Below are 144179 nucleotides of genomic sequence, written 5' to 3' on the forward strand. Positions count from 1 at the left end.
AAAATGGCGGTCACTAATGCACCACTGTTCAAACGTTCACTCTTGGACAGAAAACCAACATTTCCACCAATGTGCACATGGCCCTTTGTCGCCGGAGCAGGAACGGAAGAAAAAGTGGTTGATTCGATCTTCACCTCCACACAAATCCCTTGAGAAGATTGTTTTTGATAAAACTCTATCAAGAGATCTGAAGGGACTCAGAGAATTCTGTCACACGGGAGATTTGGAGGTGTTCCACAATATGTGCCTAAAGTACAGGCCAAAGAGATTGCATTTCGGCATAGACGGTATGAAATCTAGGACATATACTAGCGGTGTTAGCGCATAACGAGAATGTAGGTCGTGAACAATCGAGGACTGCGGGAAACTTTGGGATGCTACGCTCGGCAATGGCCTTTACGAAAAGAAGCAAAAAATGTGTGGTCAAGCCAGTATATGAGGAAATTGAATTCAGTTTTGTGAAAGATCTTATTTTTTTTATTCTTTATTTAAATTTTACCAAACAAGAATACATAAAATATTCAAAAGAACAATCATACATCATTATATATAAAGTGTATCGATACTACCAGGAGAGAATAGAGAAGAAAAGAAAAATAAATACAGGTTCAAATGATTACCATCTCTTTTTTTGATGAACAATGTTTTTATGAAGTGTCCTAATAAAGCATCCAATTTGTCTTTTGAAATCTATCCTCTTTGTCAAATTCTTTTTCAACAAGTTCCATTTTTACAAATGCCATACAATGTAACGCTGTGCTTTCACACTTCCCAGTTTCGTCGACCTACAGTGGGACATTCACTGATCAAAGTGGGTTGTTGGTAAGAAATAGCTGCACTCTGACCAATATATTCATAGGGGCATGTGTTGGGGGTCGTTGCTAATGTAAGGAAGGAGTGGGTCAGTTGAGCCCCCCCGCACCCATACATTACATGCGAAAGTGACACCCTGATCGTAAACTTGTATGGGGTGCATCCTTTGCCCTTCTGCTAACATGGGGAAGAAGGCCCTGACATAAGCAGAGGTGGGGCTATTGCTAGACATACTTGGACTCCATTTTCTGTAACCTCGACTACAACTTTGGACTAGGCCGCATTCTGTCATTGTGAAGTTTCCTCTACCCCTCAGCAGTGCAAAGAACAGCGAGCACTGACAGCCCCCACATTTTTCCTTCGGTGCCTATGCCTCACAAGTCCCTTTCTCATGGATGTGCCGAGACAAGATGTTGTAAACTAAGAATGTATCTTCATTCTGAGTGAAGGACAGCAGCTTTGAGTTTTTGCTTGCGCGCTCAGCAAGCCCGCGCATCGCGCACAGTATAAGGTTCAATTGTTTTTCGACCTTGAGAGAAAGGCATGATCCCCAAAGGAATGAATTAAGGGAGGGGTGTAATAACGTCAAATATGATAAGGTTCACCATTCCAAAACTGGACAAAGGATCATGCAATTTAATTTTATGAAAAGGCGTTGATCTGAACGATGTCTCTGCATTACGCTAAGAGAATGGAAATGCCGAATATAATGTAAGTTTTACTTTCAACCATTTATATAGATCCACTCAATTTATCATTAGCCCACCCTTATTGCTAGGTTACATTGTACTGGGTTGTTCTTTGTGGCATATTGCAATGACACGCAAGTACAACCTGTGTGTGTACTTGTCTTTGTTCCCGGGCACATGGACAGTCCAGCATCGAGATGCATGTAGACCACCACTCGGTTCCCCCAGGTTCAACGCTAATATTTAATTAAAATGCCGTCTATGTGTTATTTGAATTGGAGCGTCAGCTTCCGCATCCCATTTCGAGCTGAACATACTCCATAGCACTAACCTCTGAATATAACTAGACTAGTTTTCACATGTTTTTCTCTGTGTTGTCATTGTTTCACGTCTGTGTTCATGATTAGTTTTAACGCGGGGCAGAATTAATCGGTAAAATTATCAACTTTAATAAAGATCGGCTATTGAGACACATTTCTGTTATGTTTTCCAAACAGCTACATCATGCCTTTCTGTGATTGTCCTCGATTCCAGATCCGAACAGACAGGTTTTTCAACCGCCAGCTGCAGATACTTTTGAATGGCTGGGTCACAGTGACCCTTTTTTTGGATGATCGACACAGGCCCATATGCCCTTACGAGGTACCAGCGATAAGGAGCAACCTGACATCATTTACGGTGGACTAACGCCAAGCTGATGCCCAAGCCTAGCGATTCACGGTGCGTCTAATGCGCTTCTTATATCTACCCAAAAGGAACACCGCATGACTCACAACAAACATTTGGGGACCGAGAAAAAAAAAGAAATAAGAAAAAAATTACCCATTTCATTGAATATGGCAATCGCTGGATGTTGTCGGAGCGTTAATTGTTAAATAAAAGTACTTTAAAAATGTTACTGTTTTGCTTTTTCCTTTTAAAGTATAGTTTTGTATTTTGAATTGTGACGCGCTGTGTTGTGGGTTGATGTCTGTTGATTTCTGGGTTCTGCGTCACGTAGGTGATAACTGGGCGCATTTGGCTACGTTGTCAAGTAACGTCATGGAGATAGGCAGGGAATATCACTAGGTTTGGTGATGTCAGCCTCAGCGGCGGGGGATATGATTTAGTGCCGCCAGGGCAGTCCACCTTGGGCGATGCGGCAACTGATTTGATTACCACAAGATGGCCGCACCCTGCTGCCTGATTTCGCATGTGTACAAAAGAGGAAAACTACAGTAAGGTGCATTGGAAATGTTTGTGCGATCGATCAACGTATACTTAAAAACACATGCCCGAACCCTCGGTACAATAATATTTTTGAGCGCAATATCCCTTTAACTTCCAAGGAAGGCTGCACGATAAAGTGACATGCATACATGACAACCCTCCTGATTTAGACGGGACACACGTTTTTTCTATAAAAAATGTTGACATTTTTTACTTTCGCCCTCCTAAAATAATTCTAAACACAATGCAACCCAATGGGAAATTTAATTTGTCCTGCTCTTTGGCACAAAATGTTCCTCCCAGGTGCTCCAAATGTTGGCATGTATGTACATGTAACTGGAATGAACCATCCTGTTGCCTCTCATATTATATGGGAGACTATTCCTTATTTTTAAATCCACCCTCGTATTGACAGTGTTTGTATAAACCAAATTATAAGAATAACAATTGTTGGCGATTTACGGAGAAACCCCCCCCCCCACTGTATTTAGTTTTGGTAGGTAAAGGAGGAATATTCGTAAAAGGCTTGGGTGAATGTAATAAGCACATATATTAACATGCGTGTTCGTTGCTATGGATTTAAATCATTTGAATTTATAACAATGTGTCCCAGAGCATTAGATATGTTCATAAGTATGATGGAAAGATGCATAGGTCTCAACCTGCTTCTCGCGGGTGTCACCCACCAAAACTATCCGCCCACCCGCCCGCTCCTTTGTTTCACCCGCCTTGAACACGTTTTAATTCTAACATTGCGGCCACGGTCAAAACCTAAGTGTTCTAGGGTAAGGGTCATCTTTGGGAAGACAAGGTTTGCACAAGTAGTTACTGATTGGGGGCCGGTGCATGCTGATCACAGCACTGTAGCTTTTGTTTTTCGTGGCCTCATGTTTTGGTGCAATCGCTCCTGCAGTTTAACAGCCAGTGACAGTTGTGTTACTTCAGAGGAGTTCATTGATGCAGACCGTGATGGTAGGTGTGACGAGCGGAGAAGGAAATATTTTCTTTTTTTTTCCTTGTTCAGCATATTGCATTCAGTTCACATTCCTGCCCGACAGTCGGGTGCAGGGATTGTATAGTGCACGACACATTTGTACTCTAAACTAATAAAACAAGTGGTGTTCTGATCTGGACAATGAGGCTCACCGGATGAACGATGGAAAAATGCATGTTCCATTACAAAAAACGAAATCACAGCCAATTTAAAGTGCCCTAAAAAGAATGAATGCTGTTGTGCTCTTGAAAAGCATGTGTACAGTTGTTTTCCAGCGATGCGGAGTCGGAGATGCAGGTTTTAACATGTCATGAACTTTGCAGATATTGGTGCATTGAAGTTCATAATAAACATCACTGCCACTCAACCCTGCTAAGCTAACTGGTGGGAGATATTTATGAAATGTCGGTACCTAAAAGCATAATTCTGGCGTCCTTGTTTGCCAAATGCTGTATTTTAAAGATGTGGGCAAATACAAACACCTCCCCCGCCCTGTGACACCACAAGAGTATTAATTGGGTGCTTTAATGGATCATGCACTGCAGCAATAAAAGACAGTAAAGTGAATGGGATGTATCACAGATAACTAGCCAATACATTAAAGTTCACATACACAAGTGTGCCCCACATGTGTAAAATGACACTAGTTCACTTAGCTTGCAAGCTTATTTCCCATTACCTGCCAATAGCACTTTCTTGCAATGAGTGTGCATTTTCCATAACAAAACATTGCAGCACTCTTGGTTTGAGGATTAATTGTAAGTTTAGTTTTAAGCGCTTTTGCAAACAAAATAAACTGTACAGAATGACTCTGTTTGTAATAACTCTTTTACATGTCCACTATTTAGTCATAGAGACTGATAGCCCTCCAGACAAGCACAAACTGTGCAGAATTTGGAGAGTGACACTCCATGAAACACCACAAAACTAGGCCCAGGCACAGAAGCATAGCACAGTTGTCTGAAGCAAGGAAGTACAAGGATGCAACCCACTAAACCTATTGCAAAAAATCTCGAGACACTGCATAAACCGCTGAAGCTCTACACAAAACACAACCACATCTATTGCACAGCAAACCGCACATACTTCACTACATTGCAACAAAACAAGCCACACAGACTCGCACATGACAGACGATTGACTGAGAAGCCACACCTATACTCAACAGCATCCGGGATTCATGGCCCATTAATTTGATGGATGCATTGCTGCCTGGCCACGGATGACGTGAAACAGATATCGTGAGATCTGGGCAAGTGTTAGAGCATCACAGCACGACACCACACCAGTGTTAATTTAGCAAATGTGTAGGTGTCATCTGAAGATCTGTATTTCACTCAATTTAGAGGTTTGTGAGAACGTGGGGGCTCCTGTTCATTCTGTGCGCCTCTTACAAATGTATGGGCTCTATTGCTCTGCTACTCCAAGCATTGGCTCGCTAGAAGATTAAGGTTTTAATCACAGGTATACGACTTTGCTTTCCGTTCGCTGTCCAAACACAGCAGTTGGTGTTACAGGGAGGAAATGAGTTGCCTGCATACAAGTGGCTGTTGCTGCGTAATTAAAATGGAGTGCATATAGTATTTCTTTTGTAGAAAGGGAGTGTTGTTGGAAACATAGACCAAGTCACTGCAGACTGGAACGCCCATACTCTAAAAGGGAGGTATTTTTTAAGCAAACATGCATGATCTGTGCCTCTGAGAGCTGCCTGCCTGAGCTCATCGTGCCATGGGATAATTTAATGTGTATGTTCAGAGCTCCGAGCTGGTGCTCTGTCTCTCACTGCAGAATAGTGAACTTCCCCAGCAGCTATGCTCTATACACACACAGCTGCAAACATCAATTTTCTGAGGCAGGTAAATTAGTTACTTTTTATAAATGTGATTTGTCAAGGGCAGGAACGGCATTTGGGCCTTTCAACCTTTTCAGTTGAAAGGGGCCATCAGAGAGGACCCCAGCAACTGCCCCATGTTATCAGTTAGCAGTTATAACACAGCAATATATGTCTCTCTATATTACTTTATTTTTGGGGCTTGCCTTACAAGCTGCATTTACGGGAGCCTTTGCGGCCGTCACTTTCCTTGGGGTATACAGTAGTGTTAAACCCCCACTTTTCACACTGGTTCCTCTATAGCATGCACATGCTGACATAGAAGGATTTGTAGCTTTTCAATGGGTACTTCCTGTTTCAGCTGCCTGCTTGCTGGCCATCTTGTGATAACCGGCGGCTATTAACCCCCACCTGTATTTCTTTGTCTCCCTTGTAATGTATGCACCTCACAGGTGCCTCTGACTGTTTTCCGCTCTACACAAGGGGGTATCCAGCCATTATTTTGAACTTTCCTGTGATCTAAAGGCCATATGTCACTTGAGCTAATTTCCTGTGATGTCATAAGGTCAAGGTTTATGTGACATATGTCGTGCCCTGCCATTTCATTGGGTCAAATTGATTATGTAATTTCCTGTGATTATGCTAATTGCTATTTTTGAAACTTTAAGATTCCTACAGATTTTTGGTCACAGAATGTTGGCATGTATGAAATTATCTTTAACATAACAAAACATCTCTGGACAGTACCTGGTACAGTGTATACATAAGGGCATAGTGGAGCATACTAATTAATATTAAACTATGGAATGTTTGTGTTGTGGCCTAAATGGATGACAGGACGCTGTAGGGTTTCTAACAGTCTTTATTGACTGGCAACAAGTGGAGAGGTTCTAAAGCGGCCTGGTGTTCAATGCGACCAAGTCCTGTGCTTCCCCAGTTGCTTCACTGTGGATGGGTTGTGCTCACCGGTGGCACGCTGTAGACTCCTAGGGCCCCCATGAAGCCTCCAGTGGCTGTGGTGTTATGCCCTAGGAGCTGTGGTGAGAGTTCTGTAACTCACTCTCCTTCTCATGTAGTCAGGAGCAGCGCTCCTGCACGACCGCTTCGGCTGGCAGGGTGCCAACTGTGAAGCGGGAACGTTTTCCCGCGGAGCGTGGGCTCGCGAGAACACGCTCCCACGATCACGTGATGTCCCCACACACCTCCTCTGCTGGAAAAAAGAATGGGATATGAAGTCCGCATATTTCCTGGGTTTCCTTCTCTCTCTCTGGGGCCTGCCAGGATCCGGGTATGGAGCGGGATCGATGAAGTGTCCTTGGGAGGGTGCTGGTGATTCGGGTTCTCTTTGTCCAGCTCCTTGCTGTGATCCCCTGGGTGTAGTTGGGGGAACGGAGCTTGCGAAGTCGTTGTGATGGTGCGGCTCTACGATGTCTCCACTTGGGAGGTGATCGTTCTCGTATGGCTCTTGGCAGACTTGATCTCCTCCAGTGTCTCCTGGCGAGTGTACAGTGTCTTCTTTCCTGCGGTACATTGCTACCCTCTCTAGATTCCATCTCCTGCCATCGCTGGTGCAGATGTGGTTTGTCCCTCTCTCCATGACTTCTATGGGACTGCTTATCTGGAACCTGTGGAGGTGTCCTTGTGGGGAAGTCGTATCTTCACCAGATCCCCTTTGTTGACTTGCGTGTGTCGAGCGGCTCGGCGCAAATCTTCTTTGTTGCGCTGCATGCGGCACGTTACGTCAACCATGTCAACGTCTTCGTCGGCCCTCACTTGCTGAAGCCATGGTGGTACCAGTGAGGATGCCGCCCTTCTCCCCCTCAGCAGATGGAACGGTGAAACACCTGTGACGGCAATGAGGGTGAGGCGGTGGGCTGCTACGGCTTCTTTGACCGTCTTGTATGGGTCTAGGCCCGAGGCGTGAGCCAGTTGCAGCGCCCCTTTGATGAAGCGGTTGGCCCGCTCGACTAGGCCATTTGCCTGTGGGTGATATAGGCTTGCTTTTCGCTGTTTGATGTTGTTGAGCTTGAGAAATTTTTCCATTTCTTTGGAGACTAGTTGGACTCCGTTGTCCGTGACGAGTTCTTCGGGCAGGCCCTCCCGCTGGAATATGGCGGTGAGTGTTTCAATGACTGTTGCCGTGGTGATGTCCGGGGTGAAGTCAGCTTCCACCCATTTGGAAAAATAGTCGACCAAGACTATCCCGTATCTGTGCTCTGGGGGCATGTTGTCCAGCGGCCCTATGAAATCCAGCCCCAGTTTTCGCCACACCCCTTTGGGGACTTCGGTGGGCAGCATGGGGGGTTGCCTCACGGCTAGGCGCTTGTCGCTGTTGGAGCATTCGTGGCACCTATCGACCATCTGCCGAAAGTCCTGGTCCATACCTGGCCACCAGTATGCGTCGCGTATCCTTCTTCTGGTCATGTTGCACCCTAAATGGCCCGAGTGTGCTCTGCACAGTATGACTTTGCGGATTCCGCTGGGTGGGATGATTTGATCACCTCTGAGAATGAGACCGTTCATGGCGGTGATTTCCTCGTTCACCTTCCAGTAGGGACGAAGGCCTTCGGGGATCGCTCTCTCGTTGGGCCATCCATTTCGAACCCAGGTGCTTACATGCCTTAGAGCGTAGTCCTGCTCGAACTCTTCCTGCCAGTGGCGCTCGCTCATTTCCATGTACTCGACGTTCCTCAGGTCGCTTATGGACGCAACGACACATTCTTCTTCCAGGAATGTGGTGCCGGGGGCGCTTTGGTTGAGGAGCCTGGGCATGCAGTCCGCTTGTGCGTTTTTCCAGCCCGCAATGTGTTGTATCTCATAGGTATATTCTTGGAGCTTCGCGGCGATCCTGGCCAGTCTGGGGGTGGCCGTCTTGGTGCCGCCCGGGCTCAGCATGTGAATTAGGGGCTTGTGATCGGTGATCAGCTTGAATCTTGTCCCCCATACGTATGATCTGAAGTAGTCGACGGCCCAAGCGCATGCCAACATCTCTTTCTCTACCGTAGAGTAATTCTTCTCGGATGAGGATAATGCCTTGGATGCAAACGCCACAATGTTCTCTGTGTCGCCCTTTTTCTGGGTCAAGGTGGCCCCTACGCCGTATGCGCTGGCGCCAGTGGTGATGTATGTGTCCCATTCAGGGGTGTATGGTTTAAGGCACGGCGCGTGTAGAATCCTATTCTTGATTTCGCCGAAAGCCTCATCTTGTTCTGGGCCCCAAGAGTACGCTGCCCCCTTCTTCAGAAGCTCCCTCATGGGAGACGTGGTCTCAGAGAACCTGGGGACGAATTTGGCATAGTACTCAGCTAGGCCTAAGAATGAGCGTAGTTCCTCTTTGGACATCGGCGCCGGTGCCTCAGTAATGGCCTCCATGAGGTTCCTCTTGGGGCTTACCCCATCACTCGAGAATCAGTACCCAAGATACTCTACTTTGTTCACCCCGAAGACACACTTTTCATGGCGTAGGTGAATGCCTTCCTCCTGAAGTCTGCTTAGGACTGACTTGAGTGCCTTGTAATGGGTCTCGTTGTCCTTGACGTATACCAGAATGTCGTCTTGGAAGAATGAGACGTTGGTGAGGCCTTTCAGTAGGGAGTTCATCATCCTCTGGAATGCGGATGCTGCGGATGATAACCCGAAAGGCATGCGGGTGTATTGGAAGGTGCCAAAAGGAGTGATGAACGCCGTCAGGGGGCGGGAGGACTTGTGTAGGGGAATCTGGTGATAGGCATCACGCATGTCCAGCTTCGAGAAAATGGCCGCCTCTTTCATCATGAGGACGATCTCATTGATGCTGGGGAGTGGGAAGCTATCCGTGATCACCTCCAAGTTCAAGCTTCTCAGGTCGATACAGATCCTGAGGTTGTTGCTGGACTTTTTCTTTACTAGTACTACCGGACTCAGCCACTCAGAGGATTCCACGGTTTCAATGGTTCCTTCTTCGACCATCTTCCTCAGGTGGGCGTCCAAAGCTGGTCTTGCGGTGGCAGGTACTGCCCTTACTTTGTGCTTGACTGGAGCGGCGTTGGGTTTCAGCCGAATTTTGTGGATGAAGTTTTTCACTTTTCCCGGTTTCTCGGAAAACAGGCTTGGAAAGATCTCCTTGTAGTTTTGCGCTGCTCCTGACGAGATCATGAGCACCTGTTCCGGAGTGCTGGGATCTAGTTTCATGCTGAGTTTGTGTTGGTCATCCCACCCCAGCACGGCTGGACCTTTGGGAGAAAAATACACTTTGGTGGTGGTAGACCTCCCCTTGAAATCGATGCGGGCCTTGATGTAGCCCAACAGTTCGACCGTTGCCCCTCCAAACACGGTGGGTTTTTGCCTGGTTGATCTAATCTCCACTTTTTCTCGTCCCATCATCTCCTTGTACGTGTTGATGGGCAGAATGGTGAGGTTGGATCCCGAATCAGCCATGACGCGCGTTTCCATGCCGTCCACTTTAATGGTGCAGTGGGGCTTTTCTCTTCTGGCATGGGGGGCATTGACCATGACAACCATGGGCCTGTCCTGCAGTTCATCCTCATCGGTTGAGGTGTAGTCACCGTCGACACGGGACACAGTTTTCTCCCGCCACATGCATGCTGGAGCCACGTGGCCAATGCGTCCGCACTTGGAGCACTCCTTATTCCTGGCGGGACAGTCGCGGTCGTTCGCCATGTGCTTGAGGCTGGCGCATCTGTAGCATTTCGATGCCTCCCTTTTCCTGGGACTTTTGTCTTTGGGGCCGTCGCGGGATTGCTTGTCTCTGCGACCTCTCCATTGTAGCGCCGCCATTTCGGGCACGGGCAGGTGACTTCCCGCCTCCTTGCGTCTGCTGGAGGTTTCTTCCTCCGCCCTGGCAATCTGGATGGCTTTATCGAGGGTGACCTCCTTTTCTTGGATGAGCTTGTCCTGTACTTTCCTAGAGTTGGTGTGGACAACGAGCATGTCGCAGATGACCTGTTCTGCATTTTCTCCGAAGGCGCAAAGAGAAGCGAGTTCCCTCATCCTGGTGATGTAGTCATCCACGGGTTCGCTCCCTTCCTGTTTGTGAGTGTAGAATCTCAACCTGTGCAGTACAATGTTCTCCTTGTTGGTGAACCTCTTCATGATACGACGAGTGGCTTCTTTGTAAACGTTGTCGTCTTCGGCGTCATCGTCGGCCGCCGGTATTTCTTTAAGGCCGGCAAAGATACGCTGACCTTCAACCCCTAGCGCATTCAACAGCATCGCCCTCTTCCTGATGGGGGCATATCGCGTGCCGCCCACCGCTTCCAAGTAGGTGGAAAAAAGGGGTTCCCATTGCATCCACGGAATCACCGGTGTCCCTGGCAAGGGGAGAAACGCAGGGGGTGGTGTGGCGCCTTGCATGGTGGGTCCGTGGGACTTCAGGTATCCTCGTCGCCAGTTATGTTGTGGCCTAAATGGATGACAGGACGCTGTAGGGTTTCTAACAGTCTTTATTGACTGGCAACAAGTGGAGAGGTTCTAAAGCGGCCTGGTGGCGCGGGGCGCTTACTCACTGTTCAATGCGACCAAGTCCTGTGCTTCCCCAGTTGCTTCACTGTGGATGGGTTGTGCTCACCGGTGGCACGCTGTAGACTCCTAGGGCCCCCATGAAGCCTCCAGTGGCTGTGGTGTTATGCCCTAGGAGCTGTGGTGAGAGTTCTGTAACTCACTCTCCTTCTCATGTAGTCAGGAGCAGCGCTCCTGCACGACCGCTTCGGCTGGCAGGGCGCCAACTGTGAAGCGGGAACGTTTTCCCGCGGAGCGTGGGCTCGCGAGAACACGCTCCCTCGATCACGTGATGTCCCCACAGTTTAATTGATTTTTATTGAAAGTTAAGAATAATGCACATCTTATACCAATGTGAGTTTCTGTCATGTCACTTTCAGCGATGTCACTTCTGTGTTCCACATGTACTCTTACCCTCCAAACAGTTGTGAAAGGTTAAGAGCTATGATGAAGATGGCTCAGCGGGAAAGCTTTTTTCTTGGCAGCAAGTCAACGCAGAGCAATACAGGTTCAAATCTGGTCCTGACCTGTGCCTAGAGATTTAAAAAAGGTGAAAAAATGAGTCCCGTGCTAAAGACTTAAAAACAGAGTAATTCATTATATAGAAACCATCGGGGAAAAGCAGAGGTGCACTTGCTTTTGTTGAATACTGTATAATTGGTGTTCTCTATAAACTAGATGTTATATTTATGTTTTTGAGACAATCTGCATAGTTATCACTTAATCTGAGAATATCTGTGGACACCACTATATATATATTGTGTTATTTTTGATTTTATGTAATGTCATATCTTTTCACTAAGTTTACTTTGTATAAACTTCTGTTTCCAATAGTCCGTATATGGCCTTATGAAGAAGAGGACAGACTCCTCAAAACGCGTTGCTGCAGAGAACAGACTACTGCTTTGATTTGCGTTGTACACTTTTTATATTTGTCAAATTTTACAATATATATATTTTATTATAAAAAGTGATTCGTCAAGCCTTTTTTTTTCGATGATTGTATCTATTGAAATCTTCATTTTACTCATTTGAATTTTCAAAATATTATGAGTTGGTTTCTCCAACATTACACAGTGTGCAGGGGACGGGAGGGTTCCTATTGTGCATCTTCTTGTTCGTTCTATCGAAACCAAACAGAGTAACGGGAGAAAACTCCCTTGTAAACAGTACGCGCGGTGGTTATCTTAATGAGTGGGGAAGCAGCAGATGAGTTTTGCGTACTTCTAAAATGGCCGCCAGGCTGCCAGCATTTTTGCTTTGGGTGTTAAGTCTTTATTTCTACTGTTCTATCGGCGCAGCTTCCTCTCTTCCACGCTTACTTCGCCCACAGAGCCAACGTTGCCAAACCCCTTTCTTGTGCGATTGGCTAGAACTCCCGCGAAACATGGCCATGGAACACCCCTACACACTTCAGATTGGACAGGGTAAGTCACGTGGTGTCGCCAGTGGCGCGAATTTTTCTCCTTCTCCTAGAGCAAGTTTTTGCCGGAGCTACAGCAGATTGTAAGCGACTACACCCGGGGCTTAAACACCAACCCGCCGCATAACTAACATGGACGTAACCGAGGCCACCGCCGCCGCCGGGGGACAGCAGGTCAAGGACGAGGTGGCCGAGAAGTGCCAGAAACTCTTCTTGGATTTCCTGGAGGAGTGAGTACCGAGCCCCGTTCCCCTCCTCCATCTTTAGTTAAGTGCATGTGCCGCCTAGGAAGAGAGCAAGCTGAGGGTACGCCATTTAAACGCCTGCCCGTGCCCCCGCCGACCACTGCGCGAAGTAGCTGGTTATGCTAAGGGACCGTGGCAGTGCTGGGCGAACACTGAGCAGTTCACGCACGTTCTAGTCTTTAAGAAACGAATGGGGACGGGAGCCTAATACGGCACTAATCGTGGACCCTGTCAGGTTTGCTCTGAAGCAGTGGTTGGAGGCATGGAACAAATCCTAAAAAAGGGTGCTGCTGTAGCGATATTTGCTATAACGGGTACGCAGCTCCTAAAATGAGTCACGTCATACGACGCGATGTCCTCTACAGGGTTGCCAGAAAGGAAACCGATTTATAGCCCAAATGGAGTTAAAAGCTAGCACAATCACATACTTCTGCATGGGCTTACATTTTCTGCTTGAAAAAATGCGTTTTGCATGCATGTTACACCGCTTAAGATGTTACGTTAAAAACTGCAAATCGGGTACAAAGACAATTGAAACAAAGATTTTACAGCTAGAGACCATAACTAATTACATACTGTTGTGGCCTGAATGGATGACAGGACGCAATAGGGTTTCTAACAGTCTTTATTGACTGAGAACAAGGGAGAATGTCTTAAGGTGGACTGGTGGCGCGGGGCGCTTACTCACTGTTGAACTGACCAGGTCCTGTGCTTCCCCAGTTACTTCACTGTGGAAGGATTGTGCTCACCGGTGGCACGCTGTAAACTCATAGGGCCCCCATGAAGCCTCCATTGGCTGTGGTGTTATGCCCTATGAGCTGTAGAGATGGTCCTGGAGATGATTCTCCTTTCTGTGAAATCAGGAGCAGCGCTCCTGTGCGACCGCTCTCGCTGGCAGGGCGCCAACTGTGAAGCGGGAACGTTTTCCCGCGGAGCGTGGGCTCGCGAGATCCCGTGCATCGAGATCTCGCGAGAACACGCTCCCGCGATCACGTGATGTCCCCACACATACATGCAGTATGTACTATCTAAGCCGCCCAGACAGAGGTGAGGGAATCAAAAGGCATACATACCAATATGCCCCATTCAGAAAATACTAGTCCAGTCTTGTTTTTAACTTTGCGTTCTGGGATTTGTAGTCTGTTGTGTGGTTATCAGTGGTCTTGCATATAGTGGAATGTTACTTATGTCGGAGTGATGGCTACAGTGGAATACTAGGCATGTTTGAGTGGAGTGTTTGGTGTTATCTGAATGGGGGTTCCAGGTGAGGCAGTTACATCTGGACCAGACTTGGGTGTGGATGGTAAGTGGTTGTGTGCATGTTGTCTACCAATGTACTTCGTGGCTTAAATGTAAGGGTGTCTCAACCACGTATGTGTCAAGGACACCTTAGGCTGTAGCAGCAGTCGGCGTCTTCTGTGAACCGCAGAACTCCCGTTTATAACATTTGGTGACAAGTTGGTCAATGGATCGCAGCTGAAGTGCCTAGCAGCTGTGGCGTGGGGCAGCGAGGACACATCTGCACGTGTGGTTGCTTGCTACTTTGAGCTGCAGAGGGGTAGCTGTTCGGAGGAGGCCCGTGGTTCCACTACTTCCTGGTGGAGGGAGTCTGCCTCAGGGGAAGCCAGCTAACCAGTTTTCGGGACCCGCAAAGTTATTTGGCTTATCTGTGCTCCAGCCATTAGTCTGGTGGCCCGGAGGGCATTGGCTGAGCTGAGCACTCCTCTAGGAATAGTCAGCCGGAGCGCCGTGGACAGGCACTGGTAGACGCTGTCATGGTGGCAACTTTTGGGTTGGGGAGGAGGAGCACTGAAGAGCAATTTGTGTATGGTCACCCTTGTCCATCAAACTGGAGCTCGGAGGAGGACTGGTTCCGGCAGAGAGCTTCATTTGTGGGAGCGCAGCTGAAGCGGCGTGCATGCGCAGCATTGTGCGCGTGGCACGCCTTGGAAGGTGTATGCGGTTTCCTTGGGACCCGGTGCGGATGCTGGCATCAGCGTAATTCCCGTCCCAAGGAAGTGTTGTGGGCATTGGTGCTCAAGGGAACGTGTGCCCTGTAAACGCCAAAATAGCGGTGAGGAGGCAGTGTCCAGTGAAAGGGGTAGATCGGAGAACCTCTGGGACACAGGTCCTTGTAAACCCTGAAGATCCTGGGTTTTGACAATTTGATAGTGGTGCCAGCCTGGTAGTGTTGTGGCAAGTGGGGTAAGTGACAAAGGGTCTACTACTGGGGGTGAAGTTCTAGGTTTGGCATGTGAGGAGTACTTAGCTACGTTCCAGGAATCGGAACCAGAGTTATGAATTTGGACGTCGAATTGGGTTGAGGTGGGGCAATTTTGCTGTTATTGTGGGTGTATTCGATGTATAGGGCCCGGTTTTCTTTCAAGGACTGTTTTGCTTTATTATCATGGATGAGACACAGGCTGCTTTTGTTTTGGACACGAGTGTGGAGTGATTAGCTTTCCATTCCACATGGGGCAATTTGGTCATGGGATGTGGGGCTAATACTGTTTTGCATTTGTAATTGTTGGTTTGTGAGTTGTGTGGGTGGTTGACTGGTTATGTGGAGAGATTTGGGTTGGAGGCGTTAAGAAGCACGGAAACTGCTCTTCTGAACACCCGCGAAGACCTGCTCTCTAACCTTGATTCCAACACCCCCTGTGTCGTCATCTTACTTGATCTCTCGTCTGCCTTCGACACGGTCAACCATGCCATCCTGCTCAACCGTCTCCGTGATAACCTGGGCATCTCTTTTCTCTGATCGACCCTCCCAGGTCCAACTAGGATCCTTCCTCTCCTCTATCTCTACCTGTGGTGTTCCCCAGGGGTCTAACCTCGCTCCCTGGCTGTTCAACCAATACCTGGCGCTTCTTGCCCACCGCATTGCCGCACTCTGCCCCAACTTCCAGTGCTATGCGGATGATACTCAGCTCATTTTCAGGCTACCCTCAGCCACTTCTTCTCTCTCTCTCATCTCTGACTGCATGTCCGCCATCCAGGAGTGGTGTGCCGCCAACAATCTCTGCCTGAATGCCAGCAAGACGGAGATTCTCCTCATCGGCACACCCACGCCCTACTTTCCTGACACTCTCTGGCCGGCCTCTCTTGGCCCTCTCCCACCTGTGTGGCTAAAAACCTCGGGGTAATCTCCGACTCCACACTCTCCTTCTCTCCACACATAGCTGATATCGCTAAGAAGTCACACGACCAGCTGCACCACCTCAGAGGTATTCTACCTTTCCTATCCTACCCCCAGAAGCTCACTGTATCCAGGGCCCTGGTTCTCTCTAAGCTGGACTATTGAAACAGCCTCTTTCTAGATCTGCCTGCTTCTACCCTCCGCCCTCTGCAGCTCATCCAGAACCGGATTGCGGGACTTTTCCTTGGCCTCAAGCCCGGGGGTCGTATCTCTCCAGGATTGAAATCTCTGCACTGGTTCCTAGTGGCTGCGAGGATCAAGTTCAAAACCCTCTGCGTCATCCACAAGGCCTTCTGGGGCCGGGGGCCTCAATACCTGCAACTCTCTCTTCCTAAATATCTCCCATTCTGGAGCTCTTCGCTCATCCAAATCCCTCGGGGTCAGTCACTTCTCCAAGCAACGAGTTGGTGGTAGATCACTTTCTTCGGCCGGGGCCTCCCTCTGGAACAGCCTCCCTGCCCCCTGAAACTCAAGGAGAACCACCTGTGGTTCCAGAAGCACCTCAAAACCTTTCTCTTCTGCTTTTACTCCTCCTCTCCCCTGCTGAGCTCCTGGCTTATACTGAAACTGCACCGGTTTACCTGCCCACCCTCTGATCTCGGGCCCAGGTCTCCCCCCCTCCGCCAGTCGCATTCCTGCACTGCCCTCCTGGATACCCCCACACTTCAGGACTGTTCTCTGTATCCCTATAGTCCTACCACTAGCACTTGACACCTGATGCCTGCACTTACCCTTCTCCCTTGCACTTGCCACCTGCTGGCCATACTTTACTTTATTTATTCTATTAGCTCATGTTTTTGCACTGTTCCCCCTTCCCATGCACTTGCGCGATCTGAATGACACTTGGCCTAGTAGGATCGTTGTCTCTTTCCTCTGTTCCCCCTGCCTTGCCTCGTCGCGCCTTGAAACACTTGTGTATAGGCGCGTTATAAATATATCGTATATCAAGAGGCTCTCACTGTTGGGATCTGTTTAAGTCCTGATTATGAGGTATATCGGGGTTGGTGTCAGTTGCGATTGTAGTGTAGTTTGGCTGTGGGTCTACTGAGTTGAATTCTGGTATATTAGCATTTATACCGGTGTGGGTGTAGCGAGGTGTTACATGGCTGCTTCAGAATTCAGGCTCATTGGTTGTAGTGAGGTAAATGCATTTATTCTGGTCAGCTATTATGGTTCAGGTTAACTGTTGAAGTGAGGTGCTGCAAAGGTAGTGGATGCTCAATCATCAGTTAACTGCGCTGTACTTATTAGTCTTTTGGGTGCATTTTTGTCTGCGTGGTCTTGGTTTTTATCCTTTTGCCCTAAACTCTATTTTGGATATGGTTCTGACCTCATGCCTAGTGGGATTTTCCTAGTGTTTCTAGTTCCTGGTTTGTGTGTTGGCCCACTCTGGTCCGGTTTGTTTCTCTGTAGGTCATTTTTTCTCGGTGTTTCTTTAGGTGTTTGTTCCCCCATATTTTGTAATTTGGTTGATTGTTAAAGGAATGTTTATTTAAAAAAATAGATAGGCAACAAAAAAAGAAATGCTAGCATTCTCCGTTTTAAAACTTCCTATGTAAAATTTTGAGCTATTCAAGCTCAAAATTCGCAAAAGCAAGCACATGGGCGCATCCATTTTGTGAAATGGAGGCCCTCCTGTGCTGGCTTTTGCTTTTGCGGCACTAATGAAGGAAAAGCCAGCCAGCTGTAGTAAACAACGGCTACCGCTGGGTGGCTTCCCTTCATGAGTGCTGTAGGCGGAGGACGGGGACCGGAGACCAGAGCAGGAAAGCTGCAGCTGAATCTCGGTAAGTGCTAATTTATTTATTTTTTAAAAATAAGCACTAGCTGCGTTTTTTTTTCTAAGTTTTCCGGGCTGGACGTTGCATTTATGTTTGCGGTCACTTTTGAAGCGACCGCAAACATGAATACAACGTTATTGTGTTGGAAAACGCTGCGGTTTTTCTTTCCACGTTGCTCAGGCTCCTCCGGCTCAGAGTTGCACTTCCACCACTACAGAGAGGGTACGGCTGTTCAAACTAGCCCAACAATTGCCAACCCACACACTCCCGTAATTTCCTGCACAATTGGAAATAGGCCAATCTGGCAACGCTGGTCCTAGATGACAGTTCGACCCTGTAAATGGCACTGGCGGTCTACCTTGCACGGAATTAGCTTGATCCACTATAGTACACATTTCCTCTTCTGCCTCGGGCACTGATCTGCACAGAATGTAAATGAGTGGGAAACGCTGAATTACGGTCGTTGATGATGCCCAACTTTTAGCTAGTGTCATTTGGATTTCCTCTTTGTGTTTTTAATGCACGTTGGATTACATTTAATAGAATGGAAGCAGATGTGACATGAGCTGAGGAATGGCTGAACATTTTACGCCTGACAAGAGGTCAACTTGATTTATTTGTTTGCTTCTATATCGCTTTACGCCAAACCACTTAACAATAATAAAAGACAACAAGCAAGAGCCGATCAACAGTACAGATCATGAGAACAGAAATTAACTTTTGGATGGGGATAAAAGTGGGATTTCAAGTGAGAGCGAAATAAGGGAAATGAATGGCGAGAGATGGCAGAAGAGAGTTCTAGAGTTTAGGGGTGAATAGGTAAAAGGAGAAAAAGCATGATTGGGCACAGGGAGGTTGAGAGACTGAAATCAGAAAGATATTGGGAACGGGGAGGGGTGTGATGGTCAGTACCAGGTAACATGGGAGGAAAGATATGGAGGTGCCATGCCGGCACTTGGGCCATAGAACAAAAATGGTATTGAAGGCGATGTTAAAAGGATAGATGAGTGTCGGAAATAGAGCTACGATGATGGAGGGAGCAAATGAGACGTACAGATGAGCGGTATATGAACCGAAGTGGGGTGAGAGAAGATGCAGGGAGACCAAGAAACAGGGAATAACAGAAATCGAAATGAGCTGGGATAAAACTGGAAACTTGAAGTTTTAATTGCCCGAAAAGTTAAGAAGGGGAAATCTTTACATATATTAAATAGATAAAGGTAGCAGGCCTACGCAATGGAAAGAATGTGAGGAGAAAGACATTGAAAAGTGGTACCAAGATTGAGCAGGGGTAGTTAGCTGAGATACAGGGAAGAGAATGGAAGGGGGAGGAATTTGGTAAGAAGGAATAGATTGTTGGATTATTTAAGATGTGGGAAGACATCCAAGACTGGATAGAGAAAATACAAGCAGAGAGTTATGTATGCAGGGCCTCTGAAAAAGGAGAATATTTGAGTGTCATTTGCATATAAATGATAGACGTTATGAGAAGAAATAGCAGATGGGGGGAATGGTGCAGAGAGAAGGCTGAAGCACCCCATAAGATGACAGTCGCACAAGAAACATAGTTGGTGTAATAAGCTACATAGAAACGGAACCAATTGTGAGCAGTACCAGAAATACAGAGTGATAGACATCTAGAGGAAAGAATGTGGTGATCGGCAGTGTCAAAAGCAACAGAGAGATCTAGTAATACGTGAAGAGTGCTTAGTATACTGGGCGGGGAGAAGAGAATCGGTTACAGAGAGTAAAGCAGTTTCAGTTGAGTGGAAAGTCAAAAATTGCAGAGGAGGGAGTAAAGAGTGGTGGTTTAGGAAAGAGTACACAAGTATTTCAGAAATGGTAAGAGAAATCGGGAGAAAAGGGAGTGGAGGGATCAAGAGAGGGTTTTTTAAAGATGGGAATGACTCGCATGTTTAAAGGAAGTAGGAAAAGTAGCAAGATGGAATTGTTAAATTAGCAACCTAGAAAAGGACTAAGGGGGGGAAAACGTGTAGGATTAACACAAGCAAGAAAGAGCCATATCGTCAGTGAGGGAGTGGCGGGAAGAGAAAGAATAAGAGGGAGAGGAGGGGCCAGGGAAGATGGTGTATCCGAAGAGATGGTTTCTGGGACTGGTGAACAGAATGATCAGATTGGCTACTTTTGTAGTAGTATGTGTCAAAGTCGTCAGAGAGAAGAGGATAAGGAGGGATTTGGGGAAAGTGATCGAGTTCATCAGTGTGCGTGGGTGAGAAGAAAGAAGAAAGATTAGTAAGAAGATTAGAGTAATATCGTTGCTTAGCAGAGAATAGGGCATTATCATAGTATGTGAAGATATGAGAGATGCATGGTAAAGAGAGGATTTTTTTTTTCCATCAGCTTTCGTCCTGCCGGAGCAGCGTTCAAAATAAACAGAGGAGTTAGTCAGGGTTGGAGAATCCTTATGAGAATGAGAAAAGGGACGTGAGGGGTAAAAGAGATGTAATGGAGATTGAAGACCATAGGAAAGAGTGTCCGCAGCACTCTGAGAGGGCTGAGAATTGGGTGAGGTGGAAGAGCAGAACTAAAGGAGGAAACCAACATAGATGGGTTAAAATTTCTAAGATCGCAACGAGACGGCATTAGAGGAGGAAGGAGTAGGAGGTGTAGATTTGGCAAATCCGAGAGAGGGAGAGAAGAAAATGGTCCAAAGAAGCGAGAGAAATGGCAGAAACGGTAGAGTTGTGGGAATTGAAGAAAAAATAAGGTCCACAGAGGAGCCTGAGATGCGGGAGTAGGCAATTGTAATAAAGATTCGGTGATTGGAATAAAGGGACAAGAATTATGAGTAGAAGTAAGATTACAATGGATTGAAGTAGTGGTGAGGCTAGAACAAGTATGGTCTAAACTTCTTCAGAGACCACACAATGGCAAAACACTCGCGTTCTATGGTTGCCCACCTTGTCGCCGGTTCCTTCAGTTTTCTACTGTTGAAACAGATGGGGTGTTCCCTACCTTTCTCATCCAGCTGACTCAAAACTGCACCTATACCTGTATTGGAAGCATCTGTTTGCACAATGAAAGTTTGGCTGTAGTCAGGAGCTCTTAAGACTGGAGCTTGACAAAGGGCTTAAGTCCTTCAAATGCCTGCCTTGGTGTATTCCTCATTCCATCTGCCCTTTTTGGGGAATTTGGGTGAGGAGACCACCTTCAAGGGAGAAGCTATGGACCCATAGTTCTCTATGAAGTTCCTATAATAACCACTTGGGTTTGAGTAGTAGTGGTGGCCCATTCTTGTACAGCTTGTACTTTACAAGGCAATGGCCTTTTTTCACCTCCTCTTACCCCATGTCCAAGGTAGACCACTTTGCTCTGACCAATTTGACATTTACTTGCCTTTAGGGTCATATGGGCCTGCTCAAGAGCCTGCAAAACATATGCTAAGTGGTCAACGTGTTCTTTCCAAGTAGGGCTGAACACTGCAGTGTCATCCAAGTATGCCATGCAGAAGTCCTCCATCCCATTCAGAACTTGATTAAACATCCTTTAGAACGTAGCAGGTGCATTCTTTAATCCAAAAGGCATAACCTTAAACTGGCAGAGGCCTGCTGGGGTCGAAAATGCAGTTTTCTCCTTGGCATGGTCTGTCAGGGCTATTTGCCAATAGCCGGACGTCAGGTCAAATGTACTGAGATACTTGGCTGAACCAAGTTTGTCCACCAGCTCATCTGTCCTAGGTAAAGGATGGGCATCAGTCTTTGTGACTGCATTTAGAGCTCTATAGTCCACCCACAATCTATATTCCTTGGATCCTGCCTTTGGCACTAGTGCAACTGGACTAGACCATGGACTGGTAGATGGCTCTATTACCCTGAGATCAAGCATCTTGTTGACCTCCTCCTTATGTGGTCTCTTTCATGGTCTGACATCCTGTAACCTCTGCTTTTGACAGGTGAACAAAGGGGTTAAGCCTGGTGATTGTGAAAACAGAGGGGCAAACTGATTAAACAGAGATTTGCACCCCTCCTGTTGTTCCAGTGTCAGATTAGAAGAGAGATTAACTCCTATCTTCCCATCAAAAGTGTGTCCCCTAAGGAGATCAGGTAGAGGTTCACTCTCCTCCTGAGCAGAAGCTAGAAGCAAAGCTCCCACTTTTGGTCTTGAGACATAGGCTTTTAGACGGTTGGTGTGAAAAACCCTGGGGGCCTCCTTAGGATTGCTTAAGTCCACCAAATAATTGATATCTCCAATTTTTCCCACAACCTTGAATGGTCCAATCCATTTGTCCTCTAAGCCCCTCTGCCTTGTAGGTACCATCACGAAAACTTGCTGGTCTTGAGTAAACTCAACCATGTTGGCCTTCTGGTCATGCCAATGCTTCACCAGAGCCTGACCTGCTTTCAAGTTATCTGATGCTTCTGTCGTCGTGTGTCATTCTACTCCGAGAGCTAGCACATAGTCAGTGACTCACTGGCTTGGGAGAAGGAGCACTCTCCAACCCCTCCTTAATTAGGGCCAATGGACCTCTAACTGGATGACCATAGAGAACCTCAAAGGGACTAAATCCAACTCCCTCCTGGGGGACTTCTCTATAAGCAAATAGAAGGCATGGCAGTAGAAGGTCCCACTTTCTTCTAAGGGGTCCTCTAAATCACCTATAGTTCTATTAACCTCTACCAATCCATTCGTCTGGGGATGGCAGGCAGTTGTAAATTACTGTACAGTTTTTCCACATGGCCTGCATGTAGTGGGACATACAATTGGATCCCCTGTCAGAGATGACCTACTCTGGTAAAAATACCAAGTAGGGCCTTAGCCACTGCCTGAGCAGTAACAGTCCTCATAGGTATAGCTTCAGGATACCTAGTAGCATGGTCGTCTACAACTTATATAAATCGATTGCCTGAAGAGGTTGTCGCGGGTCTAAGGGACCAACAATGTCGATTCCTACCGTCTCAAAAGGGACTCCCACCACTGGGAGAGGCACCAACGGTGCCACATTGTTGGCTCCACTCTTGCTAGATGTCTGACAAGTTGACAGCTCATACAGAATTTATCTACATCAGACCCCAACTTAGGCCATTAGAAATACAGAGAAAGCCTTTCCCTGGTCTTCTTAAAGCTTAAGTGACCAGCTAAAGGAATCTCATGGGCTAACTGTAGGGATGGTTTTATGTCTAGATGCACTACAAGCCTTCTGTAGTCCCCCTGCGATAGACTCAGTAGGTTCACTGTAGAAGAGGCCATCTTCCCAGTACAACCTGTTCTTCCCTGGCTCTTGCCAGTCCAGCTGGGAAGCTGCCTGTTAGTGAAGTCCTTCAAGAATATGACACTCTCTGACCTCTGCTGAAGTCTGCTCTACAGGGGCCACCTTCTGCCAGTAAAGACTGCAGCTCAAGATGGTCTTTAGGATGCAGATCCCCAAAGGGGGGAAGGTCTTCCAGCTCTAAATCTTCAGCTGATTCAACCTTTCCTGGTTGTTCCTCACACTCGGCCTTAGCTGGTGGAGTAGTCACAGGTGTGACTTTGGACAGTCCTCTCAGGGATGTCCTTGTGGGTTGCACAGGAGTGCTCTGGCTTTTTCCTTGAGACTTTGGGTTTCCCCTTTGTCTCCTCCTTGAAAAAAGCAGTTAGTAATTCCTGTGGACTGGGTGTTATAGTTTCTTCTGGAACATCCTCTTGAAAGCCTTTTAAGGTACTCTCTCTGGCCTTATTTGTCTGCTCCGGTTTCCTTTTACTAGGAGGCCTGGGGGTGCTTGATAACAACTTCGAGTTTTTAAGTCATTCCCCAGCAGGACTCTCTAACAGGTATTCTTACAGTTATGTTGTTGCAGTAGATGAGAGGTGGTAGTATTGGATGCATTTGGACAGGGCCTCCAGCAAGTTTCGTGAGTCCTTTGGGTTCCTTAGCAACATACTCTGGTTTGAAACGGTGGCTCCAATGTCTCTAATGGCAGGGGTATCCTGACCATTTACAAGTGCACTGTCCTATTCTTTGGTGTTATCTGGAATTGACTCAGGGACACTAAAGAAACACTGGCAGAGATTCCAATGGGGTCTTCAGCCAGTAGTTGAAAGTTTACACTTGCAATATGTACTTCTCCCACTGGGGAAAAGGCTAAGGAGGTAGTGTGGACCCCTGAAGGTTTACCCTTGCATTTGGGATCCCATTTCATGTGGTCAGTAGACCCACAGGCATAACATTTTCCAAATTTTTTGACAAATGGGGGTTTTCTGCTGACCGCCCTCTGGTTTGTCACCAGAGGTGTCACTAGCCTGATTCAGGTTCCCTTGTGGCTTACCCTTTTTCTGTTTGGGGCCCTCTTTTGGATTGGAGGTATTATAATTCTCTTTGCCAACTTTCTTTTGCTGCTTCCCATCATCCTTTTTCTGAGTTTCCCCATAATCCTTGTGGGTAGCCCTGTTAGCAACCCACAAATCAGCAGCTTTGGCTAGTTCCTTGGTTAGCCAATGCTGTCTCAGCTCAGGAGAGCAGGCATCAAAAATAGATTCTAACAAAAATAGATTTCTCATTCCTTCACAAGTGTTAACTCTGTAACCCTTTAATCCCTTCAAACATTCACACACCCAGGTAGTCCAAGGGTTACCATCCTGCTTTTTGAGAGTCCTAAACCTCTTAAGGTACTGGGAAGGAGTTTTCCCGAATCTAGCTATTAAAGTTAGCCTCACATTTTCATACTCCAATCTATCCCCATAGTTATACTCGAAAGCAGTCAACCAATCTAAAATATCAAGCTTCACCTCATACATACTCACAGTTCCTTAGGCATGCAAGGTCTCTTGGGACTGGAAGTCCTAGAAGACACTGGGAGAGAACTCTTTTCAAGAGCATGATGCATTTCCATTTCTCTGAATTTGATTTCTTGATGTTTACTTTCAGTTTGCATTTGGAGCCTTTTAACTCGTCTATTTTTTTCAAGAGACAAATTCTGGACTCAGTGCTGGACCTGGTAGGATCCCTGTGGCTAAAGGTTGAGGCTTAAGAGCTTGTTGAGGTGCAGAGGGGCTCACATGCTGAGACTCCTCCAACTCTTCTTGCTCCTCAATGGCATTAGAGTTAGTCTCTGAATCATTATCATCCTCATCAACATTTTCCACATTTGCTGAAGGAGTAGGTGTAACAGACCTACTTCTCAGACTTTGATATTCCAGCGATTTTTCAATCAATTTGTTTTTGTTTCCTTTAACAGGGAGATTCCTCACCTTACACATCTTTCAGTTGATCTACTGTTAGAATGATCAGGGCTTTCTGTCTGTAGTTATCCATATCAGGCATGATAACATACATTTTCTAGTGGTGCTTAGCCTTGTGAAGGATACTATTTTAACAAAAGTTAAGCAGAACTCTCAATGTAACAACTACACAATTTATCTTCACCGCCTGCCACCAGTGTTGGGGAAAGTTTGTATGCAGTACAAACTCGCCCCAGAATTTATGACCCACAATCCCAGACAAAATGAAATTGTGTTTTTTCTACTAAATTTCAGACTTTGTCATAAATTATGGGGCGATTTGCGCAAGTCAGACCTATGTGGATTCCCACGGGTGTCTTCTTTTCTATGGGGTTCCCTGTATTTCTTCATGGCTTCGACACCCTAGGCCCAAATCTGTGGGTTGTCCACATGAGCAAAATTCCTGAAAGAGGCAAAACAAAACTTGAAAAAATAACTTGTTTTGGGTGGATGTGGGGGGTCACTAAACCACCATTGATGATTTTAGTGGAAAGGGGGTGCCCACGGGTGGTGTCTTTTCGGAAATGCATGGGGTTCTCTGTTTTCCTTGTGGCTTCGACACCTTAGGCCCACATCTGTAGGTTGTCCACATGAGAAAAATCTGCTGTGCGGTGACGTTTTCATCGGGAAACCTGTGGGAACGCGGGAAGGTAGGCCATGTGGTGTTGGCTGCGTGTTTTGGAGGGTGACCAGAGTGAAATGTGCGGAAATTGTGGGGGTTTTATTTTTTTTTGTTTTATTTTTTTTTCTCCTCAACTATGGACTCTTTCCCTACATAGTTGTTGCCTGACCTGTACAAATCACCCCTTCCCAAACTTGGAATACTGTCTACTTTTCAGAAATGTATGCCTTTCTGGCTTCCCATTCAGCTTTCTTTCCTACCCTTTTCTTCCATTCCGTCCACGCATGTCCTATTCGACAAAAAACAAAATCGCTTACCTCTCACAAAAAGGCTGATTGAGTTGTTATTTTGGTTTCCACTCAATCTGTTCTTGAAAGCCTGCAAAATGGCAAAATGTTCTCCTTTATCATTTTATTTTCCCTCATCCCCCTACAGCAAACTAGGATTCCTGGGTGGCGTTACGACCGCCTACATGTGGGAAAAAAGGGGCCAACTTTGGCCGAGCTATCTCATGTAACGAAGGTACAAGGGATTGAATGGCGGCGACATACTGAAATCACCAAAAAAGGCCTTGGCACTGGGGGGGAAATACCCATGGCAGTTAAGGGGTTAAGACGTTAAAGCCACAGAGGAGATATAATTTGTAAGGTAGCTCAGTTAGTTAATTCTCCTAATGCAGATTGTGCACAGGAATATGTAACACCTGTGTTCAACTTCTGGCGTAATCTTCCGGTGGGATAATAGGCAGAGTGAATGCAATCAGCTTCTGATGCAACACAGCATTTTCCGGGTCAATTGGTTCAGGAAAAGTGGTGGAAAACACTATTACTGTCGCTTTTTCTAATTGGCCAGATTTTCGTGCATTTTCTGGGTGGAGTTTGGGAGCTGAATGGACACACCAGGACCCCCTGTATTTACCGCTCCACCAGACAAATGTGGCCTTACTGTCGGCATAGATTCTCATGCTGGAAATGAGGGAAGGGATTCCTCTGGGATCTGCTTGGAAATGAAACCTGGTAAAAGCGGGCAGAGTCCAGAGGAAGCCATTGTCCATTCTGCAAGCAATCGCTAATTGCGTGAGGTATTTATACTCTTCCAAAGTGGAAAAGCAATGTTTTATCACCTGCCTTTTATGCTAAAATCTTCCATTTTGAGGCGGAAAAGTAAAAATGTGCGCCAATGGAAGTGGTCCACTCCATGCAGTTTACTTTGCGCCTTGATGCTTGGGGGTTTTGCGTGATGCTAAACATGTAATAAATACATTTATTTAACATGACCCCAGATAAATGCCAATTCGTGATCATATTGAGTGAGCATGGCATGTCGCTGGTAAGAGGGGGTCCTGTGCTTCTTGAGTGCGTTGGCAAATGCCCTTAATTGCCATCTTGCGTTAAGCAGGTGCTGAAACCCATCAGTGTGGATTGCGCAATAAGTCGACAGAGGTATTTCAATTGGCCAATTTCGGTCTTTGGGTGACATTGTCAAAGTGGGAGAATGTTGCCCATCATGTGGCACTTTCTCTCCGGAGGGAATTGTGCCCACCGAGAGGAAGAAGTGTGAAAAACCCACAAGGGCACTGTGCCCTGCTCTTTCTGTGTGTCTTCCCCACAGGGCGACAGATGCCGACTCAGACATGGGTAAGTCTCAGGTGGCAAACCTGTACCCTAGTTGATGTGGCAGAGGATTTCAAACTTCTGAGGCTGATAACATAGAAGCATTGAGTTGCATGCCACCTGACATGTATGTGTGATAAAGTTGCAAAGCAGAGCTGTTAGTGGGCTAAAGCAGGAGGCAATGTCTGCCCACCCTCAAAGGGTATGTACTAGGCCCCTTAATAGGCCCCTCCCCCCATCATGGCTGTAGGGGCCAAGTCCCAAAACAGGGCAAGAATGCCCTCCAATCATCCATGCCCACGAGTAGGGTACACCTCGGGCTCCAGAAACCCTGTTGAGCAACCTCTCTGCTTTCCATGTGATATTAAGGTTATTTAAAGCCAGAAGTCTAAAAGGTAATTGTTTAATTGCAGCTGGAAATTAGCTCCTGGTGTGATCAAAATGTCTTAACCAAGTGTGACATCATCCCCTTCCTTTATAAGCAATATGTGTTCTCTAGCATTTCTTCATCCACTGAATTACTGTTAGAAACAAAGGCAAGAGTTGTCTCTTGTGTAGGCATTAGGAAGGCAGTTGCCAGCCTCTGGCATAATATGCCCATTTTCTTTCAATATTGGTTAGCTGTTGCCCTCTTATGGCCAGGTAGAACCATCATGGCAGTAACTGGCAAATGCCTTTCCCTGCAGACAGAAAAGCGGAAATAAGAAGAAAATTCAAGACGCGCAACAAATAGAAGTTAAGACAGACTGCAGCTGCGTTTGCTGTGTTAGGGAGAATATGCTGAGTGTTCAAGCAAGGATGTATGTATTAAGCAAGCAAGCAGTGAGACAACGGAGAGGCAAAGAAAGGCCAGAGGGGCTCTTTGAATGATGTAACACGGTAGAGGACCCATGCTCTGAAGTCCTAGTAACATATGAGAGAATCAAATAGATCAGGCTTTGCAGCAAATGTTAAACGAGAAAGGAGCAGAGTCCAGCTCTGAAGCCAGCATGAGATGAGAGGGACCAGACTCATTGTGAGAGGCTGGCCCGGCGCTCGCAGGGGCGCCAGAGGAGCAGCCGACATAGCGGGCTGCCCCTCTGGCCACGCCCTGGGTCCACATACACCCCACCTACTAGGCATCCCCTGGGTCCGACGCATCCGGCCGCAGACCTGGGGAGTGCTTATAAGGGGGTGGACTTGCGATCGCTCATCCTCCTTGTTTGCTGCAACACAGCCCCCTCCAACCCCCCCACCGAAGGACAGTCAAAGCAGCAACATCACACACTTGGTCCCTCTTCTCCCATAACAGGGCTTACTCGGAGGTACAAACAAGATTTCCTCTTTCTTTGAAAGCCCCATCTTTCCATTCCAAGAGACGCACACGCACGTCTCCTTGCCCCAGACAAAATAAGTAGCAACTTGCAGTTGGTAGAAAAGGCTTCAACTCCTTTATTTGGCGGGAGTCCACTTACAGGTGATCTGCCTCTTAACGAGCTGGCGTCCTAGCTGTGGCCCACTGGAATTAATTTTTATTTCCTCTCTCTTGCCATGCGCTCATAGTCGGATGAAAAATCCAGAAATGCAACATACAAAGACATGTTCTTTGCTTCTGCATCCTATAATTTTCTTCTTTTCTCTTGTTTTATACAGTGATATTTGGAATTTAATATGTACTACTATTTTAATTCTAATTTTGTAAAAAGTCAAGTTCTTTGACTAAAACACAATAAATAAAGCAAAGTCCCCAAGATGTCCCCTGTTCCCCCCCCCCCCCCCCCCCCCCCCAGATTTTGTGTGTCTCCTACGCCCCTGACCACCAAAATGGCCTCCAACGCAAATCTTGGGCTGGGAACCAGAGGTATTTTAGGAAAGGCACAGAGAAGCCCTTCTGGCCAGCACATTGTGATGGCATCCACTCCCCAAGCTTCTGGGAGAAAGGAACCGGGGCAGCTGGGCATCCTAAGGAGAGGCAGACAGATCCAGCTCTGGTGTCTCGAACCTCCTGCAGAGCAACACCCAACAGGATGAAGGGAACACCCTGCTCAGACTGTTGGCTTGGACGTTTACCCCCTCTATTACCCCCCCATCCCCAAATGGGAATTGCCAGCAGAGACGGGCTTTGTTCTGCCCGGCAACCCAACCTCTACGCTGGAGGGATCCAGCTGACTGGACCGTTTTCTGCCCTGGTGGTTTATATAGCTGACGTGGTGTCTGTACACACCAGAACAGTCGGCCCCTGCACGGAGCTGGAAAACGCATGAAGAGCCAATAAAACCGCCAGCAGATCCCTCCAATTGGAAACATGAGGCTTGCACTGCTGACCCAATGTCACAGAGCACTCTTGCCCCCCCAACACTGCTCCCCATCGAGACCACTGGCATCTGTAATATTTCTTTGGCAAGGGTTGAACCAATTCTCACAGAAGATATGTGACAGTGATTGGGTTGCTCAGCTTTGCAGGCTCTTACTTGGAACGGGCACAGTAACCTCTCTGCTGGTACATGTTGAGGCATACTCCCTTCTCAAAAATAGTATGGAGATTTGGGTTTTGACCACTTGTGTTTGCCCTGAACCTGTGTTCTGGTTCAATGTAGCCTGACCAGATATGCACTATTTTAGTTTATGCAAATCGTAGTTAACTTTAGGCGCCTTAGTTTTAACACCAGTTGGAAACCTGAGATATGGCTACCCCTGTAGGTTTGCTGTGGATTGTTAGTTCTCTATGGACCTTGTGAGTTCCCTTTAAACATTCCATAAAGGGATACACTAAGGATCACATTTTCTGTGATTTGTTTGATTATTAAATCTCAGTAGCAGTACTTTAGATGTATGCTTAGTGGTCCAACATTCTGAACATGCAGTCGTGGCGACTGTCTTTGGTGATTATATATTTAGTAGGGTTTACACTGGGATATTGCCATAATGCTATTGCCCGCAAGACACTGTTCTTGGCTGTCCGTTGTGGTTCGCATTTTTTCTTTATTTCTACTGCATGAGTTATTATGGTTGTGTTCTCTAGCACTGGCTTTTCCTGCCGGAGTCTGGATACTTACCCTAATACATGCATCACTTTTCCTGTGGTTGCAAGCCTGTTCTACTGCTGCAACTCGATCTCCATGCCCCATCCCCACAAGAAATGTATCTGTTTTGAATATTTGACATAATTGCATGGACACCATAATGAAATACTTCAGGTTTTTTAAAATACTTTTTTTCCTTTTTTTCTTAGGTTCCAAAGCATAGATGGTGAAGTTAAATACTTGCATGATGCCGAGGAACTGATTCGCCCAGAGAGGAACACATTGCTAGTCAGCTTCTTGGATCTGGAACAGTTTAACCAGCAGCTGGCAACCACGATCCAAGAAGAATTCTACAGGTAAAAGCTAGTGTAACAACATTGCACATGTACAAAAAGAGTGCTCTGCTTTCAGTGGAAATCTGTAGTATCTCTATTCTGTAAGCTGTGCTTGTAGTAAGGTTTAGGCACAAATGCTATTTTTGGCTCCCCAGGCCAAGCATGGGCAAAGAAACGAGCATATGCAAATTTAATCTATAAACAAGGACACATCTATCACATTTCATGCATAAGGGGTCGTAAATGATTAAAAAAATGTTTTGCATCTTATTTGGAAGCTAGATTTGTGGAACACTGTGCTAGCTCCTCGTTCGCCAGTGGTAGTTCCTGTTCAATACTGGATACCCAGGATCTGCTTGAACTCCTGCTTAACCAAACTGAATTTCGATCTGTGCATCTTATTAAAGAAATGTATGTACTATTAAGTCACAAATAAGTGTACATGCTGAAACCAACATTAGACGCATGTTGGTGGAGTTACCTTAGGGAAAGTATGTGTTTTTGTTTTGGTTCTAAACATTGGGAGGAAATTGTGTAAAAATGGTAACGTTAAAGTTACTAGTCATCCCAAATACTAATTTCAGTATACAAGTCCATGTAACTGCACATGAAACTTTAACCCTCACTATGCTGCTACTTCACAGCAATTTTTATTTGAGTAGCTTACGGTGGTATTACAGTTAGTGCTGTGGTGTACCTTTACCTAAACGTTATATTGGGTTTTTGCTTCTTAATCTGTAAGTTAAATATAATTGCTTGAAAGTGCATCCCATGTAAGGATCACAAATTCCCTGGTAGCGTTGTTAGGGTAGATTTATTTCTTGTGTGAAATCTCCACTCTGAGAGTCCCCCAGCACTGTTTTGCTGGACACCTGGATTTTTTTTTTTTTGCTAATTCTCCTGAAAAGGAACCTTTTTCACCACGGTCAGGCAAGGTTTGTATGGAGTGCCCTCTGGGAACACTACAAACATCTCTGACTACAGGTATAGGAAACCCAACCTTTGGTATAAGCTTGTACTACACAGTTTTGGTAGCGTGTTGAGCAGCCAGGCTTATCTCAAGAGGGGTCAGTGTGAGCTGTAGGGGAGTTAGAGATTCACAGTGACAAGTATTCAAATAAACTTACACACAAGGTTTCTTGTTAATAATTTATTGACCAGTCATTTAGAATAAGCCTTCTTCAGAAGGGAGCAATATAATAGTAACACACAAATACACTTCAATTTCTAAATCAGTAAGGACCCTTTCGGGATGGCCCACAGACACAACCTACACCCTGTGTTGACTTCAATAGCTAGGGTGCTGGGGACATTAATATCTTACTGTTGGCATTTAGATACTGTTATAAGTTGGCAACAGTAAAAGCTTATTAGAACAACAAGAGGCCACAAATATTCTTAAGCAGGCAAATACTACCTTCGGATCCCCTAAGAAGAGTCATTCAGTACAATAGGCTAAGCCAAAATCAATGGGGAAAAATTCTTATATAGGGTGAAGCACTTCTGGTAGGTAAGTCCCGCCTCCTCCCGCCCGTGATTGGTGCCCTGTGTATCCTATATGCAACTACTGAGCCGCTGTACTCGTAGGCAGCTCCATTGTGTCGTAGGCGCAGGTGAGTGTGCTTTAGCCCTCCAAGACCCTTTTCCCGCTGCAGATTTTTTAAAAATTGGCCTCCCCAGCCCTGCTCGCTCCACACTCCCCCAACCCAGCTTGCACCAACTTCCTCGTTCTCCCTTTGTCCCGCCTGTGATTGGTTGCCCAAGCGCTGTTAACGCACCTTGCCAGGGCAGCCCGCAGCCCCTGCGGCTAAGGGCCCCAAGACAAAGGGCGGCTCCAACAGAGGTGGCTCCAGAAAGTGTCAGCAGGTGTCCGCAGGGGAAGCCAGTGAAGCTAGTGACCTGCCGTCAACCAGCAGCAACCAAAAAAGTAAGTGTGGCATGGGTGGGGACTAGAGCAATTACTTTGCCTCGGAAAACCCTGCCGCTCAACACTACCTTGCCGCAGAACTGTAAATATCACCAATGCCGCACTTAGTTAGAACTATGAATATTAGCCTGAACGGTAGCATGTCCCAAACTTCGGTAGAATTGTGATTGGTGCTCCACAACGGTAGCATGGTGAATAGTAGCGTGTAACCCACTGAAACTGCAGCGTGTCCATTCGCCTGCATCGCTTCTAGATAGGATTATGAATGTTAGCAATGCCGCACTTGGTTAGAATTGTAAACACTAGCCTATGCCAGACCCAGACAGGATTGTGAATTAGCAATGCTACACTTGGTTAGAACTGTGACTATTAGCCTGCATTGTATCTAGATAGTAATTTTGATGTTGGCCGTGTCACACTTGTTTGGGATTGTGATCATTGGCCTGCGTCGCATACAGATAGGACTGCGAATGTTGGCCTGTGCCAGACCCAGACAGGATTGTAATTGTTAGCAACGTCACACTTGGTTGGAACCGTGAACATCAGCATGCGTCACCTCTTGTTGCCACACTTGTCGGAATTGTGAACAGTAATCTGCCTAGACCTGTACTAGATTGTGAGTGTTAGCAGTGGCGCACTTGGTTGGAGTTGTGAACGTTGGTTGGCCTGTGCCGGACACAGGCAGGATTGTGAGTGTGGGCAGTTTCTCTGGACCTACATGATGCTTTTCCATGTTCCAACATAACCATCATATCACATCACTATGCTTACTCTACTATACACCATAATTCAACTAGAACACAGCTATACCCCTGTTATTCCGGCCTAGCTGTTCACTTACGAATATCACCCCACTAACACCTCATCACCCTAAAAAAACGCAGCTAGCCGAGCACATTCCGGCCCTGTTGCTCACATATAAATAGCAACACTTTCCTGGCTGTCGAGGTGGACTTACCTTGCATCTGGGGTCCTGCACTCTGTTGGGGAGGTGGGGGCTCGGTCAGTCCTGCTTCCTGGGAGTCCAGAGGATCTTCCTGGAGCTCTAGGCCAGCTTAAAAGCAACGCACACAATCTGGTGTTCCTCTCCCTGGCTATACGGTTTCCAGCAGCAACTCTGTGGAAATTCAACCAGCTCCGAGAAGGATGTCCCAGTGGCTTACTTTGGAGTTGATTGGTCCCACCAACTTAAAGGGAGAAGTCGTCCTTGCAGGGGCTTCTCTGTCGATACAAATTTGGAGTTTCAGCACAGCAGCAGGGCTTCATCGGGCAAACCAACGGTCCAGGGGTTGTAGCATGCGTCCTCTTAAAGTTCTTCTTCGGTTCCTTCGTCCAGTGGTCGACTCCGTCTTCCAAGCCAAAAGCCTTGCCTTTTATTCAGTTCTCTCCCATTCATTCCAGCCTAACTGTCAGTCACCCAGCAGGGTGGCTGTCCTCGCCGGCCAATCACCAGAGAGTGCATTTGGGTCTCCTAGGAGACTAAGCACAGGCAGTTTCGGGCACCTCCCTCACTTCCTGCCTACCCCAGACACCCTGGAGCCAGAGGCGGGCTTCACTCGTGAATCCCGCCAAAAGCAAAGCAAACAATGGGGCTAAACCTGGTTTGGCACGCAGAGTAAATCTCAAGAAGGACTTTTCCACAAAGAAATGGCAAAAAAGGAAGACTGGGGCCATTTTGACAAAAATGTCACCCTTGGGTACTTTACTGCAGCTGCGAACGCAGCCCGCGGTAAATACACACCACAGTAGTCCAAACGAAACCACTGCCACCAGCCATTCAGTGAGGAAAGGGTAACATAAAATGGTTACATGCGCAGCTAGACAAAAGGATACTAGGTAACCCCTCCAGCAGCCTATTGTAAGGTAGTGTGTGCTGGGTCTAGAAAGTTACAAATGTAAGGAAAGTCAATTTCACTTTACTGCTCTGGCAAACAGTAGTTTATCGCAGAGGAGGTATTTAAACCTTTGGAAATCTGAAAGACTTCCCTGTGCCCCTGCATTAAAGGTGCTGTGTGATACAATGTAGAAGATGATGCCTATGGAGTTTGTCGGACTCCACAACAAAAAGAAACCAAGTTCAAAATCACATTAAAATACATGAGTTTTGGAAAAAAGTCTTCCCTCTCTCCAGGTTAAAAAAAATAAAGTCCTCAAAATCCAGCAAAGTTGCTGGGGGTTTGCAAGGTGGTGGGAATTGGCACATTTCTGAGAATTTTCCCTAACACCCACTCACTCCCTCTTTACGGTGGTATATGCAAGCTTTTTGCCCCTTTTTTGTATTTCATTGGAGTCTTTTGGCCTCTACAATTCCCTAAAGCAGCACACCGCACTTTCTGTGAAGTGGTGCGGGAGTTCCTAGAACTTCCACTGTATTTCTTGGTTTTCCTGACTAACTCTTGTAGTTACCAGGGCAGGGGGGTCCTTTTTATCCTACCTGTGTTTTATTTTGTGATATCAGCACACCCCACCTTATGTAGAGTGCTGAGGGGAGACCTTGTATCCCAACTCTCCAGTAACCTTTTGGTTACTGTAACAAGCCATCTGAGGCTGGTGGCTTTGTATCTTTTTTGCACAAGAGTTAAAAAAATAAAATAAAATTTCTGTGGACTTGTTGCAGGCTGTCTTCGCAGCTGTGGTAGGGGACACGAGGGACACCATTTACCTAAAATGGTGTTCTTTCCTAAGCCGATAACATGACTTGTCCTTTCTCGGTCCTTCTACCTATTTGGGTGCGGGAGGATTCTGTCTTCAACAGGCTTCCCAAGGAAAGCCTGCAAACCTTTGTCCTGCAGTATGCCTGACTGAAACCAGTCCGGACTGGCTGTCCCCATTGGACAACCAACCCCCCCACCCCCCTGAAGTTTAAATGGTGCATAGGTCATGATTGGTGGACTCAATGTTCCTGAATAAATTCAACGGTCCTGGTGCTGAAACCCAGTCGATCACTAGCACAGAAGTTTCAGAAGGAGGACACTGCCAGTGACTACCAACAACCGCCTGAGATTGAGTTACCGCTGCTGCCGACCGCAACTTCCAAGCAACAGTGAAGATCTCAAGAAGAACCTCTTCCCATAAACTGGTGGACCTATTAGGTATCGAGACAAGCTGCAGTTTGCATCCTCCCGGGAAGAGCTGCGACTTCCATGGCCTGCAATTCACCAATACCCTGGGACCTGTGCTGCATCTCTGTGCATAGTCTCAGGAAGCGCAGTTTCACCTGAAACTCTGTGGGCACCCTTCTAAGCCTGAAGCAACTTGAGCCATTTTCAGAAAGTACCCTCACTAGAGGCGAGGACCGAGCACTCGGAAGAGTTGACCGCTGTGACAAGTCATTCCACCGAGCCTGAAAAAGGTGTCATGAAGCCAGAACCGAGATGATCCTTTGCTGGGCGTCGTTCCGCACGAGAGCTGTTGCCAGATCCACCAAAGTCCCCTTCTTCTGTAGCCAAGACAGAGAAACATGTGACCGGGTCTGCTGTCGCCTCACCATTGGAACCATCCCTCAGCAACTGCATCTTCACTTGAAGGTACTCTCCACCGCCTGGAAAACTTAACCAGGAGCCTGCTTGCTTGATCATGAGACTCTGATGGGGCTGCATCTAGCTTGTATCGTGCACTCCTCCACATCTCCATAGTTGCATTGGCGGGGCAACCCTTTCTGCTTTACGGGGAAATCCGCCTGCCCCGGGACATTGGTCCTAGGGGGAGTCATCCTAATCCCCCTGGGCATGTGAAACCAACCGTTATTTACCTGCAACTGTAGAGATTCAAGAGGGATACTACCACTCATGACGCTGTACTTTGCTTTTCCCGCCTTTTCTGCATAACCCCTGATCACTGGTGGCTGAATGACCACTCTGAACATTGAAAGACTCATGCCAGATAGGGTTGGACTCCTAAAACGGGTTGGATACAAAGTTATGAGTTTGGAACAGTTTGCATATGTTTCAGGTGGATTTTTTGTTTGCTGTTAGTGTAAAAGCTATTTTGAACATATACCTATGAATGCTCATGGTTTATCTGTGCTAAGAGAATGTTTTTTTACTTACCTGAGCTTGGAAGTATAACAGTGGGCCTTGGTGTATACAAATAAATACTTATTTTGTAAGTAGTGTTTCCTTGAACCAAGGTGTGCGTTTTGTGTACCTACTACAGCCCTCCTTAGACTAAGCCTGGTTGCTACACCATGGGGTAATTTGGCATACCCCTTCTTTAGGAGTCTGAATCCGGTTCTGTGGGGTTTGGGCACTCTTTCCAGCAATTGATGGCTTATGTCGCCATTTCTGTGAATGCAACAGATGTCCACCAACTCGTGGAACTCCCGTCCCTTGCACACCCGGGTTGTGTTAAATAGCTACAAGTAGTTTTATAAAAGTGATAGTTTTTATATATGGGAATGTATTTAAGATTCAGATGTCATAGTACATTAAATTTACATACATCAATTGATGTACAGTTTTTGTACTCAAATTGGTTTATAGAGAACAAGCCCCTAAATCAAGTAATTCAACTGTTATGTAGAAATTAATTCCTTGTGGTTGTCTCAAAGCGTTCCGGGACATTATTTAATCTTGTATTTATAAGGATTCAAAAATAGTATCAATAATCAACTCTTGCTATTCACAATGAATAATTCTGCACTGCCATAATTGTTAATGTATAGTCACCTGGACGGTGTTCCTGTCTTAGTTCCTGTAGTAGAATGTATAGACTCTCTACTCTTGAGATTGATAAGGATTCCCTGCTAATTAAGGTTATGGCCTCTGTATCCAATGTAACGATAACAATAAAAAACAACAAAAGAGTGGGATATTCTATTAAAAAAATTCCATTACAAATCACATATCGGTCTAATAAGGAAAAATGGGTCTACATGTGGGTCGGTGTTGTAGATACGGTGTTTGTGGTATTATTGGGGTTAAGTTCCTATAAGGCATCCCCCACAGTAAATGTTGGTCATCTTGTTCTATGGCCACTTTTCAATATCTTGTGTTGTATTCCAAAACTATTTTCTCGGCATGTAATATCCCTCTGTTCACTTGGAACAATGAAAAAAATGAAGGTCAATATCCCTTTTGTTCGTATATAAGGACTACATTTCAGCATATCAAAAATTATTGTTAAAGTAATAACAGGGCCCAGTTTCTTGGGATTCTGGCTTACTGGGCAGACTGCAAGATTTTCCCAATTTGTTTTTCTTCTGTAAAGAAACGACAAAGCCAAAATGGCGGGTTTTTGCTGTAGCGCGTTCTACTAACGTGATGACGTCACTTGTTTACATTCGTCATTGCGGTGGCGCTGTTTATGCTAATCCTTCCGTTTTTTGTTGCTGAATCTTGATTTATTCTATTCTTTCTTAGCCGATAATCCTATTTGGATATCGTCACTACATGTATTACTCTATTGATAACATAATAAAATACTATGTACGAGCTACGGCTGCTCTTTGTAAATCTGTTCATACATTCTCAACTGAGGTCTTAACCCGGCTGAAAAAATAGTTTGCATATTAACCCAACTACTGATGCGCTCTGTGAGGGAAAATGTCATGATCTATACGGTGTACATCCTCTTGCATATAAATGTGTACCATGATGTTTTCTTTTTAGTACCCGATGTCACTTAAATATGTATCAAATATTGAATGTTCATTTATCGGCCGAGGAATTCCAAATGTAGGCATCTGCTAATGAAGATGTGATAGTTCTACTCATCCAATTAACTAAACATGGTTATGCTCACCATTGAGTTAATGGTTAATCTAGTACTCAATGTTCCAAATATATCCATGCCTTTTGATATCCACAGTAGTGTAGGATCATAAACAATAAACTACTTTCCAAGTTATGCATTTCAACAATGTACATTTCGTAATTCATTTCCCATCAACCTCACATGGTTATTTTAATTCGAACTAATCACATACAATAGTAGGAGTGCCTTAGGTCACCCAGTTACCATAGATATGGCGCCATTTCCAGGGGCCCCTCATTCATGGATTCTTGCATCTTCCAGCTGTGGTCTCTCACTGATCCAATTTTGCACACCTGGTCTGCCTACTTGACACACACCATTGATTGAATCTCGTGTGTATTTTTGTTTTGAACTGATCACTTCCTGTACAGTCAGGACCCTGTATTTCACGCAATTCTAGCCACTGCTCGGATTGTTTACCAGTAGACAACGTGTAAGCAAAAGTACGTAGAAGAACGTTTGTCTGCTCGGGTTTAGTATTCGCGTCCCACCCCCAATTCCTTGAGGGTGCAATGTGTATACACTTCCTGAGTTTCTCAGGAGTTGTGGAAAGACCTTTTCCAAAATTTTGGGTGCTATGCACTACATTTTGGTGGGGGGGGGCGGGGCTGTAACCAATATGGCACATTTTCTACTTTGTTACGTATAAAGAAAAGCTGGAGAACCAGTACATTGTTTGCAGGACTTTGAGGCACTCGTAGGAAATTAAATGGACTTAGCAGACCAGGTTTGTAAGCAGTCGTCCTCTGTCTAGGGACCTGCTACTTGTACAGGAGTGTGCCCAGAGAGGCAGTGTACCTGTAGCCTTTAGGCAATTCATGTCATACGTATTATTTTACATGCACGTCGGAAAGATGGTAATTTGATGGTAACTTTCTTTCAGAGTGTATCCATACCTGTGCCGAGCAGTAAGAAGCTTTGCTAGAGATCATGGGAATGTTCCTCCAAATAAAGAGTTCTACGTGGCCTTTCAGGAGCTACCGACTAGGCACAAGTAAGATGGCAGGATGGATGTATGTGTATCTTGTGGGTCATTGCTATGTAATTCTAACTTGCATAATGCAGGAGGAGGATTGGATGTCTCAAAGCACCAAGAGTGAAGCTTGGGAGAAGCGGAAAGCCCATGTTCTGTCGTTCACTTGCATAATGTTTTCATTGCTGTGGGGCCATTTTAAGACCAGAGGATGAAAGCTTATTATCTGGGGGAGTATTGGAGACTGCAGCAAAATTAGCCCCTGTGTGACGGGTCTTCCCGCTGTTGCCTGGCTGTGAACACTTTTTAGACTGGGTTATTGAATGACCCCCAAAGATCCTTGGGTGAGGGTGGCCTTCAGTATGTAGGTTCCATGCTGAGAATACAGCCAGTTTGCTGGCCCATCAGTTTATGGGGCCCTACAAGCAACTATGGGATACCTCTGGGTTATTGGGAATTTGGTCATAAACCATTGCTAGACTGTTTCAATAACCTGCATACTATCCCTTCTGAACCTCCTTTCTGTAGCAGTTTTCTAGTTAACGTCCCAGATGCAAACCAATGAGCCAAAGCAGCAAACCCAGACTGGTTAATATGGGGTCTTCAATAAATGAACTAATTTCATGCCCTAGGATAGTTCCTTGGGATAGGCCTCCACCTGACTCCATTGCTGCTTGTTGATCGTGCGTTATGTACACATGCGACACCGTAGGCTTGTAACACATGCTCCAAACTTCTTTCCATGGTAATGTTTTTAGAGTTGGTGTAATGTTAGCTTGTGTAATTGTTTAGCGCAGAATGTAGTTCTCACATTGACATCTTTGCGTGTTGAAATTCAAACCTATTGCCGGTTCTCCACAGAATTCGAGAACTGACAACTCCCAGGGTTGGGTCATTGCTGCGGATCAGTGGGCAGGTTGTGCGCACCCATCCAGTTCACCCTGAGCTGGTTAGTGGCACTTTTTTGTGCCTCGACTGCCAGACTCTAATCAAAGATGTGGAGCAGCAGTTCAAATACACACAGCCCAACATCTGCAAAAATCCTGTCTGTGCCAACCGCAGGAGGTTCATGCTGGACACCAATAAATCAAGATTTGTTGATTTTCAAAAGGTATTTGTAAAAGCCGCTTTCTGTTCTGTTGCAAGGCGTTAATGTAATGTGTATATGTGTGGTTCCTTGATAAGACACTGAATTAAATGAACATTTGCATATTTTAATGTTCTCTCCCTTTCAACTTCATCCAGCGCATTCCCACATGAATAGTTTCTATATCCACAGCATGCACGTTTTTAAAAATGTATTTATTCTTATTGTACTAAATTCCGCAGCATCCCACCCACTGTGCTAGCACTTACGAACAATTGTGTTTCTAGCTGCACCTTAAGCTATAAGCACATTCACGCTGTATCAAACTCTTATAAAATGTTATACAGTGACCAGTGCAACCGAATATTTTAGTATGTCTTTTACTGGTGAATTTCAAATTGGCAGGTATAACCTTCAATTGGATCTATGTCTGATTTATAGTTCCTTTCTAGGGCACAGACACATTTTTTGTGGCCACTTGTTTGACTGGGCACCTACTTTACATTGCCAGGTTATACCCGTGTGCTCCATATTTTGTAGGTGCGTATTCAAGAGACGCAGGCCGAGCTTCCTCGCGGTAGCATTCCTCGTAGTGTAGAAATAATCTTGCGTGCTGAAGCAGTTGAGTCGGCGCAGGCAGGAGACAAGTGCGACTTCACGGGAACATTGATTGTTGTGCCAGATGTGTCCCAGCTTGCAACGCCTGGTAAGATTACCATTTCATTCTTCGATATGTTTGTGACTTTGTGGTTAAATAGTGTGCTGCGTTTTATATTGACACTTTTTTCTTTGGGCAGGAGTGCGTGCAGAGACTGGTGCACGGGTTGGGGCATCCGAAGGATATCAGAATGAAGGCGTGCAAGGACTCAAAGCTCTTGGTGTGAGAGATCTGTCCTACAAGCTAGTATTTCTGGCCTGCAATGTTGCCCCCACAAGCCCAAGGGTGAGTTTGGAGCCAAGAAGATACCTGCCAGTGTATTTGTTTCTGCTCCCTTTTAGTATTTTATGCTTAAGAGGTTTCCTCAACCTCTGCAGCCCCACTCGAATACAGTTCCTTAATCCACCGCATTTTACCCAACACTTGATATTGGACTAACCTGCCTGAGCTTTGGTGTCCTCCTCTGTACTCGCTAGTTTTTCAGTGATTTTCTTGAGGGTCTTTGGTAGAATCACGGGGATATCCAGTAAATAGTTGTCTAGCCTTAGTCTGACAATCTAGACTTTTCATGATATTGGAAGAGGTCCACAATTCATTCTTCTGCTCAAGCTAGTGGCTTTCTCGATTCACTGGTGTCCACTCTGGCATGCCCGCGTGCCTTTGAACCACCTTTTGGAAGTTTCAACTTGCTTCAGAAATAGCACACAACTAAAACTGTTCAGATACATGTATAAAATGTGAAGTAAAATATTTCCGATGAGCTTTTAGAGGGCGAATTATGTTTGCTTGTAACTTCACACCCCACAACATTTTTAACAATATTTAAAGTCCAGGCATACTCTATCCAGTGACCAGGTGTTGGTTGTACAGGTAGGAATAGTGTAGTTCTGCTTAAAACTGCTCTGTTCTAAAGTCATTCGGCTGTGTAAATTTAAAGGAACCGGGACCCTGCTTGGGGCCACACCAGCCCTCCAATACAATGGACTTGCACTATTCATACCGGTAGGGGCTGCCCAATAGTGGACGGCCCACTACTGTTTCCCTACCTGGAATATGGAGGGGGCTTGTCAATTTTTTCATGAGGTGATGTTGAAACTGATGCTTGTGGCAATTTGAACTGCTGCCCCATACCGTGTACTCGGTCGTATGTACGTTTTCTTAAAATGTACTGTGTTCTAAGTTTTTTTTTAATGTCTTCAGTTTGGTGGCAAGGAGTTGAAGGATGAGGAACAGACTGCTGAGAGCATCAAAAACCAAATGTCGGTGAAGGAATGGGAGAAGGTGTTTGAAATGAGCCAGGATAAAAACCTTTATCACAACTTGTGCACCAGCCTCTTTCCAACTGTGCATGGTAAGCCAGTACATGAGCAATATTCAACAGCTGCTGTGCTACCAGCTTGAGGGCTAGACATGGGGTCAACGAAGAACATTTTGCTTTACATGTTTGTCAGCACATCTACCTGTCTTAATAGATTTCTTGGTGTGAAATGTACAGTTATTTGACTTTCCAATGCTTGTTTAAATTACCTTGATCAGGTAACGATGAAGTGAAGAGGGGCATTCTGCTCATGCTCTTTGGAGGGGTTGGGAAGACCACGATGGAAGGCACTTCATTACGTGGTGACATCAACATTTGCATTGTCGGAGATCCAAGTACTGCAAAAAGCCAGTTCCTCAAGTAAGGCTTGCTCTCAGATATTTTGTCTCCTTTCGAAATTGTGGCGATTTGTAGAAATAATTTGATGCTCGTATTCTTTGGACCTTTCTAAACCCTTTTCTTACCTATTGTTTTTGTATTGTGCAAGTAGTAAAGGATGTTTACATGCAACTACTATTGATTTGAAAGCTTTCTATAATTTGGGATATGGGTTATTTGAAGTTTCACCTGTGTTCCTCCAGGCTTGATGTACCCTTGTTGCAAGGGTATTGTTGCTACAAGTGAGGCCCTTTTGCCATACTCGTTGATTCACTATTTTTGGGTTCATGGTTAGCCCCGGTGGCGACGAGTGAAGGGAATGTCTCCCTTTATTTTTACAGTGTATCATAAGCCACCGTCACTGCAGTGCTACGGGCAGGCAGTGACCCTTTCACTTTTCCTTCAGTGACATCCCAGTTAACTTTGCGATTTGCAATGAACAAAAAAAAAAGGAAAATGGCTTTTACTTTTTTTTTTTCCCCCCTGATGAGATATATATATTTCTATGTTGAAAGACATAGCGCTTAATGTCTTGTTTTAACATGCCTCAATCGATGTAGCCGTCTGGTTTAGCGTTCGCAGCAGTACTTAGTATTTTTCACAAGATACGGATAACCTGAATTATCACATTTTCCATATGAAGGTTCCTATTGAAGTGATAATTTTTGCCATGCTCAAATACCCAGATATAACTTTAATTTGTACCCACCCATGGTTATATTATGCACTGACAATACTATATATCCTAATATGGCGGCGATGTATGCACGTATAAAATATCATGCACTATGCACTTTTGTGAAGCCATGTTTAGTATCGTGCGATATGCACTTGGTCACATGTAGCATTGTGTATCATGAACCTTTGTACTTGTAGATATCTTGGGAAGTATTTGATTGGTACTCCAGTGCTCATCAATTTTAAAGCATTCCGCACTTTGTGATAAGTCATGGTTCCAATGTGTGCACCTATTAAGTATCAAGCACTATGCCCTTTATGTCAATACTCAATGTAATATCATGAAAAATGTGCTGTATGAATTATCGAATGGTTTTTTATTCATATATATATATATATATATATATATATATATATATATATATATATATCAATGTTAAAGCACATTGCACTTTCCTCATATACAGGAATTACCATTGTCATGATTTGAATCAATATTGAATGATAAATGAAGTGTTAGAACAGATTAACACTCTCTAGGTTTCCTCCTAATGCAGTATCCACATCCAATATGGCGACCAAATGCACTGTCAAATATCACCGTGTAACCACTACAAGTGTTTGGAAATGGAAAGGGCACATACTCACCATGGGAAGGTTAAAACCCAGAAACCCTTTTTACTTTTCACAATCTGACGAAGCCCGTAAGGGTGAAACGCGTTGTTTTCTTTCCTCTGCTGTATTCTGTCCACTGTATGCTCAATAAAGGACATTGACGGAGATCCTTTGAGTGATTTCTGGAATTACTGGAGGAGCGCCACCGTCGGCGGAGAATTCTCAGCTTTTTTTCTCTATCTGTATAAATATATATATATCTCTCCATCCATTTGAGCCAAGTCACACATTACACAATGCCACCTACTAGCCATCTCTGGAAGTTCACTTCCAGTTCTTAGCCACAACAGCAAGGCATTGTGGGTATGCAAATTGGCTCCAATGCAAACCTTTTAACCTTTTTCTCCAGGAAATTGTCTAAGAGGGCAGTGCTATTTTATGCGCAGCTTAATCAACCCAAGACAGACATTTGCAAGGCTGCCAGGACAACTGCATACCTGGTGTCCCCCTTATTGGGGATCATCAGTGCAGTATAGTGCTGACAACCTTTTGGTTGGAGCATTTAGCATTGTGGAATGTGTGACTTGGTTCAAATGGGCTTTCCTATTGTCACATTTCAGGTGAAAGAGGTTTTGTTCAAACCTTTTTAAGCCCACCATAACTTTCTTGTGTGTGTGTGTGTGTGTGTGTGTGTGTGTGTGTGTGTGTGTATATATATATATATATACACATACATACATCGGCTACAGTTAAGGCGAGTAGGAAACTCATAGAAACCCCTCAAAATTCTATTCTTAATAACCTTAGATTCGAGTAACAGATTTGGGAACGTGATTTAAAAGTTTGCGGGCCCCACCCCCAGACTGCAAGTTAAGCGTCTCATTTATTTTTTTTGAAAGTGCGGCCTACTTCCCCTTCATTTTCCCATAGACAAAAAAAGTCAATTTATGCCAGAGCACAGCCTAAACCGCTGGGCTGATTTGTACCCGGTCCAAAACAACTTGGGCATGAACGGTTGACTCAGTCTTTTTGTGGTTTGGGGTTATTCCGTGCAGTGGCTATTTTAAAATTTGATTGCGAAGTGGGTGCACCCGTCCTCCAAAAAATTAGTTGGATCTCCCATGGTGCATTACATGCTCATGGTTTTCAGAAATGAAACGACTGCCATCTTGTTTTTCACTTGATGCGAGGAATATTTGCGGCTATAGCTGAGATTTTTGGAAAATGAAACGCAGTAAAGCTTTTTGTAGGTTAGAAAAAATACATTAAATACAATACATGAAATTTGGGAGTTGGAGGGGGCATAGGGACCGGTTTGCAGCACAAAGATTTCCATAGCCTCAGCTATAGCTGCGAATAGCAGACATCTCGATGCAAACTGCTTCACAGAAGCAGCTTGTGTTCTGGGGTGAGAGGCAGAGGGGATGAGGATGCTGTCTGGGGGGTAGTGGGAGCTGGCACAGATGAAGGGGACAATTGAGGGCCGGGAGGTAGGGAAGCATTTTTTATCCTGCCGTTTTGAGGATATTCACAGCTTTTTTCGAGTCTACAAAAGACTACAGATAGCCACTTGTATGTGTAGTTCGGTATGCACAGCTATATAATTTGGGGTGTTTTTATTTTTATAAAGTTCTTTGTTTAGGTATAGACTCATTGGGGTGGGTGAAAAATCCCTGGCCGTGATCAGACTTTCTAGGTATTAGTCTTTTGGATGTGTTCAGACTTTTGGACATCTGAGACTTTGGAGAGAAATAGAACATAGTGTAAGAAAATTAATATGAAAAGGAGGAATTGTAGTGTAGTTTTAGATGTACAATAGAATGTGTTTTAGGGTGTGTATTTGCAATTATGGTTTTATGTTGTGTGGCTGTGGAATGTTTGCTTACCTAGTTTATTTTTACATATTTTTATTATTTTCTGTTATTTCATATAAGTACATGAGCATTGTTCTGTACTGATTATTCAAGTTGTATAAAAATTAGTCCCCTTCTCAACTAACTTTTTGTAACAGCGGCTATGATAAGTCAATGAACTGTAGCCGCAGGTATAATAAAAAATGTTATTTGCATTTGTGTATTTATATATGATAGTTGTCCTTAAAATGACGTTTGGGGGAACACTGAGTGTAGAATTTTAGCACATCAGGGGACCTGTGTTGATAACAAGGAACACTGCATTTCCTTCATCGGTTAGATGTACTTATAGAAATTGGCCATGTAGAACTGTATGTTGTTTGAAATCCATAATAGGTTGTGGTCTTTCATGAATGCTGAAACTGCTTTATTAATGTTTCTCTGATGTTAGGCAGAGTTTGTATGCAGTACCCTCTGGGTCCACTACACACAACTAGGACTACAGGTGTAAGCAAAACCAACCTTTTGTATAAGTCTGTGACACAGTTTTTGGTAGGGAGCTGAGCAGCCAGGCCTATCTCAAGAGGGAATGTGAGCTTGTAAAGGTGTTACACAAAGGTCTACAATGACAAGTATTCAGATAGACACTTAAAGGTTTCTTGGTAAAACACTTAATTTATTACACGATCATTTATAAAGCATTCACTAAATAAGGCAACCAATATCGCACAAAAATTCTACTACAATACCGATTACAAAGCAGTTGAGCTCCCTTGAAGTATGAGCAAAATAGCATTGAAGTAGGAGCCGAAAGGCATAAGTTAATAAAACGAAAATTACAGTTACTCTAAAACAGCACAAATAGTTTGAGGTCACCAGAGGAGTTGATTCAATGCAATAGGTAGGCCAAAGTCAATGGGCTAGTGTCTTGTATAAGTAAAAACAGTTCTGGTATTTAAAACGGAAAAGTCTTTGCCGCGGTTCTTAGAAGTAGTTCACGGAAGAAAGGTTCATATGTCGGGCCACAACCTGACTAGGCCTGCAAGTTGCCAAAGTTCCACGAACTTTCGCGGTTAGAGGTAAGTTCTCTCGGTCGAGTTTTTACAGTACCTATTATTGAAGAAAAAGATGCAGCTGAAGACTTCTGTTCCTGGAAGTTCCTGCAGATCTCTCTGTTCCTGAGACTCAGTCGTGGGGACAAGAGGGAGGACGTCAGGGGACTCCTGCACGGGGACGGGTCACCAAGCTGGCAAAATGGCAAATCTTCGATTCCGGTTGCTGTTCTTCAAGCACACAAGCTGGCATCCTTCCCCCTGGTTAATCCTAATCAGCTCTGAGAATGGTATCCAGGTGGCTTATGAGTTGATTGGTCCCACCAACTCAAAGGAAGAAGTCGTCCTTGAAGGGGCTTCTCTGTCGAGATGAACTTGGCAATTCGGACCTGCAGCAGGGCTCCACCGGGCAAACCAACGGTCCAGTAGTTGCAGCAGCCGTCCTCTTCCAGCTAGTCTTCGGTTCTTTCGTTCCAGTGGTCGACTCTTCCTTCCAAGTCAAGAGACTCGCCTTTTAAACAGTTTTCTCCCATTCAATCCAGCCTAGCTGCCGCTCACCCAGCAGGCACGACAAGGCATGGCAGAGGGGGGGTGGGTCGGTCCAGGGATGACAAGACAACTATCTTAATAGACCAAGTGACATTGAGATCGCACAAGTGCGAGGGAAGAGGAAAAGTGAGGGGAAGGGGGAGAAGTGCGGGCCATAGTATCAAGACATAACAGGTGGCAGTGCAAGGGTTAAGTGCAGAAACCAAGTGTTGGGTAAGTGCAAGTAGGGGGGCCTGTAGGGATGTAGATACAGCCCCCAAGTGCAGGGTTGCCATGAGGCAGTGCAAGTGTGCAACTGGGAAGGCAGGGACATGGGCCTGTGAGTTAAAGGGTGGCCAGTTAACCAGTGCATTATCAGACAGGAGATCAGCAGGGAACCGGAGAAGGCAGAAGCACAGAGGAAAGTCTTGAGCTGCATCAGGAACTGTAGGTGGTTCTGCTCAAGTTTCAGAGAGGCTGTTCCAGAGGGAAGCACCGGCCGAAGAGGGGCATCTGCCAAACTTCTGCAAACTCTCTGCAGTGTACAGAAAGGGGCAGTGTGGCTGTCAGTCAGGGCAGCCAGCCCTCCTTTGAGACTTGGTTCCTTTCAGGCAAGGTGAAAGACGAAGGGCTGCCGAGCTTTCAGACTCTTCCCTTCTCTTCCTGCCTTCTCATACACTCTGGAGCCTTGGCAGGGAATACAAACGATTCACGCCGAAAACCACATTTCCACTGAAGTAGTTTCTGCCTAGAATGGCAGGGGCAGACCTCAGAAAAAACAAGGAAATGAGAAATGGCGAAAAAAGGAGCACACGATTCTAGCAGAATGGTGGCCATTCTGTGCATTAACGAGACTGATTTAACAGTCAGCGAGTAATGACACTAAAAAATCACTAGGGTAAAACCACTGCCTCCAGCCATTCAAGTGAACTTGCAATTGTAACAAAAATATTAGCAGGTAAGTAAGAAAGGGGATAAATTATGTCCCCCAAGCACTCCACATAAGGTGAGGTGTGCTGACTCGCTATATAAAAAGCGGATGGAAATCCCACTTCTTGGGAACAGTAGTTTACCCAAGAAATTAGAATTAAAAGGATGCCATTAAATGCTGTGTGCTGCCATAGTATATAACAATTAGTCCAAAGGTAAAGGAAATGGACTCCATCACCCACTATGGATAGACATAAAAAGGTCACCCATAAAGTGTAAAAGACTAGGTGAGAGGGGGACAAAGATTCCCACTCACCTATGGACAAGGTAAAATAATTACCAAGTGAAAACAAAAAGGTCTGGGGTTGACACAGGTCAGGATGATGTATCATAATTATGAAAAACTTACCCAACACCTCTACAGTCCTCTCTCCCTCCTAAAATAAGCCTAGATTATGTTATTGCTACCAAGTATACTAAGAGTTGGAGTTTCTATATTGCCCAAGGTATAGTTTTAGTAAAGCCACTTTGGGTGGACTTTAGAAAAACTGTCCTAACAGGGCTTGTCAGAAGAATACACAAACCCTTTATCCTTTGCTCTTTTAAATGATTTCAAACCTATCCAGCATTATTGAAAGCGAGACCTATTGACCCTGCCAATGCTGGTTTAATTACGCAACACCCCTCTTGACCCAGAATAATTGCATTTTGCACCAGACATTCTGCTTTATTTGTGGGGTTTGTAAACCATAATAAGTATTTCTTATTTTAAAGGCTTCACTGTTTGAAAGCAAACCGGATGGGTATAAATACACCTGGATCCTGTATTTGAGGAGCCAAGAGTTCAAACTTTCAATGCCCACTGTTTTGTGAAACAGAATGTTAGTGATATAAAAAACCAGTCAAACAATGTATCCCAATACTGACCAATAAATGCCTTTCGGTCCCCTGCCCTAGACGCCACTGTTCATATAGCTTTAAACATCTTGGTGACTGGGTGAGTATATGATAGCTGTTATCTGAAAGGTTCTGGGTAAAATTGTTTCTATAATACTGTTCCTCTTTAGCAAAATGTGTCCACAAATCTGCTTTGTACCTGCGATTGTGGCTGTGACTTGTTGAATAGTAAGCCCTGTCACCCAGGTCACTAACATAAAAATTTGACAACTTTAACAATCTGGAATATATTGATGTCTGTAACATGTTGGTGCTACATGTTCAACCTTCAGACTTGTGTAGAAAGCTTCCCATGAGAGGTATTTGGTGTTTCTGTTCCCATAGATTCTTTTTTTTCCCCCTCTAGGCATGTTGAGGAGTTCAGTCCACGTGCTGTCTACACCAGTGGGAAAGCTTCCTCAGCGGCTGGTCTCACTGCAGCTGTTGTGAGAGATGAGGAATCGCATGAATTTGTCATAGAGGCCGGGGCTCTGATGCTTGCTGATAACGTAAGTGACCTCCCATGGAGTCCTCCTTTATGTGCGTAATACACATTAAGGCAGATTAAACTTTATACATTTAGGAAAGCTTGTCTTGTTGAACGCATTTAGCATATCATTATTTAAAAGTAAAATCAAGAATATTTTGTGGTGCATTTATTTTCTTTTTGTACGCACAATCTTTAAAAAGCTTTGTAAAAGACCATTGCTCACTTAGTGAAACCTGCCGTTGTGGATGATTGAAGAGATTTAGATTCTATTGACTCTTTGTAGACTGGAATCCGTTTCACACTCTGCAAGAGGATCCATAGCACTTCTGTTAAATTATCTATGCTGCAAGGAGGGTAGATCTTCATTACAAATTGTCTTTGTTAATTTTCCTTTGCAGTATTTTTCTTTCATGGGTTTGCCCCTTTTTTTGGGGGGTGGCATGCAGTAAGGGGCAAGTGGTTGGTAGGCTTTATCTGTAGCTTTGCATACACATTGCTCTTTGCCAGGCCCTCCACACATGCCATTGCTCGTTGCATCATATTTAAGCAGTGTTTCTGAGATCCCAGTCTGCTCAGGTTTCACCAGGGGGGAAGCCAGTTATTGCTGCTTTTGTTCGTCCTAGAAATCGGTCTCCCCACTGTTGGGTAATTATTAGTGCAGTCCAATTGGTGTTGGACTAAAGACTTATCTCCTTGGTATTCAACCCACCTTTTAATATAGGCTGTACTACACAAGTTGGTAGTGTGACGGAGCAGCCAGGCTCTGCAATGAAACAATTAAACACTTACACACTTAAAAATGTATTTATTTATACACAAAAATATTTATTCTTTAAAAAGCAGTGATTAGCTGTAACATTAATTCTCAGTTAGGATTCAATTCAGAAGTGAACAATAAAGCAGCCGAGTAATCATCATTCATATGTTACACATGTTCCAATACCCAGCAGTGACATCATTTGAGGTCAGTATAACCTTTATATAGGTAGCACCTTTTCAATATTGAGTTTCTCAGGAAGGAAAGGTTAGGGTTAGATCAGAATAAACTGCTGGGTTATTAGAACAGTTAGATTCTCCCAAAGAGATGAAGGCAGTCTGTTATCCCAGCCTTAAAATATTCAACAATTAAGACCTAAAAGGGAACAAGCATTGCCAATAGGTTCAGAAGGAGGCCTTTGGGGAGCCAGGACAGCCAAAGCCAAGGGACAAAGTCAAAGGTCTGATGCTCTTCTTAGGAAAATGTTCTTAAATAGTCAGTGTTCAGAAAAGAAATCGCAGGAGTCGCCTTTTAGAAAGCACAAGCTTTAAGGCCAATGCAGGAAGTTATCAACTTGGTGTTGGGTTACATCGCACTCCCAGAGATAGGAAGCACCCCAAATGGCAAAAGGATAAAATACCCCAACCCTACAGTAACTTGAAAATTAAGTGTTCCAGCTGGTTGCCTTCATGATGCAATCCAGTAGACCCTTTTTCTTGGTCGTGGTGACGAAAGGGAGGACGTCTGGCGGGCACCTTTGGCAGCACTCGAGAGAGGGACTTGGCAGAAATTGGATTTCCGTCTATTCCGCAGCTCTTTGTGGTGTTAGCTCCTTTTCCTCAGCACCAATGAAGAAGAACGAAAAGCTCTGGTAGGATATCCTTTGTCCCTCGTTCCTGGACTGGTGAGGGGACTCTGGATGCAGATTTCTTGCTTCTGATAGGATCCCCTGGGTACTTGTTAGGTACAAATTGATGCAGTCACACTGTGTGAGACTACACAACACTTATCTGCTTGGTATTGGGCAACCCACATTTTGGTATAGGTCTGTACTACACACGTTGGTAGTGTGACTGAGCAACCAGGCCTATCTCAAGAGGGGTAAATGCAAGTTTTAGAGTTGTACAAATGAAATCCGTAAATACAAGTAGGTTTCAGTTATAAATCGTTTATTTTACATCAATTTTAAATAAGCTTTCTTTAAAAAGGCAATTTGTGTAACAATGTAAATCTACTTTTAAATTTCCAGAATCAAAACAAGTTAGTGGATAATCTTTGGATATGCTTCATACACAATTCCTACACCCTGGGGTGACTTCAATCACAAGGACAGTAATGGCATTTATATATCACACCAGTTATACTTCACACTATACTTTGCCAATTCTGAGGTTGAAGAAGGGAAATGTTTAGGGAAGGAAAAAGGTTAGGCAGTTTCTCAGTATATGCGAGGACAACACCTTCCAATGAAATGTAGATTTTCCCAGCAGTAACAGTCAACAACAAGCTACCACTTATGAGGGACAAACAGGATCCAAGTCAATGGACTTGAAGAGTCTTCAGGGGGCCAGGACAGCCAGTGTCATTTGGGACACAGTATATGGATCTGATGCACTTCTTGGATCAAAGTCTTGCACAAAGGTAGAGAGTTTGCAGAAAAATTACGTATAGGATCACAAGCTGTTAATCCTGTGAGAAGGGGAGTAAAAGGTAAGCCAATGCAATTCCCAACTCAGAAGAACACGGCTACAAGGCAATAAGGTAAGTACCCCAAGAATGGTCCAGCTGGACAGATGCTCGTTCGCGAGCCTCAGTCGTGGGAACAAGAGGGGACATCTGGTGGGCTCCTGCAGCGGTACTTGGGAAGTCGTTGGCAGCTACAGGCTCTTTCGGTTCAGCTGCACTGTGCGGTTTCAGCGCTTGGCAAACGGCACTGTTGTGGATCTTGGATGCTCCCTCGGTACTGCACTCTGGTGTGGGGACTCTGGATCTGGAGGTCCTGCTTCTGGATGGTCCTTAGTCTCCTGGAGCTTCCAGGTGGATTTGTTCTGGGTACTCGACTATGGACACACTACCCCTGGAATTGGGCTTGCGAAGCAACGGAGAGGCACAGCAAGTCTGGGATGGTGATCCAGTGGAGTTCTTCTCTAGGTTAGTTTGTCCCACTTACCCAAGGGGAGAAGTAGTTCCTTCTGGAGCTTCGCTGTCGAGGTTAAAATGATTTCAGCACAGCAGGAGGGCTTCACCAGGCAATTTAAAGGCCCAGGAGGCTGAAGCAAGATTCTTTCAGTTTCTTTGTCTGGTGTTTCTCCCAGTGGTTGACTGCCTGTAGTCCCAAAATCCTCTCCTTTTAAGCAGGTTTCTTCCATTCATGCACAGCCTCGGCTATCAATCACACAGCAGGGCGGCTGTTCTAAAAGGACAGCCAGCCAATCAGGACTAGTTACATTCAGGCATTCCTAGAAACCAAGGACAGGGGAGTTTCGGGACCCTCCCTCACATCTTGTCCTTTCAGACACACTGGAGCAAGAGGCGGGCTTCAGGGCTGAAACCCGCCAAAGGCAAGACAAAAGCCTCAAATCTGTTTCAATGCAGAGTAAAACCCAAGAAAGACCTCACAAACAGAAAATGGTGTAAAAAGAAGGCGGGGCAGGGGGGCATTTTGACAAAATGGTCACCAATGGGTGATGTACTGCAGCTGATGGTTCAGCCTGTGGTAGAAAAGCACAATGGTAGGAAAAAGTAAACCACTGCCACCAGCAATTTAAAGTAGTGAGGATAACGCATAAAAATGTTATGACAGCGTAGGATAAGGGGCTACTAGGTAAACCCCTAGCACTCCACATAAGGTGGTGTGTGTTGGACCTACAAAGAGAAAAGGTAAGTAACATTAATGTCACTTTACTATTCTTGGGACCTGTAGTTCACACAAGAAAAGTTATTTGAACCTTATGAAAAATCTAAAGGATTTTCTCTGACACTGTACTGAAGGTGCACTGTCTCAACATACAAAAAGCAGATACCTGTGGAGTTTGTCAGACACCAAAAATAGTGAAAACTCCATCCTAATCGGGTAAAAACAAAGGTGAAAGTGAGAAAAAGGTCTCGCTACAGGGTTAAAATTCAAAAGTCCTAAGTCCAGCAAAAGAGCTGGGGGTCTCCAAGGCTGAAGGGAGTTAGCAAAGAAATGAGAATTCTCCCTAACCATGCCTACAAAGATCTGGCTGGATTCGGACCGGAAGACAAGGAACTCGCAAGTGGCTGAGCTACCCGGGTATTGGGCTTCTGCAGCCTTGGAAAGTCACAGCAAGTTGGTGGTTGCGCCAAAATAGTTTGTCCCGAGGCTAGTTGGTCCCACCAGCCTAACGGAGGAAGTCGTCCTTTGCGGGTCTTCCCTGTCGATTCGAAAAAGGAGTCCGCACAGCTGCAGGGCTTCACCAGGCACTTTGCAATACAGGAGGGTGCTGCTGGTGTCTTCTCTCGTCCTCTGCTTTGGAGTCTGTCCTCCAAAGGTCCACTTTTCTAGTCCCAAAAACCCTTTTCTTTGTATGCAAGTTCCCATTCATTCACAGCCCTAGGCTGTCAATCACACAGCAGGGTGGCTGTCCTTCCAGGACAGCCAGCTGGCCAATGGAAACTGGTTTCAATCAGGCACACCTAGAGACAAAGGACAGGGGAGTTTCGGGACCCTCCTTCACTTCCTGCATTTCCAGTCAGAATAGAGCCTGGGAGGGCTTCAGGGATGAAGCCCGCCAAAGGCAAACTACACCCAGGACTCAAACCTGATGCAAACAGAGTAAAGGCCTAGAAGAAACTAACCAACAAGAAATGACGAAAAAAGAAGACTGGGCCATTTTGGGAAAATGGTCACCCTTGTGTGTAGTACTGCAGCTGAGGCATCAGCCTGCAGATACATGTCACTTGGTAGTAAAAGTTAAAAAAAAAGAAACCACTGCCACCAGCGATTCAAGTGAGTTTGTGTAACAAAATGTTACATGAGGAACAGATCAAAGGAATTACTAGGTAACCCACCCAGCACTCCGCATAGGGTAGTGTGTGATGGACCCATAAAGTAAAGGGGAGTAAGAAGGGGGTCATCTTACTATTCTTGAACAGTAGTTCACCAAAGAAAATGTAGTTAAATAAAAGAAGTGCAGGGGGCTTCTCAGTGGCACTGCACAAAAGGTGCTGTGTCACAATGCAGATGCCTATGGAGTTTGCCATACTCCATAAAACAGTAAGGGACATCGAAAATCATAGCCCGGAAAACACATGAGTGAGAAAAAGGTCCCACTCACTCGGGAGGGAAAATGTAAAAATCCCTGAATCCAGCAAAAGAGCTGGGGGTTTCTAAGTTAAAGGACTTTGGCGTTTCAGGTGAGAGCAGCAGAGTGATTTGAGACCTTCCTGGGCCTCATACTGTTTAGCATTTTGCTTGAAATCTTCACGCTCGCAGCCCCGGATCCCTCCCCCCCCCCCCCCCTGCATCAATTTCCCCGCTCCCTCCCGCTTCCCAGCCCGCCCACCTCCCCTGATTGATGTTCTGCTGGTCCTACCTGACCCTCCCGGCAGCCCCAAGCCAAAAGGCGGCCCCAGCCAGTGTGTGCAGGTGTCAGCAGGGGAAGCCAGTTGCCAGGCGCCAACCAGTAGCCACCAAGGAAGAGAAGAGGAGCCCGGGTTAGGCTTAGAACCTCACTCTACACTGCAATGCTGTCCGTGTAGCGGACTCTCAAACTTGGGTGTGTTTTTCTCCTGCTCTTAAAGTTGCAATGTGAAAGTATTTATAATCCAAGCGTTGGTCGTCCTGCCCCATTGTCAATTTGTCCCTTCTCTGTCTGGCCCGTCTGCTTGCACCCTGCCTGTGTCAGACTTGGGTGTGTTTCTCCAGTATCTAAATATCACTGTGAAAGTAGTGCCATTCTGTGGTCTACTTCTTAGCTAAGCACTCATCTAGCAACTGTCTACCATTGTCGGAGTGCCTGTCGTTTTGTCCAATTTGTCAACTTGTCTCGTCCCTCTCTCTCGTCTGCTTGGACTCCGCCCTGTGTCCTTCCCTAGTGCTCTCGCCTACTACGCCTGTCCTCTTCTCTCCCTACCTACTATATGGCGCTCTGTTGCTCCTATCTGTTATAACTGCTTCTCTATTGACTATCCTGCTTTCCTCACTAAATCTGGTAGGAAGAAGTTTAAAAAGGATATCCTGGTGTCCAACCCAGGCATCCCTATCAGTGCCGCCTCTAGGCAAACCTTCACTGACATTGTTCGCTCGCCAGACCTATGGACTCTTCATGTGGTCTCTGTGCGTTCTCCTTTCTCCTTCTCCCATCAATGGTGGCACCCAGTTGGAGGCCTTCCTGTCCTCCTTCCACTCCTCTAAGGTCATCATTTATGTTTACTTGGCCTGAGGGATGGTATCATTCAATCTTCTCCTGCTGTCCCCTCTCTTCCCCCTCCACGGCTTCCTCGCCTTCCCCTGCTGTCTCCTCCTTGGCTACCTTGTCCTCTCCTCCTTCCTCTTCTACACCTCTGCAAGGCGTACCTCTGATTAGTACCGCTCCCCGGAAATCTTTCAAGGACAGCAACCTTATCCATATTGCCACTCTTCACTCTCGCTCAGCTGTCAAACACTCCTGACACCTGCCTACTCCTGGAGGAACTTGACCTCGATATCCTCGATATCCTCGGTCTCATCGAGACATGGTTCGCGGCCTGCTCTGTCACGAGCTTTGACACACTCCTCCCTGACGGCTACAAGATCCTCTCCGTGCCCAGGTCCAACTGCTCCGCAGGGGGTGTATCCCTGATCTTCCCTGAGTGGATTCCTAGCCCTTGTCATTCCTACACAGGCCTACTCCTCTTTCGAATGCTTCATCTGCAGGCTCTCTCTCCTGGCCATTCCCTTACTGCGGCTATCTATCGGCCACCTGGTCAGAGCTCCTCCATCCTCTCTGAATGGGCGGACCTTTCCTCTTCCCTCCTGGTCTCGACCACTCAACCCCTCCTTCTTGGAGACTTTAAAATCCACCTGGATGCTTCCTTTTCTTCCTCTGGACTCGTTCATGACCTCTGCAACTCTCTCCCACCCTCTCTTCTCCGCTCTGGCCCGACTCACTCTGCAGGGCACATTCTGGATGTTCTTATCCCTTCAGACTTTCCCCTTTCTATCCCTCTCTATCTCTCGATCTCCTGGAGTGATCACTTTCTCCTTTACTCCCAGCTCAGCCTCTCTTCCACCCCAGGCTAAGCCAATTCCAGCACTGCCACCCACCTTCTCGGTTATCTGACCCATGAAGCGTGTGTCAGTTGAGGCTTTCACCGCCACTGTCTTACCCTCCTCCCCTCCCCTTTGGCTGAGACTCACCCTGACACAGCCCTTTCCATGCTCCACTCTGCTATATCTGATACTCTCGATGCTCTTGCCCCTGTCATGAGGATCCGCTTGAAGCCCAAAGCCAAGTGCAATTCCTGGTACGACTCCGACCTAGTCGCCCTCAAACGCAAGTGCAGGGTGGCTGAGCGGAAATGGTGTGCTTCTGGTACACCCTCTGACAAACTGGCCTGCCGCTTGCTTCAAAGGCAATACCGACTCTCTGTCCGCTCCAAGGAGAGAGCTCACATCCAAGCCTGCGCCTCTGCTGTATCTAACAACTCGGCCAAACTCTTTAAAATCTGCAAGGAACTGGCCAATCCTGCTGCAGTCTCTACCTCTCCTGTCACTTCCCAGGCCCTCTGCACGGCTCTGGCGTCTCATTTCATCTCTAAAACTCAGGACATCCTGTCCTTTCTCTCTTCCTCTCCCCCTCCCTGCTCGTCCTCTGGCCCTTCTTTGGCCACCCCTCCTTCTCTGCCTTTTCCCCTGTTCTCCCCAGACAAGGTTTCTAGACAAGTCTGATCTATGAAGGTCTCGTCAAAACAGGTTCATCTCTGTTCCTCCAAAACCATCAAGGACCACATTGACTCCATTGCTCCTGCTCTGGCCGACTTATGCAACCACTCCCTCGCCACTGGAGTCTTCCCATCCCCCTGAAGCACTCCCTTATGCCCCCTCTTCTTAAGAAACCCTCTGCCGACCCGTCCTACCCAGCTAACTATTGCCCAATCTCCATCACTCCCTTCCTGGACAAGCTCCTGGAAATGCTGGCCATCTCCCAGCTTAATCTTCATACTGAATCTGTTGGTTGTCTTCATGACCATCAGTCTGGCTTCAGAGCTGCCACAAGCATGTAAACTGCTCTCCTGAACATCTGTGAAGACCTGCTCTCAAACCTTGATTCCAACACCCCCTGTGTCCTCATCTTACGTGATCTCTTCTGCCTTTGACACGGTCAACCATGCCACCCTGCTCAACCGTTTCCGTGATAACCTGAGTATCACCGGTCAGGCCCTGGCGTGGCTGACTTCTTTCCTCTCTGATCGACCCTCCCAGGTCCAACTTGGGTCCTTCCTCTCCTCTATCTCTACCTGTGGTGTGCCCCCGGGGTCTAACCTCTCTCCCTGGCTGTTCAACCAATACCTGGCACTTCTTGCCCCACCGCATTGCCGCTCTCTGCCCCAACTTTCAGTGCTATGCTGATGACACTCTGCTCATTTTCAGGCTACCTTCGACCACCTCTTCTCCGTCATCTGTGCTATCCAGGAGTGATGTGCCGCCAATGATCTCTGCCTTAATGCCAGTAAGACCGAGGTTCTCCTCATCGGCCACCCACTCCCTTCTTTCCTGTCACTTTCTGGCCGGCCTCTCTTGGCCCTCTTCCTGCTCCCACCTGCGAGGCTATTAATCTCGGGGTAATCTTCGACTCCATGCTCTCCTCACATCTCTGACATCTCTAAGAAGTCGCACTACCAGCTGCACCTCCTCAGAGGTATTCTTCCTTTCCTCTCCTTCACCCAGAAGCTCACTATCTGCAGAGCTCTAGTTCTCTCTAGGCTGGACTATTGCAACAGCCTCTTTCTAAATCTGCCTGCTTCTACTCTCCGCCCTCTGCAACTCATCCAGAACAGGACTGCGAGACTTGTCATTTGCCTCAAGCCCAGGGATTGTATCTCTCCAGGACTGACATCTCTGCACTAACTCACAGTGGCTGCGAGGATTAAGTTCAAAACCTCTGCATTGCCCACAAGGCCCTATGGGTCCTGGGGCCTCAATACCTTCAACTCTCTCTTCCTAAATATCTTCCTTCTTGAACTCTTCACTCATCCGCCTCCAACTCCCTTAGGGTCAGTCGCTTCTCCAAGCAACGAGTTGGTGATGGATCTTTCTTCGGATGGGGCCTCCCTCTGGAACAGCCTCCCTGAAACGTAACCATCTCCGGTTCCGGAAGCACCTCCAAACCTTTCTCTTTGCTTCTGCTTTCTCTCTTCCTCTCCCCTGCTGAATTCATGGCTGAATCTGTACTTGGCCATCCTCTGATCTCGCGCCAGGCCCCTCTTGCCAGTTACACACCTGCACTGCCTCCCTGGCAACCCCTGCACTTGAGGACTGTTATCTGTATCCCTACAGTCCCCTGCCAGCACTTGACACCTGATGTCTGCACTTAACGCCAGCTGGCCCTACTTCTCTTATTATTTTTATTGATTCTATTACCCCATGTACTGACATCTCTCCACCCCTGTCCCCCCCACTCCGCACTTTTCCTCTTCCCCTGCACTTGCACAATCTAAATGACACTTGGCCTAGTAGGAACGCTGTGTGTCTTCCCTCTGTTACCCCTCCCTTGCTCTGTCGCGCCTTGAAACACTTAAATGCCATATATCAAGGGGAATTGCCACATAAATTAAAATTCTCCCCAACACACACTTGTGCAAAAGCCAAAGCTGTTGGCTTTGCCTTCTTCCTCCCATCGCTGTGGGTTTTTTATAGTTATTGAAGTTCATAGGGAACACGCCTGGACCTGTGAAAAGTAGTGTGAATTTGATTGGCTGTAAACAAAATAAACGCCAGGGCATAGCGAAGCCTGTGACAACCAAATGGACATGGATGATGCTCCAGAAATTTAAGCAAGCTATTCAAACGTGGTGTAGCTTATTGGTCTTTCAAAACTTTCCTTATTGTTAAATGTGCCCAATAGAATCGGTCCAAAACCACTTTCTTGCTGCCTCTCCTATTTGGCACGTACTAATTGGTAGGGCCATTGCACTGGTCATTAAGTGAACCATGATTTGGCCCCCCAAGACAATGGAGGTTGGCTTGAGTGCTAGGTGCACATCCCCCCCCTCCTCTCCTTTAATGCTGGAACCTCTTCGGAACTCCCACAAGGGCGGAGGCTTAAGGTTTCAAGCACTTTGTATATTTTTCGAACAGTACGTTTGCGCAATGCATGTTTGTATCTTCCCAGAGTCCCCCAGAGGTTAATCAGACCTCTATTCGGTGGGACCACTGCTGTTTTGTTTGATATCTCAGGTGGAGCCCAATATGTAAGCATGGTGCCATGGTAAGATTGCAAAGTGATGAGGTCAGACAGAGCAGCTTTAACAAAGTGGCTACTTATTGGTGGACAGAAAATCATATTCTCCTTATTGATTCTGCAGGGTGTTTGCTGCATTGATGAATTCGACAAGATGGATACGAGGGATCAGGTGGCCATTCATGAAGCCATGGAACAACAGACTATTTCCATCACTAAAGCTGGCGTTAAGGTAACCTAGTTGCTGAGCTTGTTAAAGTTGTTGTACATTGTTAAATGTCTAGAATTTCAGGCCTTTGGTCTTTTCTTCCTCAGGCCACTCTGAATGCCAGAACCTCCATTTTGGCAGCTGCTAACCCGGTTGGTGGGCGGTACGATCGTTCCAAGTCTCTGAAGCAGAATATAAACCTGTCTGCACCCATTATGTCAAGATTTGATCTCTTCTTTATTCTCGTGGATGAATGTAATGAGGTAAAGTGTCCATGTTTACCTGATTGGTTTCAAATGTGACCTGTTTTCTTTGGCCCAATTTGGCAAGATTGTCATACAGAAGTCGACAGTACTTACGTTCAATAAAATTCCTAGTTTGTACATTGCAACAAAAAGTAGATTGGTGAATTTACATTAGATGCATTATCCCACAGTTCAGTGGTTTCAGATTCAGTAAGAGAGAATTTGAGAGTAAGGACACAACTTGATGGCCTCTTGTGGCTTCAGCAGTCTGGCTAGTTTTTGTCGACTTGAACCATTTTTGTGGATTGCCAGCCAGGAATGCATAGGACTGCCTGGCTTTGAATCTAGACCCCCTCCGAACCCCCTCATTTTCAGAGGAACGGGAAGGTGTGGAGTCACTTTCTGGTTCCATAGTAGAACGTTATCTTTTTTATTTTTTTAGCAAATTTGCACCAGTTTTCTGTTTCCATAGTTGATGGTTGGCAATAAAACCAATAATTTAACATCTGAATATTGTCGAATTTCAATAGTATTACCCAATCTCATAAACCTGTATGTTAATCCGTTCTTGGATTGTGGGTGACTTTTGGTTCCGGTTTCACCGTGCAACAATTTAAACTATTCGAACATTTTCACTTGCTAGAAAAGATTTACTTGCTTGTATGTATATCCATAACTTTCATAATTTATAGTTGCATTTATCAAAAATTGTAGTTCAATTCTCAAATCTGTTGCATTCAATAAAAGCATACTTAGCCCATTATAAAAATTAGAGCAAAATGCCCCCATGTCCAAAAAGTGCTTGCTAAATAAAGCAGATCCGACTTAATGGTAAACCTTCTTCTCTATTGCTGCATTCTTTGAAAACTTTGCTGCAGCAAGTGCCTGTAGAGTGGCCATGGCATTTGTTGAAGTGGGTAACCTGTCCGAAAAAAAGTGTCTCTGCTCACCTTGAGCATGCGTGATGGTGACAGATAAGGAAAATTTCTCTGCAGAAACTGCATTCATGGTCCGCAAAACTAGTTTCGACCTCTGCCGTAGGTTCTCAGTGATAACAGCCAAAACGGGAGCATTCCAGAAGGTTACATTTCTTCACTAAGTAAGACATTGCACAAGCTCCATTTTGCACTCAAAAGCAGACTATGCGAATGAAAGTACGTTTCCCAAGTGACCAATTGTCATCTGCCTCACAAAATGCCTACACTTTGTAAGGTGGCCATATCCAATTTACATTTTTATACTGCAACCAAAATCTCTCAATGTTCAGCCTGCGCATCTCTCGGTGCATGTTATCTAGTTAACCTTAAGGGGTTAGTAAGAACAGTTTCATGGAGTGCCTACTGATAAGGGAGCAGCAGATGTGGGGATGGGGGTTAACCAAAGCCTCCAAAAAGGTTTCAGTGCAATGTCATCAACATTCTGTCTAGTTTGGCATAAATAGCCCACATACATGTGCCCTTTGTTAACCCCAAAAGATTTGGGTGGAAAGCCTTCCTTGCTCTGCTCACAGGAGGAGAGACTGCCTTTAAAAGTAATGTCACAGCATCTAAGATGTGCATTTACACCAGCTAAATTATGCACTTGCGTTTGAGCTCATTTGCATTTTGCGACTAGAAACACTTGTGTACAAGCGCGTTATAAATGCCATATATCATACCCACAATGCCTTGCTGATGTGGCTCTGCACTGGAGGTGTACTTCCAGCAATGGTTACTAGATGCCGTTGTCATATGTGACTTGGCTCAAATAAAATATTGCACTTCCCATTTACAATGCGAAAGTCAACAGCATTTTATATTAGCATCCTGGACCACTCCATTTTGAAAGGATGACTCAAACACTTCAAAACCACATTGGCCAGCAGCCTGGTGTCACGTGATTTGGAGTACTCAAGAGTAGACCTGTTGTCAGTTTCCCTGTAAAACGGCAGTCTATGGGCACGTCTACGTCTGCAGGGTTTAGGGATCTGGTATAGGGGCAACAGGATGTTAAGTAACTTGAATGATTGCCAAAAATCTGAAAGCTGCAGCTGTGTATTTGTGTTTTTAGAAGAATCATTAATCCTTATTTTAACAGGTCACAGATTATGCAATTGCCAGACGTATTGTTGACCTACATACCAGGATTGAGGAATCTATTGACCGGGTCTACTCTCTGGATGACATCAGAAGATATCTTTTGTTTGCAAGACAATTTAAACCAAAGGTAATTATCACATGGGTGCTTGCCTGATGCCCTTGGATGAAGACCGGTTCAGCACGGTCTTGGGAGTCCTATCTGCAAATGGGCACCTCCAGTCAGCAGCTTCTTGTCCCCACTGGATAAGGGTAAACGAGCACCACTGATGGGTGGTTATGGTTATTCTTGAGAGGTGTCAGGGAGAATGTTCAGTTTCTGTGCTAATTCCCTTTAACCTTAGAGACCCTCAGCTCTTTTGCTGGAATGTGGGATCTTTTCGAATTTTTTGAAAACATTTTTTTTTTACTTTCTGAGTGAGTGGACCTTTTTGCCACTCTCGTGTTTTCTGTTTTCTCTGACAAGGATTTTTAACTTTTCAATGTAGTCTATTAAACTCCATAGGCATCTTTTTGCACGACTGAGTAGGTAATAAGCTGCAAATAGCCTTGCCGCGTCCCGCCGAAATGCATTTCGGCGGGACGCGGCAAGGCTATTTGCAGCTTGGGATTGATCCCAGTTATTACCTACTCGGTCATGCTCATGAGAAACATCATTGGCTATGCCCTGATTTGATAAAGGAACCATGCCGAAACCCGTGTTAATATAGGGCAATGTTAATTAAACTTCCCCTTTACACAACTTCATTCTGATCCAGCAATTCTTTTTTATTTTTTCTGGCGCAGTAATATGGTATAGTCATAGTAGCCTGCCCTGTTGGTAAAAAGAAACATCTGCCACCAGCCATTTGTTAGTTTACTAGAATGTTACATAAGAAGTGGGATAAAGGAGTTACTCTGTAAACCGCCCCCCCCCCCCCCCTCCACTCAGGGTGGTGTGTGCTGGACCCACAAAGAAAAGGTAAGACAGGAGCCATCTTGCTATTCTTGGGAACAGTAGTTTACCCAAGAAAATGAGTTCAACATTAAGAGAAGTACAGGGGACTTCTCAGTGGCACTGCACAAAAGGTCCTGTGTGCCACAATGCAAACAGCAGATGCCTGTGGAGTTTACCAGACTCCATTAAACAGTAAGAAACACAAGAATCCTAGTCGGAAAAAAACACATGAGAGAGTGAGAAAAGTCCCACTCACTCAGGAGTAAACCTTAAAAAGCCCAGAGTCCATCAAAAGAGCTGGGGGTCTCTAAGGTTAAAGGTAATTGGCACTGAAATGAAGTATGCTACCAAACTTGTGAGCTTTGGACAGGGACCTTGTTAAAGGTGCATGACCTGAATGCCATTCCCCTGCTTATACCCCATTCCTACCTTCAGCCCCTCCATCGCTCCCTCCCTCCCTTTCCCATATATACCAGATGTTTACCTTGAAAACAGGTTTTTGACACTGAACCGGTTTTTGCTGCCAGGGATCAACCTGCATTACTGTGTATGTGGTAGTTTCTGTGTGGTGGTTTCTGTAAATGAGAACACTCTTGGAACTCTACAAATGTTTTTGTAAACCCTTCAAAGCAATTTGGCTTTTTTCTTGTACAGATTTCAAAGGAGTCTGAAGATTTCATTGTAGAGCAGTACAAGCGCTTACGTCAGAGAGATGGCTCTGGAGTCACGAAATCTGCCTGGAGGATCACTGTTAGACAGCTGGAGAGTATGATCCGGCTATCTGAAGGCATGGCCAGAATGCATTGCTGTGATGAGGTAAGAGATGGACTTTTTTTGGACTGCGCAGGGCAGTGGATTTTAAGGGGCATCACCATCCTAGTATATCTAGTTTTTAAATATTTGTTTTGATAGTCTGCATATGGCAGTAGTGTCCAGTGCAAATTAAAACTGCTGCAGAGAATGCTTGTCACATTAATCTGAAGACCAGACAACTAAGATTTTCTGCTAAAATAGCCCCGTTAAGCACTTGTTGCAGACATCGGTAGGTCAGTTACATGATTTTCATAATATCCCCCCTTTCCAGATCCTAACGGTCATACTGTTCAAGGCATGTTTTGCAGCAGAGAATAGTGGTATACCCAATGCAGGTTTTCAGAGAAATTGTCTCCGCATATATGCCATGGCAAGCACTACTATTGGGAAACTTACTATTAAGCCAGCAACATTTTTCTTGGGTATACCACAAGAACCCCTACTAATAAACTTTCCTTACCCTTTGATTTTATATTGCTACCGATCCCTCCCAAACATCAGCGACTAAATATAGTGTCTTTTAGTAGTCCGAAATGGTTAAAAAAATGTATGCTTTAATGCTTCTATTTGGCATTCATGTACAGCATGTTTTCATTTCTATGCTAAATCTACATCACCTGTGAGACCCCCAGAGCCCTTTTTGTACTGCCTAAATAGAGCGGCCCCATTATGTTCCTTGGGTGCAAATGGAAAAAACAGTCTCCTCCAGGCCCTCCCCAACTCACCGTGACAGCAGGGAAATGGATGTAAGCCTTTGAGAAACACACCACAGGGGTGCCCCTAGCCATAGGGGATATTAAGAGCTTGTTAGTAGCCGCAGTGGCAGATCAGGCGGAGACAGTGTGGGTTAAAGCTGGATACCCAGGAGTGACACTGAGGAACTATGCCCATGATGGGGTGTCATTCAATAAGATTAGAGCAAAAGTATGGGATGCACTGCGGCAGACGTTCCCAGACACCCCTGATTTACAATCCATAATTCAATGCACAATGGAGGACGAGGAAGACTGTGCAGTACATTCTTAGGGTTCAAGAGATGTGGAGAGCAGAAACGGGCAGTGCCTGGGATCTATCCACGTCCTTGTTTTACTTCATTATAAAAAGAGGACTGCCTAAAGAGGTACAGCATGTGCTCGATACAATTGCTGAGGTGGAGGCGAAGGGATGGCCTGAGAGTCAAAGCGTCATAGTGCACCTTGTAGGAGGATCAAAGAGCGCGAGAAAGAAACTATACAGAGGAGGCAGGCAGAGGAAGCAAAACTAGTTCAAAATAAACTCGTGATGGTGGTGACGGTAGTGCCGCCCCTTAACAGATGGGAGAGGAAGGGTGTGACTCTGTCGCACCACAAGCAAGGATGGCACGGTATGGGCAGAAAATGGACAAAGACAGTGAGGAGGAAACAAACACTTTTCGGGGCCCTAGTGGCAAGGAGGGCCGCAACGAGGAGGGTCCCAAGGGCAGAGGAGGGGATTCAGTTGGCAGTGGGCAAGGGGTGGCGGGCCAGGGCAGTACTGGTCGTGTGGGAGGTGGGGACACTATTCAAGGGAATGCCGCAGCAGCCTGGGAGGGAATTACAATCAACAACCCTATAGGCACCCCCCACCCATGTAGCCCACAGGGGGCCTGTTCAGGGAACATCCTTAATCCCGTATGAAATACATCCGGCATATATATGCAGTTGCCTTCCCAAATCCCCAGCCCTTACCACCCACCACATAAGCAACAGGCCGCACCAACCCCAACCAACAAGCCGCGCAAAGCAGGCACCCATTTGCTACGGCGCCCAATGGAGCAGCAGCCCCATACCAGGGAGCCACAGTGGTAGTGGGGGAAACCCCCTTATCGTTCCTGGGGACAGTCACCTACCCCGACTATGACAGCTCACGCAGAGCACTTGTGTATCCAATACTGTCAATGACCTTCCATCAGAAAAGGAACCACTGATGGGGGCAGAGATGGGAAATAAGTAACTCATCTTTATGGTGGACTCATGAACGGAGAGGTCGTGCATTAGTGAAGGAAACTTCCTGCCATCCGGAAAGGCTCTCGGCACGCAGGGATTCTCTGGGGCTGTGGTTCCATACACAAAGGATTTAGACATCCAGGTGGGAGGGAAGGTTGTACGAGCACCCCATCTCTACTTGTGAGTTCCCTCGTAAACTTGCTGGGTAGGGATCTGCTTAGCAAACTCAACATGACCATATTGTTCAGACAGGGATTGTCTGTGCCACCCCATGGCATGTGCTCCCGAGTGATGCTGGTAATGCATGTTGTGGCCAGTGAGATGGTAGTGAGGGGCATCCCTGTCAACCCAGACATGTTTGTCTATGGTATCAGAGTACTCGCCCCAGCTGTCCCCCCAGATTACCAGGAAAGAATAGAGAGTACCTGCCGATTTTCATTTTCCGACCTGTGGCACTCCCTAAAGTGGTTGCTGGCACCATCTTGTCATTAGATCTTGAAGGCTGGTTTGTGTCTGTGTTAGGACAGTTTTTCTGAAGTCCAACTAAGGGCTTAGTAAAACCATTCAACTGAGGCAGTAAGGGTGTGCCCCCTGAGTTCAGGGTAGCGTAGACAGAGCAGCCAGGCTCATTTTAGGAGGGATAGAGGGCTGTAGAATCAGTACAAATGAAATTGTAAAACAAATGGTCCAAAGAAACACTATGTATAGTAAAAATAAATGGTTTATTTAAATACAAGAAGGCCCAGATAGGGAGAAATATGTACTATCACACATTATATGTAATCCCAATTATAAAAACGCAACACTATGCTTGAAGGTTCAGACCAAAGCATAAACCGTCTTTGGAACACCTAACAGTAGTTCTAGGGAAGTCTAACCTTTTCATACACATTCAGCATAGGTCACACCTATTCTTGGGGAGTAGAAACCAATGGTTACTTTCAGATTACCCTTGAGCAGACGTCTTCAAACTGTGGGGCGCGACCGCCTCCTGGGGGGGTGCCAGAGCCCAGCAAGGAATGTAAAAAAAAAACTATTTTTTTTTTTTTTTTTTTTTGATTGGAGGAAATGGAAGGGGGCAGCTCACATGGTCAGACTGGACCATAAAACGGTCTTGGGCACCAATGAAAACATGGCCAGCTGTTGCAAATGGATATTCAGTCCTCAGTCACAGACTGTTTGAATAGTACCCATGGGGTTGTTTTTTATTCAAATGTAAACAGATTGTGATATTTAAAGAATATTTATTCAGCATCAATGGTCAAAACTACTAGCTGCAACTCCTCAAACTGGCCCACATTGGCCAAGCATTTTGCATTTTTGCTACAGTCATCGCTGGTTACCAGTCATTTGGTCGAAAACCAAATGGTCGAATGACCATTTGATCCAAGTAAAATGGTCAGTCGAATTTTTTTTTTATGGGGTGGGGTTCCCCCATCCCCCCTTTTTCTTTATTAACAATATTTTTTAAGCAACCAAAACTTAAAAAAAATATATAAATAAAAAAAACATTCAACCTTTTTATTTTCGACCATTTTGATTCGATCAAATGGTCATTCGACCATTTATTTTCGACCATTTGACCGGACATTGTCATCGCTCTATTGCCCTATAGGCCAATCCAAGCCTGCCGACTCATCCATAATGGGTAAGGGGGCGTCCACCCACTGGCCACCTCACCCATTATGAAGGAGCTGAGGAGCCAGCCCAGTGAAACACGGAGCACTCCCTCAGCTGCTTTATCCAGCTGAGGGAGTGCTCCTGGGCTGGCTGAACTGTCAAAGGGAAACACTGTTTGCCTTTGATAGTTCATTTCCCCAGCCGCACATGATCACTGAGCCATGCAACGTTGGGGCTGTTTTGCTTTGCCAGCCTTGCATAGCTCATTGGAAATGCTGGCTGGGGCACTGCATGAATGTATGTGCGAGGGGGTGCTCCTGCGCCTGCTCGCGCATACGGGCAGAGCAACCTGGAGCGGGGCATTTTAGCAACCATGCGCAGGCCCCTGCAGAAGGTAAGGTTATGGCGATTTATTTAAATGTGTATGGATGTGTGTATGTTTGTGTTATGGGACACTGGTGGGAGCAGGATGGGCGGCAGCACTGGGAAAGTGGTGAGAGTGGGGTGGGGAGAGCTCAGGGTCTGTACTGGGAGTAGGGTGCAGTGACGGCACGCAAAAGTTCATAGCGATTTCTACATACTGTCCATCCGGCACTTTTTAGGGGGGCCCGGCCTGCCCAAACTTGGCTCAGGGGGGGCCCGAGCCAAAAAAGTTTGAAGAACACTGCCCTAGAGCGATTCAAGGGTAGTAGACCCTACCAGTTGTACAGTGACGCTCAGTAACCAATCACGTAATCAGTCAACTGGATAGCATACACTTTGTGAATAGTGGAACACTTATTTTAGGTACAGTAAAAACTTATAACTACTTTTGTGATAACAGTTATACTAGGTAAGTAAAACCTAAGGATGTAATATTCAGTTGCAGGTGCTTTGGAGATCAGTAAAACACAGATTGAGAAAAGCAGTAACTCTTGTAACTTATTTTTTGGATGGCACACAGCTAACTCAAGGTAAGTAAAACCCATTTCTGATGTTTGTTAATCTGCTTAGAATCACATGTTGTGCATAGGTCCGACATCCAGTGGTCACTGCGGAGTATTGCATTTTGTTTTTCGTAGTCGAAAAGGGACGTCGACAAGGCGTGTCTGAAATACTATCCCTATAGTGACGTGCGTTGTACCCACAATCCCTCACGCGTCGAGGTCCCTCAGATTGTTTTTTTCCGCCCAGCTACTGGTCGCCTTTACGCGGAGCTCCTCGAGAGACATTGCAGATTTCATCTCCTCGACCTTTGGTCGTTTCCTATTTAATATATAACACATCGATCCCTCCCTCGACGCAGTTGTGAAGCTGTCTCCGCCGAGCAAGATCTTCGACGGAGGGGACGAGCGGAGGAGATCCTTCGGCGTTGCCAAACACGTGGCTTGGCCTCGCAGGCCAAATACAGTAGGGAGAGTGGGGTCGTGGGACATCTCTGGTTCTTTTCTGAGAATGCCTTTCCTTTTCCCCTTCCTTTCCCTTGGGGTCGTTATCACGATTTATTGCCTCGGCTATGGAGAGGACACCCTTTAGGTTTTGCCCGCTTTGCAAGGGCAAGTTTACTTGGAAGGACAAGCATTCACGGTGTAACCGCTGCTTGCCCCTCGATCACAAAGAGGAGGGTTGTACGGCTTGTCGGCTTCTTAAGCCAAAGACTCTAAAAGACCGTAGGGTCAAGAGGTGGGCGGCCTACGCTATGTCGAAGGCCGATTCTTCACCCGCCGCTGCTACCACCGACAATGACGAGGTACGTGATAACACGACCTCCGCTACGGAAGTCGTAGACCCCTCTAAAGAGTGCTTGCGCTCTTCGTCGTCTGTCCCCGGCCCCGACAGGCTCGGCTCACGCCCTGCTTATGGGGATGAACACCCCGGCGACACTGACGCACACGATACCACACATGCACACAACCCATGGCTCTTCGTCGAAGAAAGCATCAGCGCCCAAGGAGACGCAGGTTCCACCGGCGGCCTCCTCAGACCGTTCAGGTTCGAAGCCCCTCTCGCAGCCGCGACCAGCGACTGGGCTTTCGGCAAATAAGGGCGCCGCCCCCAAACCATCGGCCGGCGCGCACCAGCAGAGAGCGCACGCCACCGTAGAACGATAGACACCCGTAACGTCGAAACCACAGCCCTCCGCTGACAAATGAGTCGCAGAGAGCTTGGCGAGGATCGTTGTAGCCGACGCCCAGAAGCGTACGCCGAAAGACACGTCGAGCGCTACGCAAAGGTCGAAAGACACGCCGAAAAAGCCCGAAGAAAGACAGGGACTACCCCCTTCAGTCAGGGGGACCCCCCAGCACACCGGAAGGCTTTTCGGAAGGCGACGGGACACTTTCCTCAACGTTATGGGAGAGGTCGAGCCGTTTTCAGCTAGATGACACTAATTTTCCCCCGCTAGACCGCTCAGGGGTACCCCATGAAACCATGGAAAGGCTCCATCTCTGCAAGGAGAGAATGGAGAGGTTTATGAAGACCCAGAACCCTCCTACTCCTAAGAGAACAAGAGAAGGGCCTCAGGAGGACCCCATGGCCAAATATCCGAGACTATTCAATCCCCAGCAGGACACAGCCTCAGATTTCCATAATGTGTATGACCTCACTGGTGAGGAACAATACTTGGAGGAGGATGAATTTGTGGACGATGAAGAGGGACAGAACCAGGAGGAAGGTCTGGAAGACAGCCCAGACATGGTAGGAGAAGGCTTCGGAGAAAATCCTTCTCATCCCTGGCAATCCCCATCAGTATATTCGGACACTGATGTCCTGAACCTAAATCCTCCTGACAATTCACCTGTTAGAAACACGTCTCCCAAAGACGATCAGCCCACATTCATGCCCTGTTGCGCAGAGCAGCAGCACATTTCGAACTGGACACTGGGTAGATCTCTCCTGAAATAGACTTTGTGGAAAGAGTAATTAAGGAGAAACCCCCGGTCAGCCAGACCATTCCCCTCCTCGCTTCAGTGAAGAGAAGAATCATCCCTTCGCTATCCACACCCGCACTAATCAGAGGAGTTAATCCAAGAATTGAAAAACTTTTCACTCCTTCACCCTCAGACCCGCTGTACATCAGGGGACATTCCATTCCGGATTCCCTTGTAGTAACTAATACAAGGAAGAGGGCAGGGGTGCCGTTGTCCACCAGCGAGGCACCACCTGACAAGGAGGGCAAGAGGTTATATGCCCTTGCAAAGAGAGTCACATCCTCGGCTGCCTTTTCGGCAAGAATTGCGAACAACAATTCTTTGCTAGCTAGCTACACGGACGCGCAGTTGGCCAAACTGCGCAAAGACGCTGAAGAAGCGCCGGAACCACTACGTACACGCCTGCTATCAACTATTGGCGAAGGAACCCAGGTCAACCAGAGTATTGTAAAGAACTCTCTGGATGCTGCAGAGACAGCGGGATGTTCCCTGGTTCAGGGAATACTCCTAAAATACCATGTATGGCTGCGCAACTCAGGGTTCAAACCGGAGACACAGGCGTCTTTAATAAATAAACCTGTTGAAGACTCAAACCTCTTCGGGAAAGCGGTGGATGAGGCTCTGGAGATGGCTAAAAAAGAGTTTGATACTATCAAAACTCTTGACCAGATCTCTAAGCCCACTACCAGACGCGGCTATGGCAACAAACGCTTTTTTCGTGGCCAACGCCAACAGCAGAATCAGCAGCAACAGTACCCTGCCACCAATTACCAGACCAATAGTGGGCAGTACAGCCAAAGAGGCCAGCGCCGTGGCAAAGGGAGAGGTCGGGGGTCCACCCCCAGAGGCTCCCAAGCCCCCAACAACACCAAGTGACGCGAAGATTTGTGTCCCCTCCCATGCAACACCGGTCGGGTGCCGGATAACATCCTTTCTTCCAGCATGGGAGGGAATAACGTCAGACCGCTGGGTACTTTCCACCGTAGCCCACGGATACTGCATCGAATTCAACAGTTCCCCAACATACAGACCCTTGAGGGGACGACGCATGACACCGGAACACCTTGCCATCCTTCTCCAAGAAGTACAACAGCTGCTGGAAAAAGGAGCCATAGAGGTCGTGCCTCTATCTCAGGTAACGGAAGGTATTTATTCAGTGTACTTCCTTGTACCCAAAAAGGATCTAACCATGCGCCCTGTATTAGATCTGCGCCCAGCGAACAGGTTTATCAAACCCCAGAAGTTTCGTATGGTGACCTTACAGGAAGTGATCCCACTGCTATCACAGGGAGATGACATGAAAGATGCATACTTTCATATTTTAATGTTGCCAGCGCACAGAAGATACCTCAGGTTCATGATAGAGGGCAAACACTATCAGTTCAGAGTGCTACCCTTCGGCATAGCATCGGCACCAAGGGTATTCACGAAGGTACTGGCAGTGGCAGCGGCCCACCTGCGCAGGTTGTCCATCCCAGTTTACCCTTACCTCGACGACTGGCTCATAACAGGGGATTCTTACGAAACATGCTTCTCCAATACCCAAAAGACTGTAGACCTTTTGTTCCAGTTGGGCTTCTCCATCAACGAAAAGAAGTCCAGCCTAGACCCCAGCCAAATCAAACAATTCCTACGGGCTCTAATTCAAACAAAGGACGTCCTCGTCTTCCCCTCCAACGAGAGGGTCCAAAACATGCTGTTTCAGATCCCTCAATATGTGACCGGTCGAGAGGTGACGGTACGCAAAGCAATGCGCTTGCTAGGCATGATGGCGTTGTGTATTTATTTGGTACCTCACGCGCGCCTGCGCATGCGCCCTATGCAAGAGTGGCTCAACAGCCAGTGGTGTCAGGCCAGCGGACTATGGGACGATCTAGTGGTGGTCTTGCAGGCCTTGGTTCTCTCGCTACGGTGGTGGACAAAGGAAAACCTGGAAAGAGGGAAACCCTTTGCCACACCCGCGGTGGAAGCCACTCTGACCACAGACTCATCCCTCACAGGATGGGGGGGGCTCACCTATCCCATCAGACTGCTCACGGAGTGTGGACTCCGAACGTAGCATCCAAACACATAAATCTACTGGAGCTACTAGCTGTGTTCAAGGCGCTAAAAGCCTTCCAGGAACACCTACGAGGCAAGACTGTGTTGGTCCTTACAGACAGCACCACATCCATGTACTACATCAACAAGCAGGGGGGCACCAACTCTCCAGGACTGTCCAAACTGGCCCAAAATATATGGAAGTGGGCTCTCAAACAAAACATGTTCCTACTGTCACATGTACCAGGGGAACTCAATCTGCTGGCAGACAAACTCAGCAGAGATTTCCCCCTGCCCGTAGAGTACGAATGGCGACTGCACGAAGACATCGTCTTCGACGTCTTCACACAATGGGGATTCCCAGACATAGACCTGTTCGCAACCCTGGAGAACTCACAATGCCAAAGTTACGCCTCCAGGTACCCCCAGAACCAATCCAAGGGGAACGGTCTGTCGATGCAATGGTCAGGGAAATTTGTTTACGCTTTTCCCCCGACTCCCCTTCTCAACAAGGTGGTGCACAAGATGCACCAGGAACAAGTGACCATGATACTGGTGGCCCCAATGTGGGCCCGACAGCCATGGTTCGCTCACTTGATGGAGATGTCTCTATCTCCCCCAGTGAAACTCCCCTGCCCTTACAACATGCTGTCACAAGACAAGGGCAGGACTCTGCATCCATGCCCCCAGAACATGAACTTAGCAGCTTGGCTCCTGAGATCATAGAATTCGGACATCTACAGCTCCGTACAGCTACAGCTCCCGCACACTCGCCACTGCTATTCTTGCAAGTGGAAGAGATTTGTCATCTGGTGCAGAGGAAAAAGCATCAACCCGATTGACTGCTCTCCCACACATATTGTTCTATACCTGACCCACTTATTGGATTCAGGTCTAGTGTTCAATTCCATTAAAGTCCACCTAGCGGCACTTTCTGCATACACCACTTCCCAACTCAAAGTGTCGTGGTGGAAGATCCCTGTTATAAAGGCCTTCATGGAGGGAGTAAAGAGAATACACCCCCCCGATAGCTGACCCAGCTCCCGGATGGGACCTTAACGTGGTACTTACTCATGGGCTCACCATTCGAACCCATGTACAAAGCATCTCTTAAACACCTCACTCTTAAGACTGCTTTTCTAATAGCTATCACCTCCATCAGGAGAGTAAGTGAACTACAGGCTCTTTCTGTTCTAGACCCCTTTGTTACAGTTCACAGAGATAAGGTGGTTCTACGCACGCACCCAAGGTTTGCTCCGAAATTCATCTCGAAATTCCACCTAAACCAGTCTACAGAACTGCCAACGTTCTTTCAAAATCCTTCCAACTTGGGAGAAAAAACTCTGCACACACTAGATGTGCGCAGAGCAGTCATGTTCTACATGGAAAGAACCAGACCACTGAGGAAGACTAATCAGTTCTTCGTCTCGGTGGCAGCAGGAAGAGAAGGGGATGCAGTTTCAAAGTCCACTATTTCTAGATGGATTGTTCAATGCATCACTCTCTGCTATACTCTTGCTAAGAGAGAACTGCCCTTTAAGCCAAGAGCACACTCTACTCGAGGCACGGGGGCGTCCATAGCATTCATTGCAAATGTTCCCCTTGAGTCCATCTGCAAAGCGGCTACCTGGAGTTCTGTGCACACCTTTACAAAACACTACTGTCTAGATGCACACTCGAGATCTGACTCCCAGGTGGGACAGGCAGTATTAAGACATCTTTTCTCTGTTCCTTCTCATAACCCATCGCCAACTCCGGGTACTGCTCGCTAGTCTACGCACAGCATGTGATTCTAAGCAGATTAACAAACATCAGAAGACAATGCATTACTTAACATAAAAGCATTTCTGATGGTTATATCTGCTTAGATTCACATGTGCCCACCCTTCCTGCCCGCTCGGATGGAAGGAACATAGACTTCCTTTTATATCTCTCTTTTCTGTACTCACTCACGTCTAGAAGGCTCCCTCAGGGCAGAAAAATACAGAGGGACCTCGACGCGTGAGGGATTGTGGGTACAACGCACGTCACTATAGGGATAGTATTTCAGACACGCCTTGTCAACGTCCCTTTTCGACTACGAAAAACAAAATGCAATACTCCGCAGTGACCACTGGATGTCGGACCTATGCACAGCATGTGAATCTAAGCAGATACAACCATCAGAAATGCTTTTACGGTAAGTAATGCATTGTCATACTTTTTTAAGGAGCTATAAGCAACTTGGGGCAGGTATACACATAAGACTTTTTGTGTCTGTCTAAAATAGCGCAGGAAAAGCAAAACCCAGTGTTAACTTTAATGAATGACTGTAAAACCTAATGCAGACTTATTCTGGATAGGCTAACAGCAAGTCGGGGGAAGCAAGACCGAATTGAGGGGACACTCATACAATTATATTAATGGGAATAATATGGTGAAACCCACATTACTTTTGAGAAGAGTCGCAACCAAATCACAGGTGAGTAATATAACCTCACATCTACTGTCTTTTAGAATGGCAAAACGGTTTCTAAGGAAAGTAAGATGTTAAACTTACTTTTGAGAATAAGGTAAGTAAAACCTTTTTGTAACTTCGCTCACCAACTCTGTTACAAGTAAGTAACTTTTGAACACTTATTCTCTTTTTTAGGCAAATGTGTCTCTTATTCTTGGTGCATGAGTGTTCTCGGTGGCAGAAGTGGGGGGGTCTCTAGGGTCTAGTGTCCAACAGAGTTCCTCAGGAAGACTGGGCAAACAGGTGAGTATTTTACTTCTAGAGTTAGAGGAGGGTCCAAAGGCTTCACAGAAAACGCCCTAGGAGGATTCCAGCAATGGAACTGCGTGAACTGGACGAGAGGCCTCCCAATCACAGAAAACACCCCACCAACTACACAGGAATCACAAGAGACCTAAGGTAAGTACATACTCAAGCCAACACAGTACCTCAGCATTGAAGAAGATTTAGCAGCAGGACGACTTCAGGATCTGCAGCCAAAAACCCAGCTGTGGATTCCTTGTCGTGGTGACTGAAAACAGGACCTTGGCAGGGACTTTGCAGCAGGGCTTAACAGAGAAGGTTCTAGGCAAGGTTTGCCTTGTGGCTGGATGCGGCTCTGTGGATTTGGCGCCTTTTAAAGTAGCACAGAAGAAGACTGAATATTGCAGTCGGATTCTCGTCGTTACAAAGGTCCAGCACTGTGGTGGGGGGACTTTTTCGGGCTTGATGTCTCTGGAGATACACCAGGATGCCCACAAAGTTCCTGTGGAATTCAGAAGACTGTGCACTGCACAAAGGCTCAAGGTCCCAGGATATTGTGGTATTGCAGCCCTGCAAGGTCGCAGCACGGTGTGGGATGGCTCAAAATGCAGGTGGTCTTGGGTCTAGTGGGTCTCACCAGGCTCCTGGTCATGGTCGTTGTTTTCGGAGTCCCCCAGTCGATTGGAAGTAAGGGCTACAGCTCAGGTTACACAGTAGGCTCTCCGGTCGCTGGAAATCGTCTCAGCCGATTTTCCTTCATGCTCTGTGGTCGACTTGTCTACAGCTTCCAGATTCAGAGTATTTAACAGGAACTACAGCACAACCGCTACATTCTCTCCCTGCATTTTACAACAAGGGGCTGTCTGGTTGTCCAGAATTTGGCCCCATTCAGGCAAGGAGGAAGACAAAGCCCTGTGGAGTTTTGGACTCCTCCCTCGATTCCTGCCTTCACAGACGGAGCCTGGGCAGGGGAGGTCCAGGGGACTCCCGTCGAAGATAAAAATCACACAAAGGAATTTACCGCTAAGGATGTCAGGGGAAGGTCCAAGGAACACGGGGGAAAAAACAAGACTGGGGCCATTTTTTGTAAAATGAACACGCTTAGGTGCCTTTACTGCAGCTGTGAACACAGCCCGAGGTAAAGGTGCGCCGAATTAGTAAAAGGTATCACTGCTGCCAACCATTGAAGGTGAGCTTGTACCTGTGTTAGGGAGAACGGTCATTTTAGTGTTTAATTGCTCCCTCCTTGGAGACCCCAGCTCTTTTGCTGAACTTTGTGAATTTTATATTTTAACCTTGGAGTGAGTGCCCTTTTTTCTCTCACCCAGGCGCTTAGATCCGATTTGGATTCTGTAATCTTTGTTTTTGTATTGTGACAAACGGCACCTTCAGTAGTGGTTTGGATTTCTCAAAGGTTTAAATGCCTTCTCTTGGGTACACTACTGTTTCCAAGAGCACTAAAGTGAAATTGACTTTACGTAGACCCAGCGTGCACTAACTTCCATAGAGTGCTGGAGGGGTTACTTGGTATCCCCTTAGTCTACTTTCTTATGTAACTATTTTGTTACCCTTTCTACAATTAATTGCTGGTAGCATTGGTTTACTTTCCTACCATTGTGTGTTTTTACTGCAGACTGAATCCTCAGTTGCAGTATTGCACCCATGGGTGTCTATTTTGTCAAAATGGCCCGGTCTTTTTTCGACATTTCTTGTAAAGGTTCTTGAGATTTACTCTGTGCGCCAAACCATGTTTGTTCCCTTTGTTCATTTTGTCATTGGCGGGGTTCACTGGTGAAGCCCGCCTCTGGCTCCATTGTGTCTGGCAAGGGAGGTAGCAAGGGAGGTTCCCAAAACTCTCTGTGGTTAGTCTCCTTAGTTACAGGAATACATCAAAAGGTGATTGGCTGGCTGTTGGAGGAAAGCCACCCTGCTGTGTGAGTGACAGGCTGCAAATGAATGGGAGAAACGTGCATAAAAGGCAAGGTCTTTTGCTTGGAAGGCAGAGTCGACCACTGGACGAAGGAAACCGAAGAAGAACTTGGAAGAGAAGCTTGCTGCAACTCCTGGACCTTTGGTTTGCCTGGTGAAGGTTCTGCAGTGCTGAAGCTCTGAATTCGCCTCAACTAGAGAAACCCTGCAAGGACGACTTCTCTCCTTGGGTTGGTGGGACCTATCAACCCCAACACTAACTCGACTGCAACCCCTCTCTGCTGGCTGTACTTCCATTGCTGCTGTAGGAACAGATTGCCAGGGGACAGGAACGCCAGAATAGAGTGCACCGTTTTTGAGTTTGACCCAAGCTCCAGGAAGATCCTCTGGACTCCCTCGAATGCAGGACTAACCAAACCCGACCCACCGCAACAGAGTGCTGGACCACAGAAGCGAAGAAAGTCCAAGTTATCCGAGAACTGCAGTGGTGCTATTTGCGAGTAGCTTAAACCGCAAAGTGCCGCTGATCTGAACTTTGTCCATTGCTGCTGCCGACCTTCGAAACGTAGTGCAGGAGTCCCCAGACATCCTCGCTCTTGTCCCCACGTCTGAGGCCCAGGAACAACAGGATCTGCCATACTACAACAAGAACAGAAGCCAACTGGAACCTTTTTCTTCAGACCAAAGGTACTGTAAACTAAGAGGTGCTTCATGTTGTATAGCTTGCTTGCTCTCAGTTGAGACTTGTATTTGCTACCTTTGCAGAGTTGCTTTTGCAGCTTTGTCCTTCACAAGCCTCCCAGCTTGAACAAAAACTCCCTAACATTGCAAGACTTTTTATTTACCTTCAAGAAGAACTTCAGCTCCCCTAGACTTTGCTCCATTGACTTTGGCTGTCCTGCCTCCCTGAAGACTCTTCTTACCCTCTGACTTTGTGTTTAATCTGTCCCTCCAAAAAGTCATACATTCTTTACTTGTATCACTGGGAAAGGGTTAATCTACATTGCTTGGGGGTTCAAAAGTGCTTACCTGTTTGAGAAACTTGTTAAACATTGTTTACTTCCCTAACCTTTTCCTTTTGACACCAAACTCAGTATTGCTGTAAATGTACCAGTGATATATCAGTGTCCACAGTGTCTTGGTTATTGAAGTCACCTCAGGGTGTAGGAAGTGTCTGTGCCTTCCCAAAAGGGGTATCTAATGATTTATTGAAACTGAGTGTGTATTTTGAAATATTTGTTACATATTTCCACCCTTCTAAAGATGGTTTATTTGAAAACGGACTGTTTAATAAATATTTTACCAAGAAATCTTGAGTATAGGTGTTATTTGAATACATGTCGCTGTGAATCTCTGTTAACCCTACAGCTCACATTGACCCCTCTTGAGATTAGCCTGGCTGCTCAGTCATACTACAACTTGTGTAGTACAGGTCTATACCAAAGTTTGTTTTAACTATTGCCAAGAGGACAAGGCTGGTGTAGTCTCCCGCAGGGTTACTACATACAATCTTGCCTAACACCCTGTAACAGAATTGTTACAGTTTTAGTGTGAAAGGGGATACTTTGTATCTCCCCAGCACTCCACATAAGGTGGGGTGTGCTGGTTTCACAAAACAAAATGTAAAAGGGATCCAAAGATCCTTTCTACCCTTGGGAACTGTAGTTCTCTCAAGGTCAGGCAGAGAAAGTTAAAAGGGGAGTCCCTGGGGCAACCCAGCAACAGGCACTTCTTGCCAAAAAGTTGTTAGAGGTTAACTTTAAGAAGACACTATGGAGAGTCTAAACGGACACCTATACAAAGAGTAAGATTCTGAGTGTTGAAAAAGGTTCCCACTCAGAGGTGTAAGCAAAAATATCCCACCAGTAAAGCAAAAAGTTCTGGGGTTGACACGGGTCAAGAAGATTTACCATTTCGATGAAAATCTTACCCAACAGTGTGCTAAAAGGATTGTAGTACTAGGAACTGACCCCCACGGGTGCCAATGGCGGACTGTGTTGGGTAATAATGTACCCCTACAATAAGTGACAGATTACCTTTTTGAGGATGCAAACTATGATGTTATGTTAAAGATACTTATACAGCGCACAGTCACCAACGGAATTGGTCCCCAGGCGCTCTGGCGGATCTGTAAACAAGGAGGGCGGGAAGGGTTAGTCAGGGGGAGCGTGAGTAGGACAGTGGGAGAGGTGGTGTGCTGTTGGCAGTTTCAGCTCGGTATACACCGCGTGCTGGGCTTTGATGCAAGTATCAGATCGGGCGAGACCTTGTGTGCTCTCTGATGGAGAACTAATCCTTGAAATGTGTATACCTTGTGACATAATGGTGCAATACAGGAAAGTACAATGCCCCTTCTTGGCTGTTGTAAATGGACCTCCTCCATTCGACCAGTGATTTGCAATATGTCCCTACACATTTGTGGACCAAGAACCCGCACGATGTAGATATGTTAAGAGGTAACACCTGTAAAGATGGCTCTCAAACCAGGAGCCATACTCCACGGGTTAAACAATATCCCCTGTCCAGAGAGGCAAAAGAAGGAATTCAAGAAACACTTCAGGCAGTGCTTAAAGTGGGCCGGGCCCCCGGCAGTCTCCAAAAAGTGGGACTGAGCCGGGGCCCTGCCGAGGCCCCCGTCCTACCACAACATTGGCGGGATGATGCGCCTGCAATGAAGTCAGGCAAGCTGACAGAAGTGGCAGCCAGCCACAGCGACGCTGTGACTGGCTGCCACTTCCGTCAGTCATAGTAACTGCATCTGGTGACCCCTCGCTCGAGAGGTCACCAGAGGCAGTTACTGTCCCTTTGTTTCCCCAGGTCGCCGAGGCGTCTTTAACCCTCGGCGAACCTGGGGATTCCTCGACATATTTCGAGGTTTATAAAAGATGACTTTGAAAGTACACATTTCAAGCCATCTTTTATAAAGCTTTGCCGACGGACAATTTTGTCCGTAGTCAAAGCTTTATAAAAGATGGCTTGAATTGTGTACTTTCAAAGCCAGCTTTTATAAACCTGAAATGTTTAAAAAAAGATGGCCTGAAAACTAGGCAAACCGTAGGGTATGCACACAAATATATATAAATGTTATATATTTGTGTGAGTACCTTACTATGGTTTGTGTACTTTGCAAGCCATCTTTTATAAACCTAGAAATATGTTACATATTTACTCTAAGTGCTGTAGTTAGGGCAACATATGTTACATATTTCTATGTTTAGAAAAGATGGCTTGCATAGTACACAAACCATAGTAAGGTACGCACACAAATATATAACACTTATATATATTTCTGCGTATACCCTACGATTTGCGTACTTTTTAGGCCACGCCCCTCCCACAAGCCACGCCCCAAATGAGGGCCCCCCCTCGATTTCTTACCCCACTTAAAGCCCTGACTTCAGGCCCTGTTAGAGCAAGGGATTATAGTGCCCTGCACCTCACCATGCAATGCAGATATATACTCGATTAAAAAGGCAACTGGGGGCAGTTGGAGGATGATCCAGGGTTTAAGACCCCTTAACAACATTGTACAGGATTCCACTTGATCCTAACCCGGCATCCATCTTGTGTAGCATTCCCAAGGAGGCTACCCACTTCACGGTGGTTTCCTTGAACAATGCGTTTTTCTCCGTGGCCGTCCATCCGGACTCACAGTACCTTACAGCATTCACCCTCTAAGGAAAGCGCTATGAACACCGTCGCTTGCCCCAGGGGTACTGTGAAAGCCCCAGTATTTTCAACAGGATATTGCATGAAGATATAGGGAACATTCAGGTGCCTAGCACGATCATTCATTACGTAGAGGAGGACCTGCTGGTCTGCATCAACAGTGAACAGGTGTGTCACAGGGATTCCATTGCACTATTGCAGTTGTTAGCAAAGAAATGGTACAAATTGGACAAGAAAAAGCTCCAGTACTATTTACTGAAGTGCTCTACTTAGGGCAACTCCTCTCCAAGGACGGCAAGGGTTATAATTCCACACAAAGCAGTCACAGTATGTGCCTTTCCCAAAACACTCACAGTGAAAGACGTGCAAAAAGTCGAAGAGTATGCAATTACTTTAGAGCATGGAACCTAGATTATGCAGCATATACCAGACCGGTCCTACAGGGCCTTAAAGAGGTGCAGAAAGAGGGCAACACAATTCATTGGACAAAATAAATGATGAACAGTTTTAACAATCTAAAAGAAGTGACTTGAACAGCTCCTGTCCTTGCCACCCCCGATTACACACAGGAATTCTACATTTGCTCCCACTCAAACGGGGCACACTATGACAGCAGTACTAATGCAAAAAGGTTCAATGGGCCACAAACCCCTAGCGTACTACAGCGGCACGCTAGATTCTGTCATGCAGGGACAGTTCGCTTGCGAAGAAGCCCTCGTTGCCGCAGCCTTTGCCATTGAAAAAAGTTCCATAATTGTCATGGGATGCTCAGTAACACTATACGTCGAGCACTCACTCTCTGCTATATTAGGCTGATCCAAGTCCACACTCGCCACACAAAGAGCATCAGCATATGAAATTCTGTCTAGCCCCCATATCCATGTAGTGCGGTGCAGAGCAGTAAATCCTGCTACGTTTCTTACCAAGCCTTGCCAGCTGAAGACATACAACAGCATGATTGCTTATAATGTGCAGGTGATGGTGATGATATCCCCAAAGCTAAATACAGCAGCTTGGAGGAAGGAGTGCTTTTCGTTGATTGGGTCTGCATCCATTGACCAGGACACGGGGAAAACGCGGTGGCAGTGGTGCGCCTAGAAGAGGGGAATACGAAACATTGGTCATGAAAAGATTACCCAGGCATTATGCCGCACAAGCAGAAGAACTTGTCACACTCTTGGAAACCCTGCGGACCTCAAAAGGGTGCTACGTTACCATCTACTCACTCTGCTTATGTCACCACCACGGTGCATGCAGGTCTGTTGCGCTGGAGAAGGAGAGGGTTCAGAAGAGCAGAAGGCTCGCCGGTACAACACTCAGCCTTACTCAACGCATTGATTTCGGCTCTCGCAGAGCCCTCTGTGATGGCGGTCGTTAAATCCTTAGCGCACACCCACAACACCGACGAAATATTGTGAAATGCTGCTGCAAAATGGCCACTCTTCAGCACGTGCTCTGTCAGATGGAAGAGGGGGGACTTCCTGTCGTCGCTGGATTTAGAGGATGCACACTTCCACATCCCCATTCACAAAGGACACCAAGTTCCTGCGTTTCGTGGTTCAAGGGAAGCACTACCAATTCAAAGCCCTTCCCTTCGGATTGAAGTCGGCGCCAAGGGTCTTCACCAAATGCCTGGCGCCTGTGGCAGCGCAGCTGCGAGTGCGTGGGGTTCAAGTCTACCCTTATCTGTACTGGCTCATCCAGGCCAGCTCGAAGGAGATTGCTGTCAACCACACGGCATAAACCGTGCGCCTCCTGGCGGATCTGGGGTTCTCGGTGAACTATGCAAAGTCCTGCTGGATTCCATCGCAGGACGCGCCGTTTCTGGGATCCCGACTCAACCGTGTCGTGCCTGGCGTCTCCATCGGAGGAGCCTGGCGTCTCCATCGGAGGAGAGAACGGCCATCTTGGGCAAGGTACAACGGCTGTTGGCCCTGAAGATGGCGAGGGTGAGGTCAATCAAGTCTCTGCTTGGCATGATGTCGTCATGCATTTACCTCATTCGGCTGTGCAGGTTGCGGATGTGTCCCCTACAGGAGTGCCTCGACGCCCGTTGGATTCAATTGTCGGGAAGCTTCAAGGACAAGAACTCTCAACGAGAGTTTCTGTCGAGCGATAAGTGGTGGAGGGGGGGGGGGGTCATACAAATCTGGCCGTAGGCGCGAATTTCCAGACCCCATGGCACCAGTAGAAGGTCACAACAGACGCCTCCCTGGAAGGATGGGGAGCTCGCACCGGAAGTCTTCATGCAAGAGTCCGGTGGCTACCTGAGAAAACGTTGTACATCAGCGTGCTGGAGCTGCTGACAGTGTTTTGGGCCCTCGAGTCGTTCCTTCCGTCCTTCAAGGGCAAGGTGATGCGGGTCTTCACGGACAATACCACCACAATGTTTTACATCAAGAAGCAGGGGGCACCAGATCCCCGACACTCTCCAGGGAAGCGTAGGACCTATGGCACTGGGCCTTCACACACGGGAATGTTCCTCATCCTGTTTCATCTGGCAGGAGTGAAGAACACAGTCGCCCGACTCGCTCAGCAGGGAACTGCGCTCTTGCCACGAGTAGGAAATTCGGCAGGACCAAGTGGATCACCTGTTCAGCAGATGGGGCAATCCCCAGATCGATCTATTTGCGACAGCGACGAACACCAAGTGTCGGAGGTTCGCCAGCAGGGGAGTATGGGGGACGCATTCTCATTCCCCCGGGACGGCCTGTTAATGTATGCTTTCCCTCCATTGCCGTTGATTCTTTGGCTAGTCAATCAACTCTGACGGTCCCGGTGCAGGATGATCCTCGTCGCACCGGCGTGACCGAGGCAGATCTGGTACCCGGACCTTCTCGACATGTCAGTGTCCCCTCCAGTCAAGCTTCCGTTGGTCGGAGATCTTTTAGCCAGAGAAGGAGGCGCAGTTCTGCATCACGACCTGGGTAGGTATAGAGACTTTGCTCTTCTCATGACGTTTGTTCTGTTGCCCACCGTGTTTGTGCGGGTGCATTCCGCAGTCATGACTTTCCAATGGTTGGGAGACATGGAGTGATCCATTTGGTTTACTCCTTCTCGTGTTTGTCTTTCACGTCCTGTTCTGTTTTGTGGGATATTGCGGTTCTTAGGAGTACGTTAGTTTAGAAGTTAGTTTGCCGTTTGGTCGCAAGGGTGGTAGCCCACGTGCAACACCTTGCAGAGTTGGTTTTGTCACGGTTCTTGGCTTCCTTGTGTTTGGGATTACCGGTATAACGGTTTAGCTTGATGTGTGGGGTGGTTATTGGATAGAGACGGGAAGGTTGTTGGGTGAAGAGGAACTGGGGAGTCCTTCACCTACTGCTAGATTTCTTGAACGGAGTCCCAGGCTTGATGGGAGTCCCAGGCTTGATGGGAGTCCCAGGCTTATTTGTAAGGGTGTCGGAGTACAGCAGTTAATGAAAACACACCTAGAATCGAGTTGCCTGGGTAGTGGGAGAAGGGCTTGAGTTTCAAAGTACAGCAGTTAATGAAAACAAACCTAGTTTCAGGTTTTCTGAAAGATGTTTAACGTGCAACTATGGATGTATTGGAGCGGTATGCTATGTGTAGTAGAGAACTGGTGTTAGCGGTGAGAAAATCAATAGGTTATAGGCTAATGTGAATTGTGGGGTTGTTTAATGAGGAACAGTGATGACTTGTCTACCTTGTCTTTTTTTTATGCTGACACCTGCAGACACGGGCTGGAGCTGCTTCTTCGGGAGCAGCCCTTTGCCTTGCAGCCCTTTGCCTTGCAGCCCTTTGCCTTGCAGCCCTTTGCCTTGCAGCCCTTTGCCTTGCAGCCCTTTGCTGAGGGCTGCTTGGGCAGAGGCTACCCTGAGTGAGTGTCTTTTGAGTGGCTAGGAGGCCAATCAGAAGTGAAGGGCGGGAAGAGAACAGTGGCCACAACAAGGAAGCAACCTTGTGAGGTAATCCGTAGCGCTCTAAGCCCCCAAAACCATTGTGCAATTCAAAATTCAATTTGCTGAGCCCAGAACGGCAAACGGCACTTACCAGGTGCTCAGGGGTCCTGCACTTCTCCCTCTTTCCCCTCTCTCATCACATCCAGTCACCATGATTTAATGATTTGCCCATTCCCCCCGCACTTCTTGTTACTGCACCTGCACGATCCGAATGTCACAGGACCTAGTAGGACCGTCCCCCTTGTGGCGTCTGGAAACAATTTTTGCTGTATAGGCGCCATACAAATGTTCAATAAATAAATTGGATTAATTAAATGGAGCTAGCTCAGAGATCCCAGGAGGGTGTTTCGGGTCGTGTATGGGTGGGAATGACCATTGGGCTTAGGGTGGCCATGGGAAGTCAATATGTGGTCCTCGCGTCGTCCATGCTAGCTGTGATCCAAAGCATTTGTTTCAACTTGTAAGTGCCGCTTTAGCGCCACTTAGTAGCCAAAACTAAAGCTGCTGGACCACGATTACAAGAAAATGGTGGTTGCCAGCCCAAAATGTTACATGCTCAGCAAAATAAATAGAAAAATGTGAGTGTTGGCAGCCACTTTAACAGCTTTTACGTGCAGTAGAAAACTGGCATTATATGTCTCGTATGGTTTCCTTTCAAGGTTCAGCCAAAGCATGTAAAAGAAGCTTTTCGATTACTGAACAAATCTGTCATAAGAGTGGAGACTCCTGATGTCAACTTGGACCAGGATGAGGATGAGGTACCAGAGCCGGAGGGCCATGATGCGATAAGCGGTAAGCGTATTACTTTCAGCTCTTAGTGACACACGTACTTAGTACCTTTTTTGTATGTATGAGTCATGCCTGATTTGCCGCCTTTTGCACAGGTCATGCTGGAATTCCCAACGGTATTAATGGGCATGTTAATGGGATTAACGGTCATGCGGAAGAGGAGCCTAGGGATGCAGCCCCCAAGCCCTCCCTGAGGCTGGGATTTGCTGAATACAAAAGGATCTCCAATCTGCTTGTTCAGCACCTTCGAAAGATGGAAGGTAAGCCTTCCATAAAGTCTGGCTACCACTGCATACTGTCTTCAACCTGCAAGCCGTTTACATGTATGGCAGAGGATATGGTGAAGATTTGCCCCATGCTAATTACTTAATTTAAAATGCTTAGCCGCCAGCCCCTACTTCAAAGCTATGTTGCATTCCTACTGGGCTTGTGGTAGACAAGCACACAAGATTTTTAATGTATGCCCCCTATTAAACCAACCCAACTTCTCCATAAGTTTAAACTTGGCTTTTTAGCATAACATTTACCAGCAGACTGGAATTATTTTAATGTAAACAAACCTGTTGCTGTTGGAGTAATTAAAGTTTTTTTTCTTCCACAGACGAGGAGGACGATTCTTTGAAAAGGACTGATCTTGTTAATTGGTATTTGAAGGAAATAGAATCGGAAATTGAATCTGAAGAGGAGCTGATCAACAAAAAACAAGTCATAGAGAAAGTGATCCACCGGCTTGTGCACTATGTAGGTTTATGCTCCTTGGTTTAAACATGTTGTACATGTGTTCATTTACGCTGATATTTACCCTCTGCTGTAATATGATTGCACTTTAAATAGAGGTGGGGGCTCAAAGTCCTAAAGGCTAGGGATGGAAATTGGGGTTTGTTGGGAGGAGCGAAAAGCAGCTCCTGGGTATCTGGCATCACCACCCAGTAAGCAGGGGCTACAGAAAGCTAGTACATACCACAAATCTGACTTTCACATGCAAGGAAACCTATTCTCTCCATTTAAATGACACGGTGTGTTCTAGGTGTGTCCTGATATCCCTTTGGACACATTCCCAAAGACAGTTTATATAGCACTAGATGGCCTGGGGAGACAAAGGGCAAGCTGTTAGTGTCAAGCTGACCAGACTCGTTCAGGATACAAGCAGGTGGTACATTGCTCCCAGCTCCTGGCAATTTGGAACACTGCAAACATTGGACAGAAATATATCTTGGCACTGGAAGATATGGCTTGTAGTAGGCTAGTTCTAGGTTTGTCTCCATTGTAGCTTTCCTGATAGGCTAACAGCTTGCATTGACTGCTGGGATTATCCCCTGGGTTTACAGCAGGTAGCAAGTTGGACTGGTGTTTCCTAAAAACACAGCTTTATTTGTATGGTACATTAATAGTTGCCTTTGTAGTGGAAAGTGTGTGCACAAGGGCAATCTTAACCATTTATTAAAGTGCAGATACGGCTGATAACTTTAGTCCTAACCAAAATGAGCTTTTTTTTTTTAAAAAAAATTGATCTTCGTTTGAATAGTCTGCATAAAGTTTCGGCCCTTTTCCTTTTTGAAGGCATGCAAGACATTAATCTCAAGATTGAAATATTGACTACATGGAATGGTGGTATATGACGAGTAGATGGCGAGGCTCCATCAGTGGAACAAATCTACTTCTGCTCCCTCCTCACAGGCACATCCATCATGGTTACTTGACGTTTTATGAATGTGCCAGCATCTGGTTGGGGTAGCCAGTATTCAAGACTTGTTTGGATCAGTCTTTCATTTCTCCAACCTAAGCATACCAGATCTTGCTGCATTATAAAGTACAACTCGCATGTAATTCCATTCCAATATTGTAAATGTGAACATACGAGGTGCATACAGACTAAATGGCCTGCAGGTTGTCTGCCTTTTTGGGAAACCGTAATAAACCATTGTGACAGATTTGAGCCTTAAAATATTTCTTTGAAATAAGCTTTTTTTTTTTGTTGTCGTTTTTTTCAGGATCACATTCTAATTGAACTTACTCAGAGTGGATTGAAAGGGACTACAGAAGAGGTGGAAATTGTAACTGAGGTTGACCCGTACCTGGTAGTGAACCCCAACTACGTGCTGGACGACTAGTTGTTTCATATTGAAATGGCCCAACACGTTTTGCAGCGTAAGGGGGTCACGATTTGGACACTGCAACGAGATGCATCTGTATATATGCCGGGCCGTTCAAACGATGGCTTTTAAAAGAGGCTAACGCTTCTACTTTTAATGTAGTTCATTTTGTTTTTAAAGACTGCAATTTCGGAATCTTCTTGTCAACAATTACCATTTCAGACGTCGTCCCTGTGGCTTGTTCAGCTGTGAGCTTTATACAGTTGAACTTTCTTGACCAAAACCTTTTTTTTTTTCTAACGCTGTTACTTTTGTGCTGTTAAGGGTTTTAAAAAAAAATACTAGAGACTATTTTATTTTTCACAGATCTGGAGTTGTGTGCTTCTTGTACAGTCAAATCTTTTCAGCATGGAATATGTTAACATTTGGATCATACTGTATCTGTTACTTTAGGAAATAAAGCATTTCCACAAAATCTAGAAATATTACTATATTAACTTTTAATAATTTCTGCAACATTTTTTTTTAAATCCTGGTGTGCATGTCTTCATCCACAATACGGTCTTAGCACTTGGACCTTACTGCGCAGTATTTAGTGTTTCAGGGTTGTGGGGGGTAATCGGGGGGATTTTGCTTCAAATGCTTTTTATTTTTTAAACGTGTTTTTATATGCATGTGTCTTAGCTTGCATATACTTCATGCAGTCACCCTGGTATTGGAAAAAGGTCATGCTTTTTAAACTGTTTCCATTTTTGCCAGTGCTCCATGTTAGCACAGTTTTTCTGAAGTCCAACTAAGGGCTTAGTGTTAGGCAAGATTGTATGCAGTACCCATTGGGTGCACTACAACAACCCTGACCGCCTGGCAGTAGTAACCCACCCGTTGGTACAAGTCTGTACTACAGAGGTTGGTAGTGTGGACGAGTAGCCAGGCTTCTCGAGATGGATCAATGTGAGGCTGTAAGGGAGTTACGCAAAGGTTCACAGTGACAAGTATCCAAGCAAACACGCACAGGGTTTCTTGATAAAACAATTATTAATGTGTTAACCAGTCAGTTAATGTAAGCCTTCAGAAGGGAGCACTGTAAACCACCACACAAATATACTTCAAAATTACACAATCTTAGTTCAGAATCATTAAATACCCATTTGGGATGACATACAGCAGGGACCTACACCCACAGGTGACTTCAATTGCTAGGGTGCTGTTGACATTAATGTATTACTGTTGACATTCAGAATTAGTTAAGAGCAAGTAGAAGGGAAAAGATTAGAGCAAACAAGTTATCACAAATATTTCTTAAGTGGGCAAATACTTTCAGATCCCCCAATAGTCATTCATTTAAAGCAGGCTAAGCCAAAGTCAATAGGCAAGAGTCTAGATAGGCTGAAGCACTTCTTTGAAGGTGAGTAGAAAAGTCTTTGCACAATGTTTTAGAAGTCTTTGAAGAAAAAGATGAATCCATGTAGGGCCACAAGCTGTTAGGCTTGTGAGTAGTAGAAGATGCAAGCAACTCTACAGCAACAGGTAAGTTATCTTAGACTGTGTACAGTACCTTAAGATGCAGCAGATGACTGCTGTTCCTGTGCAGCGGGACAAGAGGGAGGATGTCGGGGGACTCCTGCACTGGGACGGTCAAAACTCGGCAAAATTCACTTTCAGTGGCTGTTCAGTGTTTGAGCTCCTAGCGTCTACCGCAAATAGCAACACCATGGTTCCTGACTGTCGAGCTGGACTTTACTTGCTTCTGGGGCCCTGCACTCTGTTGAGGGGTCTCGGGCTCGGTCAGTTCTGCTTACTGGAGCTCTTGGTCAACTTAAAAGCAACGCACACAAACTGGTGTTCCTCTCCCTGGCTCTACGGTTTCCAGCAGCAGCTCTGTGGAAATTCAACCAACTCTGAGATGGATTTCCAGGTGGCTTACCTAGGAGTTGATTGGTCTCACCAACTCAAGGGGAGAGGTCGTCCTTGCAGGGGCTTCTCTGTTGATGCAAACTTGGTGTTTTTGCACTCCAGCAGGGCTTCACTGGGCAAACCAACGGTCCAGGAGTTGCAGCAGGCGTCCTCTTCAAGTTCCTCTTCGGTTCCTTCGTCCAGTGGTCGACTGCCTTTCAAGCCAAAATACTCACCCTTTATACAGTTCTCTCCCTTTCATTCCAGCCTAGCTGTCACTCACCCAGCAGGGTGGCTGTCCTTGCCGGACAGTCAGCCAGCCAATCATAACAGTGCATTTGGGTCTCCTAGGAGACGAAGCACTGGTAGTTTCGGGCACCTCCCTCACTTCCTGCCTACCCCAGACACCCTGGAGCCAGAGGCGGGCTTCACTTGTGAATCCCACCAAAGGCAAAACAAAGGGACCAAACCGGGTTTGGCGCGCAGAGTAAATCTCAAGAAGGCCCTTTCCACAAAGAAATGGGAAAAAAAAGACTGGGCCATTTTGATAACAATGGCACCCTTGGGTGCTTTACTGTAGCTGCGAATGCAGCCCGTGGTAAATGCACACCACGGTAGTAAAAACGAAATCACTGCCACCAACCATTCAGTGAGGAAAGGGTAACATCAAAATGTTACACAAGAAGCTAGACAAAGGGGATACTAGGTAACCCCTCCAGCACCCTACTGTAAGATAGTGTGTGCTAGGTCTAGAAAGTTACAAATGAAAATAAAGTCAATTTCACTTTACTGCTGAAAGCAAGCGTCCCCAAACAGCACGATCCTCCCCGCAATGAGAGACAATGAAGGACTCTCCCAAAATGGGAATAAGGCCAAGACAGAGTGCGGGTGAGCGTAAATGGGAGTGTATCAATCAGAATTGGGCATGCAAAGAACTCTGCAAACTCCGAGAGCGCTCTGTCTGACAATCGCAAAGACAGGCGTATATATTTACAAAAAACGTCATCAAAACCTACATACTATAGGGGGCACAAGTTCATTGGGATTGGGTGGCGACGACTAACTATAGGTGCTGCTGCGGCGTGGTTGGTCTTGGCTGGAGGACGTCACTGGTCACCCTCGTGGGTTGGGCTGGGCCTGGCAGGTCGGCTTGAGTTCATCCGGGCGGTGTTGGTGTGCCAAGGCGGCTTGTGGCAGAGACGAATGCCTTTCCTGACTTACTTGCCCTCAGCCATGCACACCGCAGTCATTCAGTCATTTACAGTGTTATTCTCTTTAGTAAATCTTCCAATAGGTTATTTTATAGGTTAATGCAACACAGGAGGAATGCACCTTGTGAGGGGTCTGGAGGTAATACATCGAGGCCTGGTTACTCGTGTCCTGTTGACCGGGGCCATAGGTCGAGGGGCTAAGCTTCGGGGCCTGGGACGGGCGGTACAGGTCTTTCTGTCTTGTTAGAAGTTGTTATGGATGTTCCGCTGTGTGTTGTCAAAGTGTTGGGTGTCCTGATTGCACTGGGCCATAAGTCTGAGACGGTCCGGTGGGTTGTGGGGTTTACGAGGGGGCGCGTGAGTTTAGACAAAGGTTTACTGCTGTGCTGTAAATAATGCAGGTGGCTGGTCGCGGCCTTGGGTGCTGCAGTGGGGCTACAAATCTTTGAAGCGGCTCCAGTCCGGTCGGGGGAGGTGGGATTAGCGCAGAGCGGGCCTCTGTTCTCATGGCTTGGCAGCCTTCGCAGGGTGGGAGGGGGAAATGGCCTTGTATGCATTCACAGAGGTATCTCCCTCGTGTGTTGCTGAATGTAGGTAAAGACATCACAAACATTTGAACACTTTCTATAATACTTATTCAAAATCGCTTCAAAACATGCATTTAAACTTTGCTGGATGTGTCTCGATTATACCCAGTCCGAGTACCATATTTGTACATTATATTCTAGCAGCTACAGTATTTTAGTTACATGCATATGCATTTGCAGTAAATGAGGTAGTAGTTGGGTCGGTGGAGTACATAGAAAACGACCCGCCACTGTACGTGACGGTGGTGGCACATAAGGGGCTTAGACATGCACACATGATAAGTGCATTCTCGCGCATCCTTTACATGAGTTCATAGTATAATTGCATTCGCTTTCTCGTGTACTCTAGCAGCATTAGCTTAGTTATGACGCAAAACCATGGGAGGTAGGTTGCCCAGTGATACATGCAACAAACAGATCCCTTGAGCGTTCCTTTATTATTAGTATCCACCTGTAATGTGTGAGCTCACCATTGCTTATATCATGGGAGCACGCTCTCTCATTTTAATACACTCTACAGGCGTTTGTAATATAAGAGATTTTGTGGAAGAAAGCATACTTTGCAAGTGGTCTTGACATTACTATATACACATATATTAAGACTGTCTGCCATCAGATGACCATTTTACCGTTTTTCTCATTGTTCAGGCCTGATGGCCGGGTCATGCTGATAGTGATGGTACACTGCGGGAGGTGAACTGTTACAATGTCAGCGTATTGCGCTAGCTCATGTCCGTCTTGTTCGTGGGAACGTGCTCGCAGCGGATCTGCCAGGGTGCTGCGGCAACAGGGATGAAACTCTCCAAGGGTGGGGGCCGCGCTACAGTGCGCTGAGCTCACACCATCTTTACCAGACAAAAAATGGTTTCTGGGCCTAGCTAAATTTGTATGGGCAATTGATATGTGTGGGCAATGTCTCCAGCGGGTGAGCCCTCCACCACCTGGGCCCGGGTGGCACGAGGGAACGCCCAATGAGCCATAGCCCTCACCTGGGGAAGAAACGTAGGCGAGAGGGGTCTCCTGGACCAGTCCTCCCCTACATTTCCCCCCTTTCGTTACTTAAGTAACGAATTCTTTAGCTCTTCTATCCTCCTACATTCTGCTTCGTCCATAACCGCCTCATCCCATGCAGGAGTTCCTTTGATAGGCATCCATGCTCTGCACACTCCCCTTAAGCTCTCACCTCTCCTAGCGTATTCATCTGGAGTACACGTGAGATATATACACCCACCATCTCCCTCCAAATCTACCCAAACTTCCTCGTACCATTCTAGTATGCGGGGCTCTTTGATGGTGGTGTGCCACAGCTTATCTACAATATCCTTGTCGTGATACATGGGCACCAATTGGTACCTGGGTGTGTTATCTATCCCTGTTTGTATTTGTGCTTCTTGCATTGTTTTTATTGTACCGTGTGAGTTGCCCATTGTCACCATCATCATTGCACCATTTGGTACTGCGTTAGCACAGACCCGAAGACCCACCTGGCACAGGCAGAAAATCAAAAGGAGGAACACCACAGCTGGCATCAAAAATTTCACGGTTGTTCCAAGCCATGAGGGGACCCAGGAGAAGAGGTTATCCGCCCTCCATCTTCATTTTTTCTCCTAGGTTGTGGACTGCTTCGATCACATGGGACAGGGAGCCGTTCTCTGCGTCTTCAGAAGGTACGAAAGTGCAGCAGGCACTTCCTATTTTTCGGCAAACACCGCCGTCCATCGCCGTCAACAGGTCCAGGACATACCTGTTTTGCATGGTCATCAGTCGCAAAGCTCTTAGTTCGACCTTTATTATGTTAAATCCTTCTTCAGTGTCGTTTGCCAGCTGAATCAATTCCCAACGGGTTATCTGAAGCCATTTTGCGTTTGCCCTTGCTTGGACACTTGATACGAGTGAGGCAAAAAATGTTTCTGCTGAGCTGAATAATCGATATTTGTCTGGGATCTGAGCCAATAGTTCTGATGATGCCTGTGAGATGTAATTTGATGCTCGTCTGTGACGGGTTAACACCTCTCCCTTGCTTCCGGAAGACAGGACATAAATTGTCATTCTGCAGTTGGTTGGGCCACACTCTGTTGTGTGCGTTCCTGTGTCCTTTTGCTTCCATCGATGTGGCTTTCTGGTATCACCATTAGAGCTGAGTGCAGAGTGGCCATTGAGCAGCTGCCACTCCACGACGGGGGGAGGTGTAGGTATGCCTGGTTGCCACATACCCAGTACGTGTCCATAAGGGCCGCAGTCCCTTTTCTTAGGTCTGGGATAGTGAGGGTTTTGTTGCACTTCTTGTTCGTCCCCATGGACGTTCTCCCCTCTCCTTTGAAACATAGTTCATAGTCTATTTCACTCTGCAGCTTGAAAGGCTTTTCGATGGGCGTAACTCAGGTTAGTTTTGAAATGTGTTCCTTCCATACGGGTGTGCACGTTTCTTCTATCCATTGCAACTTCACCGGTGCCACATCCCTCAGTGCTTCAGCTTTACACATTACTTCTTCGTCCTTCCACTTGTTGTCAGAAAAAAGTGTCCCTCCAATTACAAAAAACGGTTCTTTCAGACATACAACCCCTGATGGTTTTGGGTAGCACGTTTTCTCGTTCTGTAGCATTTGAAAAGTCACTTCATGTGCCTGGAAGGTGTTCTTAATTCTGCATAACGTAAGGTGAAGGAGACATTGGGCGTCAATAATTGGCAACTCTTTGGGTAACAGTACTTTGGGTGTACCTGATGCGTGAGGAATAAGGGAGCAGACATAACAGCTCTCGTTTGTTGTTTGTTTAGCTGTGGCACTCATATCTGCATACCACTTATTTGTTTGGTGGGGGTGTCGTGGGTCTTCCATTTTATCTAGACCTAACCCATAGTACTCATCATACTTCCTCCTCCCTGCTTCCCTCTTCCGTCTGTTATTATTGTTCCTTTGGCGTTTCCCAACCTCCTGAACGAAGGGCAAAACAGACCCCCCTTTCCCCTTCCCGCCCCCCTTCACCCAGTCATCATATAATATTTCATGTGTTGCTTTCATTCTTTGATTGTCTATGGCCATGGGGGCAGGTTGGCTGGTGGGGGTATTATACAACCAGGATATAGCAGAGGGGTTTCGGTCGTTTAAGCTGTGAGCATTGTAATTAGACATCTCAGGTGGGGACAGTGTGTTATTTTGCCTTTTACCCTTTGGCCCTCCATCTTGTGAGATGACAACATTGGATGACGTAGTATAGTAGCCCCACACAAGTTTAGTTCCGTCCCATATAAAAAAATCACCTTCCCTTGTAGTTGCATTGACACTTGCAGTTGTATTGGTCCCAGTAGTTGTGTTGCTCCCTCCCCCCTCATGAACGCTATGAACCAGTATGTAACCAGACCAAACATCAATGTGAAAAACAATACGATGCACGCAGATAGTCCACATTCATACGAATATTTGCATTTCTCAGTTAACCACTCTCTAATTCTAGTAAATCTATCCGTTGCAGGCTGCCCGTTAGATGCCATGGAAGCTCCTGTTTAAGATATAAAAGTGCATTGAGTGCATACATGTAAACATTTTGCTAGCACCATCAGTGCCAATATACATGTGACGGGGAATGGAAGCGGGTGGGGATACGGGGAGGGGTATTCACAGACAAGGGTGTATACAAGCTTATAATTTAGTATTCCATCAAATATATATATATATACACACCCAACAAGGTAAAAGTTAAGAAGTTATCCTTTTTTTTTTTTTGTTTCTTTATCAGTTGTGCATTTATTCAAGTTTAGTACAAGCACATACACACAAGTTCATATTCAGTCATTCTGCTCATTTGCAGCGTTTGCTGTTGTCTGTGCCTCCTCATCTACCTCCTCTTGTACGTTGCTATATGCCTTCCGTACATCGGTCAAGTGCACCCAGTACCTCAACCCTTTGACCTTTACTGCCGTGGGCGTGCAAAATATTACTTCGTATGGGCCGTGGAATCGTGGTGCATTCCACCAACGCACAAAGCTTCTGACATAAATCCAGTCGCCTGGCATTAGCTGTAGCTGTTGCCCTGGCTCCGTGACAGCGCCTGTTACATTTCCCTCTTCTCTAGTGAAGGGTGGGGACAGTTGCTTTGCTATCACACGCGCTGCCCTTGTCAATTTCTTTAAATAGTCTGTGAACTCATCTCCCAATATCGCGGCGCTTCTGTGAGCGTCTGAGTGTTCGCGCAGTGGTGAATGTGCTGTGTTCATCCGTCTCCCAGTCACGATCTCGTGCGGGGACAAATGGTGGTCTTTGCTTGGCTGGTTTCTTAACTCAAATAGCGCAAGGGGTAGGCAGTAAATCCAATTCTTCTTTAATGAGAAGCATAGTTTTGATAACCTGCCCTTCAACAGTCCGTTCATCTTTTCCACTACGCCATTACTTTGAGGATGATACATTGAGCATAATTTATATTTTATTCCCAATAATGTAGTCACTTCCTTAAAAAGCTCATTCACAAAATGAGTGCCATTGTCTGAGCGGATCACGTCACAAATTCCCCAGCGCGGGAATACTTCCCTTACTAGGAACTTGGCGGCGCTCTTGGCATCGGGTCGTGCGCAGGGTCCTGCTTCCACCCACCTTGAAAATGGGCACACAACCACAATCATGTACCGTGCACCATTACACCTTTCCCCCATGTCTGCGTAATCTATATGTAGTTCCTTGAATGGGCCAATGGGTTTAGGAATTGTTCCCCGGAGAGTGCGTAATGTCATTCCTGAATTGTATATTTGGCATGTTGTACATTCCATTGCCAATCGAGACACATGCTCCTGGAGACAGGGCACGAACCATTCTTCCTGTATTTCTGCTGCGATGTGCTGTTTGGTGTTATGTGCAGGGAAGTGTAGCTGTTGAAATGCAATCTCTAGTAGCTGGATTGGCATTACCACCTTCCCCGAGTTATTTTGCCGCCACAGCAGGTCTGTTCCTGACTTGCTGCACCCTCGTTTTGTCCACATTAATTTTTCCTCTGCACTGGCTCCTTCTTGTAATTCTATTATTTGTGGTATGGGCATCATATTATATCCTTCTGCGGGCTCGTCGTTTCTCTTGTTCTTAATCATGTACTCACCTGTGTCATTTTTCTGAAAATAGGAAGCCTCCTTGGCGGCAGCATCCGCTGCTGCGTTCCCTAAAGACACAACATCTGTGTTGGATGTATGTGCTTGGCACTTTACTATTGCTACTGTAGTGGGGTTTTGCAGGGCCTCAATTAACTCTTTCAACAATTCTGCATGCTGTACTGGTGTTCCGTCTGCCCGTCTAAATCCCCTACGCCCCCATCTTGCTAGGCCTCCATGTACTGTCGTTGTCATGTAAGCTGAGTCTGTGTATATTGTCACTGCACAACCCTTTGCTGCATGTAGTGCTTCTATGAGCGCAATCAGTTCTGCTGCCTGTGCGGAGTAATGTGATGGGAGGCGGTATTGTACCAGTGTTTCATACTCACCGTCTTCTAACATCACTACTGCCATGCCAACGTGTTTTTCTCCCGTGTCCACGTCAATTGATGCGGACCCATCCACAAAGTACACTTCCCCCTCGCTTAGAGCGTTCTCACACACCACTGTCTCCTCCCCTCTTTCTCCTGTGTAAGTTACACAATCGTGGTTCTGCATGTCCTCTAGTGTACACGCTTCTGTAATGAATGTGGCGGGGTTCACTGTCTTGCATCTCACTATATGGATATTGGCGCTGGACAATATAATCTCGTAGGCTGTCGCCCGCTGTGTGGTCAGTGTGCTTTTTGATCTCTCTAGTATTGCAAATAAAGAATGTTCCACAAACAATGTTACCGGGCAACCCATTACTATGGTGGCACTTTTCTCAATCGCGAACGCGGCTGCAGCGAGTGATTGCTCGCACGCGAAATGGCCTTGCATCACGGCATCTAAAGTACCACTATAGTAAGCCAATGGCTTGTGTCCCAAGGACGTTTTTTGTGTCAGGACTGCTGTCATCAGTGTTTCCTTGCAGTGTGAGAATAGGTAAAACTCACGTCCATAATCAGGGTTTGCGAGTACTGGGGCGCTTGAAATCAACTCTTTTAGTGTTTGGAAAGAGGAGCTCATCTCTTCCGTCCATTCCATCTTCCTGTTCTCCTGTTGGGCCACCTTTAATGCTTGTAATAGGGGCCTGGTGTATGCCGCATAATCTAATATCCATGCTCGGCAGTAATTGCACATTCCCAAACATTTCTGCATATCTTTTACTGTTGTGGGTTCACCTACTGATCTTATGGCTTCTACTCCGTCTGGTATTATTCTTTTCCCATCTTTTGAAATCAACTGTCCTAGGTACAGGACCTCTGTCAGGCAGTATTGTAGCTTTCCCTTGTCCACTTTGTACCCCTTGTTGGCCAGCAAAGTCAGTAATGTTATGGAATCTGTTCTGCATTTCTCTTCGTTTTGTGCGCAGACTAGTAAATCGTCTACGTACTGAATAATGGTGCTCTCAACTGATAGGTTTCCTAGGTCTTCATGTAATACGCGATTGAAGATGCTCGGGCTCTCGCAGTAACCCTGTGGTAACCTGCAATGTTCATATCTTTTACCCCCCAGTGTGAAGGCGGTAAGGTATCTACTCTCTTCAGCCAGGGGTATGGAGAAAAATGCGTTTTTCAAATCTACTACTGTGAAATGTGATGCCTCTTTCGGGATGCTGCATAGTATTGATGCCGGGTTAGGGACTAGAGGGAACTCCTTCTGTATTACATCATTGAGGGGGCGTAAGTCCTGTATCATCCTCCAAGACCCCCCTTTTGCTTTTTTGATTGGATAAATACAAGTGTTACATGGGGAGTTTGAAGGCACTATTATCCCTTGTGCTAGTAGGGCATTTATTGTCTTTTATCCCTTCTTCAGCTTCACGAGACCAAGGATACTGTTTAACTCGTGGTAAAATTGCTCCTTGCTTTAGCTTTATTACCACAGGCTGTACTCCATGCAACAGTCCCACATCATGGGGGCCTGTTGTCCATAAGTTGTTTGGTACGAGCCTCATGTCATCATCAAAAAAGGACGGTGGTGCTCCTACCACTGTCATCAATTGGACGGGGGTCTCCCTTGCTTGTATTAAAATGTCACAGGGCATCGCTATTTCCATTACTATCTCACCATCCCCTTCCGTGTCTGAAAAGAGATCCTCATCTGTTACCTCTCGTAGGGCGATGTTGGCGTTTGTGCACAGCACTGTGCGCCACTCACACCCTTCCTCGTCCACTCCAATCACAGCGATTCTCTTTGCTGACACTTGCACAGCGTGCAAGTCTAATGATACCACTGATCCTGGTGCTGTGTTGGGACACACTATGGGGCGGAAGAGGAACTCCGCCGGAATCCTCCAGTCCATGCTTCTTAGCTCGGGAATTATGAGGGCCAGAGTCTTCAGCCCTTTGATAAACATTTCCTCATTTTGTGGCAGCCCTCGTATTTCCTGCGTGGTTGTGTAGGCTTGCACTACCAACATCGCACGCAAGGGGCATATCCCGGGTGTAGAACACACTATCCCTCTCTCGGTAAATGATATGGTCATGTTGAGTTTACTTAGGAGATCCCTCCCTAGCAGGTTAATTGGGGAATGTTCGTAATACAATAAGGGTGCCTTCACAGTCTTACCCCCCACTGTTACATCCAAAGCTTCTGTGTAAGGAACTTCAACTACAGCCCCAGAGAACCCCTGCGTCTCTAACTTCCTGTTAGATAACGGGAATCGGCCCTCCCTGATACATGATTTCTCCGCTCCCGAATCAACCAGGAATATAAACTGCTTGTCTCCTATCTGCGCCCCTACCAATGGTTCCTCTGCTGCATTGTAGGTGGTGGATAGAACTGGACACGCAAGTGTTCTCTGTGGGCTGTCCTATGCGGGGTATCTCGTCGCCCCTCCCTCACTAAAGACATTCCCTGAAACTACTGACATGCCGCTGTAAGGTGCTGGCGCGGGGGCCCCGTTTGCTGTTGTCGCGAAAGGGTTACCTGGCGTGTATTGCATACTGTCATTGTTTTGGGGGTGGTTCTGTGACCTATACTGGTGTCCCTGTTGCTGGCCCGTGGTACCCTGGCCGGGGTTTCTTAGTTGCTGCTGTCCCATTGGGAGACCATATGGGCTTCCCGGGTGTGGATGACCATAATTCTCCTCCTCTTGGAACCCATTGTTTTGTCTACTTCTGCTCTCCCTGGAGTAATGTCCCCATCGTCCACAGTTCCAGCAACTCCCCTGGGGGCCCCTGGGACCCTGCCATCCATTTCCTCCCATTCCCCCATACCCCTGTCCGCCTCTCCGGCCCCTGTACCCACCTCGTCCCCCTCGAGGGGTCCACTCTTGCCACTGCGGACTTCCACCTTGCTCGTGCTCAGTCCACTGCCGCTGTGCTGTTCCTGCCCAATTAGTTGCCACCCTTCCTTGGAGTGCTATCAGCCCCTCCTCCTCATCATCTCCCTCTCTACTGTGTGGGAGCGCGGCTACTGCTGCTGCAACCTTCCCTAACTTTGACTGTACTAACTTCGCCTCGTCTGCCAATCTTTTCTGCGCCACCTCCTTCTCCCTCTCCTTGATTCGTTTACAATGGTGTACTATTATGCTCTGAATTTCTGGCCATCCCTTTGCTTCAATACCTGCTATCTTGTCAAGCGCCTTCTGCACTTCCTTTGGGAGCCCTCTCTTTATAATAAAATAAAATAAAGATGTCGATTGATACCAGGGCGTGCCCGTTTCTGCTCTCCACATCTCTTGGACCCGAAAAATGTAATCCATAGCCTCTTCCCCGTCATTCATTGTACACTGCATCACTGACTGTAAGTCCGGTGTATCTGGGAATGTGTCGCGTAAGGCATCCCACACCCTAGCACGCACTGTGTTAAAGGAGGCCCCATCATGGCGGTCACAGTCTAACGTTACTCCCGGGAAACCGGCCTTAATCCATACCCTTTCAGCCTGATCGCCCACTGCTGATACGAGTAGACTTTTTACATCTCCTATGGCTAGGGGTACCCCGGCAGTATGTTTCTCAAAGGCATATATCCACTTACTTGCCCCCCTGACAACGGGGGCAATAGCTTTAATAAATTGGCTTTATCCATCTGCGCCCATGGGATATAGTTGGGCCTCCCTCCTCCCCTGTGTATCAACGGGAGCTGTAGCCTTCCCTTTGTCGTTCCGTCTGGACCCGTTTTGGCTGCTGATGTTCCCAGTGATGCCATTTTTCCCACTCTGTTCCTTAGTCGCCCCGTCCACTCATCCAGGGTTCTCAGTGAACACGTACCTTCCTCCCCCTCGCTTCCCCCTCCCATCGCCATACTCAACCTGTCGCTTTCTTCTACTTCGTCCCTTATATCACACAGCAATTCCTCTCTAATTCCCCCAAGCCTTTCTTCGCTTACAACATCTCCCTCTCTGGGCCTACTTCTATTATTCGCGTTGGTTCTTCCTCAATTCTGAACATAATCTCGCCCTTTTTCCACCCCTCTTCGGGCTTTCTATTTTCACCTGGCGCTCTGGACGTACGCCCTGATCTAGTTGCATCTAGTGCTGTTCGTTCGCATATGTCTTTTATCCTCGAGAGCTCATTCTTTGCTATCGTCAGTCTTGATTCTAAATCATCTGTGAGCTTCTCTATATCTACCCTTTGTGCGCCTGCCTGGGCTCGCTCCCTCGTGCTTTCATATGGCGGAGGTGCCGTGGGCCGGTGGGGTGTAGTATCTTTAGGGGGAGGTATGTAAGTGGGGTCACTGTACCCCTCTGCGGGCACAGGCTTCTTTATTATCGGGTACAAACTTATTACCTCTACTGGTGGCGCTACACTTGAGCCTTCTTTGACATCTCTTTGTATTAGTAATGGATTGTCTGTGGTGGACGGGAGATCAGCATTTAGTGCTGGTGTCTTAGGCGGTGGTATCTCTTCAAATAACCTCCAAAGATCTAATATTTCCCTCCTATTTTGCAGCTGCTTTCCTTTGTATTTTAGAAAAATGCATGTGGCCACCGTATCCAGGACACTTTTATCAAATGACCCTCCCTCGGGCCAAATCTGAGGTAACCCCTCCCCCTTTAGCTCGGTCACCCATTGGTCGTGATATTTTTTAATCCGCTCCACGTATCCCGGGAGATTCTTACAAATATGTGATAAGGGTGTTTCAGCCCCCATCTCTGTGCCCTCCTAGTGCTGGTGTGTCTCGGTGTGTTTGCAACTACAATGTAACTGTAGTATCAATATTATTCTTTATATTTTACTTCACATTCAATGTTGGGTCCCTTTGGGCTCTTCCCCTCCCTGACTGCACAATACAAAACTGGCCGTACACAATGTATATTCTGTTCTCTTTGAGGGGCACATACAAGAGCAACCCATCCTTTATTTTGACAATGTCAACCTGGAAATCAAAAAGGTACTCACTCACTTCACTATATTGACGTTATCTGAAGAGGGAAAAAAGAATTTTATCCGACCACACTTATCATGACCATTTAACTATTATGCATTTATAACCGCTCACACATTCACAACATCAAAATCTCTTCTAGCACATACGAGGTGCACACACCTCTTGGCACCATTCACCATTCAAGCTGCCCTCCCTTTCCTCCCTAGCCGGCTGTCCCTGTTCGTCTTATTTGAATATCTAGATGCGCATATATATATATATATAGATATTAACCTGTTTTCCCCCCTTCTAATAGGACTCTTTTTCTCTTACTGTCTCCCTAAGTTTGTGCTAATCACAGTTCTTTATTCTCCCCCCCCCCTACCCTTAAGAAAGGAAAAAAGTAATAGCGGTCACTAATGTACTCTGTGTCCCCTTTTGCTGAACACTTTTATTTTATACTCCACTTCTTCATATATTCCCAGTACTAGTCAAGATGGCACTATGCGGCGCCGCCTTCCACCCCCTTTCGGAGCTAGGTTCCCGTCACTTTTATCTCTTATTCACCTCTTAATCCTAATGGCCATATGCAAAGAAAAAGCAAGGAAAATTTAAGATGATCCTTAGTAGATCTGCGTACCCCCTCTTCGTTTCCTGTCCTACACTTCACTCCCCGCTCCTTTAAGATCACTCGCACTCAGTACTCACGTGCCCGTCTTGAACCGATAGTCTCCGAAACTGGGTCCGAAACTGGGTCCGTCCAGGCAGTGTCGCCGTCAGCTCAACAGTCAGCCCCGGCTCCGGCGGGCGGTACTCAAAGGGGATTTTTCAACCGGGATCCCGTACCCCTTCTCTATTGAGTGCGCACTTCTTAGTGTACCGGTCGCCGTTGGCGGGCAGCCTCCCGGAGCCGGCTCACCGTGCGTATCCCTTTTCGACCGGAGATTCTCGTGCCAAAAAGGAGACGGTTATAAGGAGTTAGGAAGAAATAAAAATCACGCTATCGGGGTCACCACTGAAAGCAAGCGTCCCCAAACAGCACGATCCTCCCCGCAATGAGAGACAATGAAGGACTCTCCCAAAATGGGAATAAGGCCAAGACAGAGTGCGGGTGAGCGTAAATCAGAATTGGGCATGCAAAGAACTCTGCAAACTCCGAGAGCGCTCTGTCTGACAATCGCAAAGACAGGCGTATATATTTACAAAAAACGTCATCAAAACCTACATACTATAGGGGGCACAAGTTCATTGGGATTGGGTGGCGACGACTAACTATAGGTGCTGCTGCGGCGTGGTTGGTCTTGGCTGGAGGACGTCACTGGTCACCCTCGTGGGTTGGGCTGGGCCTGGCAGGTCGGCTTGAGTTCATCCAGGCGGTGTTGGTGTGCCAAGGCGGCTTGTGGCAGAGACGAATGCCTTTCCTGACTTACTTGCCCTCAGCCATGCACACCGCAGTCATTCAGTCATTTACAGTGTTATTCTCTTTAGTAAATCTTCCAATAGGATATTTTATAGGTTAATGCAACACAGGAGGAATGCACCTTGTGAGGGGTCTGGAGGTAATACATCGAGGCCTGGTTACTCGTGTCCTGTTGACCGGGGCCATAGGTCGAGGGGCTAAGCTTCGGGGCCTGGGACGGGCGGTACAGGTCTTTCTGTCTTGTTAGAAGTTGTTATGGATGTTCCGCTGTGTGTTGTCAAAGTGTTGGGTGTCCTGATTGCACTGGGCCATAAGTCTGAGACGGTCCGGTGGGTTGTGGGGTTTACGAGGGGGCGCGTGAGTTTAGACAAAGGTTTACTGCTGTGCTGTAAATAATGCAGGTGGCTGGTCGCGGCCTTGGGTGCTGCAGTGGGGCTACAAATCTTTGAAGCGGCTCCAGTCCGGTCGGGGGAGGTGGGATTAGCGCAGAGCGGGCCTCTGTTCTCATGTCTTGGCAGCCTTCGCAGGGTGGGAGGGGGAAATGGCCTTGTACGCATTCACAGAGGTATCTCCCTCGTGTGTTGCTGAATGTAGGTAAAGACATCACAAACATTTGAACACTTTCTATAATACTTATTCAAAATCGCTTCAAAACATGCATTTAAACTTTGCTGGATGTGTCTCGATTATACCCAGTCCGAGTACCATATTTGTACATTTTATTCTAGCAGCTACAGTATTTTAGTTACATGCATATACATTTGCAGTAAATGAGGTAGTAGTTGGGTCGGTGGAGTACATGGAAAACGACCCGCCACTGTACGTGACGGTGGTGGCACATAAGGGGCTTAGACATGCACACATGATAAGTGCATTCTCGCGCATCCTTTACATGAGTTCATAGTATAATTGCATTCGCTTTCTCGTGTACTCTAGCAGCATTAGCTTAGTTATGACGCAAAACCATGGGAGGTAGGTTGCCCAGTGATACATGCAACAAACAGATCCCTTGAGCGTTCCTTTATTATTAGTATCCACCTGTAATGTGTGAGCTCACCATTGCTTATATCATGGGAGCACGCTCTCTCATTTTAATACACTCTACAGGCGTTTGTAATATAAGAGATTTTGTGGAAGAAAGCATACTTTGCAAGTGGTCTTGACATTACTATATACACATATATTAAGACTGTCTGCCATCAGATGACCATTTTACCGTTTTTCTCATTGTTTAGGCCTGATGGCCGGGTCATGCTGATAGTGATGGTACACTGCGGGAGGTGAACTGTTACAATGTCAGCGTATTGCGCTAGCTCATGTCCGTCTTGTTCGTGGGAACGTGCTCGCAGCGGATCTGCCAGGGTGCTGCGGCAACAGGGATGAAACTCTCCAAGGGTGGGGGCCGCGCTACAGTGCGCTGAGCTCACACCATCTTTACCAGACAAAAAATGGTTTCTGGGCCTAGCTAAATTTGTATGGGCAATTGATATGTGTGGGCAATGTCTCCAGCGGGTGAGCCCTCCACCACCTGGGCCCGGGTGGCACGAGGGAACGCCCAATGAGCCATAGCCCTCACCTGGGGAAGAAACGTAGGCGAGAGGGGTCTCCTGGACCAGTCCTCCCCTACACTGCTCTGGGAAACAGTAGTTCATCCCAGTGAAGGTAGTTAAACCTTGGGAAATCTAAGACTTCCCTGTGTCGCTGCACTAAAGGTGGTGTGTGACACAATGCAAAAGATGATGCTTATGGAGTTAGTCAGACTCCACAACTAAAAGCAAGTGTACAAAAATCACATTCAAATACAAGTGTGGGGGAAAAGGGTCTCTCTCTCTCCAGGATAAAAAAAAATCAAGTCCTCAAAATCCAGCAAAGTTGCTGGGGGGGGGGGGGGCGGTCTCTAAGGTAGAGGGAATTGGCACATTTCTGAGAATTCTCCCCAACACTTACTAAAACCATTTAGCTGACACAGTACAAAACTCCACTCTTAGTATAAGGCTGTACCACCTGAGTTCATGGTATTGAAGACAGAGCAGCCAGGCTCCTCTGAGGAGGGAGAGAGGGCTGTAGAAACAGTACAAAGAAACTGTAATACAAATGGTCCAAAGAAACACAAACACTATTGTAAACATAAATGGTTTATTTAAATACAGGTAGGCCCAGATAAATCATGGGCGCGAGGTCATAAAAACACATTATACAAAAAAAAGACTAAACTATGCTTTAAAGTAGAGACCTTATTTAGAAAACTAACAGTAGTCTAGGTAAGTGTCAGTTGTACCGTGTCGCTCAGCAGGAAATCACATAGTATTTCAACTGGACAATATACTTTTCAGAATAGTGGAACACTTATTCCAGGAACAGTATAAACCTATAACTGATTCAGGATAAGTTATTCTAGGGAAGTTGGACCTTGGGGTGTAATATTCAATTACAGTTGCTTTTCAGTTCAGACTAAGGAAAGCAGTAGCTTATTTTAGGATAAGTTATATTCAAGGTAAGCACGAACTATATATACTTTTGTAAGGTGCATCCAGCAACCTAAAAGGTAAGTATGACCTAGGCAGACTTATTCTGGCAAGGCTAACAGCAAGTCGGGGGAAGCAAGACCCAATTGGGCACACTCGTACAATTATCCTAACTGGAATAATAAAGTAAAACCAACAGCATTACTTTTGGGAAGAGGGGAACCCAATTCACAGGTAAGTTAACCCATTACCTACTTTTCTGTTACAATGGCAAATGTTGTTAGGGAGCATTCTCATTTCTGTGCTAATTCGATTCAACCTTAGAGTCCCCCAGCTCTTTTGCTGGACTTAAGGACTTTTTAATTTTAACCCTGCAATGAGTGAGACCTTTTTCTCACTCATGTGTTTTGACCTGATCTGGATTATGTGTTTTCACTGTTTTTGGAGTCCGACAAACTCCATAGGCATCTTCTCCAGCATGGGATCGGATTCACATGCTCACAATATTCCCCATCGTCAGGCTGGGAGTCCTTGGTAAAAGAAGAAACTGGTTTGTTTCTAAACTGTCTTTCTCCTATAAACCAATCATTAAGCTATGGGTCATACTGCCCCAGCCAATGACTGCCCTCTACCTAAGCCCCTTCTCAGGCAACCATCTTCAGATTTTTTACCACACTATCAAGTGTTGGGAGTCCTCGCGTTTCTATTTTCGTGCTTGTGTGCTCCATCAATTATCCTTCCGATTAACGGGGATCCGTTTTTCGGCATCTTCCACGCCCCTTTAGGGCAGAAATCGTTGAGTATTCTTCTTGGAAGTGCTCGTCAGGCCTACACCGTGCGTATCATGTCGAATGTTAAGGACAGCGCTTCTCTCCAAACTGTGCTTCAGCTGTGGTTAGCGGAATGTGTTCAGACAAGCATTCCCAGTCCCTGTATTCCCTACAGCCGACGCATAAAGATGGTTGTGAGATCTGCTATGGCTTCACCAACCGCACGATGAAGGATCGACATGTCTGGCAACGTGGCTCAAGGCCAGGGCCTCTACCCTGGGTGATTCACAGGAGCATGCCTCTTCCCGATCCACCCAACCTGAACAGGCTTCTAGTCCTTTGAGGACGCTCCATCCCTTGGGGCCCAACACAAGTCCAAGCACCGCAAGTCCACGTCTGTTGAGGTCCGGTGATGGTCAGGGCGCATTCAACGTCTCCGTCGGCATTGATCTCCAGCCAGCGCTCAAGCTCTTCGTCCAAGAGGATTTCGGCTACCCCGGGGAAGCTGCGGGAGACGCCAGAGAAGGCCAAGCAGGACAAGGTGTCCGACCTGCCCATGAAGGCCCAGGTGCTCCAGGCCAAATCGTTGTCCTCGATCGAGTTGGTGGTAAACTCCCTTTCGAAAGCAAAAGCAGGGCTCACCTGGTCCAGGGTACCCCGACAGCAGCCAGAGTGGCTCTTCCTCCCAGGAGGGAGGCTTCGGCCAAGCTGGTTGAGAAGACTCTGGTGAAGAAGATGCCTGACTTCAGCCCGAAACTGACCCCTCAGGACCCGGAGAAAAGGGGCAGGGGGCGGAGAAGAACTCCAAGGAACTGACATTTCTTCGTCCGACGAGAAAGAGATACTTTCCGTCCACACCATTCAGGGTGCTGACGACGACAATGGAAAGGTCGGAATGGAATGAGGACATGGGCACTGGGCCTGGTGACCCTGTCTCCCAGGTGCCTCCTAGAGATCTTTTGCAGGACATCCTCTCGACCCTTCACACGCTGGTGTCGGAGATTCAAAGGAGGATGCCGACAGCACCACTCCCCTTGCCCCCGTTGACACTGGGGCAACCACTGGCGAAGAGGAGACATCCTACACCTCCATTCCAACCAAATCAGACGGCGGGATGGGAGATCCTCGGTCACTATAGCTGAGGGCTTCTCCACAGGACGAAGTGGGATCCTTCCATTCCATGATCGCCCGTGTGTCAGAGCTTTTCTAGCTCACCACAGAGGAGGTCTTCCTGCATCGGTGCCAGGAGGCGAAGAGGAAGACCATCCTGTCGGTCCTGCTCCTGTACGATGTTTGGGATGTGGGGCTGGCACTGCCGAGGAACCCCGCCTCACCCCCGGCGAAGAGAGACCAACTTGGAAAGAAGTACAGGGTGCTGGAGTCTGCACCCAAGTGTCTACGATCTCAACCGTCTCAAGACTGTGTGGTCTTGGTGGCCGCCAGGAAGAAATCGTCGAGTTCGGCGACGTCTAGATCCGCACTTCCGGACAACGAGGGGATTCAATTGGATTCCATGGGTAGAAAGGTCATCTCAACTGCGACGACAGTCAAGGCAGCCAATGCCTTGGCGATGGTGCCCAGATACGACCGGGAGCTTTGGTACAAGATGGCTCTGCTCCTGGATTTCCTCTCTGATGACGAACGGGTCGGGGCTTTGGAGATCCTCTAGGAAGGCGAGGTGGCATCGGACCACGCCCTCACAGTGGCCATGGACATTGCGAACATGGGTTCCCGCCAGATGGGAAACGGGGTTTGCCTTCGCCGTCATGGCTGGCTCAAGTCCACCAACTTTAGACAAGAGGTCCAGTCAAGAGTCCTGGACATGCCTTTCAACAGAGACAACCTGTTCGGGAAGGCTGTCGATGAATCCCTCCAGGCCATCAAGACTGACACTGAGAGAGCCCGTGCCTTGGGCACTCTACAGCAACACAGGCCGTCCTTTTGTTCCTCAGGAGGAAGTCTAACAGGTCTTCAAAGGGTTTCGGCAGGGGCTCATCCTCTACCTGTCAACCATCCCGCTCTTCGACCCAGGAAGCCAACAGGGGTTGCTCCAAGGCCTTCAGAGGTGGCCGCCGATTTCATCAAGCGCCCCAAGGTGGCCCGACGACCTCCAAGCAAGATTGAACCGGCCAGGATGTCGGGGGGGGGGGGGCCCACCCATGCACCCCTGTGGGAGGCCGGCTGGCGAACTTAGTCAGTATGTGGGAGACCATCTCCACCGATCGATGGGTGCTGGGCGCTCTCACCCACGGACACACCTTAGAATGTCAACTAAAGCGTCCGCGAATACCACCGGGTGCCCGGCAGGAACGCATCCCGCAGCAGCTGCTGGAGGTTCGGGCCATGATAAGAAGAAAAGGGGCAATAAAGCTGGTTCCACGGCAACTCCGGGCTCTGGAGTTTATTCAAAATACTTTCTTGTAAGAAAGAAGACCGGGGCTGGAGGCCCATTTTCAACCTACGATGACTCAAATACATGAAGTCCCAGAAGTTACGGATGGTCATGCTACAGCACATGCTTGGCCAGCTCAAGCAGGGATGCATTCTGTCATTGTTTGAGCTAGGGGTCGCGTACTGCCACATCCCCATATAGGGAAAACATTGCAAGTTCCTGTGCTTAGTCGTCCAAGGGAAGCATTACCAGTTTAAGGCTCTTCCCTTCAGACTGAAGTCGGCGCCCAAAGTCTTCACCAAGTGCCTGGCTCCAGTGGCGGCCCATCTACGACTACAGGGGATTCATGTGTACCTTTACCTGGACAACTGGCTCATACGAGTCAAGTCAACATACATTGCCGTCGATCACACAGCGAGGACCGTCTGGCTGCCCACGGACCTTGTGTTCTCAGTGAATTATGCGAAGTGCTGCTTGACACCATCGCAGGATGCGCTGTTCCTGGGATCCAGGCTCAACACTGTCCTGCCTAGGGTCTCTGTCGGAGGAGAGGATAGTGGCCATCTTGGGCGAGGTGCAACAGCTGTTAGCACTGTAGATCGCCACAGTGAGGACCGTCAAATCGCTGCTCGACATGTCATGCATATACCTGATTCGGCTCTGCAGGTTGCAGATGCGTCCGCTCCGGCCGTTCGACGCACGTTGGGTCCAGGTGTCCAGAGGCTTCCAGGACAGGAACGCACTCGACAAGTTCTGTCGAGCGATAAGGTGGTGGGGCGTGCGCTCCAACATCGCCAGAGGCACAGACTTCCAGATATTTCCAGAGTCGCCTGTACTAGGAGACGGTCACGACGGACGCTTCCCTGAAGGATGGGGAGCCCACACCGGACATCGTCATGCCAGAAGCCTGTGGCTGTCGGAAGAGAAGACTCAACACATCAATGTCCTGGAACTACGGGCAGTGTTTTGAGCCCTCAAGTCGTTTCTGCCGTCCTTCAAGGGCAAAGTGATGAGGGTCTTCACGGACAACACCTGGAAGCGGGGGGGGCATCAGATAGTGCAAGCCCAACATCGGAGGCGCAGGAGCCCTCCCCACTGTAGGAGCAGTGACCCAACACCAACCCTGAGCCCTTACCCTGGAGCCCTTACCCTGGGGTAAGGTAGGCCCCCTGCCTGATTTACCACCCATTCTGGGAGGAACCCCCTCTTCGCCCAACACACGCGGAAATTGCGTGATATTTCTGCATTCCGAATCCTGATGAGCAGTAAATGCATTTCAGGCATAAATCTGCTCTTCAAGCACTCGTTTTGTATTTACTAGCTGTGCCTCCATTGGAACACATGAGGTGTTCCCTATCTAAAATGGCCGCTGGCCTCCTCACCGAAGCTGCCTAACTTTGCTTGCACACAAACCTGAGCACATGCGCTCCGATTGGCCAGTCACCCCTCTTAAGGGCCAATCATGCGTCGGCAGGCGAGCGCCGGCCCTCCCACGAAGGATCCTCACAACAAGGATCATTGCCTGTCTCGAGCTTGTCTAGAAGCTTCAGAGGCCAGGGCCCATTCTCCTCCAGCCCTCACGTGCTGCTATGCAACCTGGTAAGATGCCCCCAAGACTCCAATCCCACAAAATGACTTTGATGCTACATCTGGTTTTGCTATAGCTTAACGCTCATACTAGCACTCATGTATTATGAATTCCTTTGTTTTGCCCACACTACTCACTGCCTGGCACCATGCACTACAGCATTGCAATGCAGATTTGTTTACTTGTGCCACTATCACCAGCTACCAAAAATACCAGAAAGCTAATTGCCTGCACTCTCATGCTATAATCTGCTCCCCTTCACTAAACTGATTCTTTGTACATCTGCCTACTGTGTACCAGCATATCTTGCCTGTACTGAGCTGCCTACTGTGCACTAGCCTATTTTTCCCAATGTTACTATAGCTAATTGTGTTCTCTGACCTAGGTAAGCTGCTCTTGTGTGCCCATCATAGCGGCAGCATCACTGTTTAGCCTCCTGCATCATTGCAATTGCCTATTGCCACTGCCAGCCACTATATGCCCCTCTGACAGAGCCCACTGTTAGCTATTGCAGGCCCATAAGATTGCCTAATGCCGATGCGAGCTATTCCGAGCATGCCCATTTAAAATAACCAATTACTAGACTTGTGCGCCCGCCGGAAACATCTTATTGCCAGACACTGAGCTGCTCTCATAACTTAGTACACTTGGTACCAGCGCATGCCCCTGGCCTAACCTGAGCTAAACTACTTTGCTCCCCACCACTACCCACTACGATGTGCCTTAAAATCCAGATAGCATCTCTACTGTGCCTCACCATATTCAGCACTGCTATAATTATGTCCTATAAATACGCACCGTGACTAACTATGGACAGAAATAATAGACTTCGAGCTAGACTACCCCACCTCTATGAGCCTATATGTCACAGCAACAAGGCCTCTAACCCCCAATATAAACCGACCTCGCGGTACACCACGCCATATCCCAACCTAACGATACCTTGCAACAATGCTACTCAGCCTAAACTCATTCCAATAAAAATCCAAAACACACCAAAGGTAACCATTCTATCTAGTGCCTTGATCAATGACGGGTTGTTACGCTCACCTGGCTCCCACAGAGGCGTCGATCTGAACTGGACAGCTGCGGTCTCCACCAATGTGACGCGTAGGGCCGAGATGACAGTCTGGACTGGCCCACCTAGCTTCGTTTGCTTGGCCCGTAGGAATATTCCTCTGCAAATGGAGAGAGGGAATTAATCACCTGTGGAGTTGAGTGTAAATCCCCCCACCCCTGCTGTTCTCCCCACAGATCACCTTTGATGTCCCCTCTTATAGTCTCACCTGATGGTTTGAAAAGATGAGCTCTCCATCCTGCATTGAGCGCAGGGGCGCGTTGATAACCAGTTGCTTCACTGGCTCGAAGGAATTTGTGAGTTCCAGAACAATATTGACTCCGAAAAGTATGTAGTTCGTAAGAGTTCAAATGCCTGACCTACACCCTTGTCAGATTCCTTGCAGATTTCAGCTTGACCCTAGTGAAGAGTTCCTCGTGGCAACCGGTAATAATCTGGTAAGGATTTGTATTTCCAACCCAGTTCGATAAATAATGTCAATGTGTAAACTGTTGCTTTCTCCCTTATTCAGGCGCTGAGAGAAAGTATGAAGTCTCGGGGAATAATACCTCCGGCGGTAAAATCAGCTAAGTCTATTGTTCCCCTTGATAGTCCCTTTGTTTCACCTTGCTGTCCTTTTGTTTCCCCTTAGGGGCTGGGGTTTGGCGAAGATGCAGTGGGAGCTGTGCCGACTTGTGAAGAGGAATAGTACCCCCTGTGGTAAAATCAGGTAAGTCTATGGGGGGGGTAACGAATATTCCTCTGTGTATTCCCTTGGCTCACCTTGCTGTTCTCGTCTACTCCTTAGGTGCCGGAATGCGGCAGGAACATGCAGGAGGATGCGGTGGAATGTGAAGATGCTGCGAAGGCCGGTGAGTTCAGCGCGGCGCTGCAGCAGGCGTGGTGATGTGCATAAAATAACTTTTCTTCCAGCTCGAAGACGTGATGGATCGGGAATTCAGGTAAGTATCAAAAGTATTGCTCTTGTTCTAACCTTTTCTCTTGCTTTCTCCCTTTTACTAGGAGCTCCAAACTCGAGGCGGGCGTGGCAGAAGACTTTATGCAGACTTGCAGGCACGGTGAGCGTTACGCTGCTGGATGCAGAATAACGCAAAACGTGTGCTGCTCTTCGGGCGTGGTTTAAATAGCCACCAAAGTAGTCGCAGATAAGTATTCCTCCCCAGCTCCACCCGAGTAAAAAAAATAGTCCCTAGGTAAACTAGTCCCTTCCAAGCCTCATTTGGCTTGGAGCTCTTGCAGCATGGTCTGCATCAGGTAAGCTTGCAGCATGGTCTGCATCAGGTAAGTTCTACTCTATGAGCCTGGCGCCTATGGCGCTGGGACTGACTCTCCATATGAGCCTGGCGCCATAGTCGCCAGGACCGCACCCAAACAGCCCCTAGCAGGGGTTTTTGGGCTTGCTCAAAATCACTTGTTGCCTGCTTCCGGGGTTGCTGGACCTAGTCTGGGTCCCCGGGGGTAGACATCATGACAGCGGTCCTTAGTGGCCCATGCCACTGAAATAGCAGACCCTTTTAATAACCTCGACCTCCTGGCAGTTACCGAATCATGGTTACACGAAGCTGCAGGCCCTGCACTCTCACTAGCTATCCCTGAAAATGACCAATTAGAATGGATAGACCCAACAGCAAAGGAGGGGGTTTAGCTATTTTAGCTAAAACCGACCTCGCTATCAGACTACAAACTTCCTCTCCTCGCAAATCATGCAGACTCCTCATAGCCAAACTACCTAATATACAGGCCACCTGGCCCCATTGGGACCTTGGAAGAGGATCTACCCAGTCTCTTAGCTAATGACACCAGACTCCTCACAAATCCTATTACTAGGCGACCTGAACCTAGGTTTTAACAACCCTGATGACAAACCAGCCCAATCTATAGCCACTATGTTAGCTGAACATGGCCTAGACCAAAAAGTTCTCACCCCAACCTACAACAAAGGAAGGACCCTGGACTGTGTTGCCACCCTGAATTGTGATACCGCTATCACCAAAATTACCCTCAACACTGGTCAGACCACTACCTTATCGACTTTACATTAACGCTTAATAAACCACCAAAGAGAACATCATGGCACCCCCTTACCCACTAGAGCCAAAAAAATATATAACCCCAGACAATCGCCTGCCATTGCTACTACCTACTATCAATGCTCTTCCAAACCACCAGCACTCTCCTGGTAGAAAGCTACAATAATGCTATGAAATTAGCACTAGACACCATTGCTCCTCTAAAATATCAAAAAAGTAAACCACAAGCTCACCTAAATGCTTGGTTCACCCCTCACCTAAAAGAACTAAGAATGCAAAAAAGGAAACTAGAGTCTATATGGCGCCATACCCCATCTGAAGAAAATAAACAAACTTAGACTTTTCGCCAATAAATACGAAAAAGAAATCCTACTCACAAAAAAAATCTCTTTAATGAAAGAATCTGCAACGCAACTTCCAACACTAGAGAATTATTTACCATCCTAAGGGAGCTGGAATCCCCAGTGCCGCCTCCTGACAACATTGCCAAAGACAAACAATGGTGCACCAGCATCCACAATGCCCTAGCAAATAAAATTAAAACACTCCAAATTAAAATTGCCCTAAAAAAAGACTCCCTAACTCCCACTGAAACCTCACTCATCACCATCCCTATGACTACCAACTCGCCCTGCCTCAACCCTTTTAAATTCAAAAACATAATCCATCTCGGAAACCGAAAAGATCATTGCATCCCTCAAACCCTCCAACTGTAAGGGTGACCGCTGCCCAGCCCAGTTAAGTATGCCGCAAGAGACTTGGCCCCATTCATAACCAAACTGATCAATGCCTCCTCCTCCAACACCATCCCAAGTAACCTAAGAGTCCTGGGTCCTACCCCCCCTCAAGAAGCAAACTCTAGATCCTGCCATTCCCACTAACTATAGACCCATCACCACGGTACCATTTCTCCTCAAGATAATAGACAGAGTAGCATACCTGCAAATCCAGCACTATCTTGAAACTAACCAACTCTTAGGTACCTGCCAATCAGGATTCAGACCACTGCACGGCACAGAAACGGCTTTAATTCATCTTAAAGTACAGATTGATGAACTCAATGACAAGGGAAATACTGCCATGCTACTCCTCCTTAATCTGTGGGTGGCCTTTGATCTGGTGGATCACGCAGTCCTGTGCAAACACCTGGCATTGGCTGCCCACTTCTCAAATGAGGCTATAGCCTGGATGCAATCATTTTTGGACAACCGCACAATGCGTCTTCTCCACATTGGCATCAGCGGACCCCATCAAAATAACTTGCATTGTACCCCAAGGTTCTTGCGTCTCGCAAACTCTGTACAATATCTTTACCAAGCCCCTATTCGACAAATTGGACAGACTGGGTGTCACCTACACTAATTACGCAGATGACACTCAGATCCTCATTCCCCTTTTTGGAAATTTCAATACGGATACGGCCTTGGTAAACAAAATATATCTTCATTCAGGCATGGATGGCCACACATGGACTATGCCTGAATGATGATAAAACCGAAATCCTAATCCTTGGATCCACTGCCAATTTAAAAAAAAAAAACCTAACCCCAACTACTCCGCATTTAACATTGATGGCAATATAATCTGTTTCCAAAACAGTAAAAACATTAGGCTTTCACCTCGACTCAGCCCTAACACTAAAGAAACAAGTTAACTCCCTTGCATCCTCTACAGCCTACACGTGCAAGCTTATTAGGGCAAGTAGAGCTTTCCTCACCCAAGCCAGCTGTATCATCATTGCCAATACCCTAATACTCTCCAAACTTGACTATTACAATGCTCTGTATTTGGGAGCTAACAACTACATCATTGACAAACTTCAAACATTGCAAAACAACGCCCTTAGAACTGCCCTCAACTTACCCTCCTAAAGAACACATTTCTAACACTAGAAGAAAATACGAATGGCTCAAAATCTGCGACAGAATCTCACTTAAGACAGCATCACTCACCTTCAAATGTCTTAATAATGCAGCCCCCCCTACTTGGCAGCAAGAATTGTGAGAAACTCCACTCGCCCCACCAGATCCACCAACAACGTCTGACTTCAGATACCCAAATTTAGACTTAAAAAAACAGGCAGGAGCAGCTTTCCAGTTAAGACAGCCCAATACTGGAATGATCTCCCACTTGACATCAGAACAGACCAGCCTTACTATAGCTTTAGATGGAATATTCTCGCATTGCTACATTCCAATGACCCCCCTCCCCCAAGATTAACCACGCACTAATCCATACCTATTAACCCGACTATACATATGTATATCTTTCAACTGTTTTATTATGTGATGTAATGTATATATTTATATTATGCCTGTAACTAAGTTTTTAAGCAATCTTGTTTTCCTGTTCTCTATAGCGCCCTGTTACATTTGAGTTTGGCGCACCATACAAAATAAATAAACAAACCCAGCGCTCTCCAGGGAGGCGCAGGACTTGTGGCACTGGGCTTTCATCCAGTGGATGTTCCTCATTCCATTCCACCTGGCAGGAGTTAAGAACACTGTCGCCGACTCTCTCAGCCGGGAGCTGCGCTCTTGACACGAGTGGGAGCTTCAGCAGGATCAAGTGGACAACCTCTTCCTCAAGGGGCAGTCCCCAGATCGATCTGTTTGCGACTGCGACGAAAACCAAGTGCCGGAGGTTCGCCAGCTTTCCCCCCCCCCCAATCTGGGGAGCACTGGGGACACATTCTCCTTCCCTTAGGAAGGTCTGTTTCTGTACATGTTCCCTCTGTCGCTGCTGCTGCTACTACGAGTCATCAGTCAACTCAGACGGTGCCAGTGCAGGATGATCCTCCTCATCATGTCGACGTCCCCTCCAGTCAAGCTGCCAGTGGTCGCGGATCTTCTCGCCAGACAAGGAGACGCAATTCTGCACCACAACCCAGGATCGCTGAACTTGAAGGCCTGGCTCCTGCAGCATTAGAATTCGGTGGTTACATCTTCTGGCGGACTGCTGGGATGAACTCACCAGGGTGTTGTCGACTTTGAAGTACTACAGACTAAAATGGAAGGGTTTTGCGACTTGTTGTCGGTCGCAGAAGATCAACCTTCTGAGGGTCACGGCCCCTCAAGTGCTTCTGTATTTGCTGTCATCGGCTAAATCGGGCTGGCGCATGCCTCCATCGAGGTACATCTGGTGGCGATTTTCCGCTATACCAGGTCTCTGGGACGGTCTTCACTGTCGTTGCACCGTCTGGTCAAAGAGTTCTTCAAGGGACTATTCCGTTTGTTCCCACCGGTGAAGGCTCCGGCACCAGGGTGGGAACTCAACGTGGTCAACTATGCTCATGGGGTCCCATTTGAAACTATGCATTCAGCTCCGCTCAAGTTCTCCAGCACGGGGTCTGGCATGGATTCACATGCTCAGGAATATTCCCCGTCAGGCTGGGAATCCTCTGTAAAGAAAAAATCAGTTTAATTTCTGAATGGACTTTCTCCTAACAACCAATCACTGAGCTCTGGGTCTTACTGCCCCCAGCCAATGACTGCCCTCTACCTAAGCCCTTCCTCGTTCAGCCATCTTCAGATTTTTACTGCACGTTCAAGTGTTGGAAGTCCTTGTGATTAGCTCTCAGGCTTTTTACTGTTTTGCACTTTTTTCCAGAGTTTTACTCTTATTTTCGGTCAATCGAGCCTCAAGCTCCATCGACCCATCATCCGATTTAACGGGGACCCGTTTTCGGATTTTCCAGCATCCCACAAGGACTGAATTTCATTAAGTGAAGATTCCAGAAGATTCTTTGAGGCCTATCCTGCGTGACATGGCAGAGGAGAAGGAAGGCTTGACCCTCCCCACCCCCCGTTCAAGATTTGCCCAGTATGTGGCCTATGGAACATCTACCTGGACGATGGGCATTCCCTGGGCCTCTATTGCCTACATTCGGACCAAACGCACATGGAGGAAAACTGTGTTTTGCAAGGAGATTTTCCCCCGCACCGTGAAGGATCAGCGCAGGCGTCTCACTGAGTGGCTCCAGGCCAAGGCCCCTGCTACGGGTGAGCCCCGGCAGCATGCCTCCCCCAGCCACAAGAAAACTGAGCAGTCTTCTAAGAGGGTGCTCCAGCAACGGGGTCCAACATAAGGCTAAGCACCACAAGTCCACATGCACCGGTAGCTCTGTTGCGACGGGCTCCCCGGCAGCCAGGGCGAGCTCAGTGTCTGACACCTTCAACCACTAGCCAAAGCTCAGGTTCAGCGAAGAAGAGGAAGTCGGACCACCCAGGCAAGCTTTTGGAGAAGCCCCGGATGTGCCAGGTGGAGAAGGCCAAGGAGGAGCGGGGTGCTGACCCTCCCCGCAAGGTGAAGGCCTCAAGCTCGGACCCAGGTCTACAGGCCCAGATTCACCCGGTGAAGCCTTCCATTGAAGGAGTAGTGGCGTCCCTAGCGAAGGATGCGGGTTCGCAGGGTGCGGCCGCTTTCCCTGCCCGCCAGGAGGGAATTGTCGTTCCAGCCCATAGAGAAGAAACCGGAGAAGGCGATGCCCATCTCCCCGAAACTGTCTCCCCTGGCCAAAAAGGAGGGGGAGCATGTTAGTCCTGCAGGGCATGGACATCTCCTCTGAGGAGCTTTCTACTCTCCAGACCATTTTGGAAAATAAATTAGTTGAGGCCAAGGCCTGCGGGAACGACCCCGATGATGGAGACGTCGAGTGGCGACGAGACCGACGAGGAGCAGGCCGTGGAGGAGCTGGAGAACCCTACACCATTGCCTCCGTCCCTCCCACTTCCGCCACCTCAGCAACCGCCTCAACCCCCAGCCTACTTTTCGGTGGGCATTCTCCAGGCATGCCACAGCTTGTGTTCGGAGATTCGGACGAGGATGCCCCTTCTGCCAAAAGAAGATACCGGGGCCATCGGTGCGCCCCCTTCCAAGAAGGAGAGTTCACCCTCCACCGCCTTTTACCTGTCGTCCCCCTTCACCTCCACGAGGGAGGATACGGATATGGCGACGACGGGAACGGACACAGACGACAACAGCGGGATAGGAGACCTCCCGTCTCTGCCGCCCAGAGCCTCACGGCCCGACGAGATAGTCTCGTTCCATGCCATGATCTCTAGAGCCTCAGACCTATTTCAGCTGACCCCCGAGGAAAAGAAAGAGGGTTTCCTGTACCAACTCCGTGAGGCAAAGAGGAAGACCGTTCTGTCGATCCCTCTGTTGGACGACATTTGGGACGAGGAGCTGTCCCTTATGAAGAACCCATCCTTGGCCCCGGCGAAGAGGGGCCGGTACGAAAAGAAGTGTTTGAGGTCCCAGCCTTCCCCGGCTTTGGTTGTCTCGCGGCAGAAAGGAAGAAATCTTCTGGCTCTGCTCCGTCATCGACCTCCTCCCCACCCCCCCCCGGACAGCGAGGGGAGGAAGTTGGACACCATGAGACTATGAGTTATCTCATCGGCGGCGATGACGACCATCAAGGTGGCCAACGCTCTCGCCATCGTGGCACGCTACGACAGGGAGCTCTGGTTTAAATTCGCTCCCCTCCTGGACTTCCTTCCCGATTGGAGAGCGGAAGCGTTGGAGATCCTGCAGGAGGGCGAGGTGGCATTGGACCATGCCATTACAGCGTTTGTCTTTGCCGGTGAGGATGGTTGAAGGCCACCAACTTTCGTCAGGAGGTGCAGTCGAGGGTGTTGGACATGCCCTTCGACAGGGATAATTTGTTCGGAAAGACTGTGCACGAGTCCCTTCAGGCCATCAAGGCGGATACCGAGACTAGTGCCTTGGGCACGCTTCAACAGCGACAGCTGTCCTTTCGGAGGCAAATCTCAAGGTTCCTTCAAGGGCTTTGGAAGCTTTTCATCCTACAGGCAACAGTCCCGCTCTTTTCGGCGCAGGAGGCCTACAGGGGCCACAGCAAGTCTGGAGAAGGTCGCCAAGGTCCCCAAGGCAGTGCCTCCACAGTGAATCAAGATTGAACAAGCTGCGACATCGGGCCCCACCCGCCTATCCCGGTGGGAGGCCGGCTGCCGAACTTCATCAGCATGTGGAAGTCCATCTCCACCGACCGTTGGGTCCTGGACGCTCTGGCCACGGACACACCCTGGAATTCCAACAAATGTGTCCTTGCATACCACCTGTGGCCAGGCAGGAAAGCCTCGTCCCTCAGCTTCTGCTGGAGGTGTGGGCCATGCTGAAGAAGGGCACAATGGAGCTCGTTCCAAAGAGTCTCGGGAGTGTATCCTCTGTACTTTCTCGTCAAGAAGGTGGTGGGCGGTTGGAGGCCCATTCTAGACCTCCGCCGTCTGAACAAGTACATCAGATCTCAGAAGTTTCGGATGGTCACTCTTCAGCACGTACTAGGACAGCTGGAAGAAGGGGGGGGGGGATTTCCTATCGACGCTGGACTTGGAGGATGCCTACTTTCACATCCCCATACACAAGGGACACCGCAAGTTTCTGTGCTTCGTGGTTCAAGGGCAAGATTACCAGTTCAAGGCCCTTCGGATTGAAGTCAGCGCCAAGGGTTTTCACCAAGTGTCTGGTGCCAGTGGTGGCGCGGCTGCGAGGGATCCACCTTTACCCCTACCTGGACGACTGGCTCATCCGAGCGAAATCGAGGGAGATCGCCGTCGCACACTACGAAAAACGTCCAGCTGCTGACGGAGCTGGGGTTTCTGATGAACTATGCAAAATCTTGCTTGGTGCCATCGCAAGACACACTGTTTTTGGGGTCTCGACTCAACACGGTGTCATGCCTGGCATCTGTTGGAGGAGAGGATAGCGGCCATCCTGGGCAAGGTACAACAGCCGTTGACTCTGAAGATCGCAAGGGTGAGGTCCATCAAGACCCTTCTCGGCAAAATGTCTTCATGCATATACCTCATTAGGCTGTGCAGGCTGCGGATTGGGCCAGTGCACGAGTTCCTCGATGCTCGTTGGATTCAGGTATCGGGAAGCTTTGAGGACAAGATCTCTCTCGACGAGTTTCCGTCTAGCGATACGGTGGTGGGGAGTCTGCGTGCATTTGTCGGCGGACGCAGCTTTCCAGGCACCACCTCATCAGGAGACAGTCACAAGACTCTTCCCTGGAAGGTTGGGGTGCGCGCACCGGAAGTCTCCACGCAAGAGGCCCGTGGCTACCTGAGGAGAAGTTGTCGCTTATTAACATACTGGAGCTACGGGCCGTGTTTTGGACCTTCAAGTCTTTCCTTCCATCCCTCAAGGGCAAGGTGGTGCGGATTTTCACAGACCACACCACCACAATGTTTTAAATCTGGAAGCAGGGGGGCACCAGATCCCCGGGGCTCTCCAAAGAGGCACAGGGCCTATGGCGATGGGCCGTTGCCCAGCAGATGTTCCTCGTCCCATTTCATCTGACAGGAGTGAAAAACACTGTGGCCGACTCTCTCAGCAGGGAACTGCACTCGTGCCACGAGTGGGGGATTCGGCTGGGCCAAGTGGATCTTATATTCCGACGATGGGGCAATCCCCAGATCGATCTGTTTGCGACAGCGACAAACTTCAAGTGCCGGAGGTTCCCCAGCAGGGAAGCATGAGGGACGAATTCTCTTTCCCCTGTGATGGCCTGTTCCTCTATGCATTTCCCCTGTTGCCGTTGCTTCTGTAACTCGTCAAGCAACTCTAACTGTCCCGGTGCAGGATGATCCTCGTCGCACCAGCGTGGCCGCGGCAGATCTGGTACCTGGACCTTCTTGACATGTCAGCGTCTCCTCCAGTCAAGCTTCTGGCAGACGCAGATCTTCTCGCCAGGGAAGGAGGCGCGATTCTGCACCACGACCCAGGGTTGCTGAACATGCAGGCCTGGCTCCTGCAGCGGAAGAGTCTGGTGGCTACGATCTCCTGGCGGACTGCAAGGAAGTGCTTGCCAAGGCCAGGGCTTCATCTACACTGAAATGCTACAGACATAAGTGGAAGAGGTTTGCCGCCTGGTGCCGTGCACAGAAACTCAACCCTCTACGCATTATGGTGCCACAGGTGCTGCTGTACTTACTGTTGCTGGTCAAGGCAGGGTTGGCCCATGCTTCCATCAAGGTTCATCTGGCGGCTATCTCCCGCTACACCAGAACTCCAGGGCGGTCGTCGTTCTGGTCACACCGCCTGGTCAAGGAATTCATAAAAAGACTTTTCAGTTTGTTCCCGCCGGTGAATGCTCCGGCCCCGGCGTGGGAGCTCAATGTGGTGCTGACTAGGCTCATGGGTTCCTTTCAACACTTACCTTTCAAGGCAGACCCCTTAAAGTAACAAGCCCTTCCCAATAAGCCCTTCCCAATTCTAGTACATAAGTTCTCCGAGGATGAAGAGGGACCCTAGTGGTCTAGGAGCCTGCTGTAGGCAGGGTGAGATAGAGCCCAGTTGCAGGCAAATTTCAGAGTTCCAGAGAAAGACTGTTAAAACAAGTAAGTATTTTACTTTAATGTTAGTTGTGGGTCCAGGGACTTAAGAGAAGACACCCTAGGAGGATTCCAGCAGGGACCTGGGTGCACTGGACGAGAGGACTGCCAATCACAGAAAACACCCTAAAACTCCACAGGAATCACAAGAGACTTGTCACTTAAGGTAAGTAAATACCCAAACCAGCACAGTACCTCGGCATAGAAGATTTCGCAGCAGGAATACTTCAGGATCTGCAGCCAAAAACCTCGTCATTCAATTCCTTCGTCAAGACAGGACACTGGAAGAACCTTTGCAGGAAGGGTCATGGTGAAGGCTCTAGGCAAGATTTCCCCTCTCGTCTGGATGCAGCTCTGTTGGTTTGGCACCTTTTTCAGGAGAACGGAAGAAGACAAAATATGGCTAGTCAGATTCTCGTTATTTGCAAGGTCCAGCGCTCTGGTGAGGGGACTTTTCGCACTCGATTCAAGTCTCTGGTGGTCCAGCAGGATGCCCACAAAGTTTGTGTGGTTTGGATTTCAGAAGACCGTGCACTGCACAATGGCTGAAGGTATTGCCGTATTGAACCCCCGCAAGGTCGCAGCACAGTGTGGGATGGTTCAAAATGCAGGTGGTCCTGAGTCTAGTGTGGCTTGCCAGGCTATGGGTCGGGTTTGTCATTTTTGGAGCCCACAGGCCGATTGGAAGGAAGGGTAACTGGCGCCGGTTACACAGCAGGCTCTCTGGTTGCTGGATATGGTCTCAGCCGCCAATTCTTCATCTTCCTCTTCGGTTTTGGTTCGAGTGGGCAACTACCTCTTCAGCTTCCTGGATCAGACTTTTATGCGGTGTTAGGCAAGATTGTATGTAGTAACCCTGTGGGAGGCTACATCAGCCTTATCCTCTTGGCAATAGGGAACCCAACCTTTGGTATAGGTCTGTACTACACAAGTTGGTAGAGTGACCGAGCAGCCAGACTTATCTCAAGAGGGGTCAATGTGAGCTGTAGAGGTGTAACAGAGATTCAGTGACAAGTATTCAAGTAACACTTGTACTCAAGGTTTCTTATTAAAATAATTATTAATTTAACGGTCAGTTTTAGAATTAGCCTTATTTAGAAAGGGCAATATTGAACAATAAAATACACTTCAAAAATACACTCCTTCAGTTTCAGATAAGCAAGTAGCTACCCTATTGGGATGTCACATGCACACTTCCTACACCCTGAGGTGACTTCAATAGCTAGGACACTGTGGACATTATTATAACAATTTAACACTTAAATGCAATACTGAGGTTGTGGAAAAAGGGTAAGGTTAGGGAAGGAAACAAAAGTTAACAAGTTAATCTGAACAGGTAAGTACTTTTCAATCCCCCAATGAAATATAGGTTAACCCTTTCCCAGCTATACAAGTAACTTATGTATGACTTGTAAGGGTCAGATAAACACAAAGTCAGAGGGGTCATAAGAGTCTGCAGGGAGCCAGGACAGCCAATGTCAATTGAACAAAATTTAGGGGAGCTGAGGCACTTCTTGTAGATGGCATGATGTTATATAGAGAGTTTGTGGAACAGAATCGCTGTAGGGCCACAAGCTGGTTGGCTTGTGAAAAGCAAAGATGCAAGCAACTCTGCAAAGGGCAGTTAATGCAAGTCTCCAGTGAGAGCAAGCAAGCTACAAACAACAAGAGGTAAGTACCCCTAGTTAGATAGTACCTTAGATCTGAAGAAAAGGATCCAGTTGGCTTCTGTTCTGGTTGCAGTCCTGCAGTTCCTGTGTTCCTGGGCCTCAGTCGTTGGGGACAAGAGGGAGGACGTCTGTAGGACTCCTGCAGTTCGAAGGTCGTGGTGGCAATGGACTTACTCCAGATCAGTGGCACTTTGCGGTTTCAGCTACTGGCAAATAGCACCACTGCTGTTCTTGGATACCTTGTGGGCTCCCCTTGCTTCTAGGATCCAGCACTCTGTTGAGGTGGCTGAGGCTTGGGTCACCCTGCTTAGGGAGGGTCCTCTGGATCTACCTGGAGCTCGGATAGGCTTAAAGATGATGCACTTGTTCCTGGTGTTCCTGTCCCCTGGCACTCTGTTCCAGCAGCAGCGAAGAAGTACAGCCAGCAGGGAGAGGGGTTCCAGTCAAGTTCGTCTTGGGGTCAGTTGGTCCCACCAGCCCAAGGGAAGAAGTCGCCCGCTCCAGGCTTCTCTAGTCGATACGAAAATTGGAGTTTCAGCACTACAGCAGGGCTTCACCGGACAAACCAACGGGCCAGGAGGGTGCAGCAAGCTTCTCCTCAAGTTTCTTTTTCGGTTCCTTTGTCCAGTGGCCGACTCTGCCTTCTCTCCAAGAGACCTCGCCTTTTAATGCAGGTTTCTCCCATTCATTCGCAGCCTAGCTGTCACTCACAGGGTGGCTGTCCTCGAAGGACAGCCAGCCATCCAATCACCTTTGGGTGCATTACTGTAATCAAGGAGACTAAGCACAGGGAGTTTCAGGAACCTCCCTTGCTTCCTGCTCCCCCTCCCCCAGACACACTAGAGCCAGAGGCTGGTTTCAGCACTGAAGCCCGCCAAAGACAAAACGAATGAAGGGACCAAACCTGGTTTGGCACGCAGGGTAAAGAAAGACCTCGCAAGCAAGCGACGGCGAAAAAAGACCAGGGCCATTTAGACACAATGCGCACCCCTGGGTTCAATAAAGATTTGCTGCCACCAGCCATTAAAGTTAAGTTTGTCCTTGTAACATAAATGTTACAGAGTATCCCCTTTCTCATTTTAAATACATCTCCCCAGTACTCCACATATGGTGGAGGGTGCTGGTCTTGCTTAGTAAAAGTTAAAAGGGGATCGAAAGATCCTTTCTACCCTTGGGAACTGTAGTTCTCACAAGGTTAGCCAGAGAAAGTTAAAAGGGGAGTCCATAGAGAAATCCAGCAACAATAGGCACTTATTGCCAAAAAATTGCCAGGGATTAACTTTTAAAAGACACTATGGAGGGTCATGAAAATGACACCCATAGTAAGAGTAGACGATTCCGTGAGTGTGGAAAAAGGTTCCCACTCAGAGGTATAAGGAAAAATAATCCACCAGTAAAAGAAAAAATGTTCTGGGGTTACACAGGTCAGGAAGATTTATCATTGCTATGAAAATCTTAGCTAACACTCCAGTATCCTAGCTTCAGCATTTCTTTTTTTTATTGTTGCCATTTAACCGATTGTAACAGAGGAACATGCACGCATCACTTCTATAATTGTGTTCTGATAGTCATTGTGCAAGTTCATGTGGTGGAAATACTGAACAACCAATCCATGATGGTTGCTCAAGGCACTTGATACCCTGATGCCAGTTTACGTGTCCCAGCTATTAGGTCCAGGGTGCGTGTAGAAACTAGAAGGTAGGCTGCTCTGATCAGCTGTGAAGGCAGATGCTGCATGTACGAAGAGCAGACTGCAGCTGTCTTGATGGAACACAAAAGTGGACAGTATACCCATTCTGTCTCTGCATGTGGATACAACCATTTTGAAATGGAGATAACTGAGAGCGGGTGCCCATTTCTTAGAGTTCAGAATTCCCTATAATTTATGTACATGGCAGATGTCTTGAGAGCCAGTAGTGCAATAAATAAATGGTCGATCTTATGGGGAGTTTTCCTAAAGTCCACTTGAGGTAAGACTTCATAAAACTATTCCTTGGCATACATGTCGCCAACTCTTAGTATAAGTCTGTCAACTCAAGGAAACTTGGTAGTGTGGCAGAGCAGTGTGGCTTATCATAGGAGGAAGATGTGAGCTGTAGGCAAGTACACTGAACCCATTTAGTACAGTAGTCCAAAGAAACACTTATAAAGTTGTATTAAAATGTATCATTTTATTATATTTGCACAAGGAAGTCAGAAATACACTTGGTTCAAAAAACGAACACACTTAGGAATACTTATAAACACTTTTCAAAGACCACTGCTTCAGTGTTATTTGCTCGTGATACTATTGTTCCAGAGTTCAGTTGTATTGGTATGACCGCACGCTCATGTTAAGACAGATATACGGTAATTGTATTTAGTTATTTTTAGGAAGGAAAAAGTTTGGTTAGTGTCATAATTAGATGGTTCACTGGCTGAGCCCCCCCGTTTCCCTGAGCGTTTTGCGGCAGGCTTTCTCTTTTCGCTTCTTTTGTTTAGTTGGAGTGTCATGGAGAAAAGGGCGAGCCCCCCCCAGATGCCACCCTGCCTGGAAGATGTGCTAAGGCTTGGTGACCTCCAGAGAGACTGCCAAAGGTGCACAGGACAAAAACCTTCCTGGTGTAAGTAAAAACTTTTATTCAGTTATTCGCAAAGTAGCAGAGTTTCAGAGCAGGTACAGGAATTTGCCTCAAATCTGCAAGAGGCAGAATAAACAATGATTACCCTCGGAGTGGATCGAACGAAAGGTAGGAACGTCAGGAAGGCGGCAGCAAAAGTAAGGTAGAGCGAGAAGGGCAAGGAAGGGGGCCAAAACAAGGCAAGTAGCATAAGCGCTGAGCCAGGACCCCGGGATACCAAGTTTTGAGACGCGCGGGGCATTGCGTCTGCGGTCCGGAGAAATAGGCTTTGTTTCATTGACTGCAGCTAGAGCATCTCCAATAGGAATGCTAGAACGCTTGCGTCAGTTCAGAACGGGAAGATGATCCGCCATATTTGAAGGAATTGACTCTCCAACCTTGACTCTAATATTCCCTCTGTCCTCATCCTCCTCGATCTCTCTTCTGCCTTCGACACGGTCAACCATACCATCCTGCTCAACCGTCTGTGAAAACCTGGGTATCACTGATCAGGCTCTGGCCTGGCTGACCTCTGTCCTCTCTGATCGACCCTCCCAGGTCCAACTTGGGTCCTTCCTATCATCCTCTCTACTTGTGGTGTTCCCCAAGGGTCTAACTTCTCGTCCTGGCTTTTCAACCAATATCTGGCAACTCTCGCCCATTGCATTGCCATTTTCTGCTCAAATTTCCAGTGCTACGCTGATGACACTCAACTCATTTTCAGGCTGCCCTCGACCACCTCCTCTCCCATCTGATTGCCTAACTGCCATTCAAGATTGGTGTGCTGCCAATGATCTTTGTCTGAATGCCAGCAAGACGAGATCCTCCTCATCGGCACACCTTCACCATCCTTTCCCCTCACTCTCTGGCCGGCTTCCCTTGGCCCTCCTCCTACCACCACCTTGTGGTCAACTTTGACTCCACCTTTTGCTTCTCCACCCACATCTCTGAGGTCTCTAAAAAGTCAAATTTCCTACTGCACCTCCTCAGAGGTACTCTGCCTTTCCTCTCCTTCCCCCAGAAGCTCATGGTACCCCAAGCTCTGGTTCTCTCTAGGTTGAACTATTGTGACAGCCTCTTTCTAAATCTACCTACCTCTACTCTCTGCCCTCTGCAACTAATCCAGAACAGGACTGCAAGACTGGTCCTTGGCCTCAAGCCCTAGGATCGTATCTCTCAAGCTCTAAAATATCTCCATTGGCTCCCAGTAGATGCAAGGATTAAATTCAAAACCCTCTGCATTGTCCACAAGCCTTTCTGGGGCCTGGGTCCAAAATACCTTCAGCTATCCCTCCGCAAATACCTCCCCTCTCGAGCTCTTCGCTCCTCTACCTCTAACTCCCTCAGGGTCAGTCGTTTTTCAAAGAAGCGAGCTGGGGGTAGATCTGTCTTTGGCTGGGGATTCCCACTAGAACAGCCTCCCTGCCAATCTAAAACTTGAGGAGAACCATCTCCGGTTCCGGAAGCACCTCAAGACCTTCCTCTTTTCTTCTGCCTTCGCTCCCCCTCTCCCCTGCTGATCTATTCTCTCTTGACACCGTGCGCCTGGCCACCCTCTGTCCTCCAGACCCAGGTACCTGCTCACCCTGCCACCCTCCTGCACTACCTCTGGGCCACTGCACTGGGGTCTGTATCTGTACCCATACAGCCCCTCACCCCCATTTCTTTCTGCACTTATCAGACCTACCCTATTTGCTGCTTTAAACCTAGCACTTGCAAATTGCTGGCTGCACTACCACTGTTTGTTGCCTTTATTATTTATCTGTTTCTCTTCTGCTTCGCACTTTCCACGTCTCCTCCCTTCCATGAACTTTTCCCCTCCCCCATGCACTTGCGCGTTCTCAATGACCCTGGGCCTCGTAAGATTGCTGTTTTGATCTCCCCTGTTCCCCTCCCTTGCCGCGATCTGAACCACTTGTGTACGAGCGCGATAGAAATAAAATATCAATATAAAAAAATGGTGCCTGTAGCCCGGGTCCACAACCTCCAAGACGACCATAAGGACCAGGGTCTGCATTTCATGACAGCATGCCTCGCTCGAGCCTGGCCCCACCGGGCTTGCCTGGGTGCAAGCAATGAAATCGACAAAGGAGCAATGCAGCATGAATGTTGGATGCTAGTTCCCAGAAGCGTTCACTGGGGGGGATAGCCTTCCCCTTTATGAACCATGGCCAAGATGGAAATCCAACTGTCCACTGATGGAACAGGATGAAATAGTACCAGAGCTCTCAGGGGTAGATGGAAAGACGGTAGGATGGTAACCATAGGTACAATGCAAAGGACTGGTCTTCAGGTAGGAATGGTCAGTGTAGCTATAGGCGAACTCAGCAATGGGAATAAGAGTCGCCCAATCATTCATTTGAGTGGAAAAGCAACAAAGAAATTGCTTGAGCATCTGATTGGCTCTCTATGTATTACCATTACTTTGGGGGTGGTAGTCTGAGGACATCGCTCTTTTAATACACAGTAACTGACACAAAGTGGCCCAAAATGGAGAAACATTGGCTTCCTCGGTCAGAGATGATGGTGGACGGCAAACCATGCAAACAAAATACTTCAGTTAGAAAGATATTGGCCATCTAAGAAGGTGAGGGCAGTTTTGCCAATGGAGTTAAGTGTGCCTTTTGTGAAAACAGATCAATGGCAACCATTATTGTGGTACAGCCGCTGGAAGATGGTAAATCCATGATAAAATCATTGGCAATAGTCTGCCATGTTCTTGATGGTACCAAAGGTTGATGCAGTACGCCAAGGGGTTTGTGATGGGAATATTTATTCTGGGCACAAACCGGGCACAACCGTATGTGATGTGCAACTGACAGACCAGTTCGGCCACCAAAATTGCCTTTGCATGGTGTGTCAAGTGGCTGATACGCCCCGGTTTCCAGCAGGTGGCGAGTCATGATACATAAAAAGAGCAGATTCTTGGATAGCTGTGGAGGGTGCAAATAGGTGATGCACTTTTATCAGGAACCTGTCAAGGATTGAATTGAAGGAATGCCTTCCATTCTGGGGATATATCAGTATCTCAGAGAACTCGTTCCAGAAAGTCATTGGCATAGCAAAGGAATACTTTCTCCATGAAAATCTTGGGGTACTCGGTGGTAGAGCTGTTTTGCAAATCCAGCCTCCAGGAAAGAGCATCTCCCACTAGATTTCGATTTCCTGGAATATGGGTGATGTTAAAATGAAATTGGGCAAAGAAATAGGCCCATCTGGCTTACCTGCTATTCCAGCATTCTAGGGACTGAAGCACCTGAATGTTCCTGTGATCAGTCCTGATCTCAACAGGATGACTTGCTCCTCGTAATAGGTGTCCTCACTGCAAAAAGGCCTGTTTGGGGGCTAATGGCTCCTTCTCCAGGACTGAATGTCTTTCACAGTCAGGGTTCTGAACAGGTATGCCACCGGATGTTCTTCTGAGTCTTCTTGGATCGGTTTCAGAACTGTCCCGATGGCAGCTTCAGTCTCTACCAAAAAGGGTTTGGTGGTGTCAGGTCGACAGGATGGGGCCTTCCGTGAATTTTGTTTAACAAAACAAAGGCATCTTGCTCAGAAAACCAAACGTAGGATGTGTTTTTCTTTAGGAGATGAGTAATAGGTTAAATGATCGTGGAAAAATGTACAATGAATTTCCTGTAAAAATGAGAGAGACCCAAATTCGACTATTTGTTTAACATATGAAGGTTGGGGCCAAGAGGTGCTGGCTGATACTTTATGTGGATCCATAGAAATTCCAAATGTATAGATAAAACCAAGATAATGTATGGAAGAAGAATGGAATTGACACCTATTTGGCAAGTAAATGATTTTCTTGAAGGCCGGCCAGGACTTTGTTAGCATTGTATTAATGATCTTCTGCCTTACGAGAATAAATTGGGATATCATCTAGATAGATCATTACATGATGAAATGGCACATCTGTGAAAACGCGGTCCATGAAACGTCAATGTCAACAGCATAACAATATACTCATAGTGCCTGAAAGGCGTTCTGAAAGCAGTCTTGCACTCACCCCCAGATCTTATTCGGGTGAGGTAATAAGCCCCTCGGAGATCCAATATGGAAAACAAAACTGCACCCTGCAGTGCTTCTTAAATGTTGGAGATCAAGGGTAGTGGATATCTGTACTTATGGTTGATTTGATTTAGACCACAGTAGTTTAGGCAAGGGCGCCGTTCCGAGGTATCCTCCTTGGGTTAAAATAGAGGCACCCACCAGATCTTTAGAAGGCCAAATCAAGCCATTCCTGATGTTGGTATCCAGATATTGCTTTAAAGCCACCTTTTTGTGTCCCCCCCCCCTGCCCCCCAGAGGAGCCATGTCAGGACCATCCATTCCTGATGGTTGCTCAGTGCCCTGCCAAAGGAAGCTTTCGGAAGTGCCCCGGAACCACCCTGTGGCTGACCAGCTTCGTTCTTTTGGCTACTGTGCTGCCAGCGTCGCCGTACTGAGTTTCAGCCTCAAACTTAGGGGATCCGCAGCTGGCCCCACCAGACTACCTCCTGCGAACTGTCTGCATCCTAGCATCACGGTGACCCGAGATAGCAGGGAAAGTCTGAACGCAGTTGCTGAGTCATTTTGCAGTGACCATCTGAAATAGCTTACCTGACCAGAGTCCAGTCCTGAAGGGTGCTGTCGAGTTTTGCTGCATTCTTCAATCGAGAGTCTTTATAAAGTGAAAGACAACAACCGGAGATTAGCTTGAACATGCAACCCCTGTGAATTGAGGACTGTGACTTTCGGCAGGAAAAGCAACATCTGACGCTCTTCCTTTGTTCTGCCAAATCTGGGGAAGAATCAGGGTACGGGGGTACGTTAGAGTTTCCAACCTATCACTATACTCCCATTATGAGTCAATAGGCTTATAATAAAGCTAATTTCTAACACTTTTGACTTTGCCGTTGCTTGCTTGCGCAAGACATCTGACTGTTGGGGCTGCTTTTGGGTATTAGTCTAACTTGAACCCTAACTCTAAGAACCCTTCACTGGACCCCAGAGACCTTACCTGCATTGTTTCCTGCTTCATAACTTCTGTGAAGCCTTTGTCTGGGGCCTTTTGCCCAATAGTTCAGTTCAAGTAGGGCTGGACAGACAATTTTAGTTCGGGATCATCTCTGTGGACCTTTTTGTGCATAAAACTATTCTATCCTTTACTTTGAAGGAGTTTCTGATGTGTATTATACCCTATAACAAAGTGAATGTATATATGCATTTAGTTTGATATTAATGTAGAAGTCTGCCAGCTAATAGTCATTTTTCTATAGTGTGTTTTGGCCATAAATAACTATTTTTATACATCCTATCCAAGTGTAATCTGTGATTCCCATTGTGGACCCCTTACAAGTTCACCACCTCCGAAGAACTTAGCCTAGACGGCCTGTCACTGCTACCTAAACTGGTTTGTCTACAGCTTCCCAGATTTGTCCCTCTCACAATAAAGGTTGGCCTTCTATAGATCTGTCCACCAGGCCAGAGTATAGAAAATCTGTCTTAACAAATTGGTGTACAGCAGTGGGTTGACCATCTCCACATAACATCTGATGTTTTGTGAAAAGGATCTGTATTGAGTGTAGATCACGGTGTGTCCAGATAATACTTAAACAGAACATTATAATTTGTGATTGCTTTGTAGGTACAAGTCACCTACTGTACTAGATATAATGGAGACAATCATTTTAAGTGCCTCAAAAGTGGATCATTTAAAGTTGTGTGCTGACAGGGGTTTAACAGTGTCTGGTGCAAAAGCAGTGTTGGTTGTAAAAATTCTGGACTTGATAGAAATAAGGTTGTACTTATCCTAGCAAAGGGTCCTGATAGTGGAGCTTGGGAGGGACCCAGCAGCAGTAGTACAGTTGCTGCCACTCAAGTGGCTTATGTTGCAGATGAGGAGGAAGAAAGTGCTGAGGTTTTGTTCAATTTGAGAAAGGAGAAGCTTGGGCTCAAAGACAAAGAGTTGAGTTTGAAATGGACAAATTGGATTTTGAGAGGGTTGAAAGGCAGAAAGACAGGGATCACCAGCTGGAGCTTGCCAAGATGCAGGCTCCACAAGTTTCTTCCAGAGGCTCTGGAGATGGTTCTGGGTTTTCCATCACATCCTAGGTTTGCTAAAGATCTCTTGAGTATGTATGAATAGGAGAATTACAAAACTGACTGGCCTTTAACTTTTGAGTATGCATGTGAGGTACAAGGCGTGAATGATGCTGACAGGATTACATGGTTGATCAGCAGACTGCGCCATTCTGGCTGCAGTGCCATTATGGAAATGTCAAAAGCTGATATATTACACTTTGTAAAACTGAAGCAATCTCTTATCCTCAAGTTTGGGAAGACTCCTGCCCAGTACTTGCAGAGGTTTAGAGAATACAAAAGAAGATAAAGAGCGACCTATGTAACATTTGATTATTTGAAGAACTTGTGTGGCTGGATAGAAGGCTATCAAGTAACCACTTTTGAGGCCATGATCAATTTGGTCATGCGTGAACATATTTTTACCCATTGTTCCCCAGAGCTTAAGCAGCATTTGGCTGATTCAAAGGTGTTAAATCCAAAGAGGCTAGCCATTGCTGCTGATTTATGGGTATTACACAGTGTCCCATTGTTAGGCAGAATCCTGTGCAGTTCCCTTAGGGAGCACTACAGAAGATTAGGACTACAGGTGAGGGCAATAAATCCCCTTTTGTATCAGTCCGTACCACAAAGATTTAGTTGGTAGCTGTGGCTGAGCAGTCAGACCTATCTCAAGAGGGAGATGAGCAGTATTCAGGGTTTACACAATAGGCCTACAGTACTATGGCACAAGGAAACACTGACCAAAGCTTTGTATTAAAAAGTATATATATATTTATTTTATACACTTCTAGTTCAACACATCTATCACAGTTCTTAAAGCAAGTTAAATTCAGTCAAAGAAAGTATACACAACTCCCTAGTTAAATTGTAGACAAGTTTGAGCAAGAGTGAAAACTGAGCAAAACAGCACAGTGTAAACCAAACACAAATGGCACTCACAATTTCTCAGAAGGGAGAGAAAGCACAAATATCTTCTTACACACCCTAGCAACACTTTCCATAAATTTGTGAACCAGATTAAGCAAGGCAGTGCATCAGTATAGAAAATACTTAAATGAAAACGGAGCAAAATTGCATTTCACAAGGTTTAAAAGTGGGAAGGAAAGGGTGGTTATAAGAAGTAGGTGCACCAACACATTTCTAGTTCAGAAGCAATCTAGAGAAGGCAGTTCTAACAAATGTAGCCAGAGTCAGTAGGCCTGTGCCAGAGTCAGTGGTACAGGGCAAGGGCCTAGGAGCAAAAATGTTCTTGTAGCTGCAGTCAAGTCTTTGGTTAACGATTTGAAAAGGTGGATGCAGAAGTTGCAAGACAATGTTAAGAGAGGGGCGGCCAACCCAACAGGTAGGTAAAGGATTGAAAACACCTTTAGCACTACCATGCAGACGGGGCGGCCCGGCGGAACAATGTACCTTTAAAATGAAGAAGTGGCTCCTGAGGTGGCGGTTGTTCCTGGTAGTTCCGGCAGTTCGAGGATCCAGCAGAGGAAGAGAGGCTCTCGTCATGGAGGAAGGTTTGAGTTGCTGCACTACCCAGGGATGAAACGAGCCGCGGTGCTGCCCGACGAGTAAAAGGTACGCTCCTTTAAATCACGGTCTGGGTGGACGGGTGCCTGGCTATCGGGTCTCCAAGTACAGGTTACTGGCGATTCGACCAAGGCAGGTCCGGGAAGGCGATTGGCAAACTGGTTGGCCCCACCAGCTCAAGGGAAGAAGGCGCTTGCAGATGAAGGTCTTCTCTCGTCGTGTGGAAAAAAGTGGTGAGACGCTGCAGCAGGGCTTCACCTGTGGTTCAGTCTTTGCAGATGTCTTTGGCGCTTCTCTCCTCTTTGGCTTCTTAGTTCCAGTGGCGACGTCTTGCTCTTCCAGTCCTCAGGACCCTGCTTTTATGCAAAAAAGATCCCCATTCATACAGCCTAGCTGTCACTCACACAGTGGAGCGGTCATCTTGGCGGGAGACCCTCCAGCCTATCAGGAAAGAGTGCGACATGGGTTGCTGAGGCAACCCTGTCCAGGGGTCCTACTCCCCCTCCCACACAATGGACCCACACCAGACTCAGTGGTGCCGAAAGGATGGCTTCTCGGCAGAAGCCCGCCAAAAGGACGAACAAAGGATCCCCGACCTGGGTTAGGAGTTTAGAGAAAGACACAAGAAAGAAGTTATATTAAAGTTCTGGCAAATAAAACCTACTGGAGTAAAGTTAATATTAAAATACACCGGCGGTTTGCTAGAGGCTGTCAGAAAATGTGGTAGCCTCAAACAATGGGAAAATCCCATAGGAAAATATTTGCGGTTGAATATTTTCGGTAGTAACCACTGCCACCAGCCAGAAACTTTAGAGAGAGGGACGGTACGGTACTCTCTCGAAGATGAACATAAGGAAACAACTATTAACCCTTCCCAGTACTTCCATAGTAAGATGGGTTGTACTGGTTTAGTTCACAAAAATTGACTACTAAAGTCAATGGGGACTTTACATGTCCTGGGAGACAGTAGTCAGTCCCAGGGTATGGAGTCTATGTTTGGGGGTCGCTACGACACCCGTGTCTCACTGCACAGAGGGTGCTGTGTAACACATGTGAATAAAGATGGTTCCTATGGAAGGGAGAGAAACTCCATAGGCATTAAACACAAAAATAGCCTAGAACACACACAGCAAAAAATGCCTAAGAGTGGGAAAAAGTCTCACTCTTAGCAGGAGAAAAACATAAACCCTTAAAGTCCAGCAAAGCTGCTGGGGGACACTCTAGGTAAGGGAAATTAGCCATAAAATGAGAATTCTCCCTAACACCCATAAGGACAAGCCTGCTTCAGTTAGGCAGGGGGAAGGAAAGAAGCAGAAAGGGAAAGGGGGTGGGAGGTACTGATGAAACGATGTCCAAGAAGGCCCACAAACCGTTTATTAAGGGGAATTCATCAGAATCGGGCCAGGGTAGTGGGACTAACCCTCCCAAACATGTGAGTGGTTTCTCTAAGCCTCCCTATATGTCAAGTGCCAGTGGGACTTGTTACACTTGTGAAGCAAGTGACCACAGGCAGGCGGACCACAGATGTAAGGGGTCCACTCTGCCAGTCTGGCCTTCTCTCAGTAGGAGGAAGAAGAGATATTGGTTGTCCTTTCCATTAAACTGTCTGAAGTTAGTCTAGATTCCTTGGAAACAAGTAGTACTGGAGCATTGACTCCCATCCCAGTCCTATTGCATAGTAATAATTGTTAGGAGGGTACTGTTCAGGTAGGAGGTGTAACTACCTCTACTGTCGGGAACACTGAGCCCAGTCCTACTGATGTAGCTTCCTTCAGGGTAAACCCACAGGTTCTTGCCAGAGTTCCTGTGGGGGATACTCAGTTGGCTGGTAGGCCCTCTCTTAATGTTCCATTAGCACCTGTCATTCAAGCTGTGAATAGAGAAATGGTCAGGGCATCTGTCAATATGAGGGGAGTGGTTCCTAGAAGACTGCTGGGTGATTTGAGTCCTCAAGACTTGGGTCCTGGTAGGCCCTCACCAGACCCTTCAAGCACTAGGTCTCAAAATCAGGCTGCCTTAGCCAAGCCTAAGAGAAAGCCTAGGCCTAAGGTTACTTAGGTTGTGAGGCCCTTCCACTTACAGTTGGTGCGTGACATTCCCTTGGTGATGCATCCTAATGTCCGGATATCACCTGTGTGGTCTACCGCACATTCCTGCTGGCCCACGATGGGGGTCCCAGAGGAAAACTAATGTAGGAGTCTCCCTTTCTGCCACCAGGTTGACGGGGTGAGACACGAATTCAGTTACTCCAGGGTTCACTTTTAGGAGTGAACTCATTGCTACCAGAGACCAGGCCTAATTTGATTAGCCCTTTGACGATGGAGACCTCGAGCAATAGGTTTCAATTGGCGATTGCTGATGCAAATACCATATGCCCTTGTGCCAACCCACAGGGAATTACTGCCAAGCCAGTCATTGACACCCTACTGAATAGCTACAGGGTTAGCTCCTCTGCTGTGCTCAGTAGTGGTCAGACCCAGTGGAGGGACGGTGAAGTGACCTGTTAAGTGTTACTGAGCTGTCATCCACTAACTGGTCTGAGAGAGAGATCTGTCACATCTCATGAGTTTGATTGGAGTTCTCAGTGAGCTCCAGAGAAGGAGGTGGGATCTTCTCCTGTCAAACCTGTTCTACAAATCCCTGACCCACCTGTCAGTGGTCAGGGTCTTGCCGTGTTTCACTGCCTGGCAAGGTAAACTATTCTGAAGGCTTTGGTGAACCTGGACACGTTGCCATACAGTTTCCTGCTTATGGCTATAGAGTGGGAGCCAGAGAAATGTGTCCCTCCCTGCTCTGTGCCAAAGCAGCACTTCTAATGGCTTCAGTGAGGGTGACCTAGTGTCTCCTCACCTGTCCCCACATCGGGATAGGCTGGAGATTTTGTTGATGCAACCTCCCCCCTTGTCACTGACATCCTTTATAACAGGATGGGGTAAACCGGACTGTATTCTTGGAGTGAGTGAACCCACCAAGTTTGCGTATTGTGGTGGCTCAGAACCAAGAGAAAGTTCTGACAGTTGGTGTGAGATCCACCATGTGTTGGAACAAAAAGTGTTTGAGCATTCTAGCTGTCAAGAGTTCAGTTCTGAGGAACTGGAAGGAAATGCATGTAAAGCCAGTATTGGATTCTGAATGGGCACTAGAGGTCTCTGGTCTGTCCCAAAGACAGATGCACACTCTTCACTAAGGGGTAACACCTTAGTGGATCAGCTCTGTACTCCTAGACAGGCTACACTCCTTAGGAACCAAGGGCACTGATCTCACATGGATCTCCTCCATCTCAAATCGCTCACAAATCATGCCCCTCCCCCTTTTACCTCAATTTCTTGCCCAGTTTGGAAAGGGGTTCCACAGGGAACACCAGTCTGCCTCCTTAAAAATCAACCTTCGCCCTCTCCCTATACTCATCCGATATCATAACCTCATCTGTTACAACTACGCAGATGACATTCGGATTGTCCCTCAAAATCCCCCAAATCGGCAGGTGCCGCCTGCCCGGACATCTCGTACTGCCTTACTGATATTGACCACTGGATGATGACCATGCACCTCAAACTGTGCAAAACAGAAATCCCAGTATATGCCAAAAATGCTCGCCTCCCCCAATCAATACCATGGCCTTACCCCCTCCTACGCCCCCAGACAACATCCACTTCTGTGAAAAACCTTGGATGCCTGCAGGACTCTAATCTATCACTCTCCCAACACATAAACTCTGTGTCCATAACCTGCTTCTTCCATCTACGCATCATCAGGCAAATCTTCCGGTAACTCATCTAGCCACACTGAATCCCTGGCATCCACGACATCATCCTCTCCCGCTTTGCACACTGCCTTTATCTAGGCACCCTGTCTTTTCAGCTCAGGAAACTCCACTGAATACAACATGTTGTCCGTCTCCTCATCAGCACCAAGCCTAGAGAACATATTAGCCACACACTGGCTCCTTATTTGTTGACGGTCTACCTTTAAAGCCATGTGCATCACTCACTGTGCCCCCCACAACTCTGAATTCCTCCAAAATAAACTAATTATTTCAACCCACCAACAAACTCGGATCTGGCACTGCTTTTCTCCTCGTTCTCCCCAATACAACACCTCTAGATCGGGAGGATCCTCTTTCTCCATCCAAGCTGCTACCATCTTGAACTCTCTCCCTCTCCACATCTGCCACATTAACCACCTTGCATTAAGAAAGGCTCTCAGAACATGGCTATTCTTACCACAACCTGAATACTCCTCCCCCTCTCCCCTGCTGATCTGTTTCTCTCTTGGCACTGTGCACCTGGCTACCCTGGGCCCAGGTACCTGTTCGCCCGGACACCCTCCTGCACTGCCTCCTGGCTACCCCTTGCTCTGGGAACTGTATCTGTACTCATCATGTTCCCCCACCTTCTTTTTCTGCACTTATCAGACTTACCCAGTCTGCTGCCTTAAACACAGCACTTACCACATGCTGGCTGCACTACCACTGTTTATTGGCTCTATTTATTTATCTCTTCTCCTCTGCTCCGCACTTTCCACTCTCCCACTTCATGCACTTGCTCGTTCTCAATATCACTGGGCCTAGTAAGATAATTTTTTTTATCTTCCCCTGTTCCCCTCCCCTCCCTCCCTTGCCTTGTTGCGCTCTGAAACACTTGTGTATGAGACCGATATAAATTTGTATTTGTATTTATTTATGTATATAGCGCGCCTGGCCCAAAGACATCTGGGCGCATATCTTGAGGTTACTGTATAAAATATCATATCCTCATTCCCATGACCTTTCTTCACACGCAAGCACCAGACTCATCGAAACATCAACATGTCTTGTTGGAGCGAATGTCAGCTGCTTTTCTGTCGGCCCGCCCTGCGTAACACAACCTCCAGTCCACTCCTTGCACACAATCACACATCAGCCCCCGGGCTGCCTTTCACTCCGACTGGCGTGCTCTAGTTACCGGTGTACAACACTTGACAATCTGACGTTGACATGTACATATTCCACACAAAGTTTCGGGACATAAGGTCAGGTTGGGAAATAAGCACTGGGGTCGCGTCTAAACTCAAGCCACGGGGTAACACCTAGAAGACTGGTTCCGGTAGATCCTGTCTTATCTAATATCAATGGGGCTGGCCAAAGCACACTGAAAGCTCGATTAGAAGGATTGCTGCAGGTAGCAAATGAGGTGCGCTTACTTGGATTTTGGGGATAGGAAATGTAATGCACCTGGATAGATTTTTAGGGGTAGGAATGATGACGCAGTAAAATGGATTTAGGAATATGAAACCTGGCGTGGACGTTCTGGTGGGGTGGGAAATGGCTAATAGGCCATAAGTGAGAACTGAACCTGTGCGCCTAAATCCCTTTGGGACAGATTGCATGCTGCACCAAGATGATGCGTTGGCCATGCCCCTTCTGTGCTCTAACGGCAGTATGGCCTGCAACTGCTCTGAGGCCTTGGTGCTGGACCTGTTCATTTTTTCCTAGCCCATCTACAATACCTGTAGGGACAAGCCATAGGGCTGGGCCATGATATGTCGGTGCCCTGACGCTGCAACTGGAGGAAAGTGCACGCAGGTTAACACATGTGGTTCACTTAGAACATTACGCCTAAAAGGTTCAACCCGCCAATGACGCTCCAAGATATCTGGTAGTGTAACCCCCCCCATCGCACTTAAAACTGCTTAAGGTTAGCCATTGGAGCACACAGTAGTTGCATGCAAATACCCTTGATACCACAAATTATTAGTCAGTCTCATTTAGCATCTGAAGAACAGGAAGACATGCAGTAGCTATGTCTATTTAATTTTTGTATATGGTCTAGGACATCGTCTATTGCGCTCAGAGTCCCATTATCCTAGCTTTCCCATGGAAACATGTCTGTCCCACCTAGAAGATGCTCTAGGACAACTAATCTGTCACCCACAGACTTGGGGGTAGCCTGCCCACAGTGCCGGTAAATCTGACAGTGACAACGAAGTTCTCCAGCATGGGGTCTGGCATGGATTCATAGCTCATGAATATTCCCTATCGTCATGCCGGGAATCCTCGGTAAACGAAACAGTTTTAGGGGATTGCGAGATCTGCCGCGTGTTCTCCAAGAGAACGATGAAGGATCGTCACAGTGGACTGGCGGCGTGGCTAAGTGCCAAGACCTTGGTCCCTTGCCCGAAGCAGGGTCATGCCTCACCCAGGGCCGGCCGGTCCGAGGAGCAGGCTTTTAAGTCCTTTGAGGGCACTCCATCAGTGGGGGCCCAGGACAAGGCCAAGCACTGTGAGTCTGTTTCAGTCGGGGTCACCGCGCAAGCGGGTCCTGTGATGGGCAGGTCGCGATCAACCTCACCATCTGTCTGCATATCCAGCCATCGATCAAGCTCCTGCTCAGAAAGCAAATCGACCAACCCGGCTAAGCTGCGGGAGAAGCCTAGGATGGAAGAAAAGGCAGCCGACCTGCCCTAGAAGGCTCAGGTGGTGCAGGAAAAATTGCCATCAACGAGTGAGCTGGTGGCTGCCGCTCTCTCAAAGGTTAAAGGGGCTCAGCCTGTGAAGGTAGCCCCAACTGCCCCCAAGGCGTCCCAAGACGGGAGGCCTCGGCAGGGGCGGTGGCGAAGATACCAGAAAAGAGGTTGACTGTCACTGAGCCCAGCAGAGACCCCTCAAGGTGCAATATGGGGGAAGGGGGCATGAGGTCCCAGCCCAACCACAGGCACTACCACAAGAAATTAAGGTTTCTTTCTCGGATAAGGAGGACCAAGAGTTCTGTACACATGGTCAATGAGGACGAGGATGGAGGAAATGCTGAGGGCGATGATGGTGTGGGGCCTAGTATGCCTACCACCCCAACTCTGCTGAGATGTATCTCTGGACATCCTTTCGACCCTACACGCGTTCGTGTCTGAAATTCCGAAAAGGATGCCGCTCGTCCGGGCCCGGGTGGCCCTGGATCAGCCTCCTGCAAAAAAGAGGAAGCACCATCCAATGTTGCCGCATCAACCGCAACACCCGCGCAAGGTGACCTCTGCCCTGAGTGACCCGGACATGGGGACGGACACATCGTCACGGCGGGTGGATCACCACAGCCAAGGGCACCCCCACCCAATGAGGTAGGATCGTTTCATGCCATGGTCGCCAGAGCTTCCGCGCTCTTCCAGTTGACACCCAAGGAGACCAAAAAGGAAGGATTCCTCTACCAGAGCTGCAAGGCCAAGAGCAAACCCATCATGGTGGTGCCCCTACTGGACGGTGTGTGGGAGGAAGGCCTGGCTCTGTTGAAGAGTCCTGCAACAGTCCTGCAACAGTCCCAGCAAAGCGGGATAGGGTAGAGAAAAAGTACTGGGTGCCAGAGTCTGCTCCCAGGTGCCTACAGTGGCAACTGTCACTGGACTCGGTGGTGTCGGCGGCTGCGAGGAAGAGATCTAACCCCTCATCATCGTCCTCAGTCCCTCCTGACAGCGAGGGGAAGAAGCTCATCTACTCTGCGGCATCGACCGTCAAATCGGCTAACGTGCTGGCGATCCTGGCCAGGTATGATGGGGAGCTGTGGTACAAACTGCCCCCGATTCTGGAATTCCTGCCTGACGACAATTGGGTGGAGGCGATTGCACTCCTCCAGGAGAGGGAAGTGGCTTCGGACCATGCCATCACGGTGGTCCTGGACATTGCTGACACAGGTTTACGACAGATGGGGAACAGTGTCTGCCTCCGTCTTCGTGGCTGGCTGAAGGCCACCAATTTCCATCAGGAGGTCCTGATGAGGATACTGGACATGCCCTTCGATGGGGATAACCTCTCCGGGAAAGCAGTCTGCAAATCCTTGCAGGCCATCAAGATGGATACAGAGACGGCTTGTGCCCTGGGTACTCTCCAACAGCACTGCTCTTCCTTTCGTGCCTCAGGAGGAAAGTCTGGCTGATCAATAAAAAGGTTTGGTGGAGACTGTTGGGGACAAACTCCCAGGTAGGTTTGAGGGCTACAAAAAGTTTGCAAACTCATAGAAGGCCCAACACCTTCCCCCAAAAGGAACGTAAGCCCAGTCAGACAGCAAGTTCAAACTGTTGTTTATTACTGCCAAAACCAACAGGGATCAGTACAAGGATAAAAGAAATCCAAAGACATCTCAACGTTCCCTGGCTCGAAGGCCAGTTTTGTATTCTGATTGCGTCACAGTGACATCACAACCTGGCCGCCGCTCCAAAAAACCTATTCCACTGCCATTGGTTTGTGCCAGTTGCTACCTGCCCCTAGGAGCCTGAACTGTGATTGGCTAGAGCGGACCTCCCCAGGCCTGAGATCTGCAGTGGTTCTCAGCTCTTTGTGTACCTTCTCAAGGTAATAAGAATGACTGTGTCTGCATTGTAACTTGTCTTCACCACCTTAGACTATGAGTGTGCTGGTTCATCTCGTGCAACACTTATGTTGCAACATCTTTGTTGCAAGCTTCTGTCTGGCGGCGTAAGATTGACTCTTTTCCAGCTTTGGTTTTGATTCATCATCTGAGTCGGCCGGGTCACGTGTTCGGAGACAATGATTTCGAGCTTCTGCAGTTATGAATTATGAGGAATTATTCGCTTTTATTGCAGCTGGTGTTACTGTCATTAAGGGAATGGAATGTCGTTCGTATCTGGTGGCCTTGGCAGCGGGTCCTGTCTCACATGTTTGCTCTTGTCATGTCTGAATTTGCCTCTGCTCAGCTCTTGCTGAGAGGCCAGTGGCCTGCTGTAATTTTCCCTAAACCATTATGCGGTTCCTACAGTGTCCATGCGATTCCATATTCTCCATATGGTAGTCACAGTTGGCTCTGTCTGGTCTCATAGGTGCTCCTGCAGTTCCATAAGGTTAATTTCACATAAGCATCTGCAAGCTGTATTCAGGATCTCTTGCTGCTTGTGGTTTCTGTGTTGCAGTGTTGAGCTAATGACAAAATAATAAAAGCAATGGCAGTATGTATATGTATTGGTCCTCTAACTATAGAACTGTACGCTAGTGTTCTTCGTGAATCAATACTGTCAATTGAGGTCTCTTTAGTTGCAGCCTGAGGGTCTTCGTCCACTCAGGGTAAGGTTTATACCGGACCTGGTCTGTAGGGCTGGCTGAGTGGGTACCTCTTGACATACTTATCGATCATTGGAGTACTGGAAATTGGTATGAAATAGTATGGGCTTTCGCTGTATCTCCTGGCCTTCTTCCATGTCATGTACCTTGTAGGTGGTAGAAGAGGGGGCGTCTTTGCCAATCCCTCTTCAGTCCCCCCTCCGGTCGACTTGGCAATCACTCCTTATATGACAGTCCTTTTGCTCTGGGCTGCCAAATCTGTTAATCCTCCAAGGTGTCCCTAATAGTTTGTATGGTAATCAAATGGCCAGTGCATGTAACAGCATACTTCTTTGGGGTTGCACCAAACCCACTTCCCTTCATAGAACTTTGGACCATGGGGATTGTCCATGGTCCAGGTTCCTGCTGTATATAGTTCACACTGTGCAATCTTTGTTCTCAACTTGTCTCGTTATGCTATGATCCTATCCCTTGTTCCTTCTATGTTCAAATCCACCAGGATCTACATTCCAATTGCCTCTTCTGCTGTTTTCTTGCACTTTGCCATGCATATCTTGATCCCACATACTAATGCAGCTCCCAGAACGAGTGCTCCAGCGATCACCTTCAGTCCATCTGACAGCCATAATGGCATCCATGACCATATATACGCTAACCAGCTGTTGTCCTTCCTTGTTCCTCGTGCTTCATCCTCCATCTTCGCTTGCATGTGTGCCAATTGTGCAACTGCATCTGAGAGAATTCCGTTATCTTCATCGTTAGCTGGTATAAATTTGCAACTTCCTATCTTTGCGCAAACTCCTCCTTCCATGGCTGTGTGGAGAGATAGAACATATCTATTCTGGAGCACCACCAACCGTATGGCTCTGAGCTCTTCTCTTATGGCGTTGAACCGATTCACTGTAGAGTTAATCGTTACCATCAGCTCCCCTCGAGTGATCTGTAACCATTTGGCATTTTTGTATGTCTGTATTCCTGGTATTATAGATGCAAAGAAAATGTGTATTCTGCTAAACAGTCAGTGCTCTACTGGGATCTCATCCATTGCCGATTCTGATGCCTCTGAAAATGAATTCCCCTCTCTTTTCACTGTGCTCAATCCGGCCTGCTTCTCCATCTTCTCTACCTGGGCTGTTGGTGCAATCTTGACCAACCTCTTCGGTCGTCTGTTATCCATCTTTGGGAATCATTTGAGCTTTACATCCTTTTTTGGTGCCACCAACAAAGGCATGTTGGTGTGTACCAAGGAGCATACTCATCCACCACTCAGGTGGCAGTTTCTCAAATGCCTTCGATCCACACACACCCAGTAGTGGTCCATTAGCACTGCTGTTCCTGCTCTCATTGTTGCAACGTG

The 144179-nt window shown here is 47.2% G+C and overlaps 1 protein-coding gene across 1 annotated transcript; it reads left to right on the top strand.

Moving 5' to 3' along the window:
- The first annotated feature begins 12452 nt into the window (after positions 1-12452).
- Positions 12453-88239, top strand: MCM6 (minichromosome maintenance complex component 6). The gene is made up of 17 exons (XM_069616539.1): positions 12453-12685; positions 30342-30488; positions 39032-39142; positions 39983-40232; positions 40749-40914; positions 41006-41151; positions 42067-42217; positions 42403-42544; positions 49522-49663; positions 59930-60037; positions 60121-60276; positions 62335-62463; positions 63925-64086; positions 85534-85666; positions 85759-85923; positions 86265-86404; positions 87655-88239. The coding sequence occupies exons 1-17, from the start codon at positions 12588-12590 to the stop codon at positions 87772-87774; spliced, it is 2466 nt and encodes an 821-aa protein (XP_069472640.1). The 5' UTR covers positions 12453-12587; the 3' UTR covers positions 87775-88239.
- The last annotated feature ends 55940 nt before the right edge of the window (positions 88240-144179 follow it).

The sequence above is a fragment of the Ambystoma mexicanum genome, chromosome 9 (genome assembly GCF_040938575.1).
Source record: "Ambystoma mexicanum isolate Mex_15411 chromosome 9, UKY_AmexF1_1, whole genome shotgun sequence".
NCBI classification, from domain to species: Eukaryota; Metazoa; Chordata; class Amphibia; order Caudata; family Ambystomatidae; genus Ambystoma; species Ambystoma mexicanum.

What these genes read in the sequence shown, in the direction of transcription:
- MCM6 (XM_069616539.1), top strand. Translation starts at nt 12,588, where the DNA reads ATGGACGTAACCGAGGCCACCGCCGCCGCCGGGGGACAGCAGGTCAAG. An exon ending in GCAAAAAGCCAGTTCCTCAA is followed by an intron (nt 42,545 to 49,521) that starts GTAAGGCTTGCT and finishes TTCCCCCTCTAG; the next exon opens with GCATGTTGAGGAGTTCAGTC. An exon ending in TCACTAAAGCTGGCGTTAAG is followed by an intron (nt 60,038 to 60,120) that starts GTAACCTAGTTG and finishes TTTCTTCCTCAG; the next exon opens with GCCACTCTGAATGCCAGAAC.